Below are 142,072 nucleotides of genomic sequence, written 5' to 3'. Positions count from 1 at the left end.
GCCTATGAATACAAAAGGTTAAGACACAAATGAAATTATATTTTTATACTATTTTACCCTTATCTCATTTTTCTCTTTTCTTCTCCACGAATAAGGACTCTCTTTTCTCTTCTTCATTTTTGTTATTATTCACCTTCATCCTGAGTATATATATTGACTAAGTACAAATTACTAAAGTAGAGTACATTCATTCTTACCATTTATAATTTTATTTTTATATTCATATTTGCAATTCATAATTTTATTTCTCTTTTTTTCTCTGCTTTCTTTAATCTTCTTGACACAAACTCTAATAATATATATCTATGTAAAATTTTATTTTATTGTTTGAATTTGCTTTAGATAATGAAAATAGAATTACAAATTAGTGTTGTTGGAAATACAATCAGGTTGACAGAAGAAGATGAAGGAATAAAGATATAATTAATAAAATTTTTCATATATCAAGAATAAAATAGGACTCTTAAAATAATGTGTATTCTATCCATTATAATTGCCAAACACAATACTTTTTAACCGTATTTTTATGTCTTTGTGTCTCTCTGTCAGCCTTTGTGACACGTGAACCAAAGGGAGCCTTGGGGCACGAAAACGATCGTACTTTGAATCAGAAGCTCACCTCTCCGGTGAACACCCTCCCCCGCCCTCTTTCCCTCTTTATTCTTTCACCGCTTCCCCAAATTCCCTCACTCCAAGTCTCCAACAGCCGGGACAGCTAAAACGACAAGCGCGTGACCCACGGTGGCGCGTCGGGTATTAATTCATAAACAGACCCAAAAGAAAACCCCAATAACTTAAATAAGGGCATATTAGGTGATGAGCAACGGTACGACCGCTACACCGCCTCTTCAGCCACTGGACACCGCCGTCCTCGCTAGAACCTCACCGTCGTTCATAAACAACTTAAGAATCACGGCTGTTATGGAGCGCTTGGCTGCGCACCTTCATGATGGCAACCACAACCAGTTAGGCGCTTTAGATTTCTACAATCAATGCATCTCCCTCTCGAGGTTTTTACCGCTTCCACTTCCATTTACTCATATTTCACGTCTCTGATACTCTTATTGTGATACATTAGAAATGCCCTAGCTTTTTTTGTTATGGAACTGTAATTGAAGCTGGTTTATGTTGGAGTTTTGGTGATGAACTGAAATTTGACCTAGGGGTGGTGGAATGCCGAAGTTTATAGTTGTGAAAAAATACTTAAAAAATCATCCCTCCTTGATATAGTAGTTTTACATGGTTTAGCTTCAACCTTTTTTCGCGAATAGGGAGATAATTGAGTTTGAACTTTGAACGGCATGATACTGCAAATGTACAGTTTTTCCTCTTACCCTAACTATTTATTATTTTGAAACGCAGAGGTATTGATTATTCACTTGCCAATGGGGAAATTTCACCCAAGGCCAAAGAACTCCCTGCATTGATGAGATTGGTAATTTCAATTTTGTTTCATAGAATACCAATGCCTCTTTGTTGCCAGTTGGAAGCACAAAGAAATTCTGACATATTTTCTCAATTTTTTTTATACTTGATGGTTTGTGGCCTTTGCTTTTCCTTTTCCGTGCAGTTTCATCAACGGAAGAATGACGAACTGTCACAAGCAGCTTTAATGGTTGTTATGATCTCTGTAAAGGTATGTCCAGTTTTTCATGTTGTTGTCGATAATTATGAGTAACTTGTTGAGTTTCCATCAGCTGTGGCTAATGATAAATCACTCTGTATTTAAGTTTTTGAAAGAACAATTAATCAGTCTTTAGGCAAGTACCTGGTGTTGGCTGTGGCCAAATATTTAGATTTGTACCAGCTCTTCTGTATACATCCAGAAGTGTTCTCTAAAATGTCCAGATTTATGCTCTTACTGATTTTTCCCCTTTCTTTTATCATAGAATGCCTGTGAACTCGGATGGTTCCAAGCAAAAGAGAAGGAAGAGCTTCTTGCTATCGCTGATGAGGTTTGCTAATACATTATCTCTGTTTTTTCTTGGGGCTGCAAGGAATGTTGTCATCTGCACATTTCTGACAATCTCTTAGTGTAGGTAGCAAAGATATTTTGTAATGCGGGGAAGATAAATGCTGGACCTAGTTCTAGCCATTCCACAATAACAAGAATAATGGAGAGGTTAGGATCCTTGCAATTTTTACTACATATCTTCTCTTGCATCTGTTTTACCTACTTCCTCTTTTCCCCTTCTCCCTTTTTCCACCCCAGATAATCAAAATATTTTGCTTTATGTGTTTCATGTTACTTGCACTGCTTTACCTATTTACTAGGACCAACCAAAGGGCCATTTGATATGGAAAAATGCATTGAGAATGTTTTTTCACTTTAAATTGTCTCTCACTGTATTTGATATATGCAACATGCAATAATATAGATTCCCATGCAGGTTCTATCCAAAAATGAAACTCGGTCAAATACTTGTGTCATTTGAAGCCAAGGTTGTGCCTTGTCAATCCTGCTCCTATTTGACTATTTTGTTTTGAAAACATGCTTAAGATTGTTTGGCAACTTGAAAAGCCAATTTAACAGGGTATGTAGACTTTATAAAAGTGATCCGATTTAAAGTCAAATGCTTGATTTAAAACTAACCTAAAGATTAGCTTTTGATATATACTATTGACAAGATAAATGGAATGATGATAAGGTAGGGAGACGAGCAATTAGATAAAATCATGAAGTCAACTTAAAATGTTTGTTGGAAAATTAGTTTTCAACCTAAAAATTTGTTAGATAAATCTATTTTCAGAAAATTCAGTTGCCAAACAATAGCCAAAACTGGTGTTATCTTAATTGTTTAGTTTCTATAGAGTGCTGCCCAAACTTAACATATTTTTGACCTGCATTGCAGCCCGGATATGGAGCTTATACTCTTGACTTTCACATTACCAAGAGTAATGTTCAGCATGAAAGAATAGTAAGCATTTCATGTTGATTTGTTTGTGTAAGCATACTACATGTGACATTGCCCTGAACAAATCCGCCAAAAGGAGTCAGCTATTCTTACTTATTGTATATAACTGAATTGTGTATTTCTTAAAAAATTCAAAGTTTGGTTGTAATTTCACTTGGCCCTATTTGAAAAATCTTGTGCAACTCTAAACTTGTGAGGCCCTCAGTTCTTGGGATGGCAAGGATTTAATGGTTCCTAAATTAAAAATTGTCATAGTGTGGTCATTGGTGATTAATAGTTTAATACAATACCTAGTTATTTCTTAACCGGTGATGTAAGCCAGCGCATGTCATGGTTAGTTGAGCTATGCTAACTAACTTTTGGATGGTGAAAATATATTCGTTTGTTTATATATTCCTTTCTACATTTGCTATGCTCTTTTTTGGAAGAAAATATTGGGTTGGGTCCTCTTCTACCTATCTTTTGGCATTTGATTGCTTGGTCCACTTCTTATGTACAACCATTATCACGCTTCTTATTTGATCCAAGTTTTTAGTATATTTTAGTTTCTTTCACTCCCTTAGTTGTTAACTTGGTTTTCATGTTTTGTCAATAATATTTGTAACTCGGATGCACCTTGAATCCTTTTTTGGAAACCTAACTTGTTTCACATTTTTCAACTTGTAGTGGTTATTCGTGGCACAAACTGACAATGTTGAGACATCTGCATGCCTCATTAATCCTCAGCAAGTGAAGTATGGTTGCTGTTGATTTTTCTTTTTAAAATTTATAGTGAGTAAAGCAGTTCAAAGTTGATGCTGATTGAATTTGCCTTTATTGTAGTTTTCTGCTCAATGGAAAAGGAGTAGATAGAAGGACTAATGTCTTCATGGTCTGTATATTTGCACTTATATTCTAAAGAATTTACTCTAGTCTGTTCTCAAGGTGTGATTCCATTTTCTTGTTATGCCATTTCGTTCCTTAGGACACTGTCCCACAGATGCCAACTCCTGTATCTGGTATGCTTAAATATGGGACGAATCTTCTTCAAGCTGTAGGCCAGTTCACTGGTAAGCAAGTAAAAGTAGTGTCTCCTTTTCCTTTCTTATCATCCTGACTTTCAGCGTGTGTAACTTACTTGACCGTTCTCATTGTGAAGGTCATTATGTTGTTATTGTTGCCTATATGAGTTTTGTATCCTTACCCGAGGATCCAGTTCTTCAAGATTATGTTCAGCCTGCTGTTACTTCAGTTGACACAGGTAATTAGGATATTTACAATTAACTTTATGCTCCAAAAGTGTTTTATTTCTCATTCTTATTTATTTAGTGCTTGTTTGTGCGCCATTAAGTTGATAAAAAAAACCTTTTTTCAATGAAAAAATATCTTTTTTATTTTTAGCGTGTTTGGTAAATTTCTAGTAGTAAAAGTAAAAGTAATAGAAAAATTAAAAAAAAAATCTTTTTTGAGAAGTTACAATTTACATCTTTTTTAAAAGATATTTTTTCTTTAAAAAAAAGACGTTTTTCACGTAATAAATAAACAAAAAATTACTTTTATATGGTTATACCCAAACATATTTGATAAATAAAAAGATCTTTTTGCATGAGATATCCAAGCATAAAATTACTTTTATTTTTCTATAAGATCTTTTGAAAAAAGATAACTTGAAAAATGATATTTTCTTAAAAATTCACCCAAACAAGCCCTTGGTTTTATTGATTAGTGCTTAAGCTTATTTTTTATTTACTTTTATGATTATTTTATTTTAGATTCAGATCTTATTGAGGGGGCATCACGAATTTCACTTAATTGTCCGATAAGGTATGCAGTGATCTTCTCTGTTCATTTCCCCAACCACTTCAGTGACTATGGTTCATAGAAAGAAGTTGACACTGATCAATAACATATTGATGGTTTAATAATGTCTGGTTAAACACTTAAAGGAAGTTTCCTTCTCAGAGTCTTGTAACTGAGAAGTTCTTTGAAGTGGCTTCTTCATTTTAGAAGATATAATGTCTTCTGATTTCCTCTCTCTTTGATCCTTTCTGCAATGGAATTGGCTTGAGTTTTATGGACCTTAGTCCATGGCCTCTGTGATCATTAAGCTAAAATTGCAACTGGTTTTGTTAACTATGGTTCAAGCATCTCTAGTAATTTAGTATCAACATTGACTATTAAACCAGTAACAAGCATCTCTATTATGGTTTTTTCTGTTAGGCTTCAGATCAAAATTACATGGGGATCTTACTTTCTTTATGCTAATGCTTCTCTTCTTAACATGTTTTTACTTTTTTATTTATGAAAACTCGTACATATTCTTGTGTTCCTCATTTTTGCCAAACAGCTTTGCACGTATCAAGACTCCAGTTAAAGGGTGCTCATGCAAACATTTCCAGGTGATAGTTTCCTCCTTTAGCATCACAGAAGATGGAGAATCCAGAGGGTGTTTCCTAGTTTTTTTGCTTATAATAAGTAGTAAATGTGGCTTTTGAATTCTGTTTTATGCAATAAAGTGTTATTTAACTGCAACTTATGCCTTTCTTTGGTATGTTGTTGTAATGTTTTCGTTTGCACAATTAAGAACTTCTAAATTTTGCTTAAATGTTTATGAAATTAATAGCCTCTTACATATATCTGTTGTCCCTTTCTCTGTAGTGTTTTGATTTTGATAATTTCATCAATATGAATTCAAGGAGGCCATGGTGGCGCTGCCCTCATTGTAATCAGCATGTCAGCTATGAAGATATTCGTCTTGATCGGAACATGGTTGAGGCAAGTAAATTTAGTCCTCGAGTCTTTCAATCTGGTTACTTTTGTTTATCTTCTCACTTGTATAGTCAGTCTACTGTCACGGTAAAGTTGGTGAAAAATTTGGTGATTACTTTTGCATATTGATCTTATCCAGTAATCCCTAAATTTTTCACTTTTGAGAGTACACCAAATTGACCCCAGGGATAACATAAAGGCAGAAGTGGAGTTGAAAAGTAAAACTCTCACCCTTTTCCTCCGTTTTTTTAATACTACAGATACTGAAAGATGTTGGGGAGAATATTCTGGAAGTGATTGTTCTTGGTGATGGATCGTGGAAGGCGGTCTTTGAAAAGGATCATAATGTGGATAAGACGGTCTTTGAAAAGGATCATAATGTGGATAAGACGCAGAATAAGGCCCACAATGGGGAAAAGAAGCCAGCTGAATTGCAAGAATCTACTTGCTCCCCTAATAATATAATTTCTAACATTTTTGACCTCACCAATGATGATGATTGCATGGACTTAATGGACACTATTGAACTTGAAGATACGAAACCTGCCCCGGGATCCGCTGAGACTCAGTTTGTTAACCAAAGTTCAACTTCTTTAGGTCTAAACTCCACTGACGTTGATCAAAATGTTGCTTCTCATATAGACGATGAATTTTGGGCTGGACTTGATCTTGTCTTTGGTAGGTCAGATACCCCATCATTGGGTATCTCTGAGAATCCTGTTCTGCCTGACTCTGTTTCTCCCGCCTTTAATCAGGGATCTAACAGTCATGACAATAACAGTGCTGTGAATTCTCTTGTGCATAATCAAGTTTCTACACCAACTAATTTGCAGCTTATTTATATGAATTCGTCTGTTAATGAGTATGGAAGGTCAGCCTCAATACCCAGACATGTTAATAGGACTCCGGTAGCAGTTCAGGCCCTTGCAGCCCCATCTTCAATATCTGGACGAGAGCAAAGTTTGGGAAATACTTTGAATTCCTCGCTACCCAGCAGTTCCCCTGCCACTACTCATGTTCCTTTGTCCCATACAGCCACTGCAGCCAATCCCATACTGACTGATACAGAAAGGCAACAACATTTTTCACGATCCCAAATGAATCTGCCCCAGATGTCAGGTGTAAATTCATTGGGATTGCCGCATCATTCAGCAACACAGGTTCGATTTATTTATGTTTTACTTTTATCAGGCATGCTGTTTTTGGGATGTATACCAACTCTCTTCTCTGTTGTTACAAGTGCTAATCCTCAGTTTAAATGACTCTACTGGTCACCTGTTTTATCTTGTTTTGTAATATATCTGTTTGGATCGATAGAAGTTCAAGGGAGTGCAATGGAGAGTGGTGTTATTTTTTCACACCATTTTTTTGGATAGAATGGGCTAACACACTACACACACCAAATTGAAGGGAATAAATAGTGGGATTTTTGTGGAATAAGATGGATTCCATAACAAACCACCCCATTTATCATAAGTTACCCATCTAAACAATACAAACCCCTTATATTCCTGTCTTGGGGACTCAATTCCACTCCAGTATTTGGTAAGTCAGAAAATTGATTTGGCCGAAGAATGAATATTTAATGAAAATGGTTTTATCAAGGGTTAAATTGTAAAAAAAAAAAAAAAAAGAGAAGAGAATTTAACTCTTTTAGAAGTCATTCGAATTACAAAATTGAATTCAATTTTACTTGCATGTTAAAGTCATTCATAACCATGGAATTGAGTTTCAAATAGAAATAAATTATTTTCTTAATGGAATAAAATTCTTTTCTCATGTTACAAAACTTTTCAAATAGATGTATGTAGTTCTTAACTACCAGAAATTATTGCTTAAGAAATTATTTAAGATGTGAATTGAAACTCTAAAGATTTATGTCCTATTTTGGTTGCATTTTTCTCCAACTATTTTAAGCCCATACTGTGCTTTTGGCGAGATTATTTATTCTTTATTTATTATATTTTGATACTCATCAGTGCCTGCAATATGCTTCATCTTTAATCTAAGTTGGATATCATTAGAAGAAACTTGCCTTTATATGCATTACTTAAAGTTCTTATACTCACGTCATGTTTGCTTTTTACTTTTCATTGAACTCAGAACCGAGTGCCACCACCTAATAACCCTGCACCAAATCAGTTGCCAAACTCAAACAGGCCATGGGTGGGATTGGGTGAATTGAGCAATCCTCACCTGAGCCAATCTCTGAATTCAAGGGCACACCCAGTAATGCGAACAAATATCCAGCGGTCCCACATTCAGCAAGGTGGTTCAGTTGCTCAGTCCACTGGAACTACCGCAAATAGCCAACAAACTAGAGCTAATGCTATTGGACAGGTTTCCAGAGATCAAAGAGGAAGTGTAACACCACAGTCGGTTTCTAGGCCTGATGATTTACTCAATTTGCAATCGGAGCAGAACTGGCGCCCCACTCAACGAATGCGTGGAAGTCTTACAGGTCGTCCGTATTCTGATGAGGTTAGGGAGCGTATAATTGCACCAACGCAGTTGGTTCAGAATACAAGACCACAAGGTACTCAACCAGTTCCAGCTTCAAGGCAACACCTACAAAGTCCCCTGCCAGTTCAAGGTTCAAGACCGCATGGTTCCCAGCCACTCCAAAGGCCACAAGGTCCTCCGCCTTTTAGACCAACAGGTTTACCACTTGATGTGCTTATTGCAAACAACAGAAATGCTCATAACCATCCTTCGAACGCGTAATATTTTTTGAAGGTTTTACTTGCACTTGCTGGAAGGTTCTGGGGATCTGCAGCTGAATAGATTCAGAGCTAAGACTGAAAAATACGGTAATCTATTTGGGAAATTGAGTTATCATGTAAACAAGTATGGGGAATAGAATTTTCAATACGTGGTGAAATCTAAGTATATATTAATTGAAGGCATTTTGATAATGAACCCACATGAAATATGGGGATTTGAATTAACATATAGTGAAAGAAGAATTATCTCGCTTGGAGTATGTTGCACTTCCAAAAATTCTTGTGTTGGCATTCAAGAATAGATAGCGCTTTCGGTAATGGCATGGTCACCACTTTTATGCAGGAATGATGCTAATTTATGGGCATGAATGGCATTTTCGGCAGATTAATACGAATTTTATCGTCAATGAGTAAAATGGATTGTTTAAACAATTAGGGAAAAAAATATCATCACCTTAATAGGTATATTTGTCACCACCTGTTTTTAACTGAACGACAACTTTTAATGTTACATTGCTGTAACATGCAGGGGTGTAATGTAACATTGCAGCCTCTATAAAAAATTTAATCCTATTTTGAATGGAGTGTTTTCAATTTTTTCATCCGTTTGATTCGAAAATTATGATGGGTATTGGGTAATGTTAGCCCGGTATTGGGTAATGTTAGCCCTATATATTTTATGTTGGTCTCCTGCAAGAGCCCTGGTGTTGGCTAAACATTTCCAATAAAAAAAATGTCACTTTTCAGGAAATATATAAGCAGGTATTGGTAGAAAATTTTAGCTTTTAATCATTTAGACTTCTTCTGGACATATAACAAAAAATCTAAAATTATATACAACTAGATTTATATCTTTGTAAAATTAAAATAAATTAATTTGTATATATAAAAAATATTTAATAAACAAATTAAAAAATTAATATTAAATTTATTTTTATTAAGTTATTTGAAAATTTTATATTTAACTAGAATTATTTATATAAATTAACTAATTGTTTATATTAGTAAGTTAAAAGTAATAATTTATGCTTTTACTTTTTTTGTAGTGTAACTTTTGATTCCATGAATATAAACCTCCCTTTAAAAGAAAATTGTAATTAGTTAGATAAATATTATCAATTATGGTTATTCATATAAAAAAACACATTAATAATAATATCAATATATATAAATGCAATTGGAGAAAAATAAAGTTGTATTTATATTTATAACTATAGATAAAAAAAATTAAAAAATAAAATATATCAACTATTATATAAAGCCATAAATCATTTATGAATTTAAATATGATTTCAACTATTCTCTAAATATGATATGTAATATTAAAAGTCAAATCATTAATATAAATTAACATTCTTTATACTATTTTTTTAAATAAAATTAGACAATTTAATTTAAAAAAATCATGAAACTAATACTATATTGATTATTGATTATATATAATTATAGATGTAACTTTGAAACAGTTGATCTTTTTTATATAGCACATCATGTATTATTGAGTGTGATTGGATCAATGGTTATGCAATTTTAGTATGATTGAATTAAAATCAAACTAAAAAAAGACACAGACTATGAACTATGAGCACTATATAAAATTAAAAATTAAGATTAAAATTGACAGTGATGTTAGCTGCCAGAGTAGAAAAAAGTGGTGATGTTAACCATAAGGTGAAATATAGGGTACAGATCTAAATTTATAGATGTGCTTACGTGGCAAAATCTATACCACACATCTTAAAGCCATACTTTTCATTTAAAATTGTAACTCTTCATAAAGAAAAGCGTCACCTAATGGAAAAAAGTAAATTAGAAGATTTAAGAGAAGAAATAATTAAGTTATCAAAATTAATAGATCAAAAATTAATGATTTTAACTAATGTTAACTGTAATGACACCAAATTATTAAAATCAATACAAAATAATTTTTCTCAAAATCTTTATTTTACTATAAGTTTTATTGAAGGACTCCAAAAACCTGAAAAAACTTATTTCTCACACGGAATTTCTAAAAAATGTTATCATGGAAATGATTCACCACATCTTTATCATACCTTTAACCCACAATTAAATTCTATAGTAGACATGCTTGAAAAAATATTAGTATCCATAAAATTTCAAAGAAATAAGGAAAAAGAAAATCCAAAAAAATTTCAAAATATAATCAACATAACAGATTTAAAAGTAAAACTACCACTAAAATTATGAATATTGAAGAAAAATTAGAAGAAGTTACAATGCTTTTTAAACAATTAAAAATGGCTCAAGAAAATAATGTTATGGAACAGAGATTTCAAATAGAAGAAGAATTAGTAAATTCTGAAAATATAGAAAATGAAGAACACATCCTAGATTACTCAAGTGACGAAGAACCAGCAATTCCAATATAAGTAAAAAATGAAGTTGGAACATCTAAAGATAATCAATCTCAATTTAAATGGGAAACAGGTTTTGATAATTATGCCTTTAAAAAATGGGTTTATAAATAAAGATTCAAAATATACAAAAATACCATCAAAATACATCCCTAAAATCCAGGAAATGGAAGGAGATAGAATGCTCGATTTAGATTGTAAAAAGAATGAAAAAGAAATTTTCGAAAACTGGTTGAATTCCTTCTTATTAGAAGCCTTTACTAATCCAAAACTTAGTGAATTGTCTGGAAGAGACATTTGGAATTACATAAGGTTTCATACTAAAAGAACTATAAGAGATTATATGACATCAATAGAAAATCAAGTGATAGAAGAATTAGAAACAAAAACATCAGCTTATGATAAGATATTATATATAATGATGATTCTATATAAAGAATTTTTTGGAAAAAATATTATAGATCATAGACAAGAAGTCTATAATAAAAAATATCAAGAAGCAAAAAACCATTTAGCTAATATTCAGATATATGATTTATGTAATGTGGAGTCTTATATATGTGAATATAGAATACATTATTACAAATTAAAAGAAGAAGATAAAAATCATTATCTTAGTATGTATATAACAAAACTTCCATATCCTGCTAATGAATTTATAATGGGAAGATTTATAAGAGAAATAAATAGAGGGACAATTGAAAATAATTTTGGTGGAGCAACCTCTGCAATAAGAGAGGAAATAAAAGAACGTTGTATGCAAGAAGCAACTCAAAAAAGATTTGCAAATATAATTAAAATTTGCTGTCAGGATAATGAGGAGATACCTCAAAAATATGGTCTTAATAAAAATTTTCAAAGAAAAAGAAAATATCAATTTAGAAAAAGAAAATACTATCCAAACTGGAGAAAAAAGAGATATTTTAGAAAGGAAAATAACAATAAAAACAAAAGACAAAGAAATAACTATTGCCCGAATAAAAAAGAAAATTGTAAATGTTGGTATTGCCAAGAAGAATGACACTATGCAAATGAATGCCCGAAAAAGAAGGATAAAAGGATCTTACTAAACAAATAGAAATTGCTAAATCTTGTTTCATGGAACCATTAGAAGAATCTGATGATAACTTATATTATATTTTTGAATATGTCTCGGAAACAGACTCAGAGACTGAGTAATAATGCTACATTTATTACTATAAAAATAACAGAAAAGTTTATAAATACTTTCATAGATTCTGGAGCAACACAATGCTTTGCTAGTTCAAATATAAAACTTGATTGGAAAAAATTAAAGAAACCATTAAGAGTTAGAATAGCTGACAAATCAATACATAAAATTGACCAAAAAGCAGAAATGGTTGAAATTTTTATTCAAAATTATAGGTTCATTGTTTCATCTATATATATGTTAGACTCTGGAATGGATTTTATCATAGGAAATAACTTTTTAAAGCTATATCATCCATTCATTCAAGAATTAACATATATAGTTTTAAAAGCTCCACACGATTCTTCAATAAATCAAAAATCAAAACGTATAAAAATACCGACTACTACTATAGATAAGATCTTAAAATTTAAAATATTCTCTATTTTAGAAACATGTTATTTAAATCTATACTTTCAGATAAATATCCCAAAAATAATCTTGAAATAAAGATAGAAGAACTCTTGGATGAAATTTGTGCTGAAAATCCTTTAGATATTAAAAATACAAATAACGAATTAGTAAGTATTAAATTAAAAGATCCTACAAAAGAGATAAATGTTCCAAATAAAATTTCTTATTCCGCAAGAGATAGAGAAGAGTTTTCATTAGAATGTAGAGATCTTTTGGAAAAAAGAATTATAAGATTAAGTAAAAGTCCTCATGCGGCTCCAGCCTTTTATGTCGAAAACAATAATGAAATTAAAAGGGGAAAACGAAGAATGGTTATTAACTATAAGAAGATGAATGAAGCAACTATTGGTGATGCTCATAAGCTTCCAAGAAAAGATTCTATTTTAGAAAAAATCAAAGGAGCAACTTGGTTTTCATCTCTTGATGCAAAATCAGGATATTGACAACTTCGTTTAGACGAAGAAACAAAGAAATTAACTGCTTTTACTTGTCCAACAAAAGAATCAACAAGTGTGTTGCTCTATGAATGGAATGTATTACCATTCGGATTAAAACAAGCCCCAGGTATTTATCAAAGATTTATGGAAGAAAATCTAAAAGAGTTAAATGAATTTGTTTTAGTGTACATTGATGATATACTAATTTTTACAAAACAGGATAAAGAAGATCATCTTCAAAAATTATTAATAGTTTTAGAAAGATGTAAAGAAAAGGGATTAGTTCTTAGCAAAAAGAAAGCAAGAATAGCAAAACAAGAAATAGAGTTTCTTGGGTTAATTCTATCCACTCAAGGAAAGCTAAAACTACAGCCAAATGTCCTAGAAAAGGTAAATTTATTTCCTAGTAAAATAGAAGATAGAAAACAATTACAAAGATTTTTAGGGTGTATAAATTATATTTCTGATAAAGGATTTTTAAAGAATATAACAGAATACACTAAGAGCTTATTTCCAAAAATAAGTACTAAAAAAGAATGGAAATGGGACGAAAAAGACAGTATGCAAATTCAAAAGATTAAAGAATTATGTGAAAAACTTCGAGAACTTTATATTCCAGAAGAAAATGACTACTTAATAGTAGAAACAGATGCTTCAGACATAACCTGGTCAGGATGTCTAAAAGCTAAGAAAGCTATAAAAAGTTTAGAACAAGAAAAAGAATCACTAGATTCTAAATATTCCCCAAAGGAATTACTTTGCAGGTATATTTCAGGGACTTTTACTCCAACAGAACAAAGATATACCACTCATGAAAAGGAAACTCTAGCAGCAATTAAATCTCTTAAGAAATGGAAAATTGATTTACTACCCAGGAAATTTACATTAAGGACAGATTCAAGTTACTTAACAGGTTTTATACGATATAATTTAAAAGTTGATTATAATCATGGACGATTGGTAGGATGGCAATTATTTTTGTTACAATATCCAATAAAAATTGAATATATTAAGGGTGACAAAAATATTATTGCAGATACATTAACAAGAGAATGGAGTTCGTCTACAACGCATTAGATCAAGAAATTCAAAAATATGAGCAAGAACTCGAAAAATGCAAGCATTGTCAGCAAATAAGGACACAGATCCAATCCCTCAAGAAGGCCATTGAAGCAATGAAATCAACACAACAAGCAACACCATCAGAGTTCAGCCAGCTAAGCGTGGTGGACAAATCAGGTGAAGAAAAAATTTTGGAAAATAAAATAATTGCTAAAATTATTAAAAAATCCACCCAAGATAAAAAATATTATGTAATTTATAATGGCCCCATGAAAGGAGTATATGATGCCTGGGAAAAAGCAGCACCATTCACACATCAATCAAGGATAATTCATAAAGGAGGGTTTCTAACACTAAAAGAAGCAAAGGAATCATTTAGGGAATATGAAGCTCTTCATCCAGAACAAACCCTAAAAAGAGCAGATAAAGCCCCAATTCAAACCCAGAGAACAGGGATAATAAGAAACATCCCTACAAGGGCTGAAATAAAGGAAAAGAAAAGGGTCTGCAGATCAAATCTCAGAGAAACCCTTAACATAGTCCTGAATTGGACTGAAGAAAAAAGGGCAATTTTGGGATATTATCCTATTGCCAAAGAACAGCTAACAAAGCTGGTTATATTTTCAGATGCTTCCCCATCTGACACCTATCAGTTTTTCCAATATGGATTAATTGATACAATTTTTTAATTTTTAATGATCTAAAAATTATTAATGAGTTTCCTGCAGGATTCGTTGATGCAGTAAAGAGATTTAAAAATATGATTGACAATGTAAATCCAAGGGATATATCCCTAAAATTTACAAACAGTCAACCTATTTTTAATGAAGAAGAAGAATGCTTGGTTCCAGCACACCAAGTAATATTCATGTCCGTCTTCCCAGGAAATTTTCAACCAATTGATCAGATTCAAGACTTAACAATTTACAGTCATGAAGGAAGGCTAGCCAGCACATTAGCAAGGGTCTTTGAAAGAACTCAAAAAATAACGAAGGAATCTCACACAAGGATTAATTATAAAAGTAGAAATACTTTGCTTGTGTCCAGCAAAAGAAATGAAATTGAAGAAAGAGAGATGAAACTCTTGGTGGAATTTGAATCAGCATTCTACAATTTATCCGGACTTTTAGAAAAGCTCCCTGAAGGGATAAAGAGGAATCTCTGCTATTTGATAAAAGACAGAGAAGACCACAAGTGCCAGCTATGTGCCTCAGAGTTATTTGAAGAAAGCAATAATGAAACGGAATCAACTCACATGATGAAAGAAGAGGACAATGCATCTGAGGGTCACATGATAAAAGAGGAAGACAACACATCTGAAGCATCTCTCAATATTATTGCATAGTGACGTAAGCACTTAGGTCATAAAGCACCAACGATGTAGCTGGTGCAAGATAGCAAACAATGACGTAAGCAATGACGTCATAAGAAGGGTAAGGATGGGAATTGTCCATCAAACCCAACTATTATAAATAGGTTGCTTAGGCAATTGTAGAAGTATCAGAAAACAGAAAGCAGGAGGCTAAGAGTACTCATATGCTAGGAGAGCAAGGAGGAAGCTGCCGAGGCGATTCTGTAGTCTGACAAAGAATTCCCTTAGGGAAAAATAGTTCTAAACTCCCCTCTGGAGTTAGTATCTACAATCTCCCCTCTGGAGATAAGAACACCTTATGTAAAATATATTAAATAAAGGAAGTTTTTTCTCCAGAAATGTACATCTTCATCCTAGTCTTTCAATTATGAATTATTTAGAAAGTTTAGAATTAACAGAAGAATCTGATTATTATAGATTAACTGCTTTATTAGATAATGAAAAACAGGCTGTTCTAAAAACAGAATTAAATCTAAAATCAAATGAAAATTTTGATAAACAAAATCTTTTAAAAGAAGTTTTTAATAGAAAAAATATAATATACTATGAAAAAATTCAACTTGGAGCCCCTATAAAGATAAAATCCGCCAATGAAGAACTTGAAATAGCCTTGATAAATGATGAAGAATTGAGCAAACAGATTGAAAAAATTAAGGATCAACCAAAAAGATCTAAAATTGGATGGATTCATATTAGTACTATACAAGTCTTAATCAAATCTACATATATGAAAGGAATTAATTCACCAATAAGCTTAGCAATCTGTGACAAAAGAATTACTGATGACCCAATAGATCAAATAATTGGAATTGTTCATGGAAACTTGGCAAACGTAAATGTTAAATTCAATGCCCATCTGGGATATGCTATACTTTTATCAACTGAAAATCTTGGAAGATCTATAAGTTTGGCTTATAAATTTCACAGAAAGAATCTAATGGAACAAGACGATGAACCATTTTCAATTACATATGCAATAAATTATGCTTTAACAAATAGTCATCATAGTATAATATTTAAAAATAGAGAAAGAATTTATGTCGATGAATTATTTCAGAAAATTGTAAAGACAGAAATACCAAAATATAAAGCTATTGAAAACCCAGTTCTTTTACTAAAAGAACCATCAGGAAAATTAGTTTCATCAAATTTTCAAATAAGAGAATCCAAAATTAATAGCTCTTTAAGTTTATCTAAGTTAAAGATTAAAGAAGAAAATTCTGAAATAAAAGAATTAACAAAAAAGGTCGAAAAATTAAATGAAACCCTGAACACTAAGTTATGACAATAAATAAAGAAGAAATATATGTAACCTATCAAGACAAGAAACAAGAGCTCTTTGAAAGAGAAAATCGGTTGAATTATTTACGGTTTTCTGAAATAAATCAAAGAGCATTTGAAACTCTAAAAATAATCTATGACAAGTTGAAAAGAGAAGTTGAAGAGCTAGAAAAATTAATAGAATCTCTAGAAAATAGTGATGAATCGATGATAGAATTTACAAAAATTCTAAGATAAATAATGAAGCATATAAAGATTGAAAGACCAGAAAACAAAAAGAAAAAGGGCGAAAAGATTAAAAAGTAAAATAAAGGAGTATAAAAGGGAATTAAATAATCTTCAGTTCGAAATTAATGACCTTATAATAAAAAGGATAGAAATAAGAATAAATATAAACAAGTTAGAGCTAAACTTAAAAAATTTATAAATGCCTGGAAAACCATATTATGACTTAAAAGAATTAAAGCTGTTGAAAGAAAAAATGGAGAATGAAGTTGAAAAATTAAAAAGATATTTAGAAACAACAGAAAGTGTAGAAATAAAAGAAGTTTTTGAGGATTTGAAAAATGATATTAAAGAAATAGACAAACAGATAAAAGATTTTATATACAATAATCCATGCAAAAAAGAATATTATAAACTAAAACAAGATTGAAAAACTAAAAAAAAAAAAAAAGAAATCAGAATTAGTAATAGTAGAAAAAATTGGTATCAGAGCCAAGTTATCGATTAAGGGTAACACTTTCTCTTTAAGCAACACTTTTAGTGACACGTTTTTCAGCCACAAAAGACAAAAATCTGTATATATCCATCTAGATGGCACCTAACCATAAACATTATGTAAAAATAAACTAAAACGGCAATTTAGCATTTTAAAATCATTCAAATTTTCACTTTCTCATACAATCAAACAATATAAATTAATTTTATAATGATTTTTTTAAGTCTCTTTCAAATTAACCTTCAAAAGGTTATTATGTTCTTTTAAATTAATAATTTCTGATATAGTTAAACGACTTTTTTATAAAAGAGTTTTTTAATCTTTTTAAGATTAATATTTAAAAGTTATCTTATTTTTTAAAAAATTAAGTATAAGTACTTGAATATTTTTAATATTAAATTAAAGTTTTTAATTTTTAATACAAATCAAACAATCTTAACTAATCCTTTATGGGTAATTTAGTCTTTTTGAAAAATTAATGGTTAAAGAATATTTCAGTACTTCAAATATGAACTATAAGAGTTGTCTTTTTAAAATTAATGTTAAAAAAGTCTTTTAGTCTCTTGAAATGAACTATGCAAAAACTTTAGTCTTTTTATAATTAAATTTTAATTTTAATTTCTCATACAATTAAACATCTTTAAACCTAAAGAGAATTTTAATCTTTTTAAAATTAATCCTTTTTTTTTTTTTTGAGTTTTAAAGAGGATACTTATAGTCATTTAAAATGAGCAAAATGAATATTTTATCCTTTAACGTATTTTAGTTGTTTTAAAAGATCAAACCTATAATTTATAATACAGTTAATCAACCTTTTATTTTTAATTATTTTAAGATTAATCCTAAATTTATTTTGGTATTTTAAAAATTAACTATAGATAATTTAGTATTTCAATATTGAATTAAATTTCCTTATTGCTAATAAATAAAAAAAAATTAATTAGTCCGACAAAGATATTTTAGTAATTTAAAAATTATTATTTAAAGGATACTTTAATCTTTCTAAAATTAACAATAAAAAATTATTTAATTTGTTAAAATAAACTGTGATATTTTAATATTTTTAAATAAAAATTTAATTTAATTTGTAATATAATTAAATATCTTTAAATATAAAAGAGTATTGAGAACCCAAAAAAAAAAATATATAAAAGAATATTTAACTACTATACCAAAAATAATGACGGCTGACTAAGAAGTAAGAACGCTAGCCAATATAAATTAAAATTGACGAGCCTTAAACTTTTCTCAATTATGATACTAAATTTACTCGTCTAAATTCAGCAACAATAAATCACGGCCATTAGCAAATAGCAATAACTTCACAATTACTTAACTTTATCAACAAATACAAGTTCGGTCATTTACCAGGCAATGTAATATAACACAGACAAACAGCAAGTATCAAAATAACAAAAAGGGATCACACAATTCCTATTCATTTTTTGGAATTATCTTAGCAAATCAATATTCCCATTTCTTCAACTCCAGGCCTTCAGGGGGACTGCTCTCCACCTTCTTTGATCCTACTTCTTTCCAGTCAGTTGACAGCACTGTTCCATTTGACTCCAACTGCAAAAATAACATTGTCCAAGGAGGACAGGGATCAATGTGTTTGAAACAAAGAAATTAAGCGCAATTGATAAAAATAATGCTGATTAATTGTGAAGTTAGCATAGAATGGATTCTCACAAATGACTTGCTCATAGCTCTTCTCATGTCCTCATCTGCATTTTGGTAAATATCTCGGAACAATTTGTTCAAAGCAGCATCACCGTCTAGCTTCTCTTCTTTCTCCTGAAAGACAAGCCACCATTATTGTCAATAATTAATTTGAGTGATATGTCCCACCAAATAGACATCCATGATGTACTGAATCTTCTCCATTCTGTTTTTTAAATAACCAAATATCAATGTTTAATAGGATGCACAGAAACAGAGCTTGCATAACATGATGGTGATATTGTAAATCTTGAAACCAGAGGATAAACATTAAGAGTTTATCAAAGTAGATGGATATAGATTATTTGAGAAAGATTATTCCAAAACATGTATAGCTGGGAAACCTCTTTTTTCATCAGTGCTTCCAACTTATCCCAATCTTTTGTCCTTGGCTTTGATGATGGGTATGTTGGCCTTTCAGGTTGATCTGCAGAAATACACATTGGAAGTCAGGTCACCACCAGGAAAGTCAAAGCATTTAAAAAGCTCATCTCATAAGAACAATAATATGAATGTCACACAAGTATAAACTACATTAATTAGTTTAGCTTACTTGTCAACGCATTTATTTTCTGAGGAAGCACATGCTTGCTATATTCCAGAGATGTCCAATTAAGAGCTTCAGCTTTTGCAAGGCGGATTTCAACTTTAGTTGACAACACCAGGACTCTGCACTTATCGGGTACTATCTGTTTTGTTCATATATAAAAAAAAAGGACTAAATTACAGTATTACACAAAGATCTACATCCATCAAATGATTCTGAGATTATCTGTCAGAGCTCAAAGTAATAAATTATGAATGAAATAAGTAAATGCATTTCAGTATTTCAAATCAAGAGCCACCCCCCCACCCCCCCCCCCCCCTTTTCAAAAAAAAAAAAATTGAGAGGATGGGGTATATATTCCCTTGGTTCCTACACAACATATCCAGTGACTACATGATAATTAATCAAGCAAGCATACAAGTATACAACCACAAGGTAAATAAAATAGGATCTTCTTGTTACAGTATTGCTGGAAAATTGTGTGTATTTTAATGTGATAATTAAGAACATGAATACATTTCCAAGCACAGTGAAGTAAATTCCAGATAACAGTAAGTTACCTTTCCGAACAATCGTTGTTGATAACGATAGGGTTCTTGTCCGGGAACAGCAATAGTAACACTCATCTGCAATGTTAAACTATATCAAGTTAGTGCATAAATTAATCAAACAAGCAACAATGAAAGGGAAAGAAGGAATTCTTTATGAACATACAATCTGTTCACCAAAGTCAACAATTACGTCGTCTGCTGGTATGCCTTTAGCAAATATCGTCACAACCACTTCTTCTGGCCTCTGGTAGTATTCATGTCTGTTCAACCATCAATCAAAAGGTTACCAAATACTTGAGGCAGCAATACCAACATGCATGGCAACGAGTCTACCTAGATATACCTCAGGAAGATAGACACCACTAAACCAACACAAACTAAATATGAAAATTTTCACATTGTCACAGGGTGCAATAAACTGTACCCAAAAAACTCGTGATATTGTGACTATAAGATCATCCATTATCATATTGAATTTTCTCAGTCCCTTAATCATCCATCTCGGGGAGTCCAGGGGGTAAAATTAAATGAGAAGCAAGATAAAATGAGATGACAAAAACAAGTCAACTCACAGAATTAATAGCAGATCAAAAGTTGCAGTCACTTTTTCCCTACAAAATGTAACAAATTACGAGATAACAGAATTGGCAAAAGAAAAAAAGCAGTTAGAACCTGAATTTTGGCCTGGTTGTTGCAACTTCATTGATTTGGGGTACCGAACTGTCTCTTTCAGCTTCTTTAGTAGAATCTATACTTCTATCAGTCGAATGCGAACCATTACCGGCAGGAGTTGTGGGGACGCGGGGCAATAAGGTGCTAGCAAGATCATTCGATTCTTCTGCCAGAGAAAGAGAGGCCGCACAAATCGTATAAATATCAAGCTAACATACAGAAAGAAGACAACCACAAATGCTACTACAAATGATTTGCAAACAAGAAACGAACAAGAAAGCACAGGCAACAGAAACTGTGGCTGCAGACCAGTAAGGGCAAATAGGGAACTACAATAACATGGCAAATCCAAACAATGAACAACAAACAGCAAAGTAAGAAAGAAGCAAAAAGCAAATATCGGTAAAAGCAGATATCAATGCGTTGCAAAAGAGGTAGGTAACCTGCAATGTAGCGATCACAATCTTGAATGAGCTTGGTGAATCTGGAATCGTCGGGAGCAAAAGAGGCACCGGTTTGAAGTGCTACCTTTGCAGTTTGATACTCTTCCAGCTTAATGCACGCAGTTCTGCATCAATCGTTGAAAATTAGCAACCAATTTGATGTTCGAATGATTGAAAAGAAAAATAAATAAAGAAAGGGTTTGGGAAGAAGAGGACGGCGTACCCCTTACGAAGGTATGCCTTAGCCAGTGAAGGACTCAATTGAATGGCTTTGTTCGCATCAGAAACGGCTTCTGTTCATTGAAACGCCATGATTGTTAGTTAGTAGGGTAAACCGTAAACACAAAACAGGAATTCGTAGAGGAAGAGAGAGAGACCTGTGAAGTTCTGGAGCTTGATATGGGCTTGGGCTCTGTCGGCATAAAGAAGAGGGTTGTTGGGATCTAAGTTGATGGCTTCCGAGTAGTAATCGGCGGCGAGGGCAAAATCGTCATCCAAGAATGCCTCTTTGGCTTTGTTCTCAAGTTCCTTCGCCATTCTTGAGACTGCAAACTACACACTTGAGGCGAGAGACTTGAGACTTGAATCTCGCCCGTTTGTGTCTTTCTGGTTTCTAGAGGCTTCTCTTCGCTCTTATTCTTGTTATTTATTTATTTATTTTTAAATATTATTATTCTTGTCTTGGCCTCTTCACTCACTCAACCCGCTTCCTTCCCTGCTTCCACCCTCCTCCCCCTTCTCTAACCCTCACCGGTCTGCGGTTCACGGTTCCGCTACCAAAACTACACCTTTCTCTACAAATATAAATAAATAAATTATCTTTATCTTTATCTTATCGTAATAAAATTTAATACTTTTTAGTTACCTTATTGTAACTATCAGTTGATAGTTTGAATTTTGAAAGGGAGGAAAATAATACTTCTAAAATTATGATAAAACATTTTAAATCGGATAAAATAATAAGTTCTTAATAGATTATATCTATGATGTACGGACGGACACGGACACAACACGACACGGAACACGTCGACGTGCTAATTTTAAAATCTTACATAACACTGGAACACGCATATATATATATAAAATATAAAGTATTTTTTAGATAAATCGTAATGATATTTTGATATTTTATTAATATTAAAATATAAATTAAAATTTTTAATTATTTTTAATGTCTCATTTTAATTATACCAAATATTTAAAATATTTTTAGTTTTAATAAATAATAATATATAATATATCTAAATTTATTTTAAAAATATATGTTAAGAATAAGAGGACACGTTGACACGTGATGATATTTAGATGTGTCCAAACATGTTCAGAAATTTTTTTTTTAATTTTTATTAGAATACTGTTGAATACATCAGATCAGATACGCGTATCGGACAAGCATGTCATTTTCAAAATGTGTCCGACACGCCCATAGGATAATATTGAGTATCATAATTTTTTATAGAGAGTAAATAATTATGTACCATAAGAATTTTTTTTTAATTTTCTTTTGCAAATTTGTTGAAAATAAAGGATAAAATTGGAGGGGTTTTTTTAAACATCACATCCCTTCCACTTGGCCTGACCATTCATTGAGATGTCCGGGCGGGACCAACTCGTTATTACCTTGAACATGGTCATCAGTCCATCACTCATCAGGTCAACCAAGTTGGAAGAATCAAATTAAACTAAAATATCAAATACCACCAATTTATTTTTATATGTATGTTCCTAGTTAATTTGGCTAAAAAAAGCTTGTGCATGATATCTATTGGTTTATGGTATTATAACATTGGAGTTAAATACATATATATGTATCAAGTGTGATGTCACCAAATTCAGAAAACACCGTGTCACTATATAAATTTACTACAAATAAGTAGATAAAAGGTAAAACATAACAGTGAACATATTTGAACATTTGTGTGAAAAATGTTACTTCAATGTGGAGTAGGCTAAACAAAATAATGAAAAAGTAGAAATGATGATAACTGAACAATAAAATAATGAAAAAATAGAGGCGGAAACAATTAAAGAGAGTCTCCCAACAGATTGGAGTACAGGTAACAGGATCACGTTCACCTTTGGGCAAAATTCAATACGATAACTGTGATCCATACATAGATTTGATTATGATACGCATTACAAAAAAAGAAGAGGCAGGCACCGTATGAAGTTAATTATTCACTACAAGTAGTGCAGCCACCCTATTATATATGCATCATGCATTAGAACTTAAAGGTATAATAATAATAATGCTCCTCTTTCTGCTTCTTACTATAATACTCTCCTCCAGTCCTGCAAGCGCAACAAAGTCAAACATAACGGAGAGAGACCGATACAACAGAAATTAAAGAGGGAAGCGCGGAGAACAAGAATTTCAAGTGAGAAGGGGGAGTATCATTTCTCTGATCTGGTAAGTTTTATTATGCAGGCCTTCCTCTAATCATTTGTTATATGATTGAGAATGAATTTTGTACCATAATGTGTATAAGATGTGTTTGGGTTCTTTCTTACGTGTGTGCTCCTTAGCATAGTCGTCAGACTTTGTTTCTAAGTTAAAAACTTGGGTTTGGGACACATAACTGGGCCTTCAGTCATTCAAAGTTTGTTCTGAAGCATGAAATTGGACCAGGCTATGACTCTTAAAGAAAAATTAAGAAAATACAAAGACCTTACGAAATTAGATTCAGTTTAACGAGATAATCAGCCGCAAATAATTATAATTTTTCAGTAAACGTGTTAGTTAACTCGACAGATAAAAAAGTCTTTTGGAAGTGAATGTAAAGATTTAAGATAACTAAATTGGATTGGTCTAGTGAATATAATTTGTGTTGGGGGTTTGAATCCCGCCTTATGCAGTAATCTATTGGCTAGCGATAAATTTTTAAATGAAACTCAGTATTACTGCAAATTAGTCTTTGACATGTCGAATTGGGGGAATACAGTAAAAAATATAAAAAAAAAAGGATTTAAGATCAAATTCCGGTTTTATTACTTTTTATGTTTGTATTGTGCATAACTGATGGATGTGTATGTTAATGTCACTTGAAATTTCAAGGACTTTTTATATTCCATATATATCTATCGAAGTTACATAGTCTTGTATTCGTAGTAGGCTTCCATTTGAATATTTGATGAGTTACTTGAAGTTGAATGTATTTAGTTTGCAGTTATGGCCTTATGGGCTCACATACAGTAGAATTGTATCGTCAGAACTCAGAACTATTTTTGCTGATAGGATATAAGACCATCTCCAGTAGGGAACTCATCCCAGTTCCTATTTATGGCCCACTTGTCATAAAAAGTAACTCCACATCAGCTTTTACGTCATAAACAATAAATAGGAACTCAAAACATCTCTCTCTTCTCCATTAGGAGGAACTAACTTTAGTCCATATTGTGGTCCCACTTAATTAATTAATTAAAATACTTAAAATTAATATAATTAATTTTTTTCAATAATATTATTTAAATTTATAAATTTAAAAATAATTCATTATTAAAAGATATTAATATTAAATAAATTCATATATAATAATAATACACAATATATAATTCGAGATTATACTAATTTATAATTTTGTGTTTACAACTGCTAATTTTAATAATATCATTAGCATTTTAAATTTTAAAAATAAAAATAACCAACTCAACTAAAAATTATTTTATAAGGTATAAAAATTAAATTTATTTTTTAATGTAAGTAAATTTAATTAATTATAATATAAATAATTAATTAAATAAAAATTTAATTATTTAATCTAATTAATTATTTAATTAATTATTATTTAAATAATTAATATAAATTATTAATTAAATAAAAATATAATTATTTAATATAATTTTTATTATAATTATTACTAATTTAATTATTATTTAATTATTTAATTATTTCAGATTTTATATTATTATTTTTTTATAATAACTTGCCAAATGGCAAGTTATTATTGGTTAATTTGAGTCCCTGCTTAGAGGGACTCCCTTACCTTGATCCTTGTGCGGGAACTCATTCCTTCTTTCCTCCAATGGTTAGAGTTCCTATATGTCAGAAAAAAGTCAAAGAGGAACTCACCATTGGAGGTGCTCTAATGATGCGTAGACGAATCGGTAGGCCAATTTTTCAGCTTTCGTTAATTGATTCTGAATTCCTGATTTCTTGGTGCTAATTTACCAAAACGTTAGGATGCACAACTCTAGTATGTTCCATGTGTCATTACTTCGACTTTCTAGTTTCTAGCTAAGAATGTATATGGAGGTTAAAAATATTATTTTTACGTAAAGATAAGTTATAAAATTAATTGTTATATATTTATGTATAAATATATTATTTAATTTATTTTTAATATATATTTTATATTTTAATATGTATTTTATATTAATAATTAATTTTAGTATATACCTACCATAATTAATGTATATTATAGTCCGTAATCATTAATTCTGAATTGCATATGGCTTGCATGTCCACGGCTATTATTATTAGGACATAAATATCAATTTCATATTATCATAACTGGTATTTGCACATATGTTCAGTACGAGATAATATATAAAAGAAATATTAAAAAATTGGTAAAATTTGTTGGTTTTGATTAGTAGGTAGTTAATGTTTAAAAATTTAGACTAAAAATATATGGTTGAATTATTAAATTAAAGTAATTGAACTGATGATTAAGTTAGTTAAAAATGATAAATTTTATTGATCCTCAAATTTTTCTCATACAAAAATATATAAAATATATTTTTTATTTTTTAAATAAAAACATAAATAATATTTTTGTTATAAAAATTTTATAAAGTTAATTAAATTTAAAATTTAAAATTTAAATATTTAATATTGAAAATAAAAATATCAACGAGTAATAATTTTATTTATTTTCAAAGTATATTAATTAATTAATAATAATATATTATTTGTGATTAAATTAAAATATTTATATTAAAATCTTATTTTTTTAAATATATTTTTTTAAATAACTTAGTGGTTAAATTTGTAGATATTTTGTCATTATTTATCAGTAAAATTTTCAAACCTTCTTACCCTTATGTTAAAATCAATTTGAACAAGTGTAATTTAATGTGAGTTAAAATTTATCTTTGAATTACCTTCTTTATTGTTATCGCAAAAAAAAAAAAAAAAAAAAATTATTATAGAGAATTATTTTTGTTAAAAGCTAAAACCTACCTAAAATTGATTATATTCTACTATCATATTTATTTTTAAATCAAAGTACTATGACTAATATTATTACCTGATGAAACTTCTTAAATTATTTTGTCTATTCTTAAATTAAAATAGCTGTATTTAATTTGTACTTAAAAAATAGAAACGATGTTATAATTTTTATTAGTTTAAACATCTTCTAAAATTACTAAAAATAAAATAAATACACAATATCTTATCTTAACTCTTGTAGAATGAATATATACTTGATCAATAGATGCCTCACTAATAAGTTAATTATAAAAATATAACTAGAAATACAATCATCATTCTACACTCTAAATTACAAAAATAGTTATATCACAATTTTATTAACCCAAATAGTTCTTTATATCTAGTCTCTTGCATCTATGCCTAAATAAATACACAAATAAAAGTATAAATTATACATACAATTTACTCTAATCAAAATAAAAAAGAAAAACGAAAGAAAAAATTTGCCTATAAACAAATGTGATTAGTGATTGAAAAGTAAAAAAGTTCTATAAAAAAATTGTACAAATAATAGAAATGATAGCTATTAATTATACACCAATAATATTAAGATTGGTTCAATTTAAAAATAGTCATAATAATAATAATAATATAAACACATACTTTTTTTTAACTAAAGATAGAGAAACTCGAACTCGCGATCTTTTAGGTAAGTATAGGGAGACTATGCTATTTGAGCTATAACTCATTTCTTTCTTATATTCACCTAAGAGGTCGCGGATTCGAGTTTCTCTATCTTTGGTAAGAAAAATGTAATATAAACACATACTTGAAATAAAAAATAAAAAATGAAAATAAGATATCATAAGTGAATATAAAAGCAAAATGATATAAAATTGGTGGTAAAAAACAAAAATAAGCCATGGGGAGAAAGAAATTACGTGAATAAGCCAAAACGAAATCTAATTCACCAATCAATCAATGCACAAATATATGTAGTTCGAATCTTTCGAACTTGGATTGAATGTAATTCGAATTGAGCTACTTCGAATTACATGTAAAGCTGAAACATACATAATTCGAATTGAGCTGGTTCGAATTACTCCTATGTAATTCGAATGATGTTGATTCGAATTACACATTGTACAATAAGATACTAGAAAAAATACTATATAATATAAAAAAATATACTAAACAAAAGTACAAAACAAGATTATAGTAAATTAATTTTAGTATAAAATTATTAAATATAAATTAATTTTAACTCCTATTAGTACATTGAATTAAAAATAACATATAAAAATGTACTTGTATTTATTAAATTTTAATAACATATAAAAATTTAATGGCTTTTTAAATATTTTTTTTTATAATCGGAGTACATTTTTATATACTTTAAATACTTTATATAAAAATATACTTGTATTTATCATACAAAAATAAAGTGTTGTGTCAATATAATAACATTATAACATTTTAAATCAATTTTTTTTTTAGGATTTTAGATTAAAAGTAGCACATGAAAAAACAGTATTGGTATTTTAAAGCTAACTTAATTAAAAAAGATAGAACTGTATTTTTTAGGATTTTATATACAGGCTAATTTTTTTTAATATTGATCAAAGATGTATGTTACACTGTGTTATTTGGTTTCAGGTAAATTTTACTCTACTATAATTTTTTCTTTTACTTTTCAAAAGACACAAATCTAAAAAATTTTATAAAACATCAATGATATTTTCTTTTAAATTAATTGATCGTAACTTTAATCTTTCGTATTGTAAGGCTAGAGTCAAATAAATAATTTTTTTTAGTGAAAAAGTAGAGTCAAATTAAAAGTGAATATTTTTATTAAATTTGGAATAAATATGTGCATTGTACGTAATAAATTTTTATTGGTAATTTTTTTATTATAAAAAATATTCACTATTTACAAAAACTTCACCCTTCACTTTATGCCAAAATAGGTAGGTCGCAGGTATAATTTGATGGTAGAGATAAAAAAGAAAAACAAAAGTAGTAATGGATTCAAAAAAATTTTATTAGTGAAGACAAAATATAATATGACAATAATTTTTATAAATTATATTTTATTATTATAAAAATATAATTAATCTTTAAATAATTAAAATAATAAATTAAAATATTAAAATAATAATTTAAATAATAACATATAATTTAAAATTTAATTTTTTTAAGTTTTATATTTTCTTTTCATGATTAATACAATTAAATATTTTTCTTTTTACATACATCATTAAATAATTATTAAAAATCCATCTCTTATACAATTATGAGAATTATGATATTCATGACTAAGAAATTCGATTTTAATAATATATAATGGAATAGATTACTAGTATCTCTACTTCCTCTTTTGGATGTATGCCAGTTTTTTGGGGAATGCTTAGATCACATATGCTAGTGATTTTGGTTTTTTACCTGAACAAGAAAGAAAATATGAGGAAATCATCCAAATGAATCGCGAAAATTACGGGAATTAATTACTATATAAGTATATGAGAGTATGGTCAAATGGGGATATGACGATGATTTTGCAAGCAGAACAACGTACTGCACCAGAATTTTGCTGAGGAAAAGGAAGGTAAGAGATCCATGTGATGATGTGATGTGATGGGCATTGATATGTTTGGCAAGATTAGAGCCATGACTTGTTGAATGTTGATTATAGGAATAGTAATCACCGAATACAATAGGAAATCAGGAATAGAGTAATAGGGTCAATCAAGGTAAGAGTATAAGTCACGGAACAATTTAGTCCCATTCCATCTCACATTCACAAATACCAAAACCGGCTACTCGCCTAGCAAAATTCTTCGTTATGTACAAAAATTCGAGATTATCAATTGGAAGAAGTTATACTGCAAAGTGCAAACTATAGTACACGTGACACTAGCACCCACTGCTTCACCCCACTCCATCCCTTTATATATATATGGACGTTGGTTTAAGTAGTAGTGCATTGAGTTATAACTTATATACAAGTAACGGCCATTCATTCGGTCCTGTATAATACTATTGACATACAGAAATTAAGCTTAAGAGATAGATCTCGTGATGACAATGGTGGTGTATGGCGTATTAATGTTGTGGTGTGCAATAGTTGGGGTTGCCATGAGGCCCGGGGTGATGGAGGATCAGACGCCGCTAAGGTCGTCATCAGCAGCTAATAGTAGTAGTTATGACTACGCAGATGCTCTGGAAAAGGCTATCTTATTCTTTGAAGGACAACGTTCAGGACAGTTGCCGTCCAATCAAAGAGTCACCTGGAGAGCAGACTCTGCTCTCTCTGATGGCAAACTTCAAAATGTATGCATGCTATATTGCTTATATATTTGGTCACCATATATTTTTTTTATATTTTATATTTTAACGTGTATTTTATATTCAACAACAGTTGGATTTGACCGGAGGATATTACGACGCTGGTGATAATGTGAAGTTTGGATGGCCAATGTCATTTACAGTGACGTTATTGAGTTGGGCAAATATTGAGTATCAGACTCAGAAACAGACTGATCAAAACCTCCAAAGTGCAATCCGCTGGGGCACTGATTTCATACTCAAAGCCCACACTTCGCCGACTACGCTCTTCACACAGATCGGAGATGGGAACGCCGATCACCAATGTTGGGAGCGCCCAGAGGACATGGATACTCCAAGAACACTCTACAAGATTGATTCTTCTTCCCCTGGAACCGAGGCTGCTGCTGAATCTGCTGCTGCTCTTGCTGCTGCCTCTATTGCCTTCAAGAAAACAGATCCCGCTTATTCATCAACCCTATTAACCCACTCTAAATCAGTAATGACCAACAATTCATTATCTCTTATTATATATGAATCTTTCGTCTTGAAGAATTAGCTAGCTCTATATATATGACACACTACGTTCTTTAATTTGTCCATGCATGTTCATTGTAGCTGTTTGATTTTGCTGACAATTATAGAGGATCGTACTCGCTTTCTTGCCCATTCTACTGCTCCTACTCAGGTTACCAGGTATAATCTGCCTTCAGTGCGATATGAACATAGAGAAACTCTTGGAGTTAGTAATTTTTTATTATTATTTAATTAGTATAAATATTAAATTATTTTTAATAAATAAATTTATTAATTTTTGCATATAAATTTTAAAAAATATAAATATAAATTATATATTTTTTAAATATAAAATTTTTGTAAATATTAATGTAAAGTGTTACTAGTAAAAAAATATTATTTATTGATTATGTAACATTCGCTCATGATTCATGAATATATGTATATTTGCTTAATTATTTCATGTTGAATAATGATTGTGTGTGAGAAAATTAGGATGAACTGTTATGGGCGGCGTCTTGGCTATACAAGGCCACCGGAGAAAGCCAGTATTTGAACTATATTATTTCTAACCAAGGTTGGAGTCAAGCCGTAAATGAGTTCAGCTGGGATAACAAATTTATTGGAGCTCAAACAATACTCACCCAGGTTTATATATTATTACATTACATAGTAACTCAAATAATTAAAATAAAGAAACTAATTATATATAATAATTACCCTTTTTAACTTGATCAAAATTTCTTCAGGAATTTTATGAGGGGAAGAATGAACTGGGCAAGTTTAAGAGTGACGCTGAATCATTTGTATGCGCAGTGATGCCAGGAAGTAGCTCTCAACAGATTAAGACGACTCCCGGTACACAGTATTCTTGTTCAATTCTACTAGTTATCAAATTATTAACTAATGATTTATTCATACATATTAATCAATGTTCTGGATGAAGGAATAAAGTTAATAACAAACTATTGTGCCTACTGATCAGGCGGTCTATTGTATACTAGAGACAGTAGTAACTTGCAATATACAACAAGCTCAACCATGGTGCTATTCATTTTCTCCAAAATCCTAAGCAGGAACAACGTCAGTGGAATCCAGTGTGGCTCTTCACATTTCACTGCCCCCCAAATTAGAGACTTTGCAAAAACACAGGTCCATCTAATATATAATATACTAATTAATCTGATCTGACCTATTACTAGTTAATTAATATATAATATCTGAATATATTGATGATGTTATAATTCAGGTGGACTACATACTGGGAAAGAATCCAATGAGTATGTCGTACATGGTTGGATTTGGCAGTAACTACCCAAAGAAATTACACCACAGAGGCTCATCAATCCCTTCAATCAAAGATCAGCAGGAAAAAGTGGGTTGCAGCGAGGGTATGTCAAACTATTACAATTCACCAAATCCAAATCCCAATACTCACGTTGGTGCCATTGTTGGAGGCCCTGATTCCAATGACCACTTCGGTGATGAAAGATCTGACTATTCTCACAGCGAACCTACAACCTATATTAATGCTGCTTTCGTCGGTTCCGTCGCTGCTTTGCTTGCTGAATGAACCCACACACCACACCAACGCTACTTAATATCATCATTGCATGTGTCATGAACTAATAATTCATTATATAAGCTGAGTGATACTGCCTAGGTACCCCAGCCATATGTATACATATATGTCATTTGAATTTAAGATTCAAATAAACTAGTATTGTACGTTATTGTTTTAATAAGTTATATACAATAAAAATTTGGAATCAAGATGTTACGATCTTAGCTTCTTTATTTTTATCAACTATATATCATGAGCTTGTCTACGTTGTTTTCAAGCCCCTCATTTCAAATGCATAATATATATAGTTAACATTGTGAAAGATATAATTCAGAAAATTAAATCATACTACTTTAATTGGACCGAAATTTGAACCAAGGATAGATTATTTAGTATTTGACGAACAGCGTACAAACTATATATAATATTAATAAAACAATATATAATAAGTTCTCTTGACTTGCTGTATGAAAAGCAAAATTATATAATGATGAAGGCGCACCCATCTAAAGCAAGTAGTTGATTGAAAGCACAATTGGCGCCTCATCTATAGATTGGTTCTCCTCTTCCAGCCTCTTCCTACTACTGTTCCTTGTGCTTGTGAGTTTGTTGGAATAGTAGTGATGGGGTGAGGAGGATGGGTGTGTTCAGCTGTGTAGGTAACTATGAAAACTTGTGGATCGGAATGGCTCCGTTCAACTTGTTTCCTAGCCAAGCATCCTTTGCAGCTGCTACACCTGTAATAGCTCCGCGGATACTCTGATCCTTTTATTGGTTTCTGCCCGTATTTACGCCATGCCCATCCATCACTGTACCCTTCTTCTTCTCTCACCCGCTTCACTACCCTCTTATTCTTCTCTTCATTCTTCTTCCTTCATTTATAATTAATTACCATCAACCCTGTATTTTGCTTGATGCAAATTAAAACAAATCAATCTTTTGTAGTATATATATGTATGTCGTACCTTCTTTTACATTTAGATGGTGTTGGATCTGAAGGTTTGAGATGGAGTACTTTGTTGACTTCAGCGGAGGTAGGGTGGGAACTAGTTGTAGAAGGGTAGAAAGGTTTGTAAAGCTCTTCCAATTCATCATCAACGATGGCAGTAGTGATGGTTTCTGTTTCTGAGAATTGGTGAGACTTGAAGAAACGTTCATCTATTTCTTGTTGAGGACTTAACTGGAAATAGTTAAGATCGCCTAGGATGTTGTCGGATTGATGAGTATTGGTGCATCCTCTCACTATAGCGTGCAAATCCCAGTCCATGAAGCTCATTCATCGAAGAAGAAGAAGCTACAAATACAATATATTAATACAAGGGAGCATGAATGAAACTCACAGTTCACAAGCCAGAAGTTTTGTGCAAGATGACAAACAACGTTTTCGGCCATAACATATTATATTATTAAAAGGACTAAGATAATAAGATTTGTCAAAAATTGTAACCTGTACGTTAGCGTACCTCGTGCTTTGAGCTTTTCTGTTTTTTCCGTTTTGGTGGACTGTTGGCCCTTTGAACAAGTGAAATACAAATACAAACTAGGAGTAATACATGCATACATACAGTACCCTATAGAATAATTGAGTTGACTTACTGTTAAGTCAGAAGGGTGAAAGTCTAATCCTGAAGCCCCTTTTTTCGGCCATTCGGCCAGCCTTCATATCCTATGCTATACCTAACATTCAACTCAATACTATAATAATACACTTGGATGTAGAATCTGATACGAGACAATAATGTTATTCGTACATTTATATAAGTAGGTATCTATTTTGAGACAATTTATAAAATTCAAAAATGACATAAGTAAACTAAATAAAAATTATAATTTAATCAAATGTTTATAAAGTAGATATTTAAATATTATTAAATAAGTAATTAAGTATGCAATAAAATTATTATCATTTTAAACTTTACTAGCTCTCGCTTGTGTTGTGTAGGCCGTTTTCCCTCAGTCCCTCACCGATAAAAAGTCTTTGTCGCCGTCATATTCATGCCATGCCCGAGAGAATCTTCCTGGCCACTCATCTTTTCCTTATTTTTTTCAGCTGATGAAAGGGGATTCAACTTTTTGTTTTTTGGTGTAAAAGGGGTTCAGCTTTCGCTCTTATTCTCTGGAGTGTAACCCTTTTTTATGTTAAAGCTTATGGGTTAAAGAGCCCAAAAAAGAAGACAGAAATAAAGAACAAAAAAGTAGGCCCAGGACTAAGCCAATGTACTTTTTCCGTTGGCAACGAAGGGGTATCGTCAAGTCCAAAACAAAGAAAAAGAAGGGGTATCGTGGGCGAAGCTGGGGAATCTGTTAGCTACTGCCTACTGATTGCTCTCTCGGGTGTATTTGTACACAAATTTATCTGTAGTTAATTTTAGTGTATAAATAATATTTTTGATCTTATTAGTCTCTTGGTAAAATAATTTTTTTGTTCATTTGGAAATACTGGAAATTCATACCTACAACCTTATTTCAACCTCTTCTCGCCATTTCATTCCCTTTTTTCCGCACATCTTAGCCTTCCCCGAGAGTCTGAGACTCCTCCACTCAAAAGTCAAAACCATTTTCTCTATTTTTTTTGGTCAGAGAGGTTTTTTTTTTTTTGTCAAGTGAATTGGACAGTCTCAAATTCTAAGAGGATTTGAACATAGGAGTACATGGGAGTACACAAACCACTCACACATACTATATGGGAATACACACAAATCGTTCAATATTCCTCCAAGAGAATTTAAGCCCGGTACAGCTCTATGGGAGGCAAACAAAATTGACATCTGACCCAGACCTCGGCTGCGGGACTTTCTCAACTTCAAAAGAGAGTAAAGGTCATCAGTGCAGATCATCCCACCTACATGCCCAACAAAGAGACGCCCAATAAGATGTATAGGGTTACAATAATCATAGCCTCAGAAGGCCCACACCCCTCGGCCCATCACATTCAAGCCAAGCCGTTTAACGGCGTCAACGCGGGTAACGGCGCGCCGCGGGTGGAGGCAGTGATGGCAGCGAAGCCTATCTCTCGGCAGCCATGGGAGAGCTTGAGTTCGTTACAAGAACCTCTGGGTTACGATAGGGAATCGGGTTCTGGTTCGGGTGGGTTGGGTATTGGGGTTCGGGTAGGTTTCATGGGCTTAGCCCAAGACAAAAAAAAAAAAAAAAACCTCCTGCACTGAACTCGGCTCCACACCCGCAACACGACAAAACTTGTTACTTCAACCGGGTCATACATGGTATACTGGGATTTCAATAAAGTCATTGGCTCATTGCATTGGGGTAGAGGCTCATTGGCTCAGCTACCACCAGCAGGCGGCAGTCAACTGGTTTAAAGCTAATCTGTGGTCTCCCTTCCAATTCCAATTCCAATTCCAATTTCGTAGCCATGGCTGCCTCTTCCTTTACCGCTTCTACCATCCCACACCCTTACCCCTTCGCTACTACCACCAAATCTAGTCATCTTCTTCCACTTTCTTGTTCTTTCCCTCGCAATCCTACCCCACTTCCTTCCTTCCGTCTCCGAGCATCATCCACTACAGTCTCTGCCTCCGCGGTTTCCACCAAAATCGAGGATTCCAGAGTGTCCGGCACTCCGTCGAAGGCTCTGCCGTTCCGGGTGGGGCACGGCTTTGACCTCCATCGGTTGGAGCCTGGTTACCCCTTAATCATCGGTGGAATCAACATCCCCCACGACAGAGGCTGCGAGGCTCATTCCGATGGTAAAATCTCCGACTCCAACAATTCTTTTAATATCATTATGTTCTGATTCTGATTAGTATTATGTTGTGTGCCAAAAAAGGGGATGTTCTGCTTCACTGTGTGGTGGATGCCATTTTAGGGGCTTTAGGTCTTCCTGATATCGGCCAGATATTCCCCGATTCTGATCCCAAATGGAAGGGCTGTGCCTCCTCTGTCTTCATCCAAGAATCTGTCAGTTTCTTCTACTCTTTTTATATATTAATCAAAATCAACTGATTCCGTTTAATTATGTTATTAATCATTCTGAAATATGGAAAGAGCTTTTTAATTAATCAAATTAGGATTCAGGATGGGTTTCTTCTTTGTTTATTACAGGTGAGGCTAATGCATGAGGCAGGTTATGAGATTGGGAATTTGGATGCTACATTGATTCTTCAGAGGCCTAAGCTAAGTCCACATAAGGATACCATCAAGGCCAATTTATCTGCACTGCTTGGAGTTGACCCTTCTGTGGTGAATATCAAAGCAAAAACTCATGAAAAGGTGGACAGCCTTGGAGAAAACAGAAGCATTGCTGCTCACACTGTGGTTCTTCTCATGAGGAAATAATAACAAATCCACTATACAATTTATCAAACTTACTGTAAATGTTTGTTATAAAAAATTCTGCTTAGTCCGTACTCCTCATAGAGATCTCAAGTAATGAATTATACAATGGCTGCTCAGTTTTCATTTAATTTAGCGCAAGGGGCGACTTGGTAAGATTTGGATGCTGTCCTGTGCAACTCTGTATTGGTTAAAACATTTAAAATAAAGCATTGTCAAATGCGTTCGTTAGTCTTCAATCTTCACCATTATTTTAGTGTTTATATATTTGGTCTTATTGGAATATTGTCATACCTGTTGACTGTTGAGATTCAACTTGGCATTAGTCCCGGATCAGTTTATTGCTACTCTCAACTTATTTACCTTCGTTTTTCAACGCAGCTTGTATGTCATACTAAACCTTCTTTTGTTATCAATCAAATACATAAAACGAAAGTGAATTTGCACAAATAGAAATCCGATATATATATATAAAAGGTTATATAAAAGATCATTCTAATATGTTTATGTTACTGTGACTATATAGTGAATATGATATTTTAAAAAGTGCTGTTCAAATTAAAAAAAAATTATTATTTAACCGTATTTTTTTAAAAATTATTGCTAAAAAGTGTTATCAAAATATAAAAAATATTAATTTTAACACCATTTTATAGTCACTGTAATTATTGTAAGTATAGATATATTAGAATTATATATATATTAAGTCCAAAATTTTTAGGTGACAAAGCAGTGAAACCAAAATTACTCATAGAAGCCCATAAATAAAGGAGGAGGTCCAAGATATAGAATCTCGATATTCCTTAGGTATTCATAATGAGCACATAAAAATGGTTTTGAATACCAGAAACCTTTCTTGGAATAAGGGCAATTGTTATAAAGGAGACAAGTGAATTGAAGGTAAATCTGATTTTCCATAACCACATCCACATGATACAAGAGCTAATTTAAATATCAGCGTGTCTTTCTTAGTATTTTATGAATTTTGATATTTCATTAAATCGGAATAATAAAAATACTCCTAACAGATAGATAGTTATATAATAATTAAGATCAACCGTCAACACGATAGGTAGATATAAAATACTTTGTTAATTTGCAAAACAAATCAACTATTAAATAGTTATTATATATTTACACGTTGTTTAACTTAGTTTAATATATATTTTGTATTTTAATATAGATTCTAGGCTGGTGAGTAATTTTTTGTATGATTATATTTCACATATATAACATTGAATGATAGAAGTTGAACTGCAAAATGCAAGCATTAAAAAGAAATTTGAACAACAAACATGATGAAAGATGGAAATTAAAGCTTACTATATATGAAGGACTTTGACGGAGTACGCTTCTACTTTCTACGTTCTAAATTTCCCGGCGGCTTTTGAATCATCCTATCCTCATTCTCATTCTCCTAAGTAAGGTTTAGTATCTCACTTTTTTATTTCTCCATTTTATTTGGAAGCAATAATATACAGAAGTGTGATTGTAATGTTTCAAAAAATATTCACTAAAATTAAAGTAACACTTTTCTATTGCTAAATAACGTTTTTTTTAATATTACTAAAATATAAAAAAATATAACTTTAATTTTAACAAAATTTACATATTCACCATATAATAACCATACCATAATCAAGCTAATGAGTAATAGCTCAAATGGCATAGTCTCCTCATACTCAATTAAGAGGTTGCGGGTTCGAGTTTTCTATCTTTGGTAAAAAAAAAAAAATACCATAATCAAATTAGAATCCACTTATATAAGTCAATCTCCAAAACTGAAAATCTCAAGTGCAATACAAAATTCAACTCTAAGTTTCAATAGCACTTTACAATTGGCTTTAGTTACTAAATGTGCTCTTTTAATTTGTTAAATGTTTTTGTTTTACAAGAAATCAGAATAAGAATAACTCCTATATATAGTATTTTCTCTTCTCTAAATAGTTATCTATTTTACTTTTTTTTTTTAAATTATTGAAAAATTAAAGGATAGTATCACAGATCGAGATTCACAGGCCAGTAAATTAGGTTTGAGGAAATAGAACGCTGGTGTACAATCCGCTATTATTATGATAGTATTTGTATCTGGCAATGTGCTCCGTAGTGTTGTATGTGTGTTGACCATATAGAGAACTCAAAGTCTCTTCAAAGTTCAAAGAAAATGAATGAAAGGAGAAAACTCTAGAGAAGAAAGCTGGCATTATTAAATGCTCCCTAAAATACGATAGGTCTTAATTTATTATTTGCCCGGCTGCTAACGACTACTTTCCCAGATTTCAAACAAGCGCTAATACAAAGGAGAAACTCGGCCGAGGTGATTTAATTTTAAGGATTTTGTTAAGTAGATAATGATTTTTGTGAATAATGAACTTTAAAATTGATCTAATAAAAAAAAATTCATTACGCTTTAAATTATTCACCTAAATTTTAATATTAGAATAATTATCTGCATATTTAATGAATTAAATATCTGATATATCTATTATTTATATTGTTTAGTATTTTTATTGTCTATCTTACTTTTTCTAATTGTAATTTAGAGCCAATATATTAATAAACGTGCTTAACTATATATGCATAAAAACAACAAATATCTCACGACACCTAGAATATATATCTAGGAAGATGTAGTATATATGACTTAGTAAGAGTATAAATTATTATTTTCTTTAGATCACATTTAATTTATGGAGACGAAAATTATATTGACCTTGCATAAGGTCTGGTAAAATTTGTTGTAACTTTTGTCATTGAGTTTAAAACTTTTTGAGGGTGGCTAGCGTGATTTTTTTTTTTCATACTAACAAATAGACTGGAGGTGAATTCGACTCGTTAATAGCTTAATAAACTGAATTTGTGAGTTGGTGAGCCGAATTTGAACATAAAATTGAGATCATAAATTAAATGAGTCAAATTTAAAGATGGATAAACTCAATTCATTAGCTTGTAAATTGACTCGATAATTAATGTTCTTAATTTTTTAAAATTTTATAGTTATTTTTTATATATAATTTTGTTGTAAAATATAAATAAAAAATTTATAATTAATAGATATACAACATATAAAATTGGCTTTTTAATATTTTTAATATATATAAATTATAATTTATCGATATAAATTTATAGATTATGTTCCTGTTATTTAAGCCAGCTTGTGAGCTCGAGTCCGTTCGTGAACGTTCGCTGAGTCGAATTTGAGTTTAAGAAATAAACTCGATTGTCAATAAATCGAGTCATGAGGCAAACTCAATTTTTATGAGTCGAGCTTGACCTTGGTTTAGCTCGGCTAAGTTCATATCACTTTCAGCTTTCAGCTTGACTAATAATGCTACATGGTCAGTAGATATTATTATTTTTTATCAGTACTTAGCCAGTAATAATTTGTAACCCTATATATTTATATATATTTTGCACACAAGAAATATATAATTTGTACCTATATTTACTAGATTTTTACACACACTACAACATTTTCAGGTTGAGGCAACATTTAAAAAGTGTTGCCTAAATGCTGATAAAAGGTTATTTTTTATCTATGACAACACTTTTGGGCCTAAGGCAACGTTTTTGGGCGGCGTTGCATATGCAGCCGTTGCCTTAGATCAAGGCAACACTTTTTTGTTTCAAAAGCAATGCTTTTGAGAGCAACACTTGGTAAGTGTTGCCTTTGGTTGAAAAACAACAACACTTCAAAGGTGTGTTTGAGACAACACTTTTGCAATCTTGTCTTTTCTCATATTTTGACCATCCACTACTAAAAAATGTTGCCTATTTGCAATAAAATTCAACCATTTTATGCATTGCTTATAAGTTTGAATTTGTAATACTTTAAAGTGTTGCCTATTAGTTTTGAATATGCAACCTATACAAGTATTGTCTAATATTCAAAATATGCAACTAATAAAAGGATTACTATTTTGATAAAAACAAAAATTATTTTTGTAATAAAAATACAAAAAATAAAATTTACAATAAAATTTTGTGTTCATACATGTGTAATTATTTTAATTAATAAATAAATTTGTGCACAATAAAAAAAATTATAAAAGAGACAAAATAACTAATAATAAAATTCTAATTAAAATAGATATTAAAAAGTTTAATTAGTATTTCAAATACATATTCATCAATAATTCTCAACAAAATAATAAAATATAGGAAACAAAAAGACAATTAATAGAAAGAGAAAAAATCTTAGTGAAAGAAAACTTATTTTTTAAAATTTATCTGTGATTTCGTGTATATATCTTTAGTGATGTTGTAGAATTTCTGCACATTCGAGGGTTGATTTTCTCATAATTCCTTAACATTGAGAAGTGAAAAAGCAATAATTAATTAATTAATCAATTAATTAGAATTATGAAGTTTGATAAGATATATCATAAAGAAAGGCGTTGAATGAATGCCTACGATGCAATGAGCATGGAGAAAACACCGATAAACTGAAACACCGAGCATAGAGAAGTCGAGTTTATAGATAGGAATTTATCAATGTTAAAAATAGAGAGAAAAAGAATTTCTACTGCATACAACACATCACTAATTGCTTTATTTTCATGAAAGTTCTAAGTATAACAGTTTTGACCACTAACATTAATTCAAGTATACTGAGAGTTGAAGAACTACTCAAAAAACTCTCTTGAACTTTGCTGAATCTATCAACCTCTTCCTCCTCCTTGAAGAAGTAAGTTCAGTTAAGCAGAGAAAAAGAAAAAGTGAAGATAATTGGAAGCATTGTGAAAAACCTGACAGCAAATTGATTGAACCGGAAGCATTCTCAGCCAACTCCAACACCTACAACAACTATGAATCTAATGTTAAGTTCTCTAAATTGAGATTTCACCAACAATAAATAAATTTCAAGCCCTAAAATTGACATCATTTAGTGATTAAAGCACAAGCCAGCAAGTACACAATAACAATAAAACATTGCAGTGATTTAATAGGATCATAATTAATTAAACAGTAATTTCTCATCAATGAAAAAAAGTTATCATTACCAGAATTTCTCATCAACTTCAGCCATAACAAAGCTGAGTAAAGTAAGGAGCATATCTGTGATGGAAAGAGTACGAGCACCACGGGGGAGCAGAGCATATCAGCACCTAGCCAGGGGCCAAGAAAAACGTCGCAAGTAGAAGAAGGCGAGCAAATTGGAATCGAGCAGAGCAAAATTCAAAAGCTCAAAATGCAGAGCGACGAGTACAAAGGCGCACGAGCAGCAACAAGCACGACGGCGCGCGAGCAGAGACGAGCACGACGACAACGCGAGCAGCGAGTAACACAACTTCAGAAGCAACGATGAGGAAATGCAGAGCAGTGACGAACACGACGACGATGTGAGCAACGAACGAGCACGATGGCGATGCGCCGATGCGAGTAGCGACGAGCACGACGGCGCGACAGCGACAAGCGCGACGGCGACAGAGCAGAGAGGAACACAACTTCACAAGCAACGATGAGAAAATCGAACAAACAAGGATAAATCGCGCATTAATAAAATTTTGAAATGGTTGGGGTTAGGGTTTCTAATTGAAAAGAGGGCTTGGAATTTTGTTTTGAACTCTAACGATTTGAATCAGTAAATAATATATAAATTATAAAGATGTATTTTCTGTTAAGTTAAAAGAAGAAAAAAGTACTTTTTTTTGTTAAAATATTTGGATAGAAGGTCAAAATTTTAGAAGAAAAATTTTAATTTAGTTTTGGCAACATTTAAAATGAGAAGTTTATTAAAAATTTAAGAACAACACTTATAAAGTGTAATATATAAATATCACAAATGTTGCTTGTTTAATTTACAAAAGCAACACTTTTTACTTGTACTTTAATTGATCAAAAAAGAACATTTATGATGTGTTATTAAAAAAAGTTGCAACAGCTTTATTTTTATATAACAAATATTAAATGTTGTCTTTAGTTATTTTAGATAACACTTTTTGAGTATTATTTACAATACAATTTATACCCATATTTTTTTAGAGTTTGTACACTTTAATTAGTAAAATTTATTTATTAAAAATAATTTAATATTTATATTGGTCAAATAATGTAACCTCACACCATTAAAAACATTAATAATAACTAATTGATAACTATAAATTATAAAATTTGTTGGCCCTAGTACTCCTTATTTTGATATACTTTAATAATAATATGTACATATTTTTTTTATTCGTTGCATACAAAATTAATACAAACAACAATGCTAGGGAACCAAGAGGGTACCAGCCAAAAACCAGCCAAATGTCTCTGGGTGAATTCAAAACTTCTACGTGAATGATGCTTATGCTAGACATTAGGATGTTTCTTTTCTTTATAAATTGGATAGTTCTGAATCTATTTTCTGATTTATCATGTTTTAGGCATTTAGAGAGGGAAGGATGCTGAAGAGACGGAAGCTAATTGAATTAGTTTCCGTGATTCACGTTGTAATGATACTGAACGTATCTTCTCCTAATTTGAATGTGGTGAAATATTTAATAACCAATATTTTAAATCATAAATAAATAAAACTATTTACTATATTTATAATTAATTAAATTGTTCCATTCTTGGCTGATTTGAAGTTGGTTCCATATACATTTCCTAATACAAATAACAAATTCCAAAAAAACATAAAATAAGTTGTGTATTACGTGAGAAGTAGGAGTAACATGCAGGAATTTGAAGTAAAAGTGCCGTTCATAGGAAACTTCATTATAAATTATTGGAGGAGTGAGGTTGTCTTCAGCTTTGAAAGTCAAAGTTAATTTGCGGAGGACATGCTGCAAGTACTATATAAACACCTGTCTCTTAGTGGTAGACACATCGCATAATCATAAACATATATACCTGCAATTTGTGGAGGATAGACGACGCTTTATTTGCTTTGTTTCTGTGATTCTCTACTGTGATTTATATAACAAAGAACATTGAAATTATATAATACAAAGATGGAGCAAGCAGGTGAGTTACTACTGTCAAAGATAGCAAGAGGTGATGGACATGGTGAAAACTCGCCATACTTTGAAGGGTGGAAGGCTTATGAAGATGACCCCTTTCATCCCATCAAGAATCCCAATGGGGTTATCCAGATGGGTCTTGCTGAAAATCAGGTACTGATATATATACATATTATTAATGAAAGTTTTAATTACTTATGACAAAAATTAAAAGAACCCACTTTTTAATTTGTATGTTATATATTGTTACTTAACTCTTACTTCTTCTTTGTTGTATTGTATGTATGTATGTGCAGTTGAGTTGTGATTTGGTGCAAGAATGGATAACAAGTAATCCAGAGGCTTCCATTTGCAGTGTAGAAGGAGTGCATGAATTCAAGGATATTGCTAACTTTCAAGATTATCACGGTCTCCCACTCTTCCGACAAGTGAGTAGTGCACTACATTTCATTTCATTATTATGAGATAATAAAAAAGAGTAAATTGAATTGAGCTTGCAAATATACACATACAGGGAGTGGCTAAATTGATGGGGAGAACGAGAGGGAATAGAGTGAAGTTCGATCCTGATCGTATTGTTATGAGCGGCGGAGCAACCGGAGCACACGAGGTCACTGCCTTTTGTTTGGCTGACCCCGGTGATGCCTTCTTGGTACCCACTCCTTACTATCCAGGGTAATCTGCCTATGTCTTTTTTTTAATTCACTTAATCCATTTTATGGATCCATAATTTCTATATCCAAATACAAAATTGAAAAATAAATTTCTTTGCCCCACTAAAAACAAAATTCCTCCAAACACCATACAAGCAATTTTTTACTTCTCGTTATTTCTAAATAGTTGAGTCTTGTTTCTTTTATATGACGTTCTAATTAATTAATTAATTAAGTTGTGTCTAATAATGCAGCTTCGATAGGGATTTGAGGTGGAGAACAGGAGTCCAACTTATTCCGGTGACATGTGAAAGCAAAAACAACTTCAAGTTGACAAAGAAAGCGTTATAATCTGCATTAGAGAAAGCCAAAGAAGATAACATCACAGTCAAGGGCTTACTCATCACCAATCCATCAAACCCGCTTGGAACAATCATGGACAAAGAAACCTTGAAAATGGTTGTCACATTCATCAACCACAACCACATCCACCTAGTATCTGACGAAATATACGCCGCCACGGTTTTTAGCCACCCGGGTTTCACAAGCATAGCTGAGATAATAGAAGAAGAAGACATTAAAATGGAATGTGACCGTAACCTCATTCACATTGTTTATAGTCTCTCAAAGGATATGGGCTTCCCTGGTTTCAGAGTTGGCATCATATACTCCTACAATGACAACGTCGTCAACTGTGCTCGCAAAATGTCAAGCTTTGGATTAGTGTCCACACAAACTCAGCATCTAATAGCAGCCATGCTATCAGATGATGAGTTTGTGCAACGCTTCCTTGCAGAGAGTGCAAGGAGGCTTGCGAAAAGGTATGGGATTTTCTGCAAAGGGCTTAGACAAGTTGGCATAAAATGCTTGCAGAGCGATGGTGGTTTGTTTCTATGGATGGATCTGCGTCCTCTTCTAAAGAAGCAAACGTTCGAAGAGGAAATGGCTCTTTGGAGAGTGATAATTCACAAAGTTAAGATCAATGTTTCGCCTGGTTGTTCCTTTCATTGTTGTGAGCCTGGTTGGTTCAGGGTGTGCTATGCAAACATGGATGATAGGGCTGTGCAAATTTCATTGGCCAGAATGCGTGGCTTTGTGCTCCAGAACAAGGACGTGATGTTATCTTCAAAGAAACCTTGTAGCCCAAGAAACTTAATGCTGACCTTCTCATCCATGAGGATGGATGATTTCTTGATGTCACCTCACTCTCCTATTCCTCAATCGCCTCTTGTCAAAGCTACAACTTGATCTCTCACCTGCCACTAGATTACTATAATATTTATTAATTATTTCAAGGCTATTATTTGCATATTCCAGATTTAAGGTTTTACATTCTAGACTATTAGGAGCTGTTTTTGCATTAGCAAGAGCGAGATGAGCTTTTAATTTAGTCACCTTATTAACTACTAGGAACTCTTGACATGTAGTTTATAAGATATAGTCACACATATTTAATTTGTACTGCTTAATAAGTTAATAAAGATTAAAGTACAGAGCATTGAAGAAGGATTCTTATGTATGCCTAAGCGACAACTAAAGAGGAAAATCGACTTGCTGTATTATCATAATTAAAAGAGGACGGTTTTACAATTGCTGTATCGCTATATCTTGGCTACATTATTGAATAAAGATATTAAATATACAATTCACTACTTTTCTTATTCATATATGTATAGCTAGAATGTATTATTATTGGGAGCAAGATACTCAACTTCTACTTCATCTCTAGATGTGGTGCTTTCCATACCTTGAAAAGTCGATCTCTAATTATTGGCTGCATGTAGCATTGTATCCAACCAATGGGGATAAAAGAAAAATTATTTTTTTTCCTCTTTAAAATGAAATACTAAATTACTAACTTAAACAAATTATTTTAGGTTGAGGTTAAATATATATCGTCTAAAATTGTTAAATTTAAAATACATATTTTACTTTTATTATTCCTATTATATACCTAAAAATATTTAACAATTTTTATGTATCCTAACTTACAGCAACAATTATTTATTATTAACTAGAATAATACAATCATATTTGATATTTCCATGAATCCTCAATAGTGTTTAAGGGTGTATGCATGTGTTCCGTCCGGTGAAAACCTCCCAATAACGTGCTCCATGTGAAGACCTCCTAATAATCAGCCGCCGGCCATTATTATATGAAATTTATCGATGAATCAGAGAAATAGTTGTGTGTTGTGGATGGGTATTTTTTTTCGGAAATATTAAAAAAATAAAAAATAATAACAATTAAAATTTATTTTTTTAGCATTTATTTATTGCAGGATACATTAAATTAGGCTAAGTTTTTTTTATATTGATTAAATATATGTGTAATACGTTGTTATTGGAAGATTATGTGTTTTTCTTTGATATTGATATTATTCAAATCAGATGGTCTGATTTGTTTGAAGAAAAAAATAAACTATAGATTGGAGGATCGGATTTATATTTTTTAATTTTTTTATTTTTAAAAATAAAAATCAAACGATCTGATTTAAACATTAAAATTTTTTTAATTTTCAAAAACACAAATTAGACCGTTCGATTTGTGATTGTTTGTTTAAAAAATAAAACAATATAAAAAAATTGGAGGCACCGATTTATATAACTTATAGCAACGTAAAAGTACACTTCTCTTCTCACATTATTCTGTGATACATGTCTCTCTCATACGAGAAAGAATAAGCGCATTAAATTAAGTTAAAAGCAATAAATTTTAGCCATTTTTTGTTAATAATTTTTTTGTTATTAAATATTTTTGTTTTTTGAAAGGTTTTTTGGGGGGTTTTGTTGCTAAAACCGACGGCTAAGCGTTGTTATTATATGATGATTGTACAGCTGTTAGGCTATAAGATCAATATAAATAAGTATAGAGTTTACTATGATAATAATAGTTTATATATGTAGTGTATGTAAGAAATGATTTGTCTAGTAAATTACTATAAATCTTTGATTTAATTATAAATTATTACTAGCTCCATGCATATAGAGAAGCTACCTACAAATTATTAAAGAGCACCCAGTTGGAAAGTTAAAGAAGGATACAAGCATTTGGATTGTCTTCGAGACTGTGAACGTTATAGTACATGGTCATGTGGGGATTGTAGGTTTTGTATAGCTTAACAAGCTCCGCAATTGAATCATCTTCCTTGTTATTCTTGTCATCACCATCTTTCTTCCCTTTTTCATTACTGCCCTCATCCTTCTTATTATTTGTCGGTCCAAGTGACACTATATCTGTGTGACATACCTTTCTTAATGTGATTACCACTTTGACTGCGTCAAAATCACCAACCACCGTCATTTTCTTCTCCTTCATCTCCATCGCTATTGACTCAATTCCTATCATTCAACTCATATATATGAAAATAAGTACAATCCATAAAAAATGCAATATGAGTTGTAGAGTACCTTTAATGCTAGAAACCACTTTCATGGCCTTCTGCTTTGCTTTCTCATCATGCAAGTTCACATTTAGAATCAATAACTAGAGAACAAGAAGGTGCGTGACGATTATCGGACTAAAGGAAGACAAGCGGGAAACAGAATGTGGCATAATAAGAAGATGGGAATTCTTACCTTCATTTCGTCACTCAGCTTCATTTGACGACGATGAGTTGGACTATTGAATAACTGTTATTATTTTAAGAAAGGTAGAGAGGCATAGAAGTGGAAGTGGAAGGGTGTTAATTATATAAAGCAAGACAATGCAAAGAAGAATGGAACCAAAGGCAGAAGAAAGGTATTAGTACTTAGTATGTATATAAGGAGCAAATTCAATTACGTGTTGTAGATTGCAAGGACTGACTTTCTATTTGTTCATACATGATTCCAAAACAACTCAAACTACTTTTCCATAGGAAGTGTAGTACTGTAGTGCTCCTAATTTGGTTTCCGTCAACATTTATTCCCCTCACGTTATTTTTATATTTTATTTTGTGTCATAATCATAAGATTTAAATTTTGATATGGTTCCTATATAACATTTTTTAATTTTTAGATGTTAGATGTTGCCCCTACTGCATTCCTTAACCCTACAGCCTCAGCCATCCACGTGAAAAGTTTCTACTTTCTATGTCTGTGAATTAAGTTTAACTTTTTACCAATAGTACAGTAAAGCTTTGTTTAGTACAGATTGCACTGTAAAAATTACACATTCCATTATTCCAACTAGTTAAGGGTTAAAATAAGTGTTACTTTTCCAGTACTATATCTACATCGTTATAGCCAGCCAAGAAACTAACATCACTATTCTAGAGTTGATTGTGACCCTATAATTGAGTTCCACATGATCAAAATTTAAATCTTAGAAGCAATTCTTTGTGTAAAACAGTAAAAGTATGGGTTATTGATACGCTTCGCAAGTAACACACCACACACCCTTGGCCCTTCAGTCCATACGGAGATATTACTCAATTCGCCATCTAAGTAAACAAAAGGGCAAATTGCTTGAACAAATAAAATGGAAACTAAAAATGATCCGTTTACAACATTTTTAAAATGTTATATTTCAGTCCTAAATTTATTTTATATAAACCCATTATAGGGGCCGGGGTAGAACTTTATAGGATATAGGAGTTTATGAAGAAACTTAAGCAAATTAAAATAAAAATTGCAGCACCCTATAGGGTATTTAAACTAATAAAATAATGAGTTTTGCTAATAAATACTCTAAAAATAAACCACTTGTAAAGGTTATTTAAAGTAGATATATTTTTAGATTTTTTTTAATAAATATGAATTAATATTTAAAATAGTAGCTGAAAATTTGATTTCCGACTTAATTTAGTCTTTCAAATTTTTAATTGACGCAATTTGTATCATGAAACTTTGAGTCGTGATTCAAGTTGTTCTTTCCGTTCATTTTCGTCACGGAAAAGATGGCATGACAATTTTAATTGATACCTAGCACTATGTAAATGACGTCGTGTAGTTGTTGGTGTCCAAAATGTTGTAAACACGACGCCGTGTGAGCCCTAGCTTTCCCCTTCTCTTTCTCAAACAAAATACTAGTAGTAACACTCTCTTCTCTCTCACACTACCACGTAGCCACCTTCTCTCAACACCGTCATCATCACCTTCCTCATCATCATCACTGTGTCGACAGCCATATCCCTCGCTACTTACATTCACCCGAACCACCACTCTCATGCCACCACCCTCCCTTTTTTCTTTTCTTCCATTCTCCTTCTCCACCCCCTTTCTCGCAGTCTCTTCTTCCTTTATTGTGAACGCACCACCGAACCATTCTCTTCCACTGTCTCCCTCTCATTGTCAAGTCATCCACACCAACTGTCGGCTATCTTCTTCTTCTTTCTTTTCCTTTTCTTCTTCCTCGTTTTCACTTTTTCTTTTCTCTGTTGTAATCATCATCTTCTTGCCATTTTCGACCACCATCTTCCTCGCCCACCACCACCGGCGACCCCTCTCTTCTTTCCCTTCTTCTTTTTCTTCCATTATCACTGTGGATCATCACTGAAGTCCTCCCACTTTCTCTCCTCCTTCAATTATAGCTCTCTCTCTCTCTCTCTCTCTCTCTCTCTCTCTCACACACACACACACACACACACACGAAAATAGGATCTGGCGAGAGGCGCGGCGACAACGGTGGAGAGTGTGCATTGGCGATGAACGGATCGGAGGTGGGTTGAGCTATTGACGTAGCTCCGATGGTGTAGTGGTGTCTGGGTTAGGGTGAGTACTGATCTCCCAGCAGTTTGTGTTTTGTGAGAAACTGAGAGTGAGAGAGATTGGAGTGTAGGAGCGGTGTGCTTCAAAACGGTGAGAGATTGAATCATGTGTCAACTAAACATGCCATATTATTTTTTCGATGATAGAAATGGATGGAAAAAATAACTTGAGTCACGACTGAAAATTTTAAGATACTAATTGAGTCAATTAAGGTAATCTCGAAGATGTTAGTTAGGAGGATGAGAGTAGTTATGCTAGGACTAGTAGGCGAGACGCAGAGTGCATTTGTTAAGGGTCAGAAGAATCATGATGGGCCCTTATCGCGTGCAAAATGGTTCGTGGATCAAATTGAGGAAGAAGGAAGCAACAATAATAAAGTTAGACTTCCATAAGGCTTATGACAGAGTAAAGTGGAGTTTTGTAGACCTAGTATTGCAGAAGATAGGGTTTAGATGAAGATGGAGGGGATGGATTATGGAATGTGTGAGTTCGTGCTCCATGTCAGTTTTGATAAACGGCTCGCCTTCTAAGTCATTCAAGATGGAAAGGGGCCTATGACAAGGTGATCCTCTGTCTCCATTCTTGTTTGTTTTCGTTGTTGATGTCCTACATAGAATGCTTGGAGAGACTGTTAGGAACAGTAGCATATCACGATTGTTAGTTGGGAGAGATCATATTGAGTTGTCGCACCTCCACTTTGCTGATGATACTATGTTATTCTGCCCTCCTGAGGAAGAGACCATCAAGAATTATAAGAGGTTGTTTCGTTGCTTTGAGTTGATGTCAGACTTAAGCATTAATTTTGATAAATCGAGTTTGATTCCCATTAACTGTGATGATCAGTGGGTACAACATATGTGTAGTGTGTTAGGCTGCAAGCAAGACACTCTTCCAGTTAAATATCTAGGCATCTCATTAGGTACAAACCCAAGGTTGGTTAAGACGTGGAAGCCAATAATAGACAAGGTGGAGGAAAAGCTGAGCCTCTGGAAAGCTAATGCGCTAAATAAATCCGGCAAGTTGGTGCTTATCAAAATCTGTGCTAAATAGTCTCCCGGTGTATTATTTGAGTCTATACAAGATGTCAAAAGCTGTTGAAGATTTCTATCGAGTAAGGAGGATGGGAGAAATGGTATGGCATTGGTTAAGTAGAAAGTGGTCCAGACTCCTAAAAGACTAGGCGGGCTAGGAGTTGGGGATGCTGTGGTTCGCAACAGAGCCTTTTTGTTTAAGTGGTGGTGGTGGTTCTCGAAGGAGGAGTGTCCATTGTGGAAGAAGGTGGTTTGCTCCTGTAATAACTTGAATCCAAATGAGCTTCTATCCTCTCAAAAATTTCCTGAACGGGGGAGGGGGGTCCGTGGAAGGATATTTGCCAATTACAGTTCAAGAATCAAGAAGTTAGGCAGAAGATGATTACTAGGTTGTCTATGGAGGTGGGTGATGGGAGACGAACTCGGTTCTGGGAGGATGTCTGGATTCTTGAAGGGTCCTACAAAGATCGTTTTCCAAGACTCTTCTCTGTTTCAAATAAAAAAATATTTTGTGATAGGGGATTGTGGGTTCTGGGATGGGTTAGTCTGGATATGGAACTTCCAATGGAGGCGGGAACTATTCTAATGGGAATTGTAACTAGTGAACTAGCTTCACCATATTTTGAGGCTAGTCAAACTTGCATATGGCAGAGAGGATAGAGTTATGTGGAAATATGATAAACAAGGTCTTTTTTCTACTAACTCATTTGTGCAGGTGTTGCAGGTGAAAATGACGCCGGAAGATATATCAAGTTACAGCTTTACTAGATCTATTTGAAAAGGGCTTGTCCCACCTAGAGTGGAGTTGTTTGTTTGGTTTGTTTTGACTGGTAGGGTCAATACGAAGGAGAGACTAAGCCGATTCAGGGTTATCAACCAAGAAGATACTTTATGTGTTTTATGTAACAGAGGTGATGAAAATTGTCACCACTTGTTTCTTGGATGTAGTTTTTCTTGGCAGGTATGGTGTGCCTGTATATCATATGTTGGTATGCTGTGGACTTATCCGGGTACGGTCAATGAGCATTTCCAAAGTTGGACTGAGGTATCAAATAGAAAGGAGGAGTGCTTTTGTGCCATTGTGTGGAACATATGGTTGGAACAAAACCGAATGATCTTTCAGAATAAAGAAAAAGAAGTAGAGAAAATTATCAACATGTCCTTTCAGAGCTACATTGAGTGGTTAGGTACGGACCCTTTTTGTTGTTGATGACAATGCCAAAAATAACATTGAGGTGTTATGGCCATAATGGGTGCTTCGGATATTTTTTTATTTTTTTTTTGTTTTGTTTTTTGTTTGTTATTCTTCTTGCTCCAGTACTTGTGTTGAACTCCTCTCTCAAAAAAAAAAAAAAAAAGCTAATTGAGTCAATTAAAAATTTAAGAGTTAAATTAAATCAGAATCAAATTTCAAAAACTATTTTAAATATTAACTCATCATAAAAATATTAAAAATTAAACATTTTTATATTTTCATAAAACTTTCTATATTATTTAACGTCATTTAAATATCACAGTTATATTAGTAAATCTCATGTCTTAATTTTGAAAAGATTTCATAACACATTATATATAAAAGAATAATTTTTTTAATAAATTATATATGATTAAAATATTTTTACACATATTTATATTAATATTCTGTTCAAGCATTCAATACTTTAAAAAATATAGAAATAAGAAATTAATAATCATGTTAAAAATTTAATATAAAAAATCATGTTAATTATACACAATTTTCTTTATAGTAATTAAGAAAGTCATATCAAACAAAAATATGATAAAGTCAACTAACAAATAATAGGCGGGTATTGAATTTAGAAAGAACTGCAATTTCGTCGGTTAATTATTACTTATTATAATATTCGTGTTTAAGGAAAATATTTATTTTCTCCATACATAGTAACAATAGAAAGAAAAAAATATTATACTTTTAGAAAAGCATGAAGGACATGATTTGCGCATGAAAACTTAGCATTTGTCGTCGTCTAATTAGAATTTGTTCATATAATATCCTGTGGGGTGCTGCGGTTTTTATTTTGCAAAATTTCTTCATAAATTCCTGCATTTTATATGGTTTTATATTATTATTCAGTTCTTTATAAATTCCTGTACTATAAGATTTTATGTTGTTAATCATTTTTTTATAAATTGCGGCACTCTATAAGATTTTACGTTCAAAGTTTGAAAACTCTATATTCTATTACCGTTTATATAAAGTAAATTTATGAAATATTGTAAATCCGTAATTTTTATCTCCACCTTATTTATTTATGCAATTTGCCCAAAACAATTTTTCCACAAGTAGTACTATGTAATCATAATTTAGTGGCCATTTGTCTTTTTTTTTTTTTTTCTTTTGACTTAACAAACTAAACAAAGAAAAAGAAAAGGAAGAAAAACCAGCAGGAAAACAAACACGAAGAACATATCCCTCAAACTTTCTTAGTTTTTGTTTATTTTCTTTTAAGTCACCAAAAAAAAAATATCCCTCAAACTCCTTCCACAAACTGGAAGCTCGACATGCTGATGCTTCATCTTCAGCGGCGTTTTTGTCATACTATTTCCACTAAGTTCGTGTCTCTCAAAATTAACCTAAATTCAACACACCAATTTTAATACATGATATCTCTGAACTTATACACAAGAAAATTTTCAGAATAGAAGCCACTAAGGTAGTTGGTAACAATATTAAAAGTCTCTACATAATTATATTAGTTTTACAAATAACATTCTTTTGACATGAATTTCAGACAAAAAATAACATTTTCAAATAGCAAAATAGCAAACAGCTCACTCTCTCTAAATAACAAACAGTTCACTTGATGTTGCTATTTATTATACCCAAACAATTCTTTTGTCAATTTCCATTCTATTTCTAATAATGTAAGCAAAATTCACTCTAACACCACCATCAAAATAACTAGCATTACAATTAATTTTATAAGTGTCAATAGAATAAAAATTCCAAAAATTACTTATAAAAGATAGAATAAAACTATAGAAGTATGTTGCAATTCAAAAATATTTTTTTTCTGAAGCTAAAGTTATACCTAATACTTTCTTACGGAACCAAAGAACTTCGATATTAAAAATATCATTATTCTTTGCTCATTAATTTCACCACAGTCTCGAAAAGAATCTAAACAAATAATTTTTACTATGCTTAAAAATCAGTTAGTTAAATTTAGAGGGTGCTGTGTAATTTTCAGTTCTGCCAAATTAATTGGGCTTTAAGACAATCTTGATGCACTGCAGCACCAATTCCTAAGAAGTAAGACATCTTGGACATCTATTCGAGTTCGACATACATTTCTTGAAACGAAGGATTGCAATGGGCAGTGCATCTCTAAGACATAGCCAGACCAAAAATTTATACTTTTTTAGAACAAATTAACGCTAAAGCCAAAGTCAATTTCCTCTCTTCTTCTAGCCGAATTTCTTTTTACATAGCTACAAGTAACCATTGCTTATACTATGTATCTTTAAAGATGGTCTAGACTAATACCAACAACCTGAATGGCTGAATCTTATCCCGCTTGAGCATCTAGATTGTAGAAAAGAATATTTTCTTTCAAAAACTTATTTAAAGGGAATAAATATTCTCCACATGTCACTTACCATGCGACCAAAGATCCAAAATACAAAGACTAGCTAGAATAAAAAATATGGATATAATCCATTTCATAAGAAAACAATCGTTCTTTCCTCCACTTAAAAAACCAAAAATTTTGATCAACCCCATTTATATACCAAGCAAAACTCTCCCTCAAGACACCCCAAACTTTACACAAGCTAGCTTTTCCAAACATGAGATCCTTTACCTGTCGAAAAACTAAAACTATCATCCTCGAAAGATTGATATTTGGTAGCTAACAATTGGACTCATTGCTTATCTTGTTTATAAAATAATTGCCACACTAATGTCCCAAGTAAAGCAATGTTGGTACAAAAAAAGGGTCTTTTATCCCCAAACCCATTACTTCTTTAGAGTGACTAAACCCTTTCAACTCACAATATTTAATCCTCTACTATTAGACTGTCATTTCTAGAGAAAAGTTCTCATCATATATTCTAATTTACCTGTGATACTTTAAGGAAAAAGAAAAACTTGCATGTGCTTCATATCCATCATGAGATTCAAGCTTCAAAACATAATTAAATTTAAAACCTTAACTTTAAAACCACAGTGAAAAATGATAAATCTAACTTAGGAGATTTCTAATCTAACAATTCATCGCTGTCCCACAGTCTTCGCCTGCCTAACCGCCATGCGATCCCATCGTCACCGCCTTTCGAACCTCCTCAATCCCAGTAGAAGACACAGATAATAACAATGCAAGTAAAGCACAAGTATAAGCAGGTATATCAAGTAATTCAAAAAGCATTTAGGCATGTTATACATTTAGGCAAACCAGACAAGTCGGTAAAGCAAACAAACAGATAGAATATGCACATGATGAATGCCTGTTCTATTTGGCTGTGATATCACATTGTCGGTTCAACTACCAACCCGACACATCTCCATGGAGACGTCGCCTTTCGGTCTCGTATTGGGAACCCCCAAGATATCGTGCCTGGATCATGGTCCAGGATGTCAGTGCCTGCACACTATAGTGATTTCGAAAGGATGCGAGCGGGATACTCTTGTCACGGACCTCACATCTCAACGTAAGCGGGATAAACCTACCGTCCTTACGTCGCCGCGACCTCGACAGGCGTGGTTAACCTACCGTCCCTGCTAGGCGCATAGTGTCTCAACAATCTCATTAAAAATTAATACATCAGTGGTTTCAGAAATTGCTTTTCAGCATATCAGAAATTCATCATTCCACTCCGAGTCCTAAACTCATCTCAATCACCATAAATTCATAATTTCCACAACTCATTATGTCAATCGTCATTACAGTACTCCTCCATCTCACTCAACAAATCCTTCCTCAGTACTCCAAAGACCTAAATCTCCGTCTTGTAAATTCATGTAAAATTCACCTATTTAAGTCACTAATCCTTCTCTATTAGATATTAGACCTAACTACAAGATGTTACCCTTAAACTTCAATTTAAGGAAGTTTGGAAAGTTAGAGAACCTTCGAAAACGGAAAAAATCACGTTTCAGCAAAACAAGGGTTGTGCGTACGCACACCCCTACTGTGCGTACGCACACGAGTAAAAACGGGTGGTCGCGTACGCAACCCCCTGCTCGCGTACGCGAGTGTCCCAACCCGAAGGGGTTGCTAGCGTCGCGTGTTAAAATTCGCGTACACAAGGGTTAAAAATCCACTTGCTCGCGTACGCAGGCAGCGTTCGCGTACGCGAGTTCCCCAACCCCAATGGGTTGGTCACGTCGTGCACCCCTGTCGTGTACGCAGCCAGTACAAAACTTAGAAAAATTTCAAATGTTGTATAATTCAGTTTTTAGCGACGCACTTTAACCAATCATAACTTTCTCTATAAAAATCTATTTTCTTCAAACTTTATATCAATTTAAATCTCTCAAAGCAAACTTTAATTTAAAACAAAGTTCATTCAATTTCAAATTTTGAGGCTCAAGTTATGATCCGTTAAAGTTTACCAAAAACTAGTTTTTACCAAAAATTACAAAGTTCTCAACTTTCCAAAATTCACAACCAACTAAACCAAAATCACACCAAACCTCAATTCACCTCAGAATTTACCCTTTTGTGTCTCATTTTACCAATCTTACCATATCGCCATTCACATTACATAAATGATCAAATATATCACACTAAAATAATTTCTCACCCAACACAATCATCAATCATCATTGTATCACTAACAAATCATCAACATCAACCTTATTCATACTTAATATCAATATTCAACACTATTTGTTAACATCAACAACAATATTCATCCAAAATCATCAAAGTCATCAATTCATCATACATCATCAATCAACAAGCTCAATAACCAATTCAATCCAAACTTATCCTATGAGTCACTAGCCTAAGTGTCCATAAATATTATATTTTACATAGAAAAAACTGAAACCATACCTTGCCCGATTCTCAATATGTCAAAATCCCAAAATTGAGTCTAACTCAAGCCTCCAATCACCAACAATCAATCCAAAACTCCAAATAAATGCCAACAATCACAACTTCAAGCTATATATACACATAATTTATAACCAATTAACCTAGGATTCACCATAATCACAATTTCACAAGATAAAGAGTTTTCGTACCTTTTTCGATGGTGGTTGGGGCACAAACCACTAATTGCCCAATCTTAAGTACCACCTAAACAATCAAAACACAAAAATTCATTCAAAACCATCACCCACATTTTCGGATTTTTAGGGCAAAGGAGATGAGATAAAAATTCAAAATCTTACCAACAAAAGTTAAATAGAACTAACGGGCTCGGCGAGAGTTTCGCGTAGCCACTGACGGCACACGAATCGGAGCACTGTAGCTCGAGATATGGTCGATTGAAATGAGAAGTGAATAGTGTTCTTCTCCTCTTCTCTCTCAACTCATGCAGCTGCCCTTAGTGTGTTTATGTTGTGTTTGAGGTTGAATCACCTTCATTTAAGCCTATATATATATGTTGAGTTTGGGCCCAACTTGGGCCTAGTCTAACCCGTTAGTGTTTTTGGTCTGTTTGGCCCAATTTCAGGCCAAACTTTTAAAATTAGTGTCCGATTTTTAATTCTAAATGTTTTCCTAAGGTTTTCTACTGTTTTCAATTATTCTCACACAGTATCAGACAGATTTAAGCCAATATTGTCGGTTATCGCTATAACCAAATCAACCAAACAAAGTCTTTCAGTCCTGTTGAATAATTTACCCTTCTAGCTGGCCAATCTTCTCCTAACCTTATTGAGAACTTCATTGAAGGAGGCCCGAGTCATTCTGGAGTGATTGAGATTAACCCTAAGATATTTTTTCAAGTCCTAAACAAATTTAATAGAGCAAACACTAGTAAAAATGTCTTTTTTTTTGTTGATGAAACATTTTTGGAGCACAACGCTTTGGACTTTTCCACATTAATTTTCATCCCCGAAATTTTGCAAAATTTTTCCATGACTGTCATTACAATTTTAACTTGCCATTTCTTTATTTTAAAAAAAGAGGTAAATCATCAGTAAACATTGAGATATTCTGGTCCCCTCTAGAAACAACAACTGACTCCCAAACCCCTTCTTTACTTGATAATTAATAAAGCAAACCAAATGCTCTATACACAACACTAAAAGATACTGCGATATGAGATCTCCTTGTCTAAGTCCATGCTTAGGAGAGAAAGCATTCAATCTATCACCATTCTAAAAAATAGATAAAGAAGAGGTTGTGTCACAATTCATAATCAATCTGACAATGGAACGAGGGAAGCCAAAGCCAGTTAGCATTTGTTCCAAAAATCTTCCGTCTACTCTATTGTAAGCCTTTTTAAGATCAGTTTTAAATGTCAAAGTATCTTTCTTCAATCTAGTCTATTTCATGAAATGAAGCTCCTCTTGAAGAATAATGATATTGTCAAGAATTTCTCTTCCTAGAATAAAACCTCTTTAAAGAAGACTAATAATGTCTATAAGATAAGGACGGATTCTATTGACCAGAATATTCGTGATAATCTTATAAACAATGTTGTACTGACTAATAGACCTAAAATTCTTCATAAATACCGGTGCTTCCAGTCTTCCACCTTTGGAATAAGAATAATTATGGTCTCCATCATGTTGGAATCGATAGCGACCCTCGAAAAAGCCTGTCTGGCCATATTCTAAATATTAAAATCAATAATCTCCTAGTATTCTTTAAAGAAAAACGCTTGAAATCATCCAACATAAAGACTTTAAAGGAGTTCATGTTAAAAACAGCTGCCTTAACTTCCTTCATAGTCACTGATGTTATGAGACCAATGCAAGCCTCCTCATTAAGCAAAGGATCGAAGTAGGCACATCACCTAGACAACTCAGGTCAACATCTTCAATATGACAGAATAATCTTGTCTCTCTTGTTTCAATTCATTCTCTTGTTTCTCAATTCTTCAGATCATTCTGGAGAAGAACCGCATGGAGATCTGCAAATACCTATCGCAAGGTTCGCTCATTTTGTTTGATATATTCTCCTACTTAATGAATTCTAGATTGAATGAATGCATTTGTAGAGGGAGTATGCTACGTGAAGAAGGACTTCAATCTTGCGAAGCACCCTGAGATCGATGTGCCTAATCTGCAGGTGATTAAGCTGATGCAGAGCTTCAAATCCAAGGAAGGTTAGGGAGACATTCACCTAGATGCACTATTACTAGTTCCTCACCAACTACGGCATCGAGCATCTCAGGACTTACCTTAATCTTCCTTCTGAGATCATCCCTGCGACTCTCAAGAAGCCCGCCAAGCCATCTAGCAGGCCTTTTGGCGGCCATTGAGTGACCGTCTCAGGTAATTCTTGCCTGCTTGCTTACTCCTGTTTTTCATCTTGTTTCATTGCCAACATGTGTTATGGTTGATTGAACATGGGTCCACCTCACTTTGAGGGAGAGCACAAATTTGATGACCGTGGTGGATACCGCGGAAGAGACAAGAGTTGTGCTCCTGCTGACTTCAGACCTTCTTTTGGAGTATTTCACATTGCATCCTTGTTTCTTGGTGATTGCTACGATAAGATGTCATACGTACCGATATATTTAAAATAGGGATAAATAGTAATAAGTTATGTGGTATTTTTTTTCCACGTCAGCATTTAATTTTTTCTTTTTTAAATATATATTATATATCACCACTTTTACTAATACACATTTTTAATTAAATTAAAATAAAAATATATTTTTTATTTAATTTTATAAAAAGTCTTAAACATCTTTCCTTTATTTGATTAGACAAAAATACCCTTTTAAATTAATTAAATTTCAGAATTCAATTAACCATAATTTTATAGTTTCAAATAATTGAAACAACAAAACAAAAACATATTAAAAAAAATAAAAAATCAAAATTATTCTTCATCTGGGTTAAACATATTAAAAAAATAAAAAACTAAAATTGTTCTTCATCTGTTTCACGCCTCTGAAGGTTTCAGTGTTCTTCATCTTCTTCTCTCCTCTTTCCCTTTTGCTCTTGATATAGCACTGGGAATTGGTGGACTTCCAAAGGTATCTTTAAATCCTTGTATAACGAAGTTTCTTGCTAATTTATTCTGCGTTTGCAAACATTGAACCCTTTTTTTAAATTAATCTAGTTGGTCGTTGGTGAAAAGATTTTCTACTTTGCTCCGACTTCTGATTTTCCTTCCACGTTTAATTTGCTATGTTAATTTGGCAACTGCATGACAATTATGCTTCCACAATTTCATCTGATATGATAAGAGATAAATAAAGAAGAAATCTGTCTCTTAGTTCATGGTTCATTGTTTCATTGGGTGATAGTTGTAAGCTGATTGTTATATATAACTGTTGTAGGGACGTGTTATGGAAATATATGGTCCAGAGGCTTCTGGAAAAACAACTCTTACTTTACATGTGATTTCAGAGGCACAGAAGCAAGGAGGTTATCTATAGATGCTAATTTTTGCCCCCTGATGATAATGTCTATATTGTTTTTGGTTGTAATGTGACCATAACCCCTATAGTTGTCAACTTGTCAATATGTTATTGTCAATCACAAGAGGCATTTGCTTTAATCTCCCTCCCTTTGATTTTCTGTGTACATTGTGATAATACAGTGGATGTATTCTTCTATGTTGTAACACCGAATGAATGCCTATCCCAGTGTCAATGTCTTGTAACTCAATTATGATTTGGAAGTGGCAAATCACTAGTTAAATATCTCTACTTCCTCATTAATCACTGTTTCTACACTGCAGCAACAATTTGTAGTTGCTAGCACCTAGCTAGTTTCCAGTTGTGAACAGGTTGTGTTCTATTTTCCACTTCTCTTATCCTTTTGGCAGAGAGAGAAGTAAGAGATATAATGTGTATAATTTAAAATTTGTACTACAAGTATCTTGGTGGGCTATATCAACATTTCAGGCTTAATTTATGCTATTTTGATCATAAAAATGAAGTTACCACAATTAATAACATCATAATACTGAAGATAAGTAAGAAGGACTGTCTGTTTACTACTATGATGTATTTGTAAGGAATCTATGTTAAAGATTTTGTAGTTAGTTTATGCTGGCATTCATATCTTCATTTCATGCAGGCTACTGTGTATTTGTTGATGCTGAGCATGCTCTCGATAAGACACTTGCAGAATCCATTGGTGTGAATACTGGAAACTTGTTGCTTTCACAACCAAATTGTGGTGAACAAGCACTTAGTCTTGTGGATACCTTAATCAGTACGTATAAATTTATCATCGTACCGTAGCAATCACCTTGTTTCTTTGGAATTGGCATTGCTTCCTCTTTATTACCTGTTGGGATTTTGGAATGACAACTTTTAATCTTTTCATGTATTTAGTTACTAATACTGTCTGACTTTAGCTGTGGTGTTTCTATGTGTGCCCTGTTTCTGATGGCAGAATTGCCATTACTCAAACTATTTTTTTTTTTTTTTTCTGTTTACTGTGTTCTTGTTAGTCTAAGATGTTTTGTGTGCGACGAGCAAATTATTGTATACTTCCATGCTTGCTTAAAATTTCAAGTGTTGCACATTATTCATTTGTTCATATAATTGAGGTGAATATGCACCAAGTCTATATCCTTTTTGGTGTATTCACTGGTAGATGATTGTATATTTTCTCTATTCTATTGAATGCTATTTGATTACTTGTAGAGAGCAATGTTGTCTTGCATCTTCTACGTCCATCTTATGATGTTTTGAGTTATTGCTGAAAATTTTACAAACTCCTACTTCTCTCTCTAATTCAAAACGTGGCAATTTTATGGAATGATCTGATACAATTTGATTGTTGGCATAATATGCTAGTACAGTTTAGTTAGTTTTGTTCAAAACACTTTTGTTCGGTATTCACAACAATTATGGTTTATGCTGGTTCTTGGGTGTAGTAGTATTTCTTAGATCTCATGCTTGTGGAAATTGTCTTCTACATTTCTGAATGTTTTGTTGAATTAGTTTGTCTGCTTTCTCCATCATCCAGGGTGCTGGTGGAAGGCCTGGCTTTGGTCGGGGTGCTGGCGGTTTTGGAGGTGGTGCTCCAACAAGCTCAAACGCTCCTTAAATGCTTTTGACATTTGTCCTTTTTTGCTGTTAGATGGCAATAGTAGGTTTCTATCCGAAAATTGGATGTTTCATCTGTTATTTTATATACATTTCGTTATTTATGTACTCAAGATTTTGAATTGAGTGTTTTTCATAATTAGAACGTGTAACTTAATTTCATGCTTCATTATGGGACTATTGTTTGGATATTATAATTGATTTTTAAGATACAATAGCATGGTGAGAAGAAATAAGAAGGGATTTAAAAGTGAGGGAAGTGGACATGTAGTGCCTGCTTTACTTTTATAATCAAAATATTCCTTTTATGAAAAGAGCACAATTATTACTGAAATATTACATTAGTTTAAAATTTCAGTAAGATTATTTCAAAGTAATATGCTACTATTCTTGTTGTTTTATATTATCAAACGTTCAAATATGTATATGGAACTAGTCGACCAACCAAGCTCGAAGATCATAGAAGCTTGGGTTCTAGAGGGTTAAGTTTAATGATCCAGGCATGCTAGAACTTAGCAAACACCTCGTGATAAATTGGAGATCAAGTTGTAGTTTACGCTTTAGAATTATTGATTGACTACACTAAATTAGACTAATTCTATAATCTCTCTAATTATTTTTCGGCAGTCAAAGATGGCTACGTACAATTACTTGTTCCATGCAATGAGTTCTACTTTGTATATTGTATTTTATACTGATTATGTGGCTTTCAAACTAGGTCAGTTGCCAGTTTCTAGGGAATATCCACTATTCTAAGAGATAATGATAAGAATACGTTGGAGATTTGGTCAAATATGCATACATATGAAGATTAGTTCTTGGATGAACAGGTTTTAAATAATGTTATATTTAAAATGAGGAGGAAGGGCAGGGGGGCCCATAGCATGGCATATTAAAGAGAGAGATGGAGAGGGAGGGAGCGTAGAAACAAGAAGAGTACCAAATTTGAGAAATGGCGAGGAAAGAGAAAGAGTCAATTGGAAGTGCCGGTGCCGATGAGGGTAACATTACGGGGGTTCGCACTCACGGAGGTCGCTACGTCAAGTACAATCTGTACGGAAAATTCTTCGAACTTCCCGCCAAATATGTACCTCCTATTCGCCCCATTGGTCGAGGCGCTTATGGCCTCGTCTGGTACTCTCTTTTTCCCCTTTCTTCTTCTTCTTCTTCTTCTTCTTCTTCTTCTTCTTCTTCTTCTTCTTCTTCTTCCTCTTCTTCCTCACTTCGATAACTAACACAGTAGTTCTTGCTTCGTTGCAGTGCTGCTGTTGATTCAGAGACTCGGGAAGAAGTTGCCATCAAGAAGATTGCTGATGCCTTTGACAGTCTTACCAATGCCAAGAGGACTTTGAGGGAGATTCTTCTTCTTCGCCACATGGACCACGAAAATGTAATCTAATCACTCTTCTTTCTCTTCTTATTAATAATCTTCTAATTGCTCCAGTTATTTATGCATAGATCATCGCCATTAAGGATATCATTCGACCTCCTAAGAAGGACACCTTCAACGATATCTACATTGTCTCTGACTTGATGGACATTGATCTGTACCACGTTCTTCGTTCTGATCAACCTCTTAACCATGACCACTCTCAGGTTTACATTTACCCCCTCTCTAATCATCTTAATTACACAGGCATTCACAGATTTAGTTTTTGACTTCTGCTTTTTGTTCTGAAATTTTGCAGTACTTTTTATACCAGCTCTTACGGGGACTGAAATATGTGCATTCCGCTAATGTCTTGCATCGTGATCTTAAGCCTAGTAATATACTTCTCAATGCAAATTGTGACCTTAAAATTGCAGACTTTGGCCTCGCAAGGACAACATCCGAAACCGATTTCATGACTGAATATGTTGTCACCCGATGGTACCGTGCCCCTGAATTACTCCTTAACTGTTCTGATTACACTGCCGCAATTGATGTGTGGTCTGTTGGTTGCATATTTGGTGAAATTATGACTAGAGAACCTTTGTTCCCCGGGAAAGATTATGTTCATCAATTAAGGCTTATAACAGAGGTATGACTTTGATGCTTCCATTTCAAGTTATCAATTGCTGAAGCATAATATATTATTGATATTGATTACTTGTCTCTTCCATTAGTTTGTTGCTTGTTCTATAAAATGCTCATCTTGCTTAAGAAAGTGATCACAGTTGTGAATCTTGTTGCCTAATGCTAGCACTTGTTCTTTCGAGAGAAAAATAAATGCCTTTTAACTTCCCAGCATGCTTAGTATCCTCAGATAAGGCTACAGGTAGCTAAAAGCCATGTCTTTTCCAACTTGTTGCTACACTATTATGCTTATCCCTACTTTTGGGCACTGTTTGGCTGTAAAAGAGTATCAAGTTGTAGAAAAAGTATTACGTGAACTGAAAAAGTGAACATGGGAATGCTTGTTGATTAATGGCAGCCAATCAAACCAATGTATCATGTTGAATTGCACCAATTACCCTAATCCCTATCCAACCTTTTACTCGATTCTGGGATATTGACTGATTTTAAAGTTCCCTATCAATTGGTTGCTACATGTTGTAACATGACTAACATCACACATGTATTCTCTTGTCTTTGGCTTAAAGTTAATAGGTTCACCTGATGATGCCAGCCTTGGATTTCTCCGAAGTGAAAATGCCAAAAGGTATGTTAGACAGCTTCCGCAATGTAGGAAGCAAAAATTCTCTGCCAGATTCCCTAATATGTCTGCGGATGCATTGGACTTGCTAGAAAAAATGCTTATATTTGATCCCCACAAACGCATCACAGGTACTCTTTAAGATTTACCTTTCATTCAAGCCTTGATCTATGACTTGCTTGTAGAAAGTTGAAACCGATCATTTTGTAAGTTGTGTCGAATTTTGACTTATTTGCAGTTGATGAGGCACTTAGTCACCCATATCTTTCATCACTTCATGACATAAATGATGAGCCAGTTGGTCCTAGGCCATTCAGCTTTGATTTTGAGCACCCATCATACACCGTAGAGCACATGAAGGAGCTTATATGGAGGGAAGCAGTGAAGTTCAATCCAGATCCTCCAGGTCCTTAGTTGGACAAAGTACAAAATTTAACACAACAAGCTTCTTTCATCTTAGGTATAGTTCTCATGTGATCAGGTGGAAAAACAGTATTTCTTATTTGGATGTTTAATTCTAAAGGAAGAAGTATGATGCCTCCCTGAGGAATATCGTTAGCATTTTTCAATGAATGAACCTCAGCGCGAAGAGAAAAGTAGTAGTTAAGCGAAAAAGCGAAAAGTAAATCCTTTCTACGCATATATTCCCAATTGATGCAAATTATATCTTGACTCTTCTATATGTCATTACTTGATTATTATTGTATTTTTTTTTCCCAATAGAAATTGATGTAAAGCTTTCAATTCTCTAAATTATTTTTCAGATTAACCTAAAATATAAAATGTTTTGTCATTGCATAGTACGATATACATATGAAATTAAACTCAGTATTGAAATCGTAAAGCTGCGACGATCATAGTTGTTGGTTCAATCTCTCGTTTTATTTTAAACTTACGTGCTTGTTTTGGTTTGTATCATTCCATTCTGCGCTGCTGTAAAGCTATTAAATGAAACGAAATGAAATGAAATTGAAAGACAACCGATCGAAACTGATGAAACAATGAAGAGTATATAACTTCTATACGAGTTTGTAGAAAAATTACAACAGTAAGAACAGAATCACTGGCATTCAATTCAAGCTGATTGAGGATTTAAGATTAAGATATGAGAGGGACGCACACACTGCACCGATTTTCCCCCCAAGACAAAAAACATAAAATGAATGATGACCCGATCCCCTTTATTAGCCTCGCATACTTTTCTGACCTTTTTACATCTTCAAATGAAATTAACATATAAATATATAGCATCAATTTTCTTCTCTCAGAAGCCTCATCAATCTGTACAGAAATATCAGTTATTATCTCCAAACAAGTATCCAAGCGATGACCGTCCACCAGGAGATGATCTGATCTTTGTTGATCGACTATTCTGAATCATCATTAACATATACGTGTTACAAATAGTAATAGTAATAAATTCAGAATAAATATAATGTGAAATAGAGAGAGAGAGAGAGAGAGAAATGCTTACTGCCAAGCATTTTTCTGAATCTTGGGTAGCAAAAGGAGGAGAAGCGGCAGGTTTACGGGGCTTATTATGGCTGACGGTGACGGTGAGAGTGTCGGCGTCGGTGCCATAGGGCGGTAACAATGGAAGTATGTTCTTTCTAGGGAGAGGCTGAGGGACCGGTGTGGTGTCATCAGAGCCAAAGAGGTACCCCAAAGAGCTACGCCCACGAGCGGGGTGACCTCTATAACTCATCGTGCTCCCTCTTTAGTTATTCTGATATCTTACAATAATAATCTTCAATTCTCTACACACCCAACAAATACATATATATCATCGTAATTATCCCTATTTATAGACGCCAACTATCTTTAATCATAATCCACTGTACCCAATCCATCGTTATTTTTGTCCTCATCAATTTTAAGAGGCTGCTATGCTATTGCACAACTGTATAAATATATTTTGTATTAACAGAATGAAAATAGTACAAATTTTATTTGTAACAAACACTAAACGTAGATATATAATGTATCTATTAAAAGGATCCCCCTTAAGCAACTCAAACACCAATGAATCCACTTAGTTCAACTCAATGTTCCCATGTTAGATTAAATAGATCCTATTTTTGAGATTGTTACTTTATATTGAACACACAACTATTTACATTTTTAAGATAAATTTATTTTCGGTAAAACCTTAAAACTTATCTATCTATAGTAAGGTATAAAAGGATTAATAAAATTTTCTATTTAGCCCAAAAAAAATTATATTTAAATTATTTTTTAATACTTCTTTTATACTTTTTATTATTTTTTTTATAATATTAGAGATAAATTATCGTCTTTAGCTTCTTATTAGTAAATAGTAATCTTAAGGCTAAACAAAAAATATAAAAATAATTTACATAAAAGTAGTGGAGTTGGGTCATTAGACAGTATTTTTGGTCCACTATTTGTTTGTTTTGTTTGAGTTGGGTCATTAGAAGCAGGCCCTCCCATGTTCAAAAAAAAAAAGAAGCAGGCCCTCCTTACCAAAAAAAAAAAAGAAGCAAGCCCTTATCTCATTGATTTTATCTTGATTCTACGCCACCTGTCATACACGTGGCTTTCAAAAATTAACAGCTTGGAAACTTCAGGAAGCATCCGTTCTCCATTGTTTTGGTTGAGAAGAAACTAGACTCTCCAGGTATTCATCGATCTTAGCTTCTTGCTTCTTTGTAAGTCCTCTTCTTATTCCTTTCTTTTATTTCTTTTTCTATTTCACACTTTCATTCATCTGGTTAAACAGGATTTCCCTATATTCTAATTGTATTCACTTTCATTCGAGAATCTTTGCAAAAATTTTAAAACTTGCGATTTGCTATGTTAATATTATTTATTTCAGGAACTGCAGGATAGTTAGAGAGTACTACATGCGTGGACTTACTGCACTTTTGGTACCTTCAAAATACAGATTCAACCAAATGTACCCGCTGTTGAAGAACGCATCACAGGGTAGGTACAATGTCATTTGGAAACCCTATTATGTTTATTGAATTTCATGAAATAGAATTCTGTATTTGATTGAAGCAGGTACATTTGGGAGTTCAACACCTAAGAAACAAGAAAAGAATGAATCTTGTGGAGAAATGGGGATTGCTGCTAACAAGGACATGGTTGATCCAATTGCCACCTTTAGCAGGCCTCCTCCACTCCCTCCTGTTATAGGACCATTGGTTCTTCTCACTCTGCTAGATTCATGGTGGAACCATGATGATTCCAATTGATGGATGATAGGTAATTAGGTACCCTCTACTAGTTCTTAAATAGATTAGACAGACATGTTATGGTCTCTACTTGATGAAATACTTGGAAATGAAAATAAGTATGTTGAATGCATAGCTAAACAATCGAACCGTGATGCTCCAAAGCCTTATGTAACCGTCAAGTAGTGGAGTCACTAAAGGTGCTACAAATATATTGTATATTTTCATTATCCATCTAAGTATTGCATGAGGACTCCTTAAGAACCCTGCATCCACACCCATATATGTATATTTTTCAATGAATATGAATATTTTGTTTTGGGTGACTGAAAGGAGATGTGAGAAATCTATTGAATGAGGATTCACTCACATTCAGCTAACTGTGGGAAGTCATCAAATAACGAAGTCAGGGTCTTCAACAGAGTCTTGTTATTTTATTGATAGAACCAAAAAAGATTAATTAGATGATGCTTCTAATATCATAAGAATTCGAATGTTACAAATTCAGCTTGCACTTTTGGTGTTACCAGAACTATGCCTCCTGGCTTGATTGGTGATTCAATTACTATTTCAGCTCTCCTGAGTATACATTATTTCAGAGTGAGCACGTGATTGCACAAATTAAGACTATTAGGAGTTTGAAAATGTACCTAATGACGATGTTTTCTCCTTGTCTTGATAACCTGAAGAAGCTGCAACCTCTGGTGAATGGGATCTGTTCTTCTTTCCATTCTATCAATACCAAAAAAATCATCATCTAGCATTGGACAATATATTTATTTATTAGGAAATAATAGGAGAAAAGTTCTAGGAATGAAAATGACCCAAGTGCCAATTAGCTGCAGCAGTAAAACCATCGTCATCATCATCATGATGTTGTCCTTGGCATATTTGTCTAACTTTGAATTTGACATTTTTGCCCATGCTACAACTAAGCTGCTCTAAGAATTGCATCACTTCCTGCAAAACCAATACTCATTCATGGTCTTAGACTATGCAGTTTCTTTTAGGGTAAGTTAAGAGCTAACAACTACGGTTGAGGAATATACAAACCTTCTTTCCTTTGAACGGTTTGGTGAAGGCAAAGTCATAAAAACAAGCATCTCTAGATACACATTCACCCAGTTGCTTTAGCTTTTTCTCGTTGATACATATGTAGAATTCATCAACTTTTTCTGCCGGAGACGAGTTATGCCTGTAATTGTTGGAATCTCCCTTTGATCCAATGGCAGAAATTCGACTGTTAACCCAAGATTTGCGTAGGGCAATGCTTTTGAAACTCATGCCATGCAAATTGCATGGTCTTTTGAAAGCAAGCCTCTTGGTGATATCTGAGTTTATTCCCCGACATGAAGCGCTGATTGGGAACTTGACACTAGCAGTATTCATTTCTATATTATGATTTTTGGTTACCGAGACATTACCTTGAAGAACATGTAAATATGGCCACTTAATATAATAACATAACATACAACCACGGAAAGGAACAAAGAGCTTTCTCTTTCTAATAACCAAGGAATAAGTGCGTAGTTTGTTTAGCTTCTCCATCTTGTTTACTACTTTTCTTTTCTTTTCATTTCTGCCTTGACATGAAATCCAAGAATATTACCACATTCTTGGTCCCGTATGTATTAGAATCACCAGATACATTAAATACTGCTATATGGTAACGTTTTTATTCTCTCTGATGGCACGACAGAATATATCGCCTCATCTAAATTCTAATTATTCATATTACATAAACTCTGGTGCCATGCCAGCGATACCCTATGCTTGTAGCATCATAGGGTGAGTTGCTTCTCTGGTCTCTATGGAATAGAGTTGTTAGGAGGTATCTGTCTGACATGTCACGGACATATCAAAGAATATATATTTATTCATTCATAATGTTGGGTTGAAAGAAATGGATGCAATTATGAAAAGTCAAGATCAGATATTTGTGATACAACCACCACATAGAAGAAGACAGAGACAAAATTATAGTGTGTCCTTTTGTGTGCCCAAACAGGGGGCAGTCCTCTACCGTCCGATGACTATGTCCACATCTCAGCGTATGAAAACTGGTTGGCCAGACAAGCATGCTAAATTGCCAATTCAACAAACATCAACCAGAAACACCGATGAGAAAGTAAGATCTTTTAATCATTTTTGGTACTTGTAGTCGTGGTATTTGTCAGAAAATATTATATTGTGGACGCTATGGGGTTTGAAATGAAGGGGACAAAGGAGTAAAGAAGATACATTGTTTCTCCAAAGGCAATCTTAATATTATAACAATCATGTATACAAAAGATCAGCTATCAAATAATATATTTATATATATACAAATATATAATAAGTCAATAACCTATTTAATGACTAATTTGTTACTTATACGTAGTATTTTTTATATACTAAGCATTACCGCACCCGCACGTGTTGATGCATTCAGAATTGAAGGCTGAAAACAAGTCTGTCTGTCTCTGAGAAGCTGAAGCTGAAGTTGTGATGCGCTGCCGTTGAGGTAAAAGGGAATCTTGAACAAGTGGCGCATATTAGCTGGCATGACCCCTAACGCCCATCACTCACACAAAAATATATTAATGCAACAAATCCAAACCCTCTATATATAAACTACTGTGATGGCATCTTCCTTCATCTTCATATCCACCATACACACTTAGCCTTCTTAGATCATTGAAAACTAAAACAATGAACAACAGGGTGAGGGTGGTTCGTGTTGCTCCGGCATACGGTGGCAACAAGTTGGGAGGGAAAAAGCCACTTCCAAAAAGAGGGCAGATCAAATCAAAGATTGCAGCAAATGCATTTCATTCCATCATCTCTGTCATCTCCAGGGCAGGAGCCTCTTCTTCATCTGCCATAAATTCTCGAAGGAAAAGTTGAAAATTGAATCCATTCCAAGTCCATGCATAATTCAAAGATATTTCTTCACTTTCTTGCATGTACGTATGTATATTGTAGCTAGGCTAGGTACTAGGTAGCTACTTCATTTTCTTTTTGCTTTCGGTCACTGTAATGTCTCTTTTTTGGTGTGTTTTTGGACATGGGCCATTTCTTTGGTTTTGAGATCTCTTTCTTTAGGGGTCCCTGGGTAAAAGAAATTGGGCTTATCTAGCCCATCTCTGCATCAAAACAATCTATATTAAGAACTATCGGGCTCAAGTCCAAAAAAAAAGTATCGGGCTCAAGCCCCAACTATATGGACGTAATTAGATCTTAAATAAAACGTTGTACTCTTTTATGTTACAGTTAAACTTATTTTTGAAGCCCCGTTATATTATGTTAAAATAAAGACAACTACTCCAATAAAGATGTTAGTTTTTTGTTTGGTGTAAAGTCCTTTTGTTAACCGAAAAAAAGAAAAAAATATCTTGATGATCTTAATTTAAAAAGTATGACTTATTTGTTTAAATAAAGGTAATATTTTTATAATATAGAAAAATAAAATCCTAAAATCTATTATCTAATAGTAAAAATAAAATATCTTTACATAATGACAATTATAAAATCTTTATTAGAATATCCACCTAAAATAAAACATATCTTTAGAGAGAAAAAATTTATCTTTGATTTTTTTTTTTAAATAGGAATGATTCTATAGAGTTAGTAATACTAGGTAAATTTTCTTTTAATTAAGTTTAACTACATTTTTTTCTTTTTTTTATGCATGTTGGCATGTCATTCTTCTTCTTCAACAAATTTTTAATGTATCAACAAATTATTAGACTAATTTAATTGAACTTAATTATCAAAATAATTTGATCATAACAAAAACTAAGGTTGAGAGTAGTTTCTCTCTCAACAATCTATAATGAGGAATCCCTTTGTTGGGGTCCTTGAACCCCTAAGATCACCAAAAAAAAAAAAATCTATAATGAGAAATAAAACTTATGAAGGTATTTCTAAATTATAAAAAATAAAAAAATACAATCATGGTAAAATAGGTAACAATTTGAACATGTGATTAGTTCCATTGACATTCAACTGAAAAATTACGAGCATTTAATTCACGCGTTCTTACCATCCTTTCTTCCGCTTTATATGTAATGGTGGCTTGAAGCCTAGAACATTGTATTGAAATTTGAAAATGGTAAAAAGAAGCAACAGATATTGTAGAAAAAAGTAAGAATACAATTTGACTGATCTGCGGGCCTATTTTGTCGGTGAGAATCTCAATCTGTCGTTTAATTTAGAAAAATAATATTCACGAAAGTTGTCGGTTGAAATGAAGATTGAGTTTTGCAAAGTTTAGGAAGGAGGAAAAAATGATTAGAAAGTAATTTTCAAAAGGATAAAATACAGTTAAAACTTTCCTAATAAGTGTCGTTGGTACATATTAGCTAAAAAGCTCAAACAGGTTTTAAAAGGAGAAAGGAAGATATGCATGAAAAAGGTTAAAGAGAAGAATCAGTATTAAAATTTTGTTGTGTGTGATAATTAGTAAGTAATTAGCAGTAAAGTAAAGGAGAGAAAATCCAAAGTGTTGAAAGGTGTGATTAGATGTCGCAGCAATAGAAAGTATTGGTTAACCAACTCCCAAAAGTAAAAAACATAAAAATAGGAAGATATGGCTATAATGTTGCACTTCAATCTGAGGACTGTAAATTTGGAAGTGGCTATTCTGATGAGTGAAGATGAGAGTAAGACACCACATATTTCTAAAAAAATTGAAGTTATATAATAGTTAGGGTTCTGCTCTGTTGTGTTCTTCTGCTCTGCTCTGCTCTGCCTTGCATTGCATTGCATGCTCAGTGATTGTTATCTTCATTGCAAGACAAGCACAATGAAGGATTCATCAGAAAAGCTGATTTGGGATCAGAAAAGCGCACCACAGACACGAGCCTCTCCCACAGCAAAGATGATGGTGTGGACCATCCTCTTCGTTTCCCTCACCTACGTTCTCTACACCTTCAAGCTCGTAAGCACCTCCACCACCTGCAGCCACGGTCCATTCTCCATCAACCGCATCTCCTCTTCTCCGTCTCCCTCCAATGCCACTGTCCATTCCCCCATCGGCTCATCCTCCCCCACCAACCTTCGCCACGTCGTGTTCGGAATCGCCGCCTCCTCCAAGCTCTGGGAGCATCGCAAGAACTACATCAAGCTGTGGTACAAGCCCAAGTTGATGAGAGGGGTGGTCTGGCTCGACGACCGAGTCAAGACCCACCGCAAAGAAGGCCTACCGCCGGTGAAGATCTCCACCGACACCTCCAACTTCCCTTACACCAACAAGCTGGGCCACCGCTCCGCCCTCCGAATATCGCGGATCGTGACGGAGACTCTCCGCCTGGGCCTGAAGGACGTCCGGTGGTTCGTGATGGGGGACGACGACACCGTCTTCGTCACGGAGAACCTTCTCAGAATTCTTCGGAAATACGACCACAACCAATACTATTACATCGGTAGCTTGTCGGAGAGCCACTTGCAGAACATATTCTTCTCTTACGGCATGGCGTACGGCGGCGGCGGCTTCGCCATCAGCTACCCTCTTGCGAAGGCTCTGCAGAAGATGCAAGACCGATGCATTAAACGTTACCCTGCTCTGTACGGCTCAGATGACAGAATGCAAGCTTGTATGGCGGAACTCGGTGTTCCACTCACAAAAGAAATCGGTTTTCATCAATACGATGTGTATGGGAACCTCTTCGGGCTTCTTGCCGCACACCCTGTGACGCCATTGGTATCACTCCACCACCTGGACGTTGTTGAGCCAATATTCCCCAACGCCACTCGGGTGGAAGCTCTGAAACGCCTCACCATTCCCATGAAGCTTGATTCCGCCGCCCTCATCCAGCAATCCATCTGCTACGACAAGAACAGCCGCTGGACTGTTTCCGTTTCTTGGGGGTTCGCCGTTCAGATATTCCGCGGCATGTTCTCCGCACGCGAGATGGAGATGCCTTCTAGAACCTTCTTGAATTGGTATAGGAGGGCGGACTACACTGCCTATGCTTTCAACACGCGTCCCGTTAGCAGAAACCCGTGTCAGAAGCCATTTGTTTTCTATTTCTCCAAAGCCACATTCAATTCCACACAGCAACTCACTCTCACTCGCTACGAAAGACACCGTGTCCCTCATCCTGAGTGCCGCTGGAGGATGCCTGACCCTTCTGCTATCGACAATGTCATCGTCTACAAGAAACCGGACCCCCATCTTTGGGATAGAGTAAGCATTCTTCTATTACTTACTAATTACATTCAAAACTCACCAAACTTTCATTCTTTTATTTTATTTATATATTATTTGAATTTCAGGCGCCTAGGAGAAACTGTTGCAGGGTCATCAAGTCCAACCACCAAGGAACAATGGTCATTGATGTGGGTGTATGCAAGAGCGGTGAGGTTACCGAAATTTAATCACCCTAATCACCTCACTAATTTATATTAGGGTGGGACATTCTTATGCAGCAGCAGCTTCTTGTCCATATTCTTAGGGCTAATTTCTTTATATTTGTATTCATTATTGGGCTTCAACGTTTAGTTTTCTTCTTTCTTTTTCTTCTTCTTCTTTTTTTTTTTTTTAAATCTGGAGCTCACTGAAATTGAGTGGGTTGTGGAAGGAAAGGTAGGTGTAAGGGGAAAAATCAGGTTCGCAGTTTATTACTGTTATTTATTTTTGCTTACAATTGTGTATTTTAATTTAATCAATAATGAAGATGGGATAACAGAGATGTTCAATTTGTAAACTGAACCCAAGAGAATCTTCAGACTATGCATGCGTGCATCTATGAATTTGAGTGTAACACTCAGCAGTAGTACATATTAGAAAGTGAAATAAACAATTATAGATGATGTATACTTGCCAATCTTATCTAAAAATGTTGCTACAACAGAAAGCGAGTGCTGGGAATAGACGGCTAATTTTTTTTTATATGAGACAAAGTTTGGTGTAATGCTGGGTTATGGAATTTCGGGGAGTTTTACACCGTTGTGATGGCGTTCAGGTGAAGGGAAGAAATCGGACGGTCCGATTTATTGCAGTTGAAAGGGGACACAAATCGGACCGTCCGATTTGTGGTTTATGGAAGGCAGTGCATGGAAATCGGACCCACCGATTTCATGCTTTATATTCAAATTTTTTTAGATCCAAAGAAATCGGACCCAGCGATTTCTTTGTTGGATGAGAAAAAATTTTACAAGTCATGAAATCGGACCCAGTGATTTCTAAACCATCACACTTGCTTAAAGCACCATGTACTCTCATACCCATGTGATACTCCATCTTCTTTCCAATATGAAAAATAAAAAAGTGGGAATAGACACTTTCTTTGGTAGAAAGCATGTTAGGGGAAATACTTATTTCAGTGTTAGTTTAGATTAGTTTTTTTAATAAAAAAAGTATTTTTTTTAGATAAAGTATTTTTATTTAATTTAAAATGTATTCATATAAGTTTTTTAGAAAAAGTATTTTCATAAAAAAAATAATTTTTTTTAAAAGTTAACAATACCTTATTTTTAAAAAAACATAAAAAAATGATATTTTTAATATTTGAAAATCTTTTTTAAAAAAATTTATTTAAATATAAAATAATTTTTGTCTATTAAAAAAATATTTTTTAAAAAGATGAAAAGAATAATTTTTTTTTTAAAAAAATCAATTTAAACTAACTCTTATTTTGTTATATCTTTTTCATTATGTTATTCCATTCTTAGGGCTCGTTTGGGTGAGTTTCTAAGAAAAGATATTTTTTTGAGTTATCTTTTTTTTTTTAAAGATCTTATGGAAAAGTAAAAGTAATTTTATGTTTGGTATCTCATGCAAAAAGATCTTTTTATCTATCAGTTATGTTTGGGTATAACAATATAAAAGTATTATTTTATTTATTTATTATATAAAAAACATCTTTTTTTTAAGAAAAAAGATCTTTTAAAAAAAGATGTAAATTACAACTTTTCAAAAAAGATATTTTTTTTTATTTTTCTAGTACTTTTACTTTTACTATTAGAAATTTGCCAAACACACTAAAAAATGAAAAAATATTTTTTTTTCAATAAAAAAACATCTTTTTTCATTAAGATAATGAAACCAAACAAGCACTTAATTAGTTTAGAGATTCCCTTCAATATATCTTTCATGAAAGGAGCTTTTTATGGTGAAAAAAAAGCATATTGAGGAGCTTAAAAGATTAATTTAGACAAATAATTATAAGAAATTAATTTTTCATTAATTAATATTAATTAACTTTTAATATAAAATTTAAAATTTAGAATAAAGATAAAATTTAAAAAATCGAATGATCTTTATTAACTAAAATAAGTTGATTCTATAGTTGAACTCATCCATCCACAGCAATTCAATGTTCTTACTTTATTAATAAATTAATTGTCTTCCATGTTAGTTTTTAAATTTAAATTTAAAAAATCAAATAAAACTAACTTCAAACAGATACGCATTTCCTACTGAAATGGAACAAAATAAATTAACTCATTTACTCTCTATTCTCAGAAGTAAAAACCCACAAGAAATTCTCCATTTCTAGAAAAATGTTATATGTATTTTTTTACATGTCTTTCACTTTTAGCATTAAAATAAAAGTGAAAAAAATATTTTATTTTTTATATTATAAAAAAAATTAAAATAGGATAAATATAATTTCTCTTATTTCTAATACTAAAATTATTTTTTTTATTTCGTATCTCGCAAATGACTAAATTATTATAAATTTAAGTTTTGTTTAAGGATTTGGTTCTAGTAAATAAATTGTTGTATATATATATATATATATATATGATAGAATTTAAATTTTAACCCTTAATTAAAAGAACGAATGAGTTGATGATCAATCAATAAATCCAAATTTGTTATGGTACAATAATATTATGATGTGGATGCAGCATGTCATTTACCACTTCTCTCACTCATTTTGGATTGACAAGCACAGAAACAGTCACCAACAACTGCTTATTATCCTCAGCAATCGTTTTGCGTCACATGCGCGCTTCACATTAATAGTAATGCATGGAAGCTAATAAGCTAAGCGATGCGATAAGGTGATGATGAACAAAGAAATATATGGTTTTGTATTATCAGAATTTGTCACGTGTATCGTACTCAAACACGTCCGGCATAGAAGAGGATAACTCTTTGATGCCATGCATCGTGGAAAGAATATAAATCCATCTTCCTCATTCGTTTCTTCCTCCATCACGTGAAACCTAATTAAAATACAGACAAAGCAAACGTTTAAAATTGGATTTCTCTATTTCCACTTTCTTTGCATCCTTCTTCCAATTTGCAGCTGAGTAATGAATGCATACGGGGACCAATCCTCATGCAATGCTACCTACAAATTAAGCTAATAGCTAGAGTTTCTCCGATTCATTCATTCATTGCATTATTGTTAATTACCTAGACCATTTTTTCAGAATAGATGTAGACTTAATTGTAATTACTTATTCACTTTAGTATATGTCAATCAGAATAAAAATTAGTTTAATTTGTTAATTATTTAATGTATAATTGTAATTAATTGTAAAAATAATACATAAAGAGTACATAAGAGTACATAAAATATAACCATTAAACAAACGTTTTCAGTTTTTCATTTTTGAACTTTTAATATTTGACTTTAGTTTTGTAATAAACGGGGAGAGATTCTGCTTCGGATTTGCTCAATGTTGGCTTAGAAAATGGCAATTGAAACGCGTGATGAATCAAAACAACGTACTATTATTCATGGTGTTGGAATCTTTCAATTCAGATCATTACTAACATCCACACAAATTTTATAATGAAGAATATAATGGCAGAGCAATACACAAGTTTGCTTTGATAATATGCAAAAGCGCCAAAGGAGAATTGAATAATTAACAGAAACTTTTTCCTAAAGCCTATCACTTTCGTGCTCAGAGTCTTAGCTGTATGTTCCAGTGGCTGTTTGCAATTGATTCAAGCATAGCACACTTCACAGTGAAAGATTTCGTAGAGGGTGGTCCTCTATCTCAAACTATTATTTTTTCTGTTGGTTAAATAACAGTCAAAATTACTACTGCTCTTGTACGCAAACAAAAATAATTGTTGTATCTCAAACCTAAGTACCTGACATATATTACTTTATTTAAGCTCAAAACTACTTCAATAGGGTCCGGTGTATGAGGAGGGATATGTAGCCATCTCTGCTCTGCCCTATTTACAAATATTGATTAAAATAACCTATCTCATCTTAATATTATGTTTTTAACTCTTTTTATATTAATTCATATTTGTAATTCAAATGATATAGTTTATAATTTAATGTATTTTTTCTTTGAAAATTAAGAATAAAAGAAGATACAATTAATTAATTATCTTTATGAATGTTTTTTAAGTTATTGGGTTTTCCCTTATAATTTTATATTTTACAATAGTGAAATGTCCACCGAAAAATAAAATATAGAGAAAAGGACAAATAGGTCCCTAATCTTTTGCCTCGCAGATATTTTCGTCCTGACCATTGAAAAATACTTTTAAGTCCCTGACCTTCACAAAACTTGGACGGATCAGTCCCTAACAGATAATTTGGACGGATCAGTCCCTGACCGAGGCATTTGGACGGAGGGACTGATGCGTCCAAGTTTTGTGAAGGTCAGGAACTTAAAAATATTTTTCAATCGTCAGGAACAAAAATGCCCGCGGGACAATAGATCAGGGGTCATTTTCTCTAAAATATATTACACACAATAAAAAAAGTGAAAAAGTATCGATGAAAATAAAATAAAAAATAATGAGTATATATTTTTGTTTTTTTATTGTATTTTTTTAACTTAATAGAATTTTAAGGTGAATACTCAGTTATTTTTATATAAAGTTGATAATTAAGAATTGTTAGGTGATTTTGATAGATTTGACTAAATTGTCATCTAACAATTTTTTTATTATTAACTTTACGTGAACATAACTGCATATGTATTTCTGTAAGTAAAGTTAGTATGCAAACTTAATTTTGTTGAATGATTTATACCTTTCATTGCACATCTGTATGTTAATTTACGCACCCTAATAGTGATTAAAAATACTATGCGTTATTAATTGTAAGATGTTATAACTTATCAACTTTTTATTTTATTAAGTTTTTGTTAAGGGAAATTGAGATAGAGGTAAGTAACTATGGTTAATAACATAATAGATCTGCAATGAAAGGTATGAATCCTTCAATGAAAGTTTGCAGGCCAACCGTGAAAAACAATTCAAATTCTATTAAGTTAAAAAAATACAAAAAAAAAAAAACCTCATGCGTTGACAAATCGTTTCCAAAAACAAGATTCTTTCATTTTCTCCATTTTTTTTATTTTTGGACACCCATCTATTTTTTATGTCATGCTCATGCGTTTTGGTCCATTTAGACTAAAGATTAGGGATGTATATACGCCGGGTAAAATTAGATTTGTCTTAATCTAGACCTGACCTTAAATATATATCGAGTCTATTTTTTGGATCATAATCTGATTTTAAACCTAATGAAACTTATACACTTTCGAACCATAATTATATCGGATAAAAACTGTTCTGAGACTTACCTAGAACCAGGGTGATTTGGGCCTGAACATGAGATACAGACGCCTTTAGGTGAAAGATTCGACGTCTTCTCCTGTAGGGATGAAGTTATCCAAATTCTTCGTAAGGAGGTGGGTGTGGTACCTGCAAGGGACTCTGATACTTAAGTTAGTAGGGTTTTAGGTAGGTTTTTAATATATTGGAGTTCGAAGAATACTTGAAGGTGTCTGGATATTTATAAGTATAGATGTAAAGTCAATAACCACCTTTGAAGTAGTTTTACCTTTGATGGTAGGTTTGTTACTCCCTTTTGTTAGGACAGATTTGCTACACATCCAAGTAATATTGTCATCCAAGTCCAACCAAGTAGATCTAACACCAACAAAAACTACTCTCATTAAAAAGAGCGTGATTACACACGCACACATCATTCTTCCAACCAAGTCATTTACGTTCACGCGCTACGTTATCGTCATCGTCTTCGCATTCCTTCTCCTCCTCCTTCTCCTCCTTTCTTCCTACTCCTGCTCCTACTCCTTCTCCTTCTCCTTCTCCTTCTCCTTCTCCTTCTCCATCTCCTTCTCCTCCTCCTCCTCCTCCTCGCGTGTTTTCTCCTCATCGTCATTCTTTTGTTGTTGCTGTTATTTCTGTTATTGCAGTAGAAGGTGAGGAGAAATAGTTTTGAATTGTGAAGGACAACGAGTCCAAATACACCTTAATTCACTCAGAAATGAACCGAAATTATATAATGATTGCAACACAATTAACTCAAAAATGAATCAAAATTACATAACAATTGCGTCATAATTAACTCAGAAATGAACCGAAATTTACCATAATGATTGCGACACATAAATTCAGTTCGAAAACAAGCACACAAACAAGACTGAAGCATGAACAAAAATACATCCAACATCAATTTTAGACCAGACAACGTCATTAATATGTTTCTTCTTCTTTTTTATTTGATATTTTCTTCTCTTTTTTTTTTGTTTTATTCCTCTCAAGAAAGTAAATCAAAAAGAATTTTGAGAAAACGAAATAAGAAGGTGAAGATGAAGAAAAAGATGAAAAAGAAGAAGAAGAAGCAGTAAAAGATGAGGAGAAAGAGGAGAAAGAGTTTTGAATTGTGTAGGAAAACGAATCCAAATGCACATTAATTCACTCAGAAATGAACCAAAATTATATAATGATTGCGATACAATTAACTCAGAAATGAATCGAAATTACATAATTATTGTGACACATAAACTCAGTTCGAAAACAAGCACACAAACAAGACTAAATCACGAACAAAAATACATCCAAAATTAATTTTGGATTAGACAACGTCATTAATATGTTTCTTCTTCTGTTTTGTTTGATATTTTCTAGAGAGTGAAATAAGAATAATTATAAGAAAATGAAAAAAGAAGGAGAAGATGAAGAAGAAAAAGATGAAAAAGAAGAAGAAGCAATAGAAGATAATGAGGAAGAGGAGAAAGAGTTTTGAATTGTGTAGGACAACGAGTCCAAATACACCTTAATTTACTTAGAAATGAAGTGAAATTATATAATGATTACGACATAATTAACTCAAAAATGAACCGAAATTACATAATGGATTGCGATATAATTAACTTGGAAATTAACCGAAATTACATAACAATTGCGACAAAATTAACTCAGAAATAAACTGAAATTACATAATGATTGCGACACATAAACTCAGTTCGAAAATAAGCATACAAACAAGACTGAATCGTGAACAAAAACACATCCAAAATCAATTTTGGATCAGACAACATCATCAACATAGCAAAAATTCAACAATAACAATAACGACGATAACGATAACAACGATATGTATAAGAAGAAGATGACAATGATGATGATGATGATGATGATGATGATGATGATGATGATGATGATGATGATGGAGGAGGAGGAGAAGGATGAAAAAGAAGGAGGAGAAGAAATTGAAATGAGAAAAGAAGAAGAAAGAGGAGGAGGAGGAGGAAGAAGAGGACGGTAATGAAAGTGAAAATTATAAAAAAGGAGGAGAAGAAGAAGAAGACGTAGCATTAGGGGTAAAAATGCATGCACGAATTTGAAAGAAAGTGGGAAAAGAATCGCGTGATCTAAATCACTTGGATGAATTTAGATGTTAAAATTGTTTAGATGTGGAGAATAATTCTTGTTAGGGAGGTTGTTGATATCTCTTTTCTAGATGAATAGAAGAGATTGTAGAAGTTAGTTACTGATTCAGACAAGTAGGGCTAGGCTAACATCGCCGTGTTCAACCTTTATGAGGTCAGGTAGGTGTCTATCCGGATAATATCTGTTGATTAGCCTTTATTCATTTTGGGCCTAACTAAATAGTGGGACAGGGTATGAACAAAAACCAAGTCTTTAATAATAATTTGTAAAAAGAGATAAAAATTTACTTGTTAGTTGTTACGAAGAAGTTGGTAGCCAATATTAAACTTGAATCTCTTCATGAATCATAGTTACATGCATCTTTGTATTTCTTTCCTAATTTCACAATTTTTATTAAAAATAAATGAATTAATTTATAATTAATATTATACAATATTAATTAGAAAACACAAATTCAAAAATAAAAGTATTACCTCCTTGGATGCTAGTATGGGAACATATTAAATTTTCAACAATTATTTCATATGATAAAATTCACGTAGAAAAATATAATAAGTACTAACTAAATTTTAAAATTAAAGTATAATCACGAATCAATACTAATAATACCAAATATTTAAGTCACACATAAATAACACAAAATATTATGCATTAGTCTAAAGTCTTATACTTCCTAAACACAAAACGTTAATTTTAAAATATGTATCTTCACTAGGCCGGACCGGGCCGAGCGACCCGAACTATGACTCGGACCTGATTGAGATATTCTTCCGAGTGTTATTTTTTTCTCCCAGGTCAAAACTGAACCACTTTGGGTCTGAGCTAATGTGTGCAAAAATACTCCGAGTCCAGACCTCATTCTTTGATTTGCTTTTATTTGCCCATCGAAAGGAATTGAGTTATATTTAAATCTTAATTCACAATTAATCAATTCCAAGTGAAAAAAATGAAGTAAAATTCTCAAGAAATATAGCTAACCAAGTTCACACATTTAATAGCAATTAGTAAGCAATTTACTATAATTAGGCAAAAGCCCTAAATTAAATATAATTGAATAGTGTATGAACATTAAAAAAAAAATAAAAGCCTAGCTCGGGAGAGTTTGGCAGTGAGTTCCCATTGAGTAAATCCTCAATGTAAGCGTTTTTCGCAGGAGACACTACAATAAATATGAGCTTTAACAATGCCAAAATCTGCAATACCTGAAAACCGTTTTTTTAGATGGTTTTAGACAATAATTTTTTATAATGTTACTGTTGAACTTCAGTTTTTATTATTTTATAGCAACAAAATAAAACCGTTCTTTTTTACTATTTTAAAGAACGGTTTTATAACCGTTACTAGGATTTGTTTTTAAGCAACAGTTTTTTAATGTTGTTTAAATAATTGTATAAAAGATACGCTTGAAAACCGTTGCCAAAGTTGCTATACTTTAAAACCGTTCTCTTAGATAATTTTAGACAACGATTTTTATAGAGTTGCTGTTGAAGTTTAATTTTTTATTAAATTATTACAACAAAATAAAACTGTTCTATTTGACTATTTTAAAGAACGGTTTTATAACCATTACAATAATTTTTTATTAAGCAACAATTTTTTAATATTTAAATAATTATGTAAATTAAAAGATACATATAAAAATAGTTCTTTATAAATATTAAATAAGTAGAAGACTAAAAAATTATTGTTATAAATAAATAATAAATATTATTTATGAAGTAAATAAATTTATAACAAATATTATTTTTTGTTTCATTCTCGCTCTAAAATTTAACATATTTTTTACGCTTAAACAAATTTTTGAGAAACTCCCTTTAGAACAAAACACAGAGCTCTGGTGTTTTTCCTCCTCTACTAGCTCTATGTCCCTAACCCACTATAACCCACCACTCATCATCAAAGCCTGCCATCATCATCGCACAAAATCAGCTTCACGCAGTTCGTGGTGCGTCGTCGAAGGAAGCAGTTCATGGTGCGCCGTCGCTGCGTCTCCACTCTCCTCGCCGGGTGGGTCGTCGCTGCTTGTCCTCTCTCCGCGCAGTGGTCGTTGATGCTTCTCTCCTGGCCGTCGCTTCTTCTCCACTCCTCGCCGTGGGCCGTTGTTTTGTCTCCCCTCTCGCCGCGCGCGTGGGTCGTCGCTGCCCTGGCCGGCGATGCTTCTCCTCGTCGTTTGTGGGTTGTCATGCTCCTGGCCAATTCTACGATAACTACTTCGACGCTGGCTACAATGTCGAAACTCTTGATTTACAGGTCCTCAATGGTAACCTCTCCTTTTTCATCGATTTCAATTCTATATACTCTGCAAATTGAGGAAATGGATTTCAAATTGCCATTGAAAGAAGAAATCACAAATCAATAGGCCGATTGTTCTGTTTGTAGGTCTCGCTCTATTGGTTGATGTTCCTAGGATAAAAACCTTACCGATATATATAAACTGATGGAGTTTTATGAAAGTTTCTCTGATTCTGCTATTTTACTGTCGATTAAGCAATTTTCATTCATGTGAGATGCTGAATTTTGCAACACAGGAAATTGTGATTTGTTAAAATTTGTCTTAGAAGTTGGGGAGATGCTTTCTCCTATGCTATGCAAACCGTTTTCCTGGCCTATTTTGTTTTGATTTTTTGCTATAGAAATGCAAACTTATCTTCCCTAACATTTGTTGTATTATATATTGCATATTAATCCTTTTCTAGATGAAGTCTTTAGATATCCCCAAAGGTGTTCGCCGTGTGCTATTCAGAACCTTAAATACTGACAAGCAAGTTGTAGAAGTTGCAATGTAGTCACTGCTATAGGAGCATGTTCTATTTTGGCTGTATATCATAAGCATTGAATCATAATTCTTGCATATATAATTTTTGGTTTGTCTTGAAAATTATTCTACCAATATAATGCTTCAATCCAAACAGTCATGTGCGTCGTTCATAAGTGTAAATAGCAAAATATTGTTCTGAGAATAGTAAAAAATACGAGTCATAATTTCTCATGACTTTGAACGTGACGACAACTGTGTTTTTTCCTTATGAGGAAGAAATTGTATTAATGTACGGATTAGATCTTTTGGTAATTATAATATGTCAGTTACACGCCATTATTGGTTTCTACCATTTTTGTTTGTGAAATCGGGGTTTAGGGTTTGGATTCTGTTACTGTGAAATTGGTTTTACTGTTTTGATTATGTTACTTTGAAATTGAGTTTAGAGTTTGGAATTGATTACTGTGAAATTGAGCATCCTTTTCCTACTCTTTTTAACCTAATTTAAATTCTACTCTTTTTTCCCTTGAACTTCTTCTATGCTTATTGTTTTGTTATGATTTTATTTCAGACTAAGCAAATCTTATGTCATAGCATATGGTTTGAAAAGAGCAATAGGTGAGGTAAACCTTCCCCAAAATAAATAAATTATTTTTCCATGTTGATTTTTCAAATAAGTTTGTGTTTTCTTGTTTAGTTTTGTACGAATATTGTTCTTACTGGGTTGGGAAGTCTTACCTTTTCTGGTCATTATTTCTTTTGTTTGTATTACTTTCGGGTGATTTGTAAAGTTTCAATGTATAATTCTTCAACTTTAATGTTGTTATTGTCAGTTTTTGCTCACTTATAGCCAAAGTAATGTTACATCTTTAAAAATTCTAAATAAGTAATTACAATATTATACAAACTCAGTTTGTCCATTATTTATTAATGTTCTTGTTTGCATTTATTCCTTTAGATATTTCTTTAGACTATCCAAAGCAACTCCTAACTTGAACACCTGTCTTATGGGTTGTATTTTTTAATTTAGCTTAGCTTGTTTTCATGTGCAACTTGTTGGCAACTCATCTCTTGAAGAATTAAAAGTTTCATATTGATATGACATTTACTTATATACTGAATTATATTGAATTCATTATTCTAAGGTTTTTTTAAGGCTTAACAATTTGCTTATGGACCATATATATCAGGAAGTCAAAATCATTTTATATTTAACTTTTTCTATGGAATTAAATGATGGTTTATTAGTAACAAACCTTCCATCTTGCTTGATGATAAGAGAGAGATTTATTGTCGATTTAGAATCAAGAATCAATTCGTTAGTAGCATAGTCCAAACCAACAATGAATTCTCTTATTCAAATGTCAAATTCAAATTAAAATAACCGAGAGTAATTAAACCTCGAGTCGTTCTTCCTTAGGAGTTGCAATGAAATGTCATATTATTGGCTACGAGGGAAATAGGGGTTGGATGGTAACAATTGGCAAGAAATTTAAAGTGCAATAAAATAAAAAGACATGCAATGAATTAAATGGAAAGCAAGTAAAGGCAATGAAAATGGAATTTAAATACTAAAAAGAGCTCTTGGTGAGAATTGGGGGATTGAGGATTCTTATCCTAGTTGTGGATCACAAACATGGTAATTGTGTGTGAATTAATCCCAATTAGTCTATCCTAACATCGAGGATAAGTCAAAAGGGCATAATTGATTCCAATCCCTAAGTCCTAGTCAACACTAGTGGGTCACTTAGAGTCAAGGAAAACCAAACCAATAAATAATTCTCACACAATGCGGAATGGACATCCACAACTCAATTTCACCCAAACACCCAATTTCTCAACCAAGAGTGTGAAAACTAAACATACAAGAAAAGCAAGGAATGAAACAAGCATGCAAGAAACTAAAATTCAAAGCAATAAAAGTCAAAGCAAGGAAAATTAAAATGCAAGAAATGTAAGACCCAGAATATTTGAAAAAAATCTTATTATGATCAAGTCTCAAATCCTACAGTTATTTATAGCCTTAATTTCAGAGATTATTTTATTAAAGATAATTAAGGCAAGTTTTGATTTATTGGATTTGAGATAAGTTATGATTATTATCCAATTTTATAATTATTGGGCTATTTTCTATATTTAAAGTATAAGGTTGATAATTATGAAATAATAAGGATTTTATATGATTTGAATTAGATAAGTAATATTTTAAATATTATTACTGCTATTTTGGAAAATGAAGAAATTAAGTATACTATTTCTAATTTTTAGATTTGGGCATTTTATTGAAAATAATTTGTGAAATTGATGAGCAAATAGTATTTTCTATGTACAAATAGTGTTGGATTTAATTTGGGTTTCAATTACTATATTATTCCCAATTTTATGTGAAATTACCCTAATGCCCTTAACCCTAATTTTCAAAATGAAACCCTAACCCAATAACCCGTACCCGACTCGGTTTCCTCCTCACCCAACCTAGCAGCAGCAACGCAATTTTGCTTCCTCCTTTCCTCAAACCAAAAACTACCGCAGCAGCAGCTGCAAGATGAAGGAAGGAAGAAACAAAATTGAGGGAGAAGGAGAGGAGTTCGCTGCGTGGGGAGAGAGGGAGGCGCGTCTCGTCGCCGTCGAGCTGGAGGGGGAGCTGTCCGCTGCGCCATGGCACTGCCGCCACCATGCCATGCCTCGCCGCGAGGTACCCAATCGTGCCATCGCTGTCCCGTGGAGCCATCGCTGTGCCGCCGCGCGTGAGGATGCTGGGCCGTCGCTGCCTTCTCGTCGCAAAAGAGAGAGAGCTCGCGAACCAAGGAGATCGACCCACGCCTCACTGCCGCCAAGCTCGCGCCGTCGCTGTCCCGTTGAGCTTTTGCCGATGATTGTGCCGCTATTGTCAGAGATGACCCGATGGGAGAGAGGGGGAAGACCACCCGCGACGGTGCTGGAACTTCCATGGCCGTCAGAAACTGCCACCTACCTCCGCCACTGCTAGGGTTCGCCGCCGGTGCGCCGTTGAAAGGAAGGCCGTTCAGTCACGCCGAGCAGGAGAGACAGAGAGATCTGAAGGTGTGCTGGGAACCCAAACACCGTGCCTGGCCCCCGATCGCATCACCGGCGCCGCCTCGGTCGGAACTGCCGCCATCAGAAAAGGGTTCTGGTCGCCAGGAGTGGTTCTGCGACTCCCGGGACCACCGCCGGAGCTTCTGGCTACTCCTGCCGTCGCCGGAAAAGTTTGCCGGTAAGGGTTTTATTTGAGGTTTCTGCCTTTTTGGTTTTCGAGATGGTTTTGATGCGGTGCGATTTTTCTAGTTGATCCACCGGAGTTTCTGGCCGTCGCCGGAGCTGTTGCTGCCGCCGGTTCGAAATCGGAACTGCTTCGTGTTGTTATTCCGGTAAGAAATTATGTTTCGAAAAGCCACGCGTTAGTATTACGTTGTGTTCGGTTAATGAATATGAGTTTTGATAACGTGGGGTCGAGTCCTGATTATTACATGTTGCGAATAGTGTTGCGATGGTTGTTGTGAACGTGACTGGGAGCTGAGGTTTTAGTTGCCGTCAGTTCGGGTTGAGGCGGAAAGGACTCTGTGACGTGTTTGAGTTATGGATTTGCGTTTTGAGGTAGGGGCGCTTTCCGAAAACTATATTTTGTATATTGGGAATTATTACATATGGGTACTGATGTGAGATATTGTGTATTTGGTGATTGTATCTGCCTTATGTACTATTTGATTGACTCGAATGACTATGGATGTTGGTTTGGCTGAATTATTGTGCGGCCTTGTGAAATGTAATGTTTTGAAGTGATTCTTTAAAGGTTTAAAATCTGAGTTTAATCCGTTGAGGATTGATTTGATTTGAGTCGATTATTTGATGATGTGAAATGTCGAATGCACTTTTGAATTCAGCCCGGTTTACTTTACTTGACTTGATCTTGGACAAATGATTTGTTACTGAACCGTTTCTTTAAAGCTTTGAAAATGAGTTAAATCGGTTGATATTGAGTTGATTTTGAAATGATTTTCTTGAGATATGCCACTGAGGCAACTGTTGGATTTAGCTTGCTTTGAATTGATTTCTGGTTTTGAGCTGTTGAAAAGGAATGAGAAACGGTTTAGTTGGGACCCGAACCGGGTGGCAAAAGTCCAAGTTTTAGGGGAGGTGCTGCCGAAATTTCTACAAAATCCTAGTCTTGTTTGAAAAGTTATTTAGAAAGGATTGGATTTGAGAAGTTGTATTATTTGATTTATTAAGAGAATAATTATATTTTCAAGCTTAATTTATTTAGTAAACTTTATGCCTTGAGTTTGACTTATTTAGAAATGAACTATTTTTACCGTTTGAATCACTGAAGGAAAAAAATGATGCTCTAATATTGATTTCAATATAAAAAGGAGCTTTTAGTGGTTTCAAAGGAATCTAGACTTTTGATTGAGTAATTAAGTTTGAGGCATTTTGGAAGGGTTAGAAAAATGGGTTCCAAAAAGAAATCTGAAAGTGGTTTGATTCAAATGAACCGGTTCCTTTTCAAATGAGTTGATTTTTGGACCGGGTTGGAACTTGAGATTTTGTATGGTCGGTTTCATAATAAATTCAGTTTTATTTACTTGAACCGAGAATCCATGATTTTAAGAGTTTCAATGAATTTTAAGGAATTGATATAGGTTGACCTTCCCTAAAGACTTGGGACTCTGCCGAGAAACTTTTGTTATAAAATCCCATTGTTGGATGGGTGATTTTTGAATATCTCAAAGAGGCTTTTAACTTGCCATGATGATGGAAGTTTTGGAAAGAGGATGCCGAGAGTGGCATTATTTTAAAAGGGGAATTTACCTTGAGTTAAAGTGGCTTATGAGCCTGAGATGATTTGAGAAATGAGATCATTAAAGCCAAGGCTGAAAAGAGTTGAAACTTGATTTCAAAGTGAAATGAATTGAGAAAATAATTTATGGCTTAAATGCCGATTTCATGAACTTGATGATTTTGAATGTGGAAGTGCTGTTTTGTTGAGAGCCGGAATGGCTGTGTATGTTTATACATATTGATTGGTTCTGGATTGAACCGTGAGCCGGAATGGCTGTGTATGATATGAATATTGGCTGGTTCTGGATTGAACCGTGAGCCGGATGGCTGAGATGGATGTTGATCCATGATTGAGAATGAAAGCAATTATGCTGAGACATTGATAAGTTGTGATTTTTGCACTTCCACTATTGGAGATGAGGGTTTCCCTGGGTAGTAGCAATGGCTAGCCACCATGTGCTCCAGGTTGAGACTCGAAGCTCTGTTAACCCAATGTCGTAAGTGTGGCCGGGCACTGTGAAAGGCCCGGATGAGCTCGCCCCCATAAATATTCACCAGTGATGGTGATGGATAAATATTCACCAGTGAGGGTGATGGATATGGATCATGATTATGATCAAGTTTATGATGAGTATAACTCGAGTTGGGGATGCACGACAGAGGGACAGTCCAATGGTTAGCTACCAGGACTTGTCGGGTTGGCTCTATAACCGACAGATGATATCATCAGCCACTAGGGACAGGCATGCATCATATGCATTTGTGTGACATTGGTTGGGTGTGCATATTATACTTGGTTTGCCTATGTGATTAATTGCTAACTGTTTTACTTGTAATAACTGTTTGTTTGTGCTTGAACTTCCTATCTGTGTTTGCATCTGGGACTCTGTTGGATTGTGGTGATTGGTTGTTGGTTGGATTGTTTGGGCCTAGGGCCGTGGTTGGAATGAGATGAACTGATGGTTGATTTCGATTTTGTGTTTCTGGTTTGGAATAAAATATGAAAGGCTATTTTGGTTTCGCTTAGATAAACCGCTTTGAAGGGCTTATTTAATTGTTGTCATAATGCTCTGTATTGTTTTAGTTATGGTTTATTGTACCCTCGCCTTTATCTTGATATAATCTGTAAGAGGGATAGGAATTGTATTGGATTATGTTTGTAGTATTACTTATATATATGTATGTATATATATGGATGTACTCTTTATGAGTTTTTGTACGTTGTATGGTATTTATGGATGTACGTTATCGAACGAAAGAATTTTTGGGAGCGGTATTGCGGTTTAAAGCTTTAATCAGGCTCATATTTTAGTAATAAATAATATAGAAGTCGTCGTAATGTCCGAGCTATCAAAGGCGCGCAGCCGAAAGCGTGAGCTTTGGTAGTTAGGGTGTTACAAGAAACCTCTTGGCAAGTAATTGAGAGCTAAGGTTACCTATCCTAGCCATTGACCACAAACACATGATGATTATGAAGAGTTAATCCTACTTAGTTAACCCTATATCGAGGATAAGTCAAATAGGCATAGTTGATTCCAATCCCTAAGTCCTAGTCAACACTATTAATGGGTCACTTAGAGTCAAGGGAAACCAAATCAACTAACTACTCTAATGTATTAAACAAGAATAGACATCAATGACTCAAGGAGCACCAAAGTCCTCAATACCAAGCCAAGAGTGAAGAAAAACTATGTAAAAACTAAGCCAAGTATTTTGTCAAACACTTGGTATGCATAAGAATAAAATAATATTAAAATGCATTAAAAATAAAATCTAACTACCAAAAGCAAGAAAATGATAATAACAACTAAAGGAAGCATTAAATGAACATAAAACATAAATTACATTAATAGAAATTAAAGAAGTACAAGAGTGTTCATAAAATAAAAAATGACATAAAAGAGAAATGAAGAAGAAGAATTAAGACAATAAAGCAAGGAAACATAAATAAAACTACATTAAGACAAGAATTAAAGACAGAAATTAAAGAGAAATTAACTAAACCTAACCTAATTCTAGAGAGAGGGGGGAGCTTCTCTCTCTAGAAACTAAGAGAAGAACATGTAAAAGCTAAACCTAATTGCCCCCCTTGCTTCCACTTGAATTGGGGTTGAAATAGCTTCAGAAATCAGTTGGGTTGGGTTTTGGAGGCCCATAATTCGCCCCCAGCGATTTGTAATTAATGAGCTCACGTGACTCGGGTCACGCGTACGCGTCGCCGAGCTCGCACTTGTGCGTGCGCACGCGTTGCTTGTGCACACGCACAGATCACTGAACTTCCAAACTCCATTTCTTTATGGTTTCTTCCCTTTTGCATGCTCTTTTTTTCTCACTTCTTCAACCCATACTTGCCTTGGAAATCTGAAATCACTTAGCAAATGCATCAAGGCATCAAATGAGATTAAAGTGAATAAAATTTAGCAATTAAAAGGCCTAAAGAGCATGTTTTCATTTTCAAGCACATTTTAGGAAGAAATCATGAAACTATGCTATTTCAATGGATAAGTGCAAGAAAATTTGATGAAATCCACCCAAATAGAGCAAATAAATACCATGAAATGTAGATTCATCACATCCCCACACTTAAACAATAGCATGTCCTCATGCTATACTCAAGAAGGAAATAAAGGGTATTATATTTATTCAATGCAAGTAAACTACCTACATGCAATCTATCTACATGAATGCAACTACTTAGTCAAAATAAATCAATTTCCAAGAAAGTATATATGAACATAAGGGCTAAAGTAATCTTAACCAAGTCAAATCTATAATTGATTAGAGTTATTGAAAAGAATTAACAACTTGCAAGAAAGGAATTAAGCATAGGTGAAAACATGTAATCGAGTAATGAAACCCTTACCGGATGTGTATCCGCTCTAATCACTCAAGTGTATAGGGTCAATTCACTCATTTTTCTTCTAATCATGCTTTCTAAGATTTGTCTTTCATCTAACAATCAACAATTATTCAATGTATGCATACAAATAACATGAGGGCTTTCCATAGGTTGTAATGGGGCTAGGTAAAGGTAAGGTTATATATATATATGGTCAAGTGAGCTTTAAATTTGAATGTTTGACTAACTTAAGCTCTCACCAAACCTACTTAACAACCTATACAACTCAAAGTAAACCTAACTACCCATTTTTCACTTTTCTTACATACTCATGCATTTTCTTTTTCAATCACAACTCATATGCATTGTTATTGTTATTCTACTTTGGGGTATTTTGTCCCCTTTTTATTATATTCTTCCTTTTTTTTTCAAACTAAAATATATACAAAGGTGTTAATGCATATGGTTTAAGCATTTGATACATGAGTATGTACCCAATTCCCAAGATTTTCAACAAAGTACAAAAATTTCACTTTTATCTCAACCAAAGTTCCCAAACTTCCCCACACTTAGATGATATACACTCTCACTAGCCTAAGCTAATCAAAGATCCAAATAAGGGACATTTATTTATTTTTCACTTTAAGGCTAGTAATGTGCTAACTTTAAGAACAAGAGGGGATTGAAATAGGCTCAAAGTTGGTTAACAAAGGAAGATAAAAGGGTAGGCTATTTGGGTAAGTGAGCTATATGAAAAGAAGGCATCAATCATGTAAATGTATAAATACATCAAACAATGGACATAAAGAATCAAACAAATCAAAGATTGCAATCATAAAAAGAGAATAACACACACACAAGAATGAAAATAGTGGTTATATGGTGTAACCACACAATTAGGCTCAAAAACTCACATGCTTATGTGTTCATAACTCAAAAACATGTTCCACAATATATTTCAAGCAAGTTTCAATCAAACAAATACCAACTCAAATAAATTAGGATGTGCATGCCCTATCAAGAATGTTTTTCTTAGAAAATTTTCATTATATTAACTAAGCTTATTATATGTATGCAAAGACATGCAATAAACTAAGAGAGAATGTAATTAAAGCTCTAAGATATATACAAACTAAGAAGAGAAAATGCAAGTAAGAATTCAAAAAAGAAGATGAAAGTGTTAGGATTAGAGTTTGTCACCCAAGGTTGTTGATCGGTGACGACCTCCCCACACTTAAAGGTTTGTACGGTCCTCCGTGCACTCAAAGGTGAACTAGGGGGTGTAGCGACTTCGGATTTCCACCTTCAGCTGGTGGATCAATCGGCTGCTGTATGCCCTTTCTCCCGCTTCCCTTGTTGTTTATGGTGGATCACTCATGAAAGATAGAAGATAGGATAGTAAGATGCAAATAAAAGTTGATAAGAGAAATGTGGATAAGTGCAAATATTTCAATGGATAAGTGCAAGAAAAGTTGATAAAATCCACCCAAATAGAACAAATAAATACCATAAAATGTGGATTCATCACTTGATCAACACAACTGAACTGAAGCACAAGAATAATTGTCAATGGTAGCCTCTTTAGACATAATATACAATCTCAAATGATGGTTTTACTTGTCTTTTCTTTGGTATTTTGTTTCTTCTTGTATTATATTTAAATGAGATTATTAATTTGCTTGACCAAATTAATAAGCTATTATGACCTAGCTATTAATAAGAAAATACATAAGAAAAATCACTAGCAGTTATCTTTCTTTCCCTCGTCCATTCTCTCTATTAGTAAGCATTATTAGCAGTAGGCTTAGCATTATATTTAATTTGCTAATTTTTTTGTTCATAGGAAAATCATGATGAAGGTGAGGAAGAATTTAATCACACATTATAAGATCAAACACTAGAGAGTAAAAATCACCAATTTGTGGAGATGATGGGGAGTCTATTTGCTATTATAATATATCAAATCTCTTTTGTTTATGATTAGATATTGTTATGACTTAGACTCTTATTATGTGATTTTAAAGTATCTAAGTTTATTTGACTTCTAAAATCTTTTTTTTATAGGTTACAAACATGTATGAATCTTATAGAATATGTTATAAATCAAATGTTCAATTATTTTTTTAGTGATTTGATTCAAATGGTTGGAATATTAATCTATTGACACTAAAAAATAGTTAAAATATTAATTTTAATGCAACATGAGAAAACTATTCTAAATAAAGCAATATATAACTACAAAAATATCGTTGTCAAAAGTTGCAAAGACAATGTTGTTAAAATCGTTGTCAAAGACAGCTACAAAATGGCAATGGTATTAAAACCATTGCGAAAAAAACAACACCAAAGGCAATGTTTTTAAACTATTGTCTTTGTGAATAACAAAACTACAACAGCTTAAAACCGTTACCTATCCAGTTATGGTTTTAAACCGTTGTCTATCCAGTAACGGTTCTAAACCGTTCTTTAAAAATTATTGTCAAAACGTTGTCTATGCCAGTAACTATGGCAACGGTTTTTTTAGTTGCCGTTGCCTTAGGTAAAAAACTGTTGCCTATGAGTATTGGCAATGGCCGCATATACTATAGGTCAAAAACTGTTGCCAAAGCGTTGCCTAAAATTTTAGAAACGGTTTTTCGATCTATGGCGACGATTTTTTACCGTTGCTAAAATCCTTATTTCAATTCAATTCAACCTAGAAACAAGAACCTAACATTACTTCTGTTATTAGTTAAACCATTATTAGTTTGGAAAACTAAGAAATTATGTAACCGATTTAATTTGAATTAATTGGTTTGGAATAACTTCATCATGAATTGAATCTTTTATTTGACTTCAGATATATAGACACGTGTTCAACAACAATTTCATCATCAAATCAGACCTCATTCTTTGATTTGCTTTTATTTGCCCATCGAAAGGAATTGAGTTATATTTAAATCTTAATTCACAATTAATCAATCCCAAGTGAAAATAATGAAGTGAAATTCTCAAGAAATATAGCTAACCAACTTCACACATTTAATAGCAGCAATTACTAAGCAATTTACTATAATTAGGCAAAAGCCCTAAATTAAATATAATTGAATAGTGTATGAACATAAAGAAAAAAAAGATAGAAGCCTAGCCTGGGAGAGCTTGGTAGTGAGTTCCCATTGAGCAAACCCTCACTGTAAGTGCTTTTAGCAGGAGAGCGATTCTCAATTGCAAAGACCTTATCTTTGTACCAAAGCAACAATATCGTCTCTCCCTCCTGTATTATCACGCGTAGCTTCCCCTTTAGCAGCATCCCCAGCCCAGCTGTACCACCGGCACCCAATCTGGGTAACACAATGAATATGAACATTAAACATAAGAAGAAAAAAAAGATGACAGAAATAAAAATTCTAACATTTTGCTATATAATACACTCAAACTCTTGATTAAAAAACTAATCCAATAAATTAAGTTACTAAAATTCTTGAGTTTTGGCCATCACTGTCAGTATGCAATTATCCAACAATTTAAAACCTTAATTTCACAAAAAAGTTTATCTCAAAGTCTCAAACAGATATAGTCTAAGTTTACCTCAAAAAGCTTTTGGATTAACTTGAAAAGCGCACTTTTAAAATTAACACCAGCAGGTGAGTTGGAAAGCATGAAGCCAAGATCAATATGTATGATATCACCATCTTCATCCAATAAGAAGTTTCAATTATACCTATCATTCACCTGAATGGAAAAAAGGGCATAAAAAAAGTAGAAATAAAAATAAATATACATACCAATGCAAAATTTTATAACTATTCTCTTTCTCATGGAAAAGACTGTACTTAATTAAATACTAAAAAAAAATTCCTACAAAGTTCTAGAGAGAGATGGCAAATTAACGTATTGCACGTATTTTTCTCATGTACATCTATCAAGGTCTAAATAATTTAGCAATCAAATTTAAATGTTCCATTTTAAAGAAACATGCTACGGGAGTTGCATACTAAAAACTTAGCATCAACAAATTCAAAGTTAATGAAAAGTGGGATTTCATTCATACATGTAATTTAGCTATAGGTTTCTTTTATTCTAATAAACTATTCTATAAGGTTTGATTGTGACAGAAAGAGATTTATTAATTTTGAAGAGAATACATACATCTATCAAGGTCTTCATTATAAATGTTCCATTTCTTGAAGGGAGCTAGTTTTCTTCTCAATCTTCTTCGACCTCTTCTTCATATCCTTGATATCCTGTACAATTGAAATAATTAAATGGTACCATCCCAAAGGAATGGACAATGCAAAAAAGAAAACCGAATCAAGCATTGGCCAAAGCTCAACAAAAATAAAAAGTGAATCTGAAAATAAATTTAAAGAAATCAAAAAGTAAAATACTAAAAAAACAAAAATAAGATCATACACATATGGTATCCTTTCAAATCAAACCCTTCTTTTGAGAAATGGGATATTAAGATCATTTTTTAAGAAAATATAATAAAAATATAATAACCTTTCTTCCGTTTTGTGATGCATTAAATATCAAAACGTGAACGGACAAGAGAATGAGGATAATTGAGAACTACTTATAGGAAGAATAAGAAATTTGAACAACAAATTGAAAATCATGTTTAAATTTAAAAAAAAAAAGGGAACAAAGGCCAATGCATGCACTATAAAAAAATCTGGTAAAAACGATGGTTTTTTTCATTTATGACAGTTTGAACCGCCATTATTATCAAGAACGGCGGTTTCAGAAAGTAACGTAATTCTAGGTGCCATTCTGGTTATTACGGCAATTTTCTGAAAATCGCCACAATTTTCTAGGTTAAAACGGCGGTTTTTAGATAGGTTAAAATGGCGGTTCAAACCGCCATTATTTCTAAATAAATTGGCATTTTCTGGTTGGTAAAAACGGCGGTTCAAACCGTCGTTATTTCCAGGTAAAAAGGGTGTTTTTTGTTGGTTAAAATGGCGTTTTTGAACTGCCATTTTTACTATGAGAGAGTGGCATTTTGGATGGTTAAAACGGCATTTTAAATCGCCATTTTTACCGGGTTAAAATGGTATTTTTAAACCGTCGTTTTTACTCTGACAGTGACATTTTTATTGGTTAAAATGAAATTTGAAACTGTCATTTTTACTGGGTTAAAACGACATTTTTAGTTGGTTAAAACGATATTTTTAAACCGCCGTTTTTACCTTCACAGTGGTTGGTTAAAGTGACGTTTTTATCGTTTAAAAAGGTAGCTTTTACTGTCATTTTTATCGTGTTAAACAAATAATTTTTTAATTAAATTTTCACAATAACAAAAAATCATAATCCATAAACAAAATATTATATAATTCATAAATAAAGTACTATACATAATATATGATTTTTTAGTATTGGAAATAAAAAATAATAACTGTTATACAAAAACTTGTCTTACTAAACTAACCAAAATACAAACATTGCAATAAGCACTAATCAGTCAAATCTATGATCCAGTTCCTTAAACTATGTTAATATCTAATAATGTATTTAAACCATCTAATAAGTGCTATTTTTACTACTTAGATTATGAATATATAAGACAAATAACTTAGTTAAGTGATGATGAATAAGATTTGGAGACCAAAAATTTTCTCCTTTTGTAATTAGATTTAAAACAAACCTGTCTTAGTTTCTTGGTCTCTTGTGTGAGTTCCATTCTTGGAACTTGTTCCAACATCTTTGTTTCTTGCTCTGACACTCCAACTTTCATTATCCGGACTCATCTCCTACATTCAAATTAAAATAATCAGTTTTCATTCAATCATCAACCACCGCAATAATTATAACTAATTTTAGGGAATTGAAAAGTAATTTTAGGCAAAAAATGAATAGAGAGAAATTACCTTGTTTCTATAAACCGAAATTATGCTGCATATCATTGCAGCAACTTCATCTATAGAACGACTCGAGTATTTTGCGTCTCCAGCTTTTTCTTCAACTCTATTAGCAGAACTATTGGTATTTGAACATGTTGGAACTTGGAAAGAATGGAAAGAAAAAAAAAAGATGCAAAAATATAGCATATGTGATTCCGTATGACATCTTGAAGAAAATAAACACCATTAAAATAGACTATACACAATGGTAAAAGCAAAAAAAAATAATAAAGCAGTAAACCGAGTTAAAAAGGCAATGGCAATCAAGGACGGCAGCTAGATTAAAACGAGAAGTGGAAGAGTTTTTTAAACATGATGATTCAGACATGCCTGAATTAAGACTCAAAATAAAAATGTCACAAATAACTCATGCATACATAGACTAAGTAAAAAATAAATTAATAAACTCATAGTACCTTAGCAAATTTTCCACTGAAAACAGAGAGTGCAACCTTTCAGAAGGCTGGTATGTGGCGAATGATTACAGTAGTTAATCTACGGATATACTTTCCTCTTAGTGCATCAATTACCTCTTCACCAGTTAGATCTACCAGATGAGATTGGGTATTACCAACAATAGGAGAGCTGTTGATATCTGACTGACAATAGTTGTAAAAAGAATATTAAAAAGGAAAAACTTAATGTCATTTTCTTAAGTCAACTAAAGAACAACCCAACAATCAACTTAATGCAGTTTGCACTTACAGATTCACCCAATTCATCTTGAATCTTCCTCTACTTAGCATCAGAAAGAGCATTTTTCATGCAATTCCTTCTTCAGATGTTCCATTCTGACCCCATGATCTGATGTACACTTCTCACACAAACCTTAGATTCTCTGATTCTGTAAAGGAATAGAACCCAATGGACTCCACATTCAGCCATCTCAAAGTAAAAACTAAAGGCTTATTTTTGTGAAAACATTTTCTATTTTCAGGATTTTGTGAGTGAAAAAAAAATAGAAAACACAATTTTATTCTTTTCATTTTCTTCACAATAATCTTAAAAACAAAAAATATTAGAAATGAAAAAATAAATATTTTCACAATCCAAACTAGCCTTAAGGTTCTTAAGGAATAAGTGAAGCTTATAAAAGAGAGAATATTAAAAGTGAAAGGGACATTGGACAGGGGAGCTATAAGCTACACAATATATATGCAAAGTTACAACAACTCTAGTAGCAAAATATGAAAATAAATGACAAATATTTCAAACAATGGGTACGAACAAAATTTCCAAACTTGTATATTCAAATAATGTCAGACTAGATCAGACTCTGGTTCCAAATCCAATAGCAACCTCACGGTATTATCAAGCTGCATGGAGAATAAACATGTGTAAAAATCACCCTGCAAGCAGAATACAGATAGAAGACCAAAAAAAAAAAAAAAACAAAAAGGCAATACTACTTGATAGATTCATACAATTTCAGCAACTTCCAGAATGTATAATGTTTATCAGGGTAGACTCAGTCTTTTCTCACATAACAATTTGAATAGTCATGTTTTATTCTAAATTTACTGAGGCAAACTGTACCAGTGTCATGTCCAATATGAAATGTAATTTTAAAAGCATTGCCTTGAACTCATTTATCACTTTTTCAACTTCTTCAAGAACACGTTTTAGGATCCCCACCTGAATCTGAATCAAGATCATATGAAAGGCTAACTTCAATAAGAAAAGAGCATGACAAGTTGTTCAGGAATAGAAGAGAAAATCCATAAATATTATATCACATGGTAAATGCTGGAACAAATGCCATTCTTTGAAAGATGACTCTTCAATGGAAAAAACCTCAGTGACATGTAAATTAAAATTTCAATAAACCTCTAAAATAATATAGCTTACCACTGATGCGTGAGCATTTTTCTTACCTTTTCCTAGAGAATTTGTATTTAATTTATTAAGTTTTATCAAGAATTAATTATCTTTTAGCTACTATGGATGCTACTTTGAGTCTTGTGCAATTCTGTTTATTTTAGGTAGCATTTGGTTGGATTTGATGGAGTTTCTGCAGAGAAAGAGAAGAAACCAAGGAGCTGACTAGCGAGGAGCGACGCGTGCGCGTGCCTGACGCGTACGCGTGATCTGGAGCTCTCTATGGTGACGCGTGCGCGTCAGCGAAGTTGCACAGCGACGCGTGCGCGTACCTGACGTGTACGCATGACACGCGAAGAAGATCATCGATGCGTACGCGTGACTGACGCGTACGTGTGACAAGCGCTACATGCAGAATTCGCAGAAAATGCTGGGGGCGATTTCAGGCCGAGTTTCGACCCAGTTTTCGGCCCAGAAACACAGACTAGAGCCAGGGGATAGCAGAGACTCAAGGGAGATTCACACAAGAATGGTTATGCCCACTCAAAGTTAAGCGTGGACCCTATGAAGCAAATGGTTCCCATCCATCAATTGAAGACATGCTGATTGCTTTAATTAATTCAGATTTAAACTTTATTTTTAATTCAAAATAGAAAAAGATATTATTTTAGTTTTAGAAGATAGATTTTAAATTTATTAGGATTAGATATAAAAGGAGATTGGAATTATTCCAAAGGGGGGATTCCATTCCACCTCAGCCCAATTTACAATCCTTATTTTTTCTCTCTGAACCATGAACAACTAAACCTCCACTGTTAAGGTTAGGAGCTCTGTCTATTGTATGGATTGATTTTATTGCTTTTCTATTTTAATTCATGTCTTGATTTATATTTCAAAAATTATTTTCGTTCTTTATTTTATGAATTTGGGTGGAACGGAAGTATGACCATTTTTCTAATTGAGTTCTTGTATAACTTGGAAAAGCTCTTTACTTAAACAACAGCTTGAAAACATATTCTCCTAATTTCTAATTATCTGAATTTAACGGGATACGTGAAATATAATCCTCTTATATTTGAGTAATTAGGATTTCTGTGGCATATAACTAGAATTGAACTTCACCCTTTAATTGGAATTAATTGACCAAGGAATTGGCTGTTGATGAATTTTAGAGGAGACTAGGAAAGTCAAAGGAATTAGGGTCTAGTCACATATAGTTTGCCATGAATTGAATCTTGCATGATTAGAATAAATTAATAAAAAAAGTCAATCTAGAAAATAGATAACTCTAAAACCTTAACTTCCTTCTCCATACTTTATTCCCAATTTATTTATTGCTCTTTTAATATTCTTTATATTTTTTAATGTCTTTTGAACACCAAAACACTATTTTCTTGTTTGTCTAACTAAGCCAATTAATCAACCATTGTTGCTTAGTCCTTCAATCCTCATGGGCTCGACCCTCACTCACCTGAGGTATTACTTGGTACGACCCGGTGCACTTGCCAGTTAGTTTGTGGTTATAAATTCTGCACCAACCACCACCATTCAAACAAGAGTAACTAATAAAAAGATTTAAATCAATATAATAGTCTCATACATGAGAAGGAAGAGCAATTGACTTGGCTTTCTTGTACTCCCTATCTACCAAATCAAATTCCCCCTTGCTTAATGCTACCACGAATAATATTTGGTAAGTTGAAAAGGGGTTCAAAATCTCTGCAGCATTCCTTGGATAGTCTTAATTTTTTTGGTTTGAGCCTACACAATCCAAATCATTCATGGAAAAACTTATTCTGAAATATTAAAAAAGATACCACAAGAAAATGTAAAATTTAGACTTCACTCGCTTGTCTCTCAAACAAAGGCTTCAAAGCACAATTAGCTTTCAAATTAACTCCTTGAATAATACTATGCAAATGGGAGATCCCAGATCCTTCAGGGTCATCCTCAATTCTTTTTAACTTTGATTCAATATCTGTATATTGGTTGGGGAGAAAAAAAAGGCCAGCATGTTTCAGATCACCAAATAAAACTGAGGGAAAAAAAAAGAGTGCTTCTTATAAAATTGAATGACATGTTCCAAAAGTTTAGGGCTCTAACCACTTTGTATCTAACTATGTATAGTGTGTAGTCTAGATTTCGATTAAGTGGTACATATCTTTATGCATCACATGAATCAAGATCTCTTTAGATAGTTCTGAGTTTGCCTCTCATAAAGAATCAAAGATCGTTTAATAAGCCTCGATGTTTGCAGTATTCTGGTGTATTTGTTGGAAGAAAATCTAAAGTTTTTAATTATTCCCTTCTGACTATTGATACTATTTCAAGAGATTACTTTTTGGCATCTGTTTGGTACTTTGTAAATGGCCAGTTTGAGTTCCTTTAGCGAATATATATAAGGATTGGCATGCACTGCATGGTTTATCAATTATAGCACTTAGCATAGCATTCCAATCTCTCAACACACCAAAGAGGGAAATCCTCTAAACCCTAAACAGATCATGCACTTTACACCAAATAGAGGCCAAAAATCAATCCTATCACATAAATTTGTATGTCTTAAATGTCTGTCATTGAAAGTATGTGAATTGGGTATGTTTAGCCTGCAAAGGCTTCAATGCATGATTGTGTTACAAATTGCTCTTTTGCCACTAGTAGTTATTTTCATTTCAATATATAGAAGATTAAGATCAACGAGATATGTTGGAAGAAGTAACTCACCTTCTTGTGTAGAACAACTGATAGATGTTTAATCTTAGTTGTGAGTTGTGCAACTGCATGAAACCAAAATGATATCATTGATTCCTTAACAAGCTCTTATAACCATTTTCATAAGCATTTCCAAGACACTTTTGATATTATCACTTTCATCTAATTATGAACCTATATTGTAATAAGACAGCCACACAATGTTTCAGATTGATAGAAAGGTAACTAAAGCAAATTCATTCCCTTCTTTCCACATGCTTCTCATAAATAAAACAGTTAATTAATAATATCCCTTACCTTGAACTCGAGCAGATCCATGATTTGACTCTGACATTTTGAACTCATCTCTAACCTTTGCAAGTTCAATTTTCAACTTTTTTCTGAGGACATATTATCTGGATGGAAGTACTGAAATTAGCAAAAAGTGGACAATCAACACACATCAGCAACAACATCTTCAATTATAAAAGAAAAACACTCGAAATTGCTGATAAATAGAGAATTGGCAAACCTTGTTGCGAACAGCATAGAGTAGGAGGAGAGTGAGACGATGCAGAGAGAGATGAGCTTGGAGCACAAGGGAAAAAGCTTGGTATCGTCGCAGAGAGCCAAATGATTTTCAACAAGGTTATTAGCAAGTCTAAAACAATGTTAAGTGCCTAAACCAAAGTAATAATAAAGGAAGGAAAAAATCAGAAAAAGAGTCAATGACATATATAGAATTTTAGTGGTTTAATTGAATGTCTACATTGAAAAGATCAAGAGATACAAGTTATAACCCAACAGTTCAATAACTTAAAAAGTGATTGAACATTTTAATCAAAGAAGAAAAAAAAGTGAAAGAAATGTGACTTACTTTTAAGTAGAGTGTAATCACATAGGAGTTACTATCAACAACTGCTTCCCATACATATTGCTTATCAGATCAATGGTAGAAACAACAATCTAATTACCATTCACATGCATACGAAACCCATTAAAAATCAGAAAAATAACAAATCAAGAGCATGCAACTAAGAAGTCACACACGCTACCTTCTCGGAATAAGAAAAGCAAAGTAGAATTCACCATCAAATTAACCAATCAAACCATTATCTACCCCTAAATCAAAACAAGAAACAGCTAAAGAATAGAAACATTGCAAGCAAAATAAAGAGAACAGTAAGCAACCTATTTTGACTACTATGCTAAGATTTAAACCAATTTAATTAAATTTTTCATCCAATAAAGGCAAGCCTAAGACAATCGATTAGAATGAAATATTTTCAAGAGAACAAAGGAAAAAAGGGAGAAGAACCTACCTTGCGAGTCTGCCATCGGAGGAGAAACTCGCAACACGGTAGCTCAATGGACGAGATTGCCGCATAGGAAAACTTTTGAGGAGGAAATTGATGCTAGAGGAGACATCGCCGGAGGAGACCGTTACTGGAGGAGACGTCCCGTGAGGAGACTGTTGCTGGAGGAGATGTCGCAGGAGGAGAAGTCGTGTGAAGAGACGTCGCCGGAGGAGATTGTGAACAGATGAGATCGCGAGTGGCAGAGATTCAACCGTTCTCTCACAGTGGCCATCGTCTCGCGTGGAACGTGTAATGAAGGTTAAGTCAGGGTTGGGATTTTTTATACAATGTGGTAATGGCATTTTAAAACCGCCTGAATCCACAAAAATCGCCATCAGGTGTAAATTAATTATGGCACCACAAAAATTAGTGCCATTTGTAGAGCTGCCGTAATATTAGTGCCATTTTATGTCTTTTTTTTTTGTGCTGATGCAAGAACTTTTATTAATGGACCAATGAACTAACTTTTCTAGCTAATACAGCAACAACCAAGGGAGAGAATTTGAGAAAGGTGAAAAAAAATTAGCCAAAAGACATTCATATAAAACAATAATTCTAAAAATGAAGCAGATTTAGATTAAAAAATAAAAAAAAGCACCAGACACAATCAAGAAAAATCACAAACATAATATAAATTTAGTCAACATGCCATTGCCATCACATTCGTTAGAGATATAAGTCATATAACAACTCTTACCAAGATATTATAACCACCCCCGGAAAGGATCTTTGAAAATTTCTTGAGGACTGAACAAGTTAAAAAAATAAAATCAACCTTTAAGCCTTTAACGATGTAATAGTACATAGCATAAGTAACAAAAATATTAGTTTGAGAATTCTTACTATAAGAATATTTCACTATCTGTACCTATTGTCTGTCCAGTGCTAGATCCATCATAGTTCCAGTTTGGAATCTCAGAAGGATGTTCAATAGGCCTAGGTATTGTCTGAAAAGTTTAAAAGTTGGATTGCTCATGAACAACACTGCTGCATAAATCAAGTTTCAAATAATGATTGTGAATCATATACCTTTGATTAATCCTTACATCGGTTCCTGTCTCTCCAATCCTATTTTATATAACATAGAGGTTTGGAGTTTGGATTACTAAGTATACAATCCTGTTTCATACTCATACCAAATATACTCAGCAATTTTTTATAGGTGTATGGAGTGATGTCCAAATTAAGTAGATTTTCAAGCCTGTTGATGGTACTATTTTCCTTATACAACATATATAATTATTAGATCAGATTCCATAATCCATAGGTAATGCAACATATATAATAAGAAAACTATATAGCTTTATCATTTAGTGATTCAATTATTCCATACCAGAACACTAACCTAAGTTTCTCCTCAAACCTATGTTAATGTTGTAGTTAGGTGCATAAAGAAATAATTTTCATCATCCTATATTGTATGTATGCCGTTTATAGCATCTAAATAGTAACCAAGATGTGACAATTTAAAGCATTTCAAGTACTTGATTCAAGAAGTAATAGAAAATGTCTTTAAAGATTTAAAATCTGTTGAGTTAAGAATACAATTAATTTAATGATGATGACAAACATTGATTTATTGGGTTATATACCCAATTAGGTTTAATTGTTTCATTTAGTGTTGCAGGCCCAAATTTGTTTAAGATGCAGCCCAAACCAATGAGGCATAATGCACTCAAGTGTGCTGAATCGATATTGATCCACAAACCAAGCCTAATGTCAACCAAGCTTTAGTGAATCAAACCTAAGCTAAGCTTCTCTTGTGCATTGCGGGTAAACATAAGAGAGAGAGAGCTTCATCTTCGAGCTCACACTCCAGAGAAGAAAGAAAGAGAAAGTGAATTAAGAAAGCAATGTCCAATCACACTAATCAAAAGCATGTTAAGCTAAGTCAGAGGTTAAGGGTAAATAATTTTTATTTGCATGCAAGTTGATTTCTTCACATCTTCTCCTACTCTCTGTAATGCCATTTTGGGAAAGATGAAGAAAATGGTCGTTGATTATCTCTACTATTAATCAATGGCTTAAATTGTTACTTGGAGCCAAAGCACAATTTCAAGGGTTTGAATTTGGGATTATCACTGAGCAAGCCTATCTCTGATGCCCTTCCCTCCTCGGTCAAGCCAACATCCAGATTTAAAATTCCTAATTTTTGGGTTTGATTGATGAAAAAGAAGAGAAGAGCTCAACATGCCCAAGGACCAAGAAGTTGACTTTGAAGAAACCCTAATCGTGGCTCTTACTAAGGTACAAAAAGGGAAAATGAACTTCATTGGAGTGCAAGGAGAGAGAACCCAAGAGAGAGAAAGCAAAGAGTGAATCCTCACTATTGAGTTTGAAGTATTGGAAGCATTGCACTTACACTAAAGGGAGCACTCCGCCAAGATGAAGAACAAGGTTATGAGTTCAGATGCTGGGTTCAATACATAGAGTCAAGGTTGTGAATCATTATCTCCTTTTTATTATTTTGTATTTCAGTTTCAATGTATATCTTTCTTTGTATTCTGTCTAAGGTAAAAGGCAAGAAAGAGAGGCATTGAGAAAAAGTCATAGAGTAAAAAAGGCCAAGAGAAACACTTGAGAGAAAAACCAAGAGTGATTTCAGATTTCTTTTGGTTGTATTTTTTGTTTTGTGTCATGTACCTGAGAGGTATCCCTTGCAAAGTTAGGTAAGCACTTAGTGTGGTGAGTCTAGGTATTTGCATAGCCAAATCAAGTCTATGTTGAAGCTTGTGAGCCCATATAGGATTACGTTGAGTCCTAGGAAATTGGTGTATGTAATACTTGGATTGATAGTGAAAATTCTACCAACGTTGTAGTGGAGACTGGATGTAGGTTGTATTGCACAAGGCAACTGAACTAGGATATATGGATATGTCACATTCTTCCTTTCTGCTTTAGTTATATTTTTCTAGTTTTTATGAGACAAAATAAAATTGTCTCCTATATAATCTGCTGTGCAGACCAAACAGTAGCCAAGTTTAATTTATGGTTTTAAGACTCACTTTATCAAAGTTAAAGAAGGTCATAGGTTCAACCCCCCTTCTTTAAGCCTTCTGGAACCTTCAATTGGTATCAAAAACCAAGGTCTCAAGAATCAAGTTTAATAGCTTGGAGCAAAGGTCCAATGGTGAACAACTTGGGCACAACCATAGTGGCCTACACGCTAACAAAGGGTTAGTCAAATAACAGGCATCCCTTCTTCAATGGGAAGAATTACGCTTACTGGAAAAAAGGATGCAAATCTTTATTAAATTAATTGATTATAACATATGGAGGATAGTTGTGAGTGGTCCCAAAATTCTAACAAAGACTAGTGCTGATAGAGTGGTGACTCCAAAAGAGGAAGCTGAATGGAATGATGATGACAAAAAGAAGGTGGAGCTGAATGCTAAAGCTATCAAATTGCTACACTGTGCTATCAGCTTCGAGGAGTACCGAAAGGTGTCTAGATGCAAGACGGTAAAAGAAATCTGGGAGAAACTCCAGATCACACACGAAGGCACCAAATAAGTCAAAAAAATAAGGATTGATATGCTGCGAAAAGAGTATGAGATGTTTACCATGAAGGATGGAGAAAGCATTGATAACATGTTTGAGAGATTCTTAATCATCATCAACTGCCTTGATGCTATGGGTTTAACACACACTGAACAAACTCTAGTGAGAAAGGTCCTTAGAAGCCTTACAAAAGAGTAAGAAACAAAAGCCACTGTCCTAGCTGAGAGTAACAACCTGAGCCCACTAACCTATGATGAGCTAAGAGGGAAACTTCTAGCTTATAAAACCACACACACAAGCCAAGACACAAAGAAAAAAGGAATAGCCTTAAAATCAACAGTAGAACCTGATGAGAGTGAGTCTTGTGACAGTTTTTCAGATGACGAACTTGTGTTTTTTCTAGGAAACTAAGAAAGCTAATGAGGAACAAAAGCAGGCACAAAGGATCAAGCTCAAAGGAGTACAAGAAGGATTTGAGCAAGGTAATATGTCACAACTGCAAGGAGGCTGGACATTTCAAATTCATCTGCCCTAAGATAAAAAAAAAAGGAGGACAAGGCAAAGAAAGAAAAGAAGAAAGTGCTCATGGCCTCTTGGGAGGATTTAGAAAATGATTTAGATGAGGAAGAGGACACCAAATATGAAGCTCAAGTCTGTTTTCTAGCCGGTGAAGATCAATTAGATGAGGTAAACTACTATGACTTGTCTATGGATGATTTACATGTAATTGTTGATGATCTCACTCACCATTCTGAGAAATTGCTGAATAAATATAACAAATGCAAATCTGAAAATGAAGTATTGAAAGATGAGAATGATTTCTTGAAAAAAAAAGTGAAGGAGACCGAATGTGCTATTGATCTTATTGAAGAAAATAAGTTTTTAAAATCTAAAATTGAAAAACTTAAAAGAAAGCACATAGTTGATCCTTCTCAAGAACTTGTTGCTGAAAATGAAAGATTAAATAAAATTATTAAAAAGTTGAATTGTGATTTAGCAAAGTTTGCTCATAGTTCAAGCAACTTGGACAAACTACTTGCAAGTCAAAGACCATTGTTTGAAAAATCAGGTTTGGGCTATGTGACAAAAGAGGATGCAGTTTTGGAAAAACCAATTGCAAAATTCATGGCGTCTTCCACAAAAACAGAAACCAATTTTGATAAATCTGGTCTTGGACATTTTACCAACAATAATGCTACTTTTGAACAGCCATATTTTGATAAAATAGCATCATCCTCAAGAACTGAACCTCTTCCAAACAGGTCAGGTATGGGCTACTTGTCAAATAATTAGGTTACTTTCAAAAGACCACATTTTTTCAAAAGAACCTCTTATTCAAGAAGTCCGTTTGCCTCTAAAAATTCTGATTTGAAACCTTTTGAAAAAGTTGCTAATACAAAAAATGAATTTGTCAAAAGAAATGCACCCTTCTCAAGAAACAGAAAATTTCACTCTTTTAATCATTATCAATGTAACAACCCACAATTTTGAAAATATAAATATAAATATAAATAAGTTATAATTCATTTCATAAATTGGAGTTCCTTATTTTTAGAAATTATTTTATTATAAGTAATTGAATTAATTTTATAACTATTTGAATTCAATCAAATTCATATTCTTTTATATATTTTTGTTATGTACCTTTGTGGTTAAGTGGTTTAAAATAAAGAATCTTCATTTTCTTAATTAAAACTTTCGGTTTGTATTCGCAAAGGTTCAATATTAAATAAATATAGTATAAAATTAAAGGAGTAGAGGTAGGTGACGCCGGACTTTTAGTGCGATCATGAGGTGCTAAAAGTTAGGGTGTTATAATCAACATCAAAGCCTCAATTAATTTCAGCAACAAGCACACAGAAATCATTGTTTTAATGACAAGAAACCTGGTCACTCTTACTCCCAATGCTTTATTGACAAAAGAAGAGTAGGAAACCAAACATATAAGGTTATTTGTGATTTTAATGCACTTGGACAACCTAGATAGATTAACTTCAAAGGATCTAAATTAGTTTGGATACCTAAGGTTACTTAAGAGTGTTTGCAGATTTGTCTGGCATCCAAGAAGAAGAAAGACATGTGGTACTTGGATAGCAGATGCTCAAGGTATATGACGGGAAGGTCAACTTTCTTCATCAAACTCAACAAGTATGATGGAGGATTTGTGATCTTTGGAGATGGTGGCGAAGGTAAAATCATTGCATTTAGAAAAGTAGGTAAAGATCATTCTACCTTTATTGATGATGTCTTTTTGGTTGATAGTTTAAAGCATAATCTTTTGAGTATTAGCCAATTGTGTGATTTGGGTTACTTGGTGATATTCAAAAGACTAGAATGCCGTGTTGTGAGTGAAAAGACAAATGAAGTATTGTTTGTTGCTAATCATTGTGATAATGTGTATGGCCTCACTCTTGATGAACTAAAGAATCAAAATGTAACTTGTTTACATTTTAAAGAATCTGAAAAATGACTATGGCACAAGAGATTGGGTCATGCTAGCATGTTTCAAATTAACAAGCTAATTAAAAAGGGTTTGGTGAAAGGTCTTCCTTTGATCAAATTTGACAAAGACATCACTTGTGATGCATGTCAAATTGGAAAACAAATAAAGAGTTCTTTTAAATCAAAGGAAGACATTTCCACTAAAAGACCACTTTAGTTGCTACATATTGATCTCTTTGGTCCAACAAGAACTCAAAGTTTGGGTGGTAAACATTATGGCTTGGTGATTGTGAATGATTATACTAGATTCGGTTGGATTTTGTTTCTTACTCATAAAAATGATGCTTTTTCAGCATTTGAGGTTTTTATCAAAAGAATTTAAAATAAAAAGGATTTAAAGATTGCTTCTATTAGAAGTGATCATGGTAAAGAATTTGAAAATCAATCTTTTGAATCCTTTTGTGATGAATTTGGAATATCACAAAATTTTTCTTGTCCAAGAACACCACAACAAAATGGTGTTATTGAAAGAAGAAATAGAAGCATTCAAAAAATGGCTAGGGCCATGCTATGTGAAAGTGATGTTCCAAAATTCCTTTGGGCTGAAGCTGTTAATACGGCTTGCTACATTTTAAACAGAATAATCATTAGAAAGTTTTTAAAGAAAACCCCTTATGAGCTTTGGAAAGAACACCTACCAAATTTGAATTATCTTCATGACTTTTGATGCAAATGTTTTGTCTTAAACAACAAAGAAAATTTAGGAAAATTTGATCCAAAAGCATATGAGTGTTTATTTGTAGGTTATTCCACAATTAGCAAAGCTTATAGAGTTTACCATCAAGATGCTAGAGTTACAGAGGAGTCCATACATGTTACTTTTTATGATACTAACATGGTTCAAAGTATTTTGGAAGACTGTGATCTAAGAAATCAAGTGGAGAGTAATGCCAATGAAGCCCAAAATCAAGAAAAAAAAATTCTGGGCAACCTAATTCTGAACCTGCTGCTGCAGAAGATTCTAAGGAGATACTTTTGTTTTATCTCCTAAAACTGGCAAAATCCATGGGAATACCAGTTCCATTGATCCCACCTTAACCGAATATATTCCTAAGTCCTCAAGACCCCATGAATGGAGATTTTTGAAGAACTATCCACAAGAATTTGTCATTGGGGATGTCTCTCAAGGTGTCAAAACTCGATTCTCCACTAAAAAGGCATCTGAAGATTCAAACGTGGCCTTTCTATCTCAAATTAAGCCTCAAAACATCTAAGAAGTACTTAATAACCCTTCTTGGGTAAAGGCTATGGAGGAAGAACTTCTACAGTTTGAAAAGAATCAAGTTTGGATATTTGTTCCTAAACCAAATGGAAAGAAAGTGACCAGCATCAAGTGAATTTTTAGGAACAAATTGGGTGAAAATGGAGGCATTGCTAGAAATAAAGCTAGACTGGTAGCACAAAGATACGATCAAGAAGAATGGATAGATTTTGATGAATCCTTTGCTCCAGTGGCCCGAATGGAAGCTATTAGGCTTCTTCTAGAATATGTTGTCCATTGTGGCTTTAAATTGTTTCAAATGGATGTGAAATATGTATTTTTAAATGGAGTCATTGATAGAGAAGTGTATGTGCCTCAACCACCTGGTTTTGAAAATAAAGAGCATCCAAATCATGTTTTCAAACTTTCAAAAGCTCTTTATGTATTAAGACAAGCTCCAAGAGCATGGTATGAAAGACTTAGTTCTTTTCTTTTGAAAAATAATTTTCAAAGAGGCACCACGGATACTACTCTATTTATTAAGAACTTTAATGATTCTTTTATTCTAGTCTAAATTTATGTTGATGATATAATATTTGGATCAGCAAATGAATCATTCTGTTCTAAATTTGAAAAACCCATGACAAGTGAGTTTGACATGAGTATGATGGGTGAACTTAATTTCTTCCTTGGACTTTAAATTAAACAAACTGAAAATGGAACATTTATTCACCAAAAGAAGTGTGCCAAGGAATTAGTTAAGAAGTTTGGTATGGAGAATACCAAACCCATGAAAACTCCCATGCACTATAACTCTAAGTTAGACAAGGGTGAAACTGAAAAAGATGTTAATGAGACTAGGTATAAAGGAATGATTGGTTCTCTTATGTACTTAACATCCTCTCGACCTGATATTGTGCAAAGTATTAGAATTTGTTCAAGGTTCGAATCACAATCGAAAAAATCACTTCTTTCTGCAGTTAAAATGATCATTAGATATGTTCATGGCACATCCAACTTTGGTTTGTGGTATCCTAGGACTGATGAGTTTTCTGCAGTGGGTTATTGTGATACAGATTTTGCCAGAGACAAAGTAGATAGAGAAAGTACATCTGGCATATGTTGTTTTCTGGGAAGATCTTTGAATGTCTGGTCAAGCAAGAAGCAGTCCATAATGGCTCTTTCCACTGCTAAAGCTGAATATATTGCTGCTTCCTCTTGTTGTTCTCAGTTGCTTTGGTTGAAAACTCAACTTGCTGATTATAAGTTGAATGCTGATAACATTCCCTTGTTGTGTGACAACATGAGTGCCACAAATATTTCTAAAAATCCAGTTTTGCACTCAAGAACTAAACATATTGAAGTGAGGTTTCACTCAATAAGGGAACATGTCCAAAAGGGCAATATTAGTATTCAATTTGTTAAATCAGAGGACCAATTAGCTAATATATTCACCAAACCTCTGGCTAGAGACAGATTTTGTAAATTAAAAACTAATTTAGACATTCTAAATCATGATTTCTTATTTTAGCATCGCTGACGTGCAAATTGATATTTTTGTCTCTTAGGTCGGGAGGAGACAATTCTAGGCAAATGATGAGCCATTTTCCTGGATCTTAGTTTCTGGGGTTAGTCTCGAGTTCTGAATCATGTGGGCCAACCTTCAGTTCATATTTCTTGTGGCTCATTGTGTTTCCTTAAACACTACCACCTTTGGGCCAAATGAGTGTTACATTTATTTTGTGGGCTTTTCTAGTTTGTCTTTTGTTAAAATATTTTTCTTTTAAATTTGTTATATTTTCTTTATTTATATTATCTTAAATGAAACCTTTTCAACATGATGTCAAGTATTTTCAAAGGGTTTTCATAGGTTCTGCACATGCATGTTTTCAAGAAACATTTTACTTGTAGTAGTTACCAAACTTCTCTCTTCATAACTTCTTGCATAACCTCTTCGGTTTCTCCTACTACCATCATTTTTTTTATAAGTGCAAAATCCTTGTTTCACATTAAGATGAGAAAGAAAACTGTCACTCGAAGAATTGCCCTTTCCCAACTTCCTAACTTCCCATAATCCCAGAGAAACCTAGAGCCTCCTCATGTACCAAAGATCCTACCTTTACTCCTTCCCCCACTCTATCGCTCTCTCCGCCTCGCACTGATCCAATGGCAAAAACAAAAACAACTCTAAGATACCCTTCGTCTTCTAAGCCATCTGCTCCACAAAGTGCTCCCTCTCGTCCAAGCACTTCAAAGGGGAAGCGTCCTGCCGTAGAGGAACCTACTCTTGAACCTTCAAGACAAAAGCCGAGGTCAGTTCCTCAGCTTCCTCAAAGAGGTAATCCTCACATCCCTCTTCAATTAGTTAAGGAACCTCACAATATTGATCATTTGCTCACAAATCTTCCTTTATGACCTTTCACTCCAACTACAACCCTCACCGTTTTTGCTCTGCCATGAACCATGACTTTTATCAAGGTGTTGTTGTTCACCGTCCCATATGCCCCACATTCTTGGCTGACTTACCCAATCTGAAAAAGAAAGGTTTTGCATTTGTTAAAAATCTTGAATTTATGGACTGGAATCAATTTTTCAAAATCAAAAAGCCTATTTATCCAGATTTAGCTCGGGAGTTTTATGCAAATCTGACATACCATAAGGGAACCATTCATTCTTATGTGAAAGGTCGGGAACTTGTTTTGAATAGTGAATCTATAAGTGGCTCCCTTGAATATACTGATGTTGGTGTGTGTGCTTACACTTCAGAAAAATAGGATGAGGGGTTGGGTGTGTCATATAAAGATATTCTGGCTCATGTGTTTGAGAATATCTCTCTGATTGATGGTTTTACTCCTACTCATAGAGCCGTTGGCCCTTCTCATACTCAATTGCATCGTATAGTGAACCACATAATTCTACCTCAAAGTGGCTCATATCAGAGGGTGTCTTTTTGTGAAACATTGATTTTGTATGCTATCATCACTAAAACTAAAATTTCTTTTGCATATTTAATGGTGAGACATATGTTTGATTGCATAAGGAGTGACAAAAATGTGGATCTCCCTTATGGCATATTTTTAACCTGCATTTTTGAACAATTTGTGTTGACGTTTCAAATGAATCATATGAAAATAGACACTCAATCACTCATATCTAAAAGGAGGTGGTTCAGTGAAATAGCAAAAGAAAAGGGCAACAAGAACTAAAAAGGTTGTCATTGATGATGATGATGAGCTAGATGACATCCCTCCTCCTTCAACTTCAACTGGTCACAAATCACTCCTTTACTGAGTTGTCAAAGATGTTCTACAGAAATTTGTGAACCTGTCCAACCATCTAATCTCTACAAGCCAACAAGAGAGGAAGCTTGCGGTGAGAAATGAGAATGCCCTCAGAAAATTAAGAGACTGAGTGGTTGTCCTTCTGAAGTATATAGACAACATTAATGAGGATGACACTATGGCCCCTGATCAAGAGGAACCACTTGATTCTGAGGAGGATGGCTCGGATGCTTGAGGATGTCCCTAGTTGCTGGTTTTTGTTATTTGACTCTGTGTTTCTTGGAACAATTTAGTTTGTTTTTCAATACTATTTATGTTTTGGATGACTGTAATCTCTAACAACAATTCGGTTTGCAACTATTTTCTTAATTCGGTTAATATATTGCTTTTGTGCTAACATTTTTTGCAGGGTCGAATTGCTTCTGGTATCTCCCTTGATGACAAAAGAGGGAGTAGTAGAATAAGTTTTTGGGTTTGATAGTTTTTTTTTTATTTTGATGCAAGTGATATGTTTCGTTTGAAAATGATCTGAGCATACTCTGTTTTTGAATTGGTTAATTTTATCATGCCCTGTTTCAGTTTTATGCTCTATTTTGGAATGATTAATTTTCTTGTGCTATGTTTTAGAATTCTTGACGATTGATTTATTTCTTGATAACTTTTGCATGATTTTTTAACAAGTGTTGATGATACACTTGGACCATGATCAGGTGTTTGGTTTCAATGGTTAGATGAAGTTTTAACTAAGTTTGTGTTAAGAAAATACATGATGGATTTTTGATAAATCTGTTGAAAATGTTGCATCACATTTTTTTTTGTACAAGCTTGTGTATGTTGTGTATAGTTGTGTTCTCTATATGTATATACATTAACAGGAAGCAAATGAAGAGCACACTTTCAGGGGGAGCTCATCAAAACAAATTGATAACATCAAAGGAAAGTGTCTTAATTTCATCTAATTCAAATCCTTTTTATTATTTTTTAAAATTATGTTGTCATCAAGGAGGAGATTGTTGAGTTAAGAATACAATTAATTTAATGATGATGACAAACATTGATTTATTGGGTTATATAACCAATTGGGTTTGATTGTTTCATTTAGTATTGCAGGCTCAAATTTGTTTAAGATGCAGCCCAAACCAATGAGGCATAATGCACTCAAGTGTGCTGAATGGATATTGATCCACAAACCAAGCCTAATGTCAACCAAGCTTTAGTAAATCAAACCTAAGCTAAGCTTTTCTTGTGCATTGCGAGTAAACAAAAGAAAAAGAGAGAGAGCTTCATCTTCGAGCTCACACACCAGAGAAGAAAGAAAGAGAAAGTGAATCAAGAAAGCAATGTCCAATCACACTAATAAGAAGCATGTTAAGCTAAGTCAGAGGTTAAAGGTAAATAATTTCCATTTGCATGCAAGCTGATTTCTTCACATCTTCTCCTACTCTCTGTACCGCCATTTTGGGAAAGATGAAGAAAATGGTGGTTGATTATCTCTGCTGTTAATCAATGGCTCAAATTGTTACTTGGAGCCAAAGCAAAATTTCAAGGGTTTGAATTTGGGATTATCACTGAGCAAGTCTGTCTCTGCTGCCCTTCCCTCCTTGTTCAAGCCAACATCCAGATTTGAAATCCCTAATTTTTGGGTTTGATTGATGAAAAAGAAGGGAAGAGCTCAGCATGCCCAAAGACCAAGAAGTTGACTTTAAAAAAACCCTAACCATGGCTCTGACTAAGGTTCAAAAAGGGAAAATGAACTTCATTGGAAAGCAAGGAGAGAAAACCCAAGACAAAGAAAGCAAAAAGTGAATCCTCACTACTGAGTTTAAAGTCTTGGAAGCATTGCACTTACACTAAAGGGAGCACCCTGCCAAGATGAAGAACAAGGTTATGAGTTCAGATGCTGGGTTCAATACATAGAGTCAAGGCTGTGAATTATTATCTCCTTCATTATTAACTATTTTGTATTTCAGTTTCAATGTATATCTTTCTTTGTATTCTGTTTGAGGTAAAAGGCAAGAAAAAGAGGCATTGAGAAAAAGCCATAGAGTGAAAAAGGCTGAAAGAAACACTTGAGAGAAAAGCCAAGAGTGATTTTAGATTTCTTTTGGTTGTATTTTCAGTTTTGTGTCATGTACCTGAGAGGTATCCCTTGCTAAGTTGGGTAAGTACTTAGTGTGGTGAGTCTAGGTATTTGCATAGCCAAGTCAAGTTTATGTTGAAGCTTGTGAGCCCAGATAGGATTACATTGAGTCCTAGGAAATTGGTGTATATAATACTTAGATTGATAGTGAAAATTCCACCAACGTTGTGGTGGAGACTGGATGTCGGTTGCATTGCACAAGGCAACTGAACCAGGATATATGGATGTGTCACATTCTTCTTTTCTACTTTAGTTCTATTTTCTGGTTTTTATGAGACAAAACAAAATTATGTCCTGCATAATCCGCTGCGCAAACCAAATAGTAGCCAAGTTTAATTTCTGGTTTTAAGACTCACTTTATCAAAGTTAAAGAAGGTCATAGATTCAACCCCTCCTTCTCTAAGCCTTTTAGAATCTTCAAAATCAAATAACAATTGTTAGGAAAAATAAAAAGAAGGGGAATATAATGATGATAAAAAATTGAGTTATGTTTTGCAATAAGTAGAAAGATAGAATAAGGTTACATGAGAGTTGAAATTCTTGTAAATAATTATTAGAAAAAAAAAATGGTGGGTTGACATGCAATTTAGGCCCAACATAACCGACGCTTATGTTGGATTCCTCACATTGTAGTCGAAATGCATCTGAAGCCGAAAAATAAAATAGAATTAAAATCACAATTTTAAAATATGGTACATTTGAACAAAAAATTGAAAAACCTCGAACGAAAAATTTCAAAATTGGTTTCTATGAGGTCGTAGAAAAAGCAGTTAGCAGTAGAGGGAAAGAAGAACGACCTCTTCCTCGGTATCCACCACCACGCGCAATGGCGATGACCACCGCCATAGCATCCTTAACCACCATAGTCATCGTCGCCTAGTCCACCACAGTAACCCCTACCACCATTATCTCACATGCACAAAAACACACTGATTTATTTGTTTAAAAAGTGCAGGATTTTGGTCTGTAATGGTGAGGGATGAGAGAGAATGAGTGGGAGACTGGAGAAAACGGGTAGAATTTCAATGAACAAATTAATTGGGGGTCATGGTTTACCCTAATTTGGGTTTGTAAGCTAACGATGCATTCTCCGGTAGAACCATGTCGACTTCTCCTCTGAACGTATCCTCGGCAAAGCTGCGGATCCCTTTGAATTGAATAGAAGAAGTGAATCTCACGATGTTCATTGCAATACCACCGCCACCGCCACCATGATGACGGGTTAAAAGAAAAAATGGGAGAAGCAACTATACAAATCCACTGGAGAATGAATGTTGGGATTATAAATATATCCTTTATTTTGCCATTCAAATTTTAAATTTTAAATTTCAGGTTTTTGGTACTGGTTAGGTGAAGAGGAAATAAATATTGAAGTAGAGAATAAATGAAAAATAATTGGTGATGAAGGGAAATTAATCGAAGGAGGAAGTTGTTAGAAGTCATGAAATAAATGAATGGATTGAATGAGAGAATGAGATGAATGAATGGATTGAATGAAGGAACATGTATGAGGTATGCAAAAGGGAAAACACCTTAAAGAACCCAACTCTCATGTCCTCTCCTTCAAAACAGGTCAGTATTTTGTAATGGAGAGGGATGAGAGAGCAAGAGTGGAAGACTGAAGAAAACGGGTGGAATTTTAATGAATGAATTAAGGTGTTCCTTCATTCAATCCATTCATTGTCGGCTAACACAGTATAATTCAAAGTTTTATAATTTTTTATAATAATTTGTCTATATTTTTTAGTTGAAAATTCTCAAACAAATTTAAATATCAAAGCTTATTATTAAAAAAAGAATTTAATTAAGCAGAGAAATCAAATTTAAAATGCACTAAACCCTCAATTATAAAAATTAAACAAAATGGTATAAAACTATATTCAACAACTTGTCATGAATCTACAAAAAGAAAGAAGGATATCAATTATTATGAAAAACAATACTAATTGATCAGACTCTACTATCAAATTGGGCAAATAGACAACGGCAAAAAGGTTGCTTACAATTATTCAACATGAGAAATATTACCTTGTCACCATAGGATGGAGTGTGGTCCAGACTTAAAATGGACCACATTCAATCCGAAGTGATGACGCGGTAAGACTAAATGAGTATACAAAAAATTAATCATCAAATCTCTTCCTTTTAACCATTTCTACTGTTCAATACTCATATAGAAAATTTTGAAGCAAGAGAAAGATCTAAGTAATTGTTTGAATCATGTTGCAAGGATGAGTAGGAAAATTAAGGATTCCAAAATTATTAGCATATTAAAGAAATAACTGTGTATTATCAATGGTGTATGACTTACCCAGAGCACACATATGAGTACTATAACCACATATCCAATGTATATGGTTGTTGTGAAAACACGAGTAGTATCAAACATCATTCTAAGTTGTTGTGCAGGTCTAAGAAAAAAGGCTGTGCTGCCAGATATACAAAACAAAAGTTGGAAAGTGCATTGAATTGAATCCAATCTAAGGGAAAAAAAATTAACTCTAAAACAACCAGAAGTGTGAGGAGAAATCGAATCTACCTTCCCACTGCTAATACGTTTTCAAAGGTGAATAATAATACAAATTTGATGGGTCTGGCAAAAACAATCATTCATTGCAAAATAGAAAGAAAAATGAAAGATAAATAAAAAATGAAATATCATGTGTTCAGTTCTGAACATTTGACTTGAGGTTTATATTGTACAGAAATTGAAGAAAAGAAAGCTAAAAATAATTGACCACAGAAATAGAAAAATTTATCATTTAAAAGATATCACTATTTTTATATATTAAATCATGCACAAGCTTTAATGAAAAGTAAATATACTATTGATGCTTGGCTCTGGTTCGTGATGTTTCTAAGATCAATTAATGGGTCTTCATTGCTATAAAGTCCTAGGTTAGAGTAACACAAAAACAAGAAGAAAAATATTTCTTGAGGGTGGTTAAGAGTTCCTTATTCTTAGATACAGGTGCTTTTTGATAAACGAAAAATACCACAAAAATAACTAGAATAACAACAAAATAAAAAAATATAATATCAAAAGCTGTTGTGCTTCTAATAGTTTGAAAAAGCTTTGCACGTTAACTATTTTGTTTCTAATATCCTAAATTGGACAAACGTTATTTATATACTTTCTTTCACAGTAAATTTATACTTGGTAAAATAGAAATATGCAAACAAGGCAAGTTAAAAACAGATAAAAACTGCAGAACAAATATAAAAGTAGCACACAATTTCTCTGGTGGTCTTACCAATAACATGCAAGCAATATCAGCAATCAAACAAGCTACAAATTCGTAAATTCTCTGCTTCATCAAGACATAAAAATAAAAAAAATGTTAGAGCCAAAAGATCAAAATAAGTTTAGCCAACAATTGAAGTAGCCGCGGGCAGAAAAATCAGAGGGAGAAGGAGGACTGAATGTTGGTTCAAAAAAGGGGATTAAGGCAAAAAAAGGTTAGAAGTTTTTTATTAAAAAAAATGAAAACAAGATGGAATAGGGAGAGGGATCAGGGCAGCCTACCTGGACGACAGAGGAGAGACACAACTCCGATAACAGAGGGAGAGGCAGCGGCATCTCTTCCAACGGTGGCAAAGACAGAAAGAGCAACCCTATATGACGCAACGAAACATGATACAGGCGACTTGACGCAAACTTTGGAAGAGAATGGAGGTGGATAGCGCTAGTGAAGGGTGGTCAGAGGGGCTGTCAGAGGTAGTTGCAGGGGAGAGAGAAGAAAGAGGAGAATGGAGGAGAGAAGAGTGTTCTTGAAAGTGAGGGGAGAGAGCCGCGCATTTTGAATTTAGATCAAGTTTACCGGCGGATAAATCCGACGGTAATGGATTACATATGACCAAAACACAGCGTTTTATTAATTGAGATTTACCGGCGGATTTGTAATTCCGACGGTAATGCTTGCGCCAATTTTTCTTTTTTTCCTCTAAATATTTACCGGCGAGTTTACCGTCAGAAAATCTAATCCGATGGTAATTTTTTTATCCGACGAATTTATTGCCATATCTGCCGATAAATCTGCCGGTAAATCCGCCGCTAATGTTCAACGATAATTCTGACGGTATTCAGTACTTGTTTTTTGTAGTGATGATGCGTTCGCTGGTGGAACCACTACAACAACTCCTCTAAATATACCCTCAATAAAACTGCGAATCTCTTCGAATTGAATAGAAGAAGTAAATCTCACCATATTCATTGTAATATCACTGCCATCATTGCCACAACGACGAATTGAAAAAAAAAATAAGAGAAGAAGTAATTATACAAATCCACTTAAGAATGAATGTTGGAATTATAAATATATCTTTTATTTTATCATTTAAATTTAAAATTTAATTTTTTTTTTGTTTTTGGTACTTATTACGTGAATAAAAAATAAATATTGAAACAGAGAATAAATAAAAAATAATTGGTAGAACATGAAATAAAATACAATAGTGAAGCACTGAAGCGGATGATTTTTTGTTGGATACAATGCATGTAAATTTACTAATATAATGTCAATCAATAGAATTTCTATAGTGATGACAAATGAGATGAACAGTTATCTACTATAAAAGCTGTACAGCTAGTTATATTCTGTCAATTAAAATTGAGTTAAATAAAATGGCCATTAGTAATTTTTTTTATTTTAAAAAATTACAAAACACCACCCACAATTTCACTTCTCCCGTAAGACTCCCATATTAATGAAATTTAATTAAAAAAATGGTATTCGCCCATATTTTCTTTTTCTCTTCTCTTTTTTTTTTTTTTTTTGTCTGGTATGACCCATATATTTTTGCAAAAGCACTTGTTTTTGGTCATATACAAAATACATGTTTTGTCAAGTTTTCATTGCTTGGGTCTGAGTTGCTTGAAAAAAGAAAACCACGCAGAAGGCCCAAGGAAAAGAAAATTACCACACATTAGCACATTATTGGAAACACATACATTCCTGAGAAATTTAAATGATAAAAATGCTGGGCTAACCTAACACAAAACAGAAGACTATATGCGTTGTATGTGCACGCTGGCCCAATATTTTTGTATCATATACGATATACAGAAGTACAAACTTGATGACAAAAAAAAAAAAAAAGAAGTACAAACTTTACTATATGGAATTGAAAAACTGAAAAAGTAATAGGTGAGTAACACTGAATTTGGGTATAATATATTTTAATAAAAATGAATGAAAACTCGATTATATTGCCTTATATTTTATTAGTTAGTACTTAGCAGCAACCACATTGAATTCCTTCGTAAACCCTGCCTGGAGTACTGTTCGAAGGTATTGTACATGTATTCCGAAGCATATATATCTTCCATTCCAGGGTCAAGTTAAAAATGAAGTTGAAGTAATGCGTAAAAAAGAATCTTCCCTCCTATTTATTAAGGTGTTAAGGTTTGTAGCAAATGAATACATAGCAGAGGTAGGTACAGAGTACAGACAGCGAAACACATTCAAAAAGGAAACATGATACACTCGCAATTTTTGCGCAAGTTTTATTGAGTTACCAAATTGGAAAGTTGGTTGTGACTGCTGAGAGGACTCATGAGTCATGAGAGAAGCAAGCCTTCCATCTTTTTGCTAAAGAATATTGAGTATAAATTAAATAAATAAATAAATTATATCGGCACATACATACATATAGAAGCTAACGAAAGATTCTTGTTTTCTTTACGAATATATATAATAACTGTGTCTATCTATCTCACCCTACTCATCCGCACTCTCTTGTTCATATGATTCAGCATATAAATGTGTCTATAAATTAAAGAAGCTTCACTACTCTGATCCCCATACTTGACATAGCACAAGCTCAGAATACGTAACAAAAAAAACTTCTTTAGGGTTTCATATGATGACAACAAATTATGCAACTGTTCGATGATGATCAGATCAGAAGAAAATTGTTCCACTAGGAAATAAGTTAAACATTTTGATTCATGCATGAAATCTCTATTATATAATTGAGGAGTGCTACAGATACAAGTCATTTGGTTTACAAGTCATATAAGTTATATGAGTTTCTTGCCAAATTTGATCTCTTTAGTACGTTTTCTCTTTGCCTTTTCATTCGTTGTTTATCTGCGTTTATCATTGGTATTCTTGTTTCGTTTTTTCGATTTTCATGGTTTTTGAAATCAAGCTTTAAAATCGTTTTGAAGATAATGGAACTTCAGAAATACACCCAACCGATTACAGAAATACACCCAAACGGTTATAGAAATACACCTAAACGGTTACAGAAATTCACCCAAACGATTATAGAAATACACCCAAAGGATTACAGAAATACACCTAAAGGATTTAAAAAATACACCCAAAATTCGTTGAAGTACACCTTATGCATAATTCAAAATTTTTCCTTTTTCTCCTCCTCATCTTCTGCTGCTGCTTCTTCTTCATTTTCTTATTTCATATTCTCATAATTCTTTTTAGGAGAAAAAAATAAAAAAATATATATATATATAATGTTGCAAAATAAAAAAAAGAACGAGGAGAAACATGACGATGAAGATGAAACACTTCAAAAATAAAGAAGAAGTAGAGGCACGGAAAAAGAAGAAGAAGGAGAAGAAAAAGAGGAGGCATGGATAAAGAAAAAAAAAAAATAACTTATATGACTTATATGAAAAAATGCTTGTATGTGGAGAATTTCTCTATATAATTCTACCAAAAAAAATTAGTTTTATTCTTTTTGTCTTTATTCCACAATAATTAATTTAAATATATCCAAGCTAAGAAAGCTGAAAATAGCCATTAATTTCCCACATTTCATATGGTCGCCATTATTAATATTCCCATTATCCATTTCGAATATATATATTTAGATTTTGAATCATTAATTGTTAATTTAATTCTCTTTTCCGTGTTGAAAAGTGAAATCCATGGATAATGTTATTAGAAGGGACATATAGTAGTAGAGATTCAAATGAAGAGCAATGGCGTGTATATATAGTAGCGTTAAACGAACATAGATAAACGAAGGGATGAAAATACGTATCAAGTAATCACTAGTGGACTGATGCGATTCTATTCGTCACCCTATGGAAGCACAATGCAAGTTGAGCATAAATATAAATAAAATATGTATGTATGGGTGTGGATGTGGGATGTGAACAACATACATTGTGCCGCTAACACTGAACTTGTTGAAAAGGTATCTTTCTCATTGGCCAAAAAGAAGGGTTAACACATAAACCAATCATCAAAGTTGACATATCACAAAGCAACCAATTCTTATCGCCACGATAGATGTTGTCTTCATGAGCGTCGATTAGGGACCACAACCACAAAAAATTATCTTTGATATTTTTTTAAAATCAATCTCTTTTGTTCTTCTTAGCATCCCACCAAATTTGTACAGCCAAATGTTATTGTCCTTTTCCAATATTCTTCTCCTTTTTTTTTCATTTCATTTTTATTTTGGCACAACACTATATTCTTCTCTTTCCATGACAAACCAACAAATATCTTTAACCCTAACGAAAGAATTTTATTTCCCACTTGCATTCTCTGCCCGCCGGCCCCTATCAAAGGTTGCGCCACACCACAGCATCCAAGCCATAATTGAAAAAATATAAAGAGAGAAGAGAAGTAGATTTCTAGATACATTACATACTTAAAAATAGAGGAACTAACTATAGGAATTATATATATTTCTAACCTCAAGAGTTGCTTTATGTATGGATTGAAGGCATATTAACTTAATAACTATATGTAGTAGTATATATATATTTAAGAAAGGAATTTGAAAGAGCATGTTAGGCACGTGCATGGAAATCTGAAAATAAATATTAATAAATAAATAAATTAGCCAGCGAGGTCATGAAGCAACTGTGCACCCATGAGATTCCTGTAAGGAAGATTTTGTGGTTCGCCATCAACAAGAGAGTAGTGATGAACTATAGATGACGATGAGGGTGGACAGCTGTCCATTATCTGATCCCTGGTTGTTGCGTAGAAGAGCGAGCTATGATGACTGCTCACCGGAGGAGGAGGGAACGCCAGGCTCACCCCGCTTCCACCGTGCTGTTGTAACCCTAGAGTCAAAGAAACCCCATTGAAACCCTGCTGTTGCTGCTGCTGCTGTGTGTATGAAGAGAAATCAAGCTCTACCGATCCAAATGTGTCCATCACTCTCCCCAAGCATTCTTCTTCCGGATTATTATGGCTGCTCTTTGGGTCGTTTTTTATGTTGTTGTTGAGCATGGATGATGACGCACACTGATCGGACTCCATTCCAACCACTACGCTTGGCTTCTGATCCTCCGACCGTGATGATGGCAGGTGGAGGTCCGGGTCATCAGCACCCTCCGAAGAAGCCATCATGTTTTCTTGTTCCTTCAATTCCTCCATGTACATTTCCTCCACCATTGGCTTCCACAGACGAACCCTTGCGTTGATAAACCAGTTTGAAACCTGCTTCATTCATTTCCAGACATACATTTACATTTTTATTGACAAGGCCCTCTACCTAGCATAATAATGGAATGCGAAAAGAAAGAGATGGACGTGCCTGGCTTCTTGATAGGCCAGTTTGGCGGGCTAGAATATGTTTATCAACGTCGCTTGGGTAACTGCAAGGAATGAAGGTCCAAATATACGACCTTAGCTTCCATTGAATTAACGTGACATACATGCATAGTAATTATATTAATGGTCCTACACAGATCGCATCATATATGACAAAATAGGGATGAAAGGAATCCGGATGGTGATGCACAGAAACTACCAATGTTGTACCGTATAGTTATTAGCAAGGCATAAATGATTGAGAAACCACTTGCAGTTACGTTGTTGACCACTTTATTGGTTTTAGAGTGAACATTGATTCTTTCGCAAAATCAATATTCTACCTTACTACTTATTGTATTAATCTACCAAGAAAGAGAGGTACTTACGGATGGAGGAAATGCTCAAAGAGCCAAGCACGAAGAACAGAAACGGAGCGCTCGGGAAGGCCACGCTGAGGTCTCCATGGATGAGTTTCCATCATGCTCATTTGCTGGAATGCCCTTTGCTGCCTCAAAGCTTGGTCAATGATCTTCAGCCTCGGGGTTTCACCCTTGGTGGTGCCTGGTGCAACTGGATCTTTCTCTCCCATGGCCTTTCTTGTCGCCTGAATCTGCCCCATTATGGCATCCTTCAAGTTCCTGAAATATTTAGACATGGCTTTCTGTGCCAAAGCCGTGTAAACCGTGGCAGCACCGTTCCCAGCCACCGCCTCAAAGGAAGACACCACCGCCTTCATCTGAATCCGGTAGTTCTTGTATCTCCTGTCAACCTGAGTTAAAAGATCTTTTTACTTTGATTTACCAATACAATACTAGATTAAAAAGGGGGAATAGGAAATGACATGTTTGGCAAGAAAAGAAAAAAGGGTAAGTTATTGTCACGAGGTGGTGGCATTAATGAAAAGGCCCGCACTGGCTGCTTAGTTAGTTCAAAGAATCCCCAATACAATCCCATCAACCGAACCATCAAAAAGTTAGCTAGCTAGGGACCTCACTGGGGTTGATTTGCATTGATAGATACTAATAATTCACATAACGGAATAAAGACCGTTTGACTTGCACCTTTTTTTTCCATAGCAAACACATACACACATACCTCTTCGAGCATGGAAAGCAGTTTGGTCTTTCGCTTTTGCAGCTCGACGAATTCAATAGAGGTAGGAGAAGGCTTCTTTGAGGAATCGTGATCTTCCCAGTGTTGGTGGTTGTTGTTGTTGGACTTGTGCTTTATGGCCAGGCTACAAAACTCGTTGAGAAGGTCCTGTGCTGGAACCAAGTACTTGGAGTTCTTGAGCATCAAGTGTCCTTGATAAGCACTAGTAGATGAGGAGGAAGCTGCAGCTTTATTATTATTATTAGCAAAATTTTGATATGCATAATAAGGCTGAGACTGAGGGTGAGGGTGAGGGTGAGTGGTTTGTCTGAGCTCAAAAGATTGCAAGCCAATGGATGAGGGATTAGTTGAACTTAGAGAGAGCGAGAGACCTTGACTTGGCCTCTCGTTTCCTTCACATGGGAACACACACCTCAGAGATGAATCGTCCACCACCAACCTGTTCTCCTGCCACGATGAATCATCATCAACCTGTTGCTGTTGGTAGAAGGAGGCTGAAGAAGAATCGTTGTTGATGCTCCTATTGGAAGGCCCTTGTTTCCCAAACAAAGCCTTCCACATGTGAGGGTTGTTGCTATCACTCTGCTGCTCAACATTCTTCGAAAACCCTACCATGTCCATGCCACTGGTGAGGTTGTTGAACATGTCTGCAGGGTCCCCCACCAACCCTTCCATCGTCGTCCCCGAGTAACAGAAACCACCTGATGATGACACCATCTCCCTCGATTTCTCTTCGCACACTGCTCGAGCCATCCTAACATACACATACAAATCCAACCCCTCTCCGATCGATCAATCGATGCTTCTTCTTCTAAAACTATCTTTATATATTCTGCTTCTTCCACTTCCAGCTGGATATAGTTTGATGGATCCACTATCTGAAACAGAGTTGAAGATAAAGCATCATCAAATCAAAGGAGTGTATATATAGAAAACAAGAAAGTAATTAAGAAGTTGGATGAGTGGAAGATCTTACCCTAAGGGAGGAGTAGAAATTGGTTGGTATGAGGTGGTAGTGGGTGGGGAGGAGCTTTATTTGTAGAGTGGTGGTGTTCTGTTAATAAGCAAACATAGATGGTGGTACGACCATGAAAACCAACCTAGCTAGGACCAACAAAGATCACATATATACTTGCTCATCACAGAATAGGGTTCATCATCATCATCATCATCATTTCATATGTGTGTGCCTCCCTCCCCCTTTTCTTTCTCTCTCTCTCTCTCTCTAGCAGAAGAAGTGGGTCAATGCACCAATATAAATACAAAAGCAAATTATAGAGTAAATTTCCTCAATTATTTCTTACCCCTACTAATATTTTATTTATTTAATTAATTAAATAGAATAGGTAAATAATATTATATTAATTTGGATTGGAGTATTAAAGAATAAAATAAAAAGACTGACCTTGAAATGTCTACAAAGGAAGTACAGTTAAGAAGGAAGGACCAGAAGCAGCAACAGAAAGTAATGATCGTCCTTTGCCTGGTACATATACTACAAGCCGCCACATGAGTTGCTCTCTCATTACTAAAATCCTGATTTTATAACAAATTCTGCTTTTAGCGCCCCAAATCCAAATCCACAATAATAATGGAAATTGGATATTATTTGTATTTGTGTAGGGGATCCTTCCTTCCTTCCTTCTTACTTCCCCATCATCCAACTCCAAATTCTTTATTATTAATTTATTTTATTACAAAAAACGGGGTGATGGTAGAGTATAGTATTGTAATTGGGGTGTTAAGAGGATCTTTGTAGGGGAACGAATCCCAAGATGCAAGTCATCCTAAGTAGAGTCTTTTCCAGGCTTTTTCAGATGGGTTTCAGCAGAGACAGAGTGAACTCTGTTTAGGATGAGTTCAAGTGGGCCTCACACTCAATAAAAATTCAACAGAACTTTGTGCTTCTGATCTTTTTATTTTTATTATTATTATTATTATATCTCCACAGCTATATGCCTGGGTTTGTGTAAAATGTTCCTAAAATAAGGGACTGGGCGTGAGATGAGATATTGAGATGAGGTGGTCCACTCTTTTCCGATCCCCCCTCTAATTCTCATTAATTCGCGTATTAAAGTACTCCACCCATCCTCCTCTCTCTATTTTGCATGGGACCGCATCTTTTCTTTTTTTTTTTTTCCACTTTAATTCTTTTATTTATTCATATGCCCCTTCCACGCGCCATTTAATTCCACGTTTCCCATACCCCCATCACAACTTAACTCGTACTGCATCTCATAGCTCATCCCATTGGAATTCAATTCACTATGATGTGAAACAATTAATGAACAGTAACATTGTGGTACGTATATGTATGCACATTAATGGGTTTCATTTGTCAATGATTATTGACGATTTCCCATTTTGTGACTGAAAGTGATAATCTTATTCCTAGGTAATTTTCAATCAGAATCAGCTCCAACCATGTTTTAATTTACATCATGTGTTCTCCTTTTCACTGATGAAGTAAGTAATATAACCAATGTTTTATTCTTTTCGTTTCCATTTCACCAGCACGATAAATATAGTTGATGCGTGTTATCAGTGTCGGTTAAGGAATAATATTGCATGGTTATGTATGTAAAAGTGATGGGATGATTAAAAATGAGTGGCTTATGAAAGAAGTTGTTTGATGTCATGGATGGCCATGCAATGCAAGAAAAAGAGGTCCCTACGCGCGAGAGTTGAGAGTGGGGAAGTTGAGGGTGGCACGCACAGCTTTAAATATTTGTCTGTTAAAAAGCAAGTGGTCCATGGAGGGGGAGCTTTCTCCGCCGCTTGCCAAAATTTTCCCCTCCCCCTTTGCCCTACACCACGATATGACGTCACTCTCTCTCTGTTGGGTGTGCACTACGCACTCAGCGCATGCCTTCCTACTTCCTATTGCCTATTACCAATACCCAATAGCACCACCACCATCAACATATCCTACATCATCCTTGATTCTTTTTCTCTTTTTCTTTTTAATTTATATATCTTGAGATAACACTGGAAGTTTGCTATACCAGTTTCATTCTATAAAGTATTTTATAATGATAAATCAAATTAATTATTTTGTCATCAATTTCGATAATAGATCAAAATATTTAAAAAAATATTATTTATACACTAAAATGAATCATTAACATATTGTTTAATTTATTTTCAATATATATTTATATTTTAATATGTATTTATACTAATAGTTAATTTTAATGACTAATTTTAATATACAACTAACATAATTGAAATATTTATGTGTATAGTTAATTACTCACATCATGTAAATAGTTTAATTTAGTTAATTGAAGGATGAAATTAAGGCCAATATATTTAAGGCAATGTCAAGTAGTTGTTAAGTTGTCATATCTACACATAAGTATTAGATTAGTGACAAAAGACAAATAAATTAAGAATATTTAAAACTTAAAAGTAAAAATTGATTATGATATGAAAACTTAGAAATTAAATCAAATTGAGTCATAAATATAACAAAATATTAGTTGCTGGTAACTAGTCAAATAATATAAACTAGCTAGTATTACATAAGGATGTATGTTTAGTTTTTTATTATTGACAAAAAATCTCTCTGATGATAAGTATTGTTAATGGTTTAAAGAGTTTAGATGTATAACTTAACTATATGAGATACTTAATTTAGGATAATGAAACTAATATTTTAAGTGTAAAACGAAGAATTAGCTAATATTAATTTAAATATAAAAAATAAAAAAATATTAGTCATCAAACATTTAATTTTTCATTAATTTCTATATATATAAAGAGCTAATACACATAAAAAGAGCTAATACGCCCCAGTTTCTCTTTTAAGTATGTTTAGATGTAAAGTGGAATTAAAATTGTGCCTATAAAGAAATAAATAAATAAATAAGGTTGTAAGTGGTGTGTATTGGGTCGACGTAACTTTGAGCGAAGATTTTATTTATGTGAATGGTTGGTTTGTATGGTTTTGGTGGGGAATTAAAAATGTATGTAGGAGACAACAACACACTAGTGTACTAGATGCTACAGGGAAGAGACAATGAGAAGCCTTTACCTTAACGTACCTCTGTCTATCCACCTAACGAATAAGAAAATCTACAAGTCAATACGGAAACAAATGAATGAAAAAGGTTACGTTGTAGAGTGTACGAAATACTAGTTTAATTTTGAAGTTAGAAGTAACGGGGGAGAGGGTTTGAAATCAAAATTGGAAGACGACCTATAACTATAGAAGCAGCAGGGCAGGGGTGACTCATGGGCGTGGGAAAGGGGTCAATTAGGGAGTCCACAAATGGCGGGGGATTGTGTGCGTGTAAGGCCCTGTACAACTCTCAGACTTCATTAACACCAGCCACATTTTTGAACAGGTTTGAAACTTGTAACTACATGCCACTTCTACCACCCCTACCTAGTACCTACCACTACCTAGGGTGGTCCATGCATCTTCTTCATTTATATTTCTTTTTTCTTTTTCTTTATTACAAAAATGCTCCTTTTTGTATTAATATATGAATGTGTGATTATGTATATTATTAGTGTGGTTAGGAGTGAGGACCATCCTAATGATAGGGTTACTGTGTTATGTTATGTTATGTAATATAATAATAATAAGCTAAGTGGGGCACAGCGCCAAAGAGCAAATCAAGCACCTTTAACGATTGGAGGGATCAAACTTGTTGTCTCAGTTTGAGATCGACACACAAATAAAGTGGAGAAATCGGAGTATACTTTTGCAAATCCACCGACTAACTACTATGCAACCTCCTTTCATCATTCACATAAACAATTATAATATTCTCTGTCTCTATCATATATTCAAATATAACACAGTTTTGCCCTCATGAACCGCGTGTGCTGCCCCTGCCTACTCACCATTATTTGCATATCAATCCATCTTTTTTAGTCTAAAAAATACAAACTAAAAAAGGGGCGAAGGGGAGGAATATAATTGAGGCTAAGGGGGAAAAAAAAAAGAAAAATAAATATTCTGAATATTTTATATATTGTATCATGAACGAACATGTAAAATGCATATCTTTGTTTTGGACTGATCAGTAGGCACTACTAATTTCTTTCATCAGCATGTGAACGAAAATTAAACATGGTATTGTTAGAATAGGATGTGTTTAATTGGTTGACGCCATGTCGCCATGGAACAAATTAAAGAGCGCTTCAATATAATATCATCCCTTGACCCTTGTTACTATCAACGGTTAAATTGTGCAGACAAAATATTTTATTATATATAATTCAATATTAAGGGATTTAATGCTATCATAGCGACTAGGTGTCCCGTTTCCAACAATTCGTGGTTATTTAGTTTTTCCAAAGATGTAATGGCTGTCAACTCAGTTGCACCCAAACAATACTCTGCATCTCTATCTCTCCCCTTCCTTATGAACATTATTGTTAGTTGTTGTTGTTATTGTTATTGTATATGTACAATTACTCTGATCTCTTAATAATTGTCATTATTAATTCGTTGCCTTCTCTCATCTGATCTTACCATATGAAGCACAACATATATACATCCATTATTTTCAGCACTACTTCTTGTGCGTGGTACCGTTACAACTTTGATATATACCTATCTATATAAGATTAATTTAATTCTATTATTTAAGTTTAATTAAATAGTTTCTTCATACTTAATTCTCCAAGTGAAAGGATGCAGGATGATAGCAATGGTTTGATCAACACCCCGTTTTTGTTGATGAATAGACCGTGGTTACATATGCAATATATATGCATGCTATTTTAATAAACTAAACAAATTAAATCCTATGATTCCTATCTATCCTGTATGCTCCATCAGAATAACAGGTTTTCGAATCCGTTTTCACCACGTATCAACCAATAATCTATAAGAAAGCTTGATGAAGAAACTTAAGGCGCAAAATAAATAAAATAAGCTAAGCCATGTATCCCTCCTCGAAATGACAAAAACTGATGAATGCGAAAGTGAAAGAAATTAAAGTAGTAATGGAGTTACAATTAATATTATTGAATTGAATTTCCATTTTCATAATTATTGTCTGTTGGTGACATGGCCAATTTCTCATATAATTAATTGCGTCTAATTGTCTGAATGGCGAGGCCATTTTGATTTTTATCACCAAATGTATATAAATGGCCAATGTCCATATGAAATTGAGGTATATATATATGCTGTCAAAGTCTAAGGATTACTATATATGTATGGTTATATATATGGTTGGAAGTTAATAAAAATAAGTTATGAAGAGCATATATTAATGTTTCACTAAAATATATAATTAGATTAAATGACCTCACAATTCTTTAATAAAAACTAGGGTAATATCTTAAATTGATCCGAATAATTTTTATATCGAACATTATCCTTGACCTCACAATTCTTTGGGATTTTTTATTCTTAAATTTTGTGAGAGTAAATTTGGATGTAATATATAGTTAAGTGGTTGGGTTAAGTTTTTTCCCTAAAGTACCCCTTCTATTTTCTTAGTTGACTATATAAATTCATACTATATACACTACTTGAGATTGCACATATCCACTACGACGTAAAATTAATAAACTTCCATGACCTTAGCATATAAATAATATTTAGATGGTAAAAATTAATCCTGGGTTGCCTTCCCCTTGTAATAAACAAGTTTATCCAAGTTAGTTGAATCCCTATTGTTGGGCCTCGTCAATGGATGATTGTGTGAAAGGTTTTCCGTAGGAGACAAGTCTATACGAAAGCAACCGTTTATTTTATATACACCTCATAAATTACTTCCTCTTTTCTTTTTTTAAATTCCAACATGAAACCATAATTTTCTACTAAGTGACGGCTGCTTGAGAAAACGTCTGCTTTTTATAGTATTATCATGTTAGATATTATAATATTAAATTAAAATAATTGAGACTACTTGAGAGATAGATAGTGTGTGCAAATCACAAATGTTACGGAATTAATATTTTTTCTTATATTTGCTCACACTAATTAATTTTTTTAATTAAAAAAATTAAGTTCTTAAACATTCTCCATTCAATTATTTTTGTTTCATTAAAAACTTAAAATTATGTGCGCTAATTATATATTAAAGAAATTTAAACTGCAGTTGATAAGGTTGCAGCCTGCAGGCTGCAGCAGTTGCCAGTAGTTGGTAGAAGAAAAAAATGAATTAGGAAAAGTATATTCTGGGTAGTATATCACTCTTTCTTTTGCTCAGCAGTCAACAGTCAATGGTCAACACCAGCTTTGACTTGGTCTTTTCTTCCTCTACTTTACTAGTTTCGTTTCTATATATTCTGATCTTTTATAGCCCGAGAAGATGATTTTCAAGCAAGTGGAATCTCCATATAATAATTAATATATGACGTAATAATGAACTTCAATTTAATTTTTTTTAGCAAGCAAAATGGTAACGATGGCAATAGAAAAGAATAGGATAGAATTTAAACTTTGACTTAATTTTATTGGTGAATTTAAACTTTTTAATCTAAATTTTAAACTGACTTGTAAAAATAAATTTATTTTCACTTAAATATAATATTTAATAATTTAATATTTTATAATATCAAATATTATTTGAGGTTAAGTATGATTTTAGTTTTTAAGGTATAGGTTGAAAATTCTTTTTATTTTTAATTGTTTTTGGCATATAAAATTGTTCTTAAGCTTTAATTTGATTTTAAAATCGTCCTCGTAAATCGTACGGAAGTGGTGACAAAAATAAAAGCAGAGCAGAAATAGATAGTAGACAAATAGATAGTAGACAGCTTCTTCTTTTTCTTTCTTTCTCTCTTCTTCTTCCCTTCTTTATTTATAAGAGAAATACTCTTTTTTTCTTATTTTTTTCTTTTTTATTTTATTTTATAATTTTTTTATTATAAATAATTTAGTCCAAAATTTTAAAATTTAAATAAATAAGACAATTTTAAAATTTGATTTTAAACCTTATAAACAATTTTGTATCAAAAAAAGGTTAAAAACAAAAAAAAAATTAGTCTATATATTAAAGACTAAAATAATACTAAATTCTATTATTTATGTATTATTAGTAAATTAATTTATTGATTTACTGATACTAAATATTTGTTATAAGACAAAAATTTAAATTTAAATCTTCACTTACTAATCATATCATGCGTAAAGAATGTTCCTGTCTGTCGAATAATGCTACAAGCATGCGTTTTGCTAGGATTGCATAAATTTATTTCATAATTTGTTAGGTACCTAATTTTAGGGGTGTTTAAAATCGATCCATATCAAATAAAACTGATCAATCAAATCAAAAAAATAAAAGATAAAATAAATTAAAAATCGAAAAAACCAAAAAAATCATATTTTATTATTACTATCAGAATGTCACGCTTTCGCCTGTTTCACTTTGATAGTGAGGAGTATTACAACAACTTCTATATATTTAATAATAAAATATGAGTCTTTATAGAACTCGAGACCGTATAAACTATTCTTTTTTAAAAACCGAAAATACTTTTAGTTTGAAAACGCACATACATACTTACAAACTAATCACAACCATTCAAATAAATATATATATATATATATATATATATATATATATATATATACACAAAAACTAATTTTTTTTTATATAATAACTTAAAAACATAATTACCACGTCTCCTAACCCTCTTTACAAGATACATAAATATGGCGAGGGATAAATAAATAATAACTAAGCTATTATAACAAATATAGTATAAGTTAAACGCAATCAAAATCTTCATAAGTTTTTTCATTCGATTCCTGAAAAGATAAAGCTGTAAGGGGTGAGAACCTAACCACATGGTCTCACCACGGATTTTTCAAAATTGTCATAAGTAGATATTTAAAAAAGAAATCTATTTTTCGATTGCAGTGATCATCGCTCGTCTTATGAATCTTTTGAAAATCAACGGTTTAACATCCAAAAATTCAAAACATTTCTTTTCTTATAAGAAAAACTTAAAAAGTTTCCTAGACTGTATGAATGACCAACCTGTCCCAAGCATAGGTTCATTAAGTCTATACTGAACTAACTTGATTTTTCATACTTAACTAAACCTCAATAAAAAACCAAACACGACCTCCGGCCCAAGCAACTCAATCAACTCATCACATCAGGAAAACAACTCTCAGCTTCACCACCACCAGTGTGAGGGATCTCTCAATTGCATACACATACAATACAAATAAGAAAAACACAAATAGAATACAAATACAGCAAGTAGGACAAATAGCAGATAAGTATAGCTAAATAAATAGACACACTAAAATAATGCACACTCAAGCAAAATATACAAATGCATATGATGTATGCTTATTTTATGGCTGATGATATCATCTATCGGTTATATAGCCAACCCGACATGTCCTGGTAGCTAACCTTGGACAGAAACACCCCATCGCAGAGCAAGTTGGTCTAAGCCACAACCCTTTGCTACTACCCGCTTAACGCAGAGCAAGTGGAATAAACCACTATTGCTGCTACTACCCAAGCGAGTGTTTAAAAAATCAATCTGGAGCAAGTGGAATAATCAACTACTACTGCTACTACCTAAACATCACAATCACTGACTTGGAGCAAGCGGGACAAACCACAATCCTTGCTACTACTACCCAAGTATCTCAATCACTGACTCGGAGCAAGCGAGACGAACCACAATCCTTGCTACTGTCCAAGTATCTCAACCAAAAATTCATTATCAACATCATTCAATTTATTCAAAATCATACTTTGAAATCAATTCTCATCATCATTCCATTCCGTTCATCAATAATTCAAACTCAAAACATAGTTCGTCATTTTTTAAATAAATCAAACTCAAAACGTAATCCTTTCTTTAATAACTCAAAATCAAATTATAAAATCCTTAAAATTAAAATCTTTTTAAATAACCACTTCAAATGAAACTTTCAATTTTTATAAAACTTTCGCCAGCATTACCCCTAAAATTCAGGCTTTGCCACCGTTCAAGGCTCCAAACCAAACCATTTCTCAAACACTTTTCAAATTGTTTCCAAAAGCAGACAAATTCCAATATCTCAAACCATTTTCAATATCAAACAATTTTCAATATCAATTTCAATATTAAACCTTTTTCCAACACCAACTAACTCCAATAGCAAATAATTTACAAAATCGAATCAATCCTAATATTAAATCTTTTTCAAAATCAAACCGCTTCCAAAATCAAATCATTTTCATATCTCAAATTATTTCTAATTCTCAAAGTCATTTCTGATAAATCAATAAAACCAAATTCTAATATCTCAGATCATTTTCAATGCCGATTTATTTTCGTTATCAAATTAACTCCAAAATCAAGAAAACCACTTTTCATAATATTCAACCAAATCAATTTTCAATAGTCATTTTTATCATTAACCCACACCATTCAAACAATCAATAATTCAATCCAGTAAACAACCACATCCATAAGACTCACATAATCACAAAAATAGGTTATTCGAAATATCTATTTATAACAATTCTGTATCATAAAATAAATTTTAAGAAAAATCTCTACCTCAAATAGTCGAAACCATAAACCCAAACGCGTTCAAAATTCCTTTTTCTCGTGGCCCGCAATAGCGGCATCGCGACCATAACTCCATACCGTTTTCGTAACCACTGCAACAACTCTAATCGCTACCTGCAACCTCGAAAACTCAATCCTATCGCAATAATTCCACAAAATCCTTAGTAACATATAACAGAAAAGCGACTAAACTAGTTCTCAGAGCAAAACGACTTACTGTATTAAGAGAGAACCAAGAGTAGAGCAACCGTAGCTCTAACGACCGACTCTGGCAGTGTTCCCTAGCAACCACAATGCCATTTTCCGGCGACAGAGGCACGGCGGCCTTGACAGCAGCAGCAGCAGAGCTCCAATGGCGACAGAACCACCTCGCGACCCCTTTCCTCTCCACCCGCGTTCTGTTTCTCTCCCGGTGACGGCATGCATGGCGACGGCAACAGATCTGGCGGCGACGAGAGTCACACTGGCGCGAAACGGAAGCACGAACGACGGCTCGGTAGTGGTGAGGAACGGCGACAAAGTGCAATGCTGCTTCCTCTTCTCCCTTGTGAACTCGTTTCTCTCCCTCTCCTCTATTCGCGATTCACGGCAGCCACGCGGGTGATGGGTTCGGCGGCGGAGCTTCGGCGAATAGGCGTGGTGGCAGCAGCTCCCACCTCTGATGCTCTTAATGACGATGGTGACAGCGGCGAGGTTCCAGTCGGCACCGTCCCCTCCTCTCTTCCCCTCTCCTCTCCGAGCGCAACTCTCTTTCTCTCCTTTTTTCTGTTTTCTCGTGTCTGTGCGTGTGTAAGGAAGGGGTGGGGTGCGGCTAGGGTTTAGGGAAAAAGTGTGTGTGGTGTTAGTGTTATGTTAGGTAAAATTCAGGTTTTGATTTGGGAATTAGGGTTTGGATAGATTATTAATTAAAAACCAAATTTAATCCAATATAATTAACTTTAAGAATACCGTTTATTTTTTAAAAAACTTACAAACTATTTTTATTTAGGTATTTTGATTTAAAATTAGAGATAATTAAATAAATTTTTTTAGTTCATAAAGTTAATCAAAACTTTCAATTATTCAATTTAAATTGTATAAAACTTTCATTATTTTCAACTATTGAAACTTTAAATCCCTAATATGAAAATACTCAATTATTTAAAAAATTTTATAAATCTTAATTAGTATCATAAAATTTAATTTAATTACTTTTAGAAAAAATAATTTTCTTTAAATAAAATTATCAACAAATATTATAAATTATAATTAAATTACTATTTAATTTTCGAAAATCCGGGGTCTTACAACCTAAATGGCTAAACCTAGCGCAGTTTCAAGCCCCAGCTCCGAACCCCTTCCTCTTAGCATCGTCGTCCTCCACAGTCCACAGCACCGTCACTGACTCGCCGAACATCACCCTGGAGGATAGCACCCAGCCACCCCACAGCAATGTTTTCGTCGTTGCGGACAACACCCATAGCCATCGTCTTCGTCGTCGCGGACAACACCCATAGCCATCGTCTTTGGGCACAGTTGACGCCGAATCAAATATGGAGCTTCTGAGTCAGGTATTCAATTTCTGTTCAATGTATTTGTTGTTGATTGTTGTTGATTGTTCAATATTGTTAAGTCTAAGTTGATTTTGGGTATTATAAATGATGACAAACATTTCTTTGGATTGAAAGTCTAATATTGTTTAATGTGTGTTTTATTGTGGCAGGCCCACTCTTAGTTCTCTCCAGCACAAGCCTCAGCAAATCAACATGCCAAAACTCCAACACTTAGTGCTCATTTGCTCCTTAGTGCTCCAAGAGTAATAAACAAGCCCAAGCTCCTCCTTGTGGCACCATTCAGCAATTATATGGTTATATATTTGCTAAAAGGAATAATAGGACAGTTGGAAAAAGAAAAGAACAAGTGTTGCTCTAATAAAGCAAGAAGGATAGCTGGTACACTCCCACCACTCCAAGGACAAACAGTAAATCAAATTTCAGTAATGGAAGAGCAAAACACAAACTTGCTAAGCAGCAGAGGTATTGGTGCAGCTCCTCGTAAAGCAGAGATAATGGAGTAGAAGGAAAAAGGAATTCATGCCAAGGATGAAAACAAATCCAAGGACCATAGAGGTAGTGGACGGGCTCCTCATCCAGCAGGGGTAGTGGAACATGAGGAAGAAGGACTACTTGCTAGCTGTGATAGCTCCAATGGACAGCAAGGATAAGCAAAAGGAAGAAGCAAAAATGAAGGCAAGCTGAAGACATATAAGGAGCAACATTCCATCATTTCAAAGCAAGAAAAAGAGAGCACACAATCAGAGCATCATCTCTAACATGGAGCTGAAATCTTTTTCTTATACTCAAACTTAATTTCTGATTTTCTTTGTTATGGCTGTCTTATGTCATTTTCAGTTTTGAGAAAATGCTGATCTTGTGAAGTTGAAAAGCCAATAGAGAAAGGCAAGAGTGATGCATAAGAGCCACTAATTTTTGATGTAATTGAGTTGATTAAACTATGATTAGTTCTCCTTACCAAGTTGGGTTAGCACTTGGTGAGTTTGAATCTGTCTAGATTCTCCTTCCAAGTTGGGACAGCACTTTGGGTTGCTAAGTTTTGGTTAAGAAAGCTTAGGGGTAGATACTAGTTGAATTAGGATACATGCTGTCCTATTTCTCTTCTTCCCTACTCTTTACTTGTTTTGTACATGAAATAAAATGAAATAATCTCCTGCAACTCGAGCTTCTTCTAAAACAAAGTTTGAGACTATAAGTTTTAAGCCAACTTGATTCAACCCACCCTTCTCAAGTTCAACTAGAACCATCAATTGGTATCAGGAGTAAGGTCTCAAGGAGTCAGGCTTCACAGCTTAGAGTAAAGATCCATGGCCAACAACATGAATCCCAACATCATGGCTTTTACTCCCACTGAAGGGCAGTCTAATAATAGACCTCCCTACTTCAATGGCAGCAACTATTTTTACTGGAAAGAAAGAATGAGAATCTTCATGCAGTCAATCGACTACAACATCTGGAAGATCATCCTTAACGGACCAGACGTTCCCACTAAACAAAATGCTGATGGAGAAGTTGTGGTAAAAGAAGACAGCGAGTGGACAGATGAAGAAAAAAAGAAGGTTGAACTCAACGCCAAGGCAATCAACCTGATGCATTATGCAATCAGTTTTGAAGAATTCAGAAAAGTGTCAAGGTACAAAATGGCTAAAAAAATATGGGACAAGCTTAGACTCACCCATGAAGGCACTAAGCAAGTGAGGGAGACCAGAATTGACATGCTAATGAAGGAGTATGAAATGTTCAGCATGAAGGAGGATGAGAGCATCGATCAAATGTTCGAAAGGTTTTCAATAATCATCAACAATCTGGATGCCATGGGAAGGAACTATTCTGAAGAAACGTTAGTGAGGAAGATCCTGAGAAGTCTCACTAAGGAATGGGAAGTAAAAAGTACAGCCATCTCTAAAAGGAATGATTTGATCAAAATCACCTATCATGAGCTAAGAGGCAAACTGATGGCCTATGAAACCACTCACATGTCTCAAGACAAAGATGACAAAAAGAAGAGTATAGCACTAAAATCAAGAATGACAGCCAAAGAAGAAGAATCTAATGACAGTTTCTCAGATGAAGAAATGGTGCTCTTTGCAAGAAAAATGAGAAGATTACTGAGATTTAAAAGCAAAGGCAAAGGAAGCTCTTCATCCAAAGACTTCAAGAAAGATCAAGTCAAGTTCACATGCCACCACTGCAAGGAACCAAGTCATTTCAAGTCAGATTGCTCTCAACTAAAGAAAGGCGAAAAATCCAGAAAAGACAAGATGAAGGTAATGATGGCAACTTGGGAAGACTTGGAGAACGACACCAGCTCTGAGAATTCAGACCAAGAAGCTCAGCTATGTCTGATGGCTGATCATGATGAAGATGAGGTAGATCTCTCTGACTTATCTATTGATAAACTGCATTACATTATCAAAGACATTACTGTGGACTCTAAAAAACTCTTGGATAAGTATGCAAAATGTAAGAAATAAAATGATGCATTGAGGACAGAAAATGATCTTCTTTTAAAAAAGGTTAAGGCAACCAAAATCTGTAATGAAAATTTTTTAAAAGAAGAAAATAGTGCTTTGCATGCTGAATTAGAGAAATTCAAACTCAAGCATAAAGTTACTGTTTCCACTAATTTGATTTCTAAAAACAAAAAGTTGAATGAACAAATAAAAATTTTGAATGAAGACTTAGCAAAGTTTGTTCAAGGTTCTCAAAATCTGAACAAACTGCTTGCTTGTCAAAGGTTTGGGTCTGAAAAATCTGGACTTGGATTCAAAGAGGTAAATAAGGCTGTTTTCAAACCAAATGTTAAAAAATCTGAAGCCTTCTCTTCCAAGCTTTTCAAACCAAAAGGATTCAGTAGACCTCAAAAATCAGTGGGCAAAAATCATTGTTACAAGTGCAATAGAAATGGTCATGATCCTCCTCAATGTTTCATCTTTCTTAAGTCTTTTGGTAATGAAAGTAAATTATATAAAGTTGTTCATGATTTTAATGCTCTTGGGCAACCAAGAAGATTTCACATCAAAGGATCCAAATGGATTTGGATACCTAAGGTTAGTTGAAGAACATGCAAGTTTGCCTTACATCCAAGAAGAAATTGGACATGTGGTATCTTGATAGTGGATGTTCAAGGCATATGACTGGAAATGATACTTTCTTCATTAAACTCAACAAGTATGATGGAGGATTTGTCACTTTCGGAGATAATGGTAAAGGTAAAATAATTGCCATTGGTAAGGTTGGCAAAGTTTTTTTTACTTGCATTGATAGTGTTTTTTTATTTGATGAGTTAAAGCATAATCTATTGAGCATAAGTCAATTATTTGACCTTGGATATGCTGTAACTTTTAGAAAATCTGATTGTAGAGTCATTAATGAGAAAACAAGGGCTATTTTGTTTGTTGCCAAAAGAAGTGACAATGTTTATGGTCTCACACTAGATGATCTTAAAGTTCAAAATGTAACTTATTTCTCTTCAATGAAATCTGAAAAATGGATGTGGCATAAAAGATTAGGACATGCTAGCATGATTCAAATCTCTAAGCTTGTAAAGAAAGTCTTAGTAAGAGGTCTTCCTAATATAAAATTTGATAAGGACATCATTTGTGATGCTTGTCAAATGGGTAAACAAATAAAAACATCTTTCAAACCCAAGGAAGACGTCTCAACTAAGAAACTATTGGAGTTGTTACATCTTGATCTGTTTAGACCAACTAGGATTCAAAGTCTTGGAGGAAAAAGCTATGGCATGGTAATTGTGGATGATTATACTAGGTTTGGTTGGGTGTTCTTTCTAGCTCATAAACATGAAGCATTTTCTGTTTTTGAAAAATTTAGCAGAAAGATTCAAAATGAAAAAGGCTTAAAAATTGTTTCAATTAGAAGTGACCATGGCAAAGAATTTGAAAATCAATATTTTGAATCTTTTCGTGATGAACTAGGCATATCACATAACTTTTCTTGTCCTAGAACACCTCAACAAAATGGTATTGTAGAAAGAAGAAATAGAAGTTTACAAGAAATGGCTAGAGCTATGTTATGTGAATATGAAATTCCCAAGTTCTTATGGGCTGAAGCTGTGAATACAACTTGCTATATTTTAAATAGAACCATCATTAGGAAGTTTTTGAAAAAAATTCCATATGAACTTTGGAAAGGACATCCTCCCAATCTTAGTTACTTTTATGTGTTTGGCTGCAAGTGTTTCATACTGAATATCACAGAAAATTTAGAAAAATTTAATCCTAAAACACATGAAGGCATTTTTTTGGGTTATTCCACTCATAGCAAGGCATATAGAGTTTATAATAAGAACTCCAAAACTGTTGAGGAGACCATGCATGTCACATTCTGTGAGTCTAACAATGTTTTCAGTATTTGTATTGATGATAGTCTAGGTTTTGAAGCTGAATTACCTAAGAATACTGAACTAGTTCCTCAAAATCCAAGTTCTCATGAAGTTGCACCTGTTAGCAGCGAAAATTCCAATTCTGCAGGAGAAAATTTGAAATTATCTCCTGACAGCTGAAAATACTGATGCAGAAGTCATAGTTGATCAAGAGGAACCTGAATCCTTAACTCAAACCAGAAGGCCCAGAGAATGGAAGTTTCTGAAAAACTATCTAGAGAAATTCATAATTGG

The 142,072-nt window shown here is 33.5% G+C and overlaps 13 protein-coding genes, 2 long non-coding RNA genes and 2 pseudogenes across 42 annotated transcripts; 10 read left to right on the top strand and 7 right to left on the bottom strand.

The window, feature by feature from the left end:
• The first annotated feature begins 470 nt into the window (after positions 1-470).
• On the top strand, positions 471-8,663 carry LOC112749689 (E4 SUMO-protein ligase PIAL2). The gene is made up of 16 exons (XM_025798032.3): positions 471-1,010; positions 1,363-1,435; positions 1,571-1,636; positions 1,890-1,955; positions 2,040-2,122; positions 2,391-2,442; positions 2,853-2,918; positions 3,582-3,649; positions 3,738-3,786; positions 3,880-3,964; positions 4,054-4,155; positions 4,667-4,718; positions 5,242-5,293; positions 5,553-5,669; positions 5,924-6,823; positions 7,767-8,663. Exons 1-16 carry the CDS (start codon positions 817-819, stop codon positions 8,385-8,387), a joined length of 2,646 nt encoding a protein of 881 aa, XP_025653817.1. The 5' UTR covers positions 471-816; the 3' UTR covers positions 8,388-8,663.
• A 9,898-nt stretch (positions 8,664-18,561) lies between these two features.
• Positions 18,562-22,142, bottom strand: LOC112749688 (protein SGT1 homolog B). Its single transcript, XM_025798030.2, has 10 exons — positions 21,571-22,142; positions 21,417-21,486; positions 21,194-21,318; positions 20,751-20,916; positions 20,242-20,338; positions 20,088-20,153; positions 19,534-19,669; positions 19,325-19,407; positions 18,951-19,055; positions 18,562-18,830 (listed from the first exon to the last, which is right to left on the bottom strand). Exons 1-10 carry the CDS (start codon positions 21,728-21,730, stop codon positions 18,723-18,725), a joined length of 1,116 nt encoding a protein of 371 aa, XP_025653815.1. The 5' UTR covers positions 21,731-22,142; the 3' UTR covers positions 18,562-18,722.
• Positions 22,143-29,326: 7,184 nt separating this feature from the next.
• LOC112749687 (endoglucanase) lies at positions 29,327-31,969 on the top strand. The gene is made up of 7 exons (XM_025798026.3): positions 29,327-29,678; positions 29,767-30,171; positions 30,291-30,368; positions 30,684-30,836; positions 30,938-31,046; positions 31,174-31,340; positions 31,438-31,969. Exons 1-7 carry the CDS (start codon positions 29,427-29,429, stop codon positions 31,759-31,761), a joined length of 1,488 nt encoding a protein of 495 aa, XP_025653811.1. The 5' UTR covers positions 29,327-29,426; the 3' UTR covers positions 31,762-31,969.
• Positions 31,970-32,299: 330 nt separating this feature from the next.
• Positions 32,300-33,028, bottom strand: LOC112749686 (probable WRKY transcription factor 29). The gene is made up of 2 exons (XM_025798025.3): positions 32,718-33,028; positions 32,300-32,624 (listed from the first exon to the last, which is right to left on the bottom strand). Exons 1-2 carry the CDS (start codon positions 33,026-33,028, stop codon positions 32,300-32,302), a joined length of 636 nt encoding a protein of 211 aa, XP_025653810.1.
• A 1,309-nt stretch (positions 33,029-34,337) lies between these two features.
• Positions 34,338-36,284, top strand: LOC112749685 (2-C-methyl-D-erythritol 2,4-cyclodiphosphate synthase, chloroplastic). The gene is made up of 3 exons (XM_025798024.2): positions 34,338-35,459; positions 35,540-35,670; positions 35,815-36,284. Exons 1-3 carry the CDS (start codon positions 35,126-35,128, stop codon positions 36,046-36,048), a joined length of 699 nt encoding a protein of 232 aa, XP_025653809.1. The 5' UTR covers positions 34,338-35,125; the 3' UTR covers positions 36,049-36,284.
• Positions 36,285-41,357: 5,073 nt separating this feature from the next.
• LOC112747993 (1-aminocyclopropane-1-carboxylate synthase-like) lies at positions 41,358-45,168 on the top strand (annotated as a pseudogene).
• A 1,354-nt stretch (positions 45,169-46,522) lies between these two features.
• LOC112746907 (heavy metal-associated isoprenylated plant protein 39-like) lies at positions 46,523-47,653 on the bottom strand. The gene is made up of 3 exons (XM_025795022.3): positions 47,227-47,653; positions 47,059-47,134; positions 46,523-46,989 (listed from the first exon to the last, which is right to left on the bottom strand). Exons 1-3 carry the CDS (start codon positions 47,248-47,250, stop codon positions 46,679-46,681), a joined length of 411 nt encoding a protein of 136 aa, XP_025650807.1. The 5' UTR covers positions 47,251-47,653; the 3' UTR covers positions 46,523-46,678.
• A 10,938-nt stretch (positions 47,654-58,591) lies between these two features.
• On the top strand, positions 58,592-61,823 carry LOC112746906 (small ribosomal subunit protein eS10z-like; annotated as a pseudogene).
• On the top strand, positions 59,219-60,022 carry LOC140179609 (uncharacterized). The gene is made up of 2 exons (XR_011873195.1): positions 59,219-59,495; positions 59,802-60,022. It is a non-coding gene; the product is annotated as an uncharacterized lncRNA (long non-coding RNA).
• Positions 61,824-62,346: 523 nt separating the features above from the next.
• LOC112749683 (mitogen-activated protein kinase homolog MMK2) lies at positions 62,347-64,915 on the top strand. Its single transcript, XM_025798022.3, has 6 exons — positions 62,347-62,660; positions 62,787-62,916; positions 62,985-63,122; positions 63,215-63,547; positions 64,110-64,293; positions 64,401-64,915. The coding sequence occupies exons 1-6, from the start codon at positions 62,479-62,481 to the stop codon at positions 64,574-64,576; spliced, it is 1,143 nt and encodes a 380-aa protein (XP_025653807.1). The 5' UTR covers positions 62,347-62,478; the 3' UTR covers positions 64,577-64,915.
• A 541-nt stretch (positions 64,916-65,456) lies between these two features.
• LOC112749684 (protein SPIRAL1-like 5) lies at positions 65,457-65,867 on the bottom strand. Its single transcript, XM_025798023.3, has 2 exons — positions 65,637-65,867; positions 65,457-65,534 (listed from the first exon to the last, which is right to left on the bottom strand). Exons 1-2 carry the CDS (start codon positions 65,865-65,867, stop codon positions 65,457-65,459), a joined length of 309 nt encoding a protein of 102 aa, XP_025653808.1.
• A 1,256-nt stretch (positions 65,868-67,123) lies between these two features.
• Positions 67,124-69,049, bottom strand: LOC112749680 (uncharacterized). The gene is made up of 6 exons (XM_072218708.1): positions 68,413-69,049; positions 68,184-68,319; positions 68,010-68,091; positions 67,887-67,938; positions 67,730-67,784; positions 67,124-67,625 (listed from the first exon to the last, which is right to left on the bottom strand). The coding sequence occupies exons 1-6, from the start codon at positions 68,905-68,907 to the stop codon at positions 67,447-67,449; spliced, it is 999 nt and encodes a 332-aa protein (XP_072074809.1). The 5' UTR covers positions 68,908-69,049; the 3' UTR covers positions 67,124-67,446.
• A 2,585-nt stretch (positions 69,050-71,634) lies between these two features.
• Positions 71,635-74,053, top strand: LOC112749679 (uncharacterized). Its single transcript, XM_025798016.3, has 2 exons — positions 71,635-73,528; positions 73,618-74,053. Exons 1-2 carry the CDS (start codon positions 72,107-72,109, stop codon positions 73,717-73,719), a joined length of 1,524 nt encoding a protein of 507 aa, XP_025653801.1. The 5' UTR covers positions 71,635-72,106; the 3' UTR covers positions 73,720-74,053.
• Positions 74,054-82,721: 8,668 nt separating this feature from the next.
• Positions 82,722-84,639, top strand: LOC112749678 (uncharacterized). Its single transcript, XR_011873194.1, has 2 exons — positions 82,722-83,234; positions 84,304-84,639. It is a non-coding gene; the product is annotated as an uncharacterized lncRNA (long non-coding RNA).
• A 1,540-nt stretch (positions 84,640-86,179) lies between these two features.
• On the top strand, positions 86,180-99,967 carry LOC112746905 (uncharacterized). 3 transcript variants are annotated; one of them, XR_011873193.1, is made up of 4 exons: positions 86,182-86,967; positions 87,039-87,121; positions 87,234-87,347; positions 99,233-99,967. XR_011873193.1 is itself a non-coding variant. In XM_025795019.2 (3 exons), exons 1-3 carry the CDS (start codon positions 86,637-86,639, stop codon positions 87,276-87,278), a joined length of 459 nt encoding a protein of 152 aa, XP_025650804.1. In that variant the 5' UTR covers positions 86,180-86,636; the 3' UTR covers positions 87,279-87,551. The 3 variants fall into 3 exon arrangements, 2 of the variants coding, with proteins under 2 accessions (XP_025650804.1, XP_072074774.1); XM_025795019.2 differs by lacking the exon at positions 99,233-99,967 and having other exon boundaries at positions 86,180-86,967; positions 87,234-87,551; XM_072218673.1 differs by lacking the exon at positions 99,233-99,967 and having other exon boundaries at positions 86,180-86,967; positions 87,039-87,551.
• LOC112749676 (exocyst complex component SEC5A-like) lies at positions 90,354-103,718 on the bottom strand. Of its 26 annotated transcripts, none has more exons than XM_072218699.1 (16): positions 103,082-103,389; positions 102,637-102,725; positions 102,292-102,368; positions 102,078-102,188; positions 101,793-101,845; positions 98,787-98,891; positions 98,479-98,566; positions 97,956-98,094; positions 97,667-97,849; positions 97,218-97,326; positions 96,995-97,100; positions 95,497-95,591; positions 94,936-95,079; positions 94,497-94,688; positions 92,569-92,914; positions 90,354-90,890 (listed from the first exon to the last, which is right to left on the bottom strand). In XM_072218699.1, exons 4-7 carry the CDS (start codon positions 102,112-102,114, stop codon positions 98,510-98,512), a joined length of 252 nt encoding a protein of 83 aa, XP_072074800.1. In that variant the 5' UTR covers positions 102,115-102,188; positions 102,292-102,368; positions 102,637-102,725; positions 103,082-103,389; the 3' UTR covers positions 90,354-90,890; positions 92,569-92,914; positions 94,497-94,688; positions 94,936-95,079; positions 95,497-95,591; positions 96,995-97,100; positions 97,218-97,326; positions 97,667-97,849; positions 97,956-98,094; positions 98,479-98,509. The 26 variants fall into 26 exon arrangements, with proteins under 26 accessions (XP_072074800.1, XP_072074782.1, XP_072074779.1 ...); XM_072218681.1 differs by adding an exon at positions 102,815-102,881 and having other exon boundaries at positions 92,569-94,688; positions 102,292-102,439; positions 103,082-103,368; XM_072218678.1 differs by adding an exon at positions 102,815-102,881 and having other exon boundaries at positions 92,569-94,688; positions 97,218-97,314; positions 102,292-102,439; positions 103,082-103,368.
• Positions 103,719-123,378: 19,660 nt separating this feature from the next.
• Positions 123,379-127,430, bottom strand: LOC112749675 (homeobox protein BEL1 homolog). The gene is made up of 6 exons (XM_025798008.3): positions 126,786-127,430; positions 126,357-126,605; positions 125,363-126,258; positions 124,654-125,036; positions 124,269-124,329; positions 123,379-124,171 (listed from the first exon to the last, which is right to left on the bottom strand). The coding sequence occupies exons 3-6, from the start codon at positions 126,131-126,133 to the stop codon at positions 123,563-123,565; spliced, it is 1,824 nt and encodes a 607-aa protein (XP_025653793.1). The 5' UTR covers positions 126,134-126,258; positions 126,357-126,605; positions 126,786-127,430; the 3' UTR covers positions 123,379-123,562.
• Positions 127,431-142,072: the final 14,642 nt, after the last annotated feature.

The sequence above is a fragment of the Arachis hypogaea genome, chromosome 15, assembly GCF_003086295.3.
Source record: "Arachis hypogaea cultivar Tifrunner chromosome 15, arahy.Tifrunner.gnm2.J5K5, whole genome shotgun sequence".
In the NCBI taxonomy this organism is placed as follows: domain Eukaryota; kingdom Viridiplantae; phylum Streptophyta; class Magnoliopsida; order Fabales; family Fabaceae; genus Arachis; species Arachis hypogaea.
Note: the sequence above shows the minus strand (reverse complement) of the source record. Positions and strands in the feature narration are given on the sequence as shown.

Excerpts from the sequence above, each read along its gene's own strand:
- LOC112746905 (XM_072218673.1), top strand. The coding sequence starts at position 86,637 with ATGGGAGAGAGGGGGAAGACCACCCGCGACGGTGCTGGAACTTCCATG. Across the intron at positions 86,968-87,038 it reads GTCGCCGGAAAAGTTTGCCG|TTGATCCACCGGAGTTTCTG; the intron begins GTAAGGGTTTTA and ends CGATTTTTCTAG.
- LOC112746907 (XM_025795022.3), bottom strand. The coding sequence starts at position 47,250 with ATGAAGCTGAGTGACGAAATGAAG. Across the intron at positions 47,135-47,226 it reads AGCTGAGTGACGAAATGAAG|TTATTGATTCTAAATGTGAA; the intron begins GTAAGAATTCCC and ends CTTGTTCTCTAG. Across the intron at positions 46,990-47,058 it reads AGTGGTTTCTAGCATTAAAG|GAATTGAGTCAATAGCGATG; the intron begins GTACTCTACAAC and ends GTTGAATGATAG.
- LOC112749675 (XM_025798008.3), bottom strand. The coding sequence starts at position 126,133 with ATGGCTCGAGCAGTGTGCGAAGAGAAATCGAGGGAGATGGTGTCATCA. Across the intron at positions 125,037-125,362 it reads TGCTTTCCATGCTCGAAGAG|GTTGACAGGAGATACAAGAA; the intron begins GTATGTGTGTAT and ends CTTTTAACTCAG. Across the intron at positions 124,330-124,653 it reads TTTGAGCATTTCCTCCATCC|TTACCCAAGCGACGTTGATA; the intron begins GTAAGTACCTCT and ends CATTCCTTGCAG.
- LOC112749680 (XM_072218708.1), bottom strand. The coding sequence starts at position 68,907 with ATGGAGAAGCTAAACAAACTACGCACTTATTCCTTGGTTATTAGAAAG. Across the intron at positions 68,092-68,183 it reads TGCAGCTAATTGGCACTTGG|AATGGAAAGAAGAACAGATC; the intron begins GTCATTTTCATT and ends TGGTATTGATAG. Across the intron at positions 67,626-67,729 it reads CTTCCCACAGTTAGCTGAAT|GGTTCTTAAGGAGTCCTCAT; the intron begins GTGAGTGAATCC and ends GTGTGGATGCAG.
- LOC112749687 (XM_025798026.3), top strand. The coding sequence starts at position 29,427 with ATGACAATGGTGGTGTATGGCGTATTAATGTTGTGGTGTGCAATAGTT. Across the intron at positions 30,172-30,290 it reads TATTAACCCACTCTAAATCA|CTGTTTGATTTTGCTGACAA; the intron begins GTAATGACCAAC and ends TGTTCATTGTAG. Across the intron at positions 31,341-31,437 it reads GAGACTTTGCAAAAACACAG|GTGGACTACATACTGGGAAA; the intron begins GTCCATCTAATA and ends GTTATAATTCAG.
- LOC112749683 (XM_025798022.3), top strand. The coding sequence starts at position 62,479 with ATGGCGAGGAAAGAGAAAGAGTCAATTGGAAGTGCCGGTGCCGATGAG. Across the intron at positions 62,917-62,984 it reads GCCACATGGACCACGAAAAT|ATCATCGCCATTAAGGATAT; the intron begins GTAATCTAATCA and ends ATTTATGCATAG. Across the intron at positions 63,548-64,109 it reads AATTAAGGCTTATAACAGAG|TTAATAGGTTCACCTGATGA; the intron begins GTATGACTTTGA and ends TTTGGCTTAAAG.
- LOC112749686 (XM_025798025.3), bottom strand. The coding sequence starts at position 33,028 with ATGAGCTTCATGGACTGGGATTTGCACGCTATAGTGAGAGGATGCACC. Across the intron at positions 32,625-32,717 it reads CCATCTAAATGTAAAAGAAG|GAAGAAGAATGAAGAGAAGA; the intron begins GTACGACATACA and ends TTATAAATGAAG.
- LOC112749684 (XM_025798023.3), bottom strand. The coding sequence starts at position 65,867 with ATGAGTTATAGAGGTCACCCCGCTCGTGGGCGTAGCTCTTTGGGGTAC. Across the intron at positions 65,535-65,636 it reads ATTCAGAAAAATGCTTGGCA|AATAGTCGATCAACAAAGAT; the intron begins GTAAGCATTTCT and ends ATGATGATTCAG.
- LOC112749689 (XM_025798032.3), top strand. The coding sequence starts at position 817 with ATGAGCAACGGTACGACCGCTACACCGCCTCTTCAGCCACTGGACACC. Across the intron at positions 2,919-3,581 it reads ATGTTCAGCATGAAAGAATA|TGGTTATTCGTGGCACAAAC; the intron begins GTAAGCATTTCA and ends TTCAACTTGTAG. Across the intron at positions 6,824-7,766 it reads CGCATCATTCAGCAACACAG|AACCGAGTGCCACCACCTAA; the intron begins GTTCGATTTATT and ends CATTGAACTCAG.
- LOC112749676 (XM_072218679.1), bottom strand. The coding sequence starts at position 102,114 with ATGTCAGAGTCAAATCATGGATCTGCTCGAGTTCAAG. Across the intron at positions 101,846-102,077 it reads TGGATCTGCTCGAGTTCAAG|TTGCACAACTCACAACTAAG; the intron begins GTAAGGGATATT and ends GGTTTCATGCAG. Across the intron at positions 98,567-98,786 it reads TCATATTGGACATGACACTG|CTTGATAATACCGTGAGGTT; the intron begins GTACAGTTTGCC and ends TTCTCCATGCAG.
- LOC112749679 (XM_025798016.3), top strand. The coding sequence starts at position 72,107 with ATGCTCAGTGATTGTTATCTTCATTGCAAGACAAGCACAATGAAGGAT. Across the intron at positions 73,529-73,617 it reads ACCCCCATCTTTGGGATAGA|GCGCCTAGGAGAAACTGTTG; the intron begins GTAAGCATTCTT and ends TTTGAATTTCAG.
- LOC112749685 (XM_025798024.2), top strand. The coding sequence starts at position 35,126 with ATGGCTGCCTCTTCCTTTACCGCTTCTACCATCCCACACCCTTACCCC. Across the intron at positions 35,460-35,539 it reads CTGCGAGGCTCATTCCGATG|GGGATGTTCTGCTTCACTGT; the intron begins GTAAAATCTCCG and ends GTGCCAAAAAAG. Across the intron at positions 35,671-35,814 it reads CTGTCTTCATCCAAGAATCT|GTGAGGCTAATGCATGAGGC; the intron begins GTCAGTTTCTTC and ends TGTTTATTACAG.
- LOC112749688 (XM_025798030.2), bottom strand. The coding sequence starts at position 21,730 with ATGGCGAAGGAACTTGAGAACAAAGCCAAAGAGGCATTCTTGGATGAC. Across the intron at positions 20,339-20,750 it reads ACAACCAGGCCAAAATTCAG|ACATGAATACTACCAGAGGC; the intron begins GTTCTAACTGCT and ends ATGGTTGAACAG. Across the intron at positions 19,056-19,324 it reads AAGCACTGATGAAAAAAGAG|GAGAAAGAAGAGAAGCTAGA; the intron begins GTTTCCCAGCTA and ends CTTGTCTTTCAG.